A 144,179-nucleotide genomic window follows, 5' to 3' on the forward strand; every position below is an offset into this window, starting at 1 on the left:
GTTAGAGGTCCAATATAGGGATACCATGCATGAGTTCTTGTTCAATGAGTTTCCTAGGGATGTTGCAGTGGATTTCATGTCTTGACGTCCTCTAATTTTCTTCTTCCTTAAATCTAGGGTTCACCACACATAAAACATAACTTAGATATCAATTTTTTATCTGCTGGCATCCAAGATCATGGTAATTATCAATCACAGCATGACACTTTAGAAGGAAGAAAGAAAATTCTAGAACATTGCCGATCATGTTTATACACTTAGAAGGTTGCTCAATGGTCATCCTCAGGGATTATAGTGAACTTCCCAAGAATAAGCTCTTTCTTTGACAACCACAAACCACCAGAAGTGACTCAAGACATAAAAGGAGCCTTGAATAATGGCCCCTGCCACACGATGAGGTGATTCCTGCACCACATTCAGCTTGTCAAAACCCAACATTGTAAGAAGCTGAAAATTTGGCAGTAGCCTGCCCATTAGCATGGCAATGCAATAATTGGAATAGATGTCAATCAATAAGTACATGGCATTGGTTGTGTTCTCCACCTTAAAATATTTATGGAACAGTTGATGGGATGACCATGGGCTTTATGGTTGAAGTACGATGCATGATGAAACACAATTTATGTTATGTACACTTGTGACATAGTATTATCGGAGGCTTTTCTGAAAAAAACTAATTTTAGCAATCACTCGGTAGTTGATATACCAGTAAACCAATTTGGCCTAATACACTCACCATCACAGCCTAAAGAATCAAATCTTTACTGTTTATCAATTAAAAAAGCCCAATATCATACTGCAAGAAGCCTTTGCTTTTGCACTGATCCCAACGATCCTTCTCCCAAATTCCAATATGCCAACGAGTCCTCGTTCAAGCTCAAGACCACCAACTCTTCTTTGATTATAAATTGTACCATAACTAAATAATAGATAACCAAGATTAATTCTTTTCAACCTCATCATCGTCTCAGCCTTTCTTTCCATCAAAAAGCCGCCCCCTTTAGTTCATAACTTCAGCAAGAATACTACATTCAACTTCAGAACCAAAACAAAGCCAATGATATAATAACCCCCCGCTCTAACGTCAAGAACTCTAAAATCCATCATTCAAGAAATCAAAAAAGGAGCAGCATTGATCTTCGCAACAAAAAAAAAGGTAACAAGCAGAAGGGACGGACAGCGAAGAAAAAGGCTAGCTTACTTTCTTGGTGAACTCATCAGTGGAGCGGATCTCATCCTCGGGCTACTCCTCCTCCTCCTCTTCTTCCTGCTCCTCCTCCTTCTCCTCGTGGTCGTCGGGAAGCGAGACAGGACGTTCTTGAAGGAGTTTTAGAGACTTTGGCATCGACGGAGGTGGTTCTCCTCCGGGCTTACTCCTCGGCCACGGACTCCGAGTAGTAGGCGAACTCCTATGGGGATTGCTTCGCCCCTTCCTCGACCACTACGGCCTCCTCCCCCTAGCTCACCGTGTCGAGGTGGAAGTCGGGATCCACGGGAGAGCGAGAGAAGAAATGCGAGAATGATCTCAGCTCGAGCGCTAAAAAGAGAGCGGAAGGGGTTTCTTGGGGGTTTGGAGGGGTCAAAATTTGACCGTTGGATTAGGATCGAGTCGAGGCGGCGGCAAGAAATTCGGCCGTATTTTGTCGGAACCCAACCCAAACCCAGAACTCATGGAGGCTGTGTCCTGGGCCAGGCCCAGCAAAATTCTCAATGCCAACTGGAATTCACTGTACTCAAAAAAGTGTGAGAAATTATTATGTGAGCAAGATCCACCAGAGATTAAGGGTGGCAATTCACCATCTAACCTATTAATCTGATCTACAAATGATTTATTTTAAGCAGATTTAAATTTGACATAAATAGATCAATCCATCTAGACCTACTTATTAAATGGATTGGATTCCGATTTAAACTTTTGACCCATTTAACTCATTTTGATCTATTTAATAATTAGATTTTGATCTATTTAATATTTAGATCGGATCATAATCTGAACCAATTGAATCTATTTAAAACATTCTTAACATGTTTATAACATGTTTGACTTGATCCATATAACCTATTTTATTCATTTAACCTAACTTGATCTATTTAATAAATTTATGTGGATTGAGTTGAATTATATGTTTAATAAATGTCATATTTAAATTTAAAATTTTAATTTATTTAATAAATAAATTAAATTTGAATTGAAAAATTTGTGATTCAATCTATATCCAATCTGATCTGTATCTAAACCGACTCACCTGATTGTCATCCCTATCATACATCCAGGAACTCTATTTTTTCTCCTCTTTCTTCCTTTTTATGTATAATAGCAACATGACTTGGGATGATTTCATCTTAAGTCCATGGTGGACCGGATTCATCTAACAATTTCTCCAAAAATATAGGTGTGGTATATCATCTTGCAACTAATCCACCCAACCAATAGCAAGCAACAAGCCTGTTCTACTTGGAAATTTAGAGAAAAAGACTTACAAATGTCTTATAGATTTTTATTCATTTTTCTTGTCTCTCTAAGTTTGCATGCCCCTTATGAGGAAGTATTCTATCTAACACATTTTACATCATTCATATGCTAAGGTGAGGTCTGCTGTTTCTTTTTTCCATTATTTTTTGGGGGCAGTACTTAATCATTGGTGCCTTGGTCTTGATTGTTATGACAACAGGGTAAGAAATATTGCAGATGAATCAGAACTGCAGTCAACCATCCACCACTACTATTTTTGACTAACATCACTTGTGAGACACCTTTTTATCCTTTTCATTACATGTTATTTTTATTATTTCTTTTCATAAATCATGTTCAAAATTTAAATAATAATCCCATGCTCTCTTTAGCCTCATTATTTGTGGCAAGTGCTTTTCGCTCCTCTTTATTCTATTGTAGATGGGATTAGCTAGCCATTCACTAGACATATGGTACACATGCATGATTTAGTCACATGAATCAGACATTCCACCAAACATTTCATTAGTTGATGGGACATCTACCAAATGATTCAACTTCTTTTTTAATCACTGACCTCCATTCCACATTGTAGGTCAGTAAAGCACCAAAGAACTCACTTCAATATTGGCTTGGGTCTTCCCTCTGGGCTGGCCTGGTCACCCATTCATGATCTATGGACGAAGTTAAGTTTCAATGAGGGCCTAGGTTTATCAAGATTTCCTAGCTCTAATTTCCTCCTTTGTCCTCACCCCTTGCAAAGAAACCTTTAAATTCCTTATTCTAAATGGAGAACAACACACTTGTCTTCATTCTCACCTCACAACACCACTAGCCACTAAATTAAGTGCAATGATACAAACTTTTTAAAAGAGCAAATGGGTGGCTAAGCTTGCCAGCCCCCACTCCTTGGTAAGCATCTAAGCAGTGGTATCATAAAGTTTTTGACATATAAATAGACACATCTAAATGTAGATAAATAAGCAACCAGAGAAGCACAGTCAGCAAACAGCAGCAGCAGTCTAGAGCAGTTTTAGCTGCTCATTTGGCCCTTTCTCTGATAACATCAAACCCCATCTCAGTAGGATCGGTGGCCTGCACCTCATAGTGGACCCCCTCAAGCACCCTTCTCAACCCTTGTTTAGAGGTGGCGTATAGCATCTTTGCTCTTATCCTTGATGCAGCTGGAGACCTAACAAAAAAAGCAAACAAAGGGAAAGCAAATCCATTCAATTAGCTCCAATCCATCATCATTTGGGCCATTAACGACAACAGTTTTTCATGGGCCCAATGGCTCAACCTACTTTAAACAAATAAGATTGTTAGCAGTATACGTTAAGAAATGCAGTACCAAAGACAGTAACAAGCATGATTGCAACCTGAAACATATCGTGTAGGCTTGGTTCACATCATGAGAAAAGGTGTCGGTAGGGTGGACAGATAAGATGCCTTTGTTGAAAAATAAAAGAAAGAGAAGGCTGGGAGGTCCAAGTGCCACGGGGGCCTTGCCTTGCGTGGCTTGTTTGTGATAAGGATTGACGCGCAGTCTGCCTGGCTGCTTTTAGTTTTAGAATTGGAAAATTGAATGAAATTATGACTATGCCTTCTTTTTGTCAAAACCTTTTCTTTTAATGTTTTATTTATTCACTTTTTTCTTAATATTGCAGTTTTTTTCCTCCTTTTGAACCTTCGGTCAGAGGAGAAGGTTGAAATGTTTCAGAACCAAAAAAAAAAAAAAAACTCATTATACTATCTTTGAGAGCACATCACATTAAATATGTATATCCCACATAAACTTATGTAATTATACTAAAAAACTTACGAAATCATGCACCGATGATGCAAGTGTCATGATCTATGAAGGTGATTGGAGTTTCTTTTGAATATAATATTTATACATGGGAGGAATTTTGATGTCCTCTATCACAAAGTTCAGGACAATCAAGCAAAAAGGAATATGCCAAGAGTAAGGTAGGAGGTGGTCTTTCTTCACCTTTCGGAACCGAAAGCACCTAACATGGGCCCCCACCTTCACTGATCTATGGACATCAAATCGATATATTTGTACATCCATATAGATATGGATGTCGGGAATAAGTTTCTATGTAGTTTTAATGCCTGCACATACAAAAATATATCAAGGAAGTTCAGCATTCAAGGTTTTCCCCTTTTCTTTTCTGCTATTTCTGGGTAAAAACTTCATGTCGGCTTTTAGCACAGACTGTCTACAGATTGTAACGAAATTAAATTACATACAGGCAGAAAGAGGCCCTAAAGAATTGCCTTTGATCTTGTTTCAAGTTGCGGTTCTATTGCATGTACCTCATTAATTTGAGAACTATATCAATCCTAATTTGTATATATGTATATACACACACACACACACACACACACACACACAATCATGTCTTTGATCACCAAATCTATAGGACAATCCTGGTGTTTCCTGGACATTTATTCTATCTTAACAACCTCACACACAGAGAGGAAGAGAGAGAACCATGCTTATTTTAAGGAGGGGAGAGAGAGAGAGAGGAAGGTAACCATGTAATGAAGAAGATCTTGCTCTTCTGGCATTTGTCGACGGTGACGAAGTCGAAGTCGAAGACGGCATAGCGGCAGTCGTCGGTGGGGAGGGAAGCGGCCAGGTCTTCATATCCCTCGCCAGGACCACCCACCTTGTCCACCATCACAGCTCTGGACCCCTCGTCGATCTTGTACACGATGTATCGGTGCACCTTTTTCCACTTCATTTCCATGAACGACCGCCGGCACTCCTCCTTTACGCTCATCCCCTCCGTCGCCTGCCATCACAACAACTAAATTCAAAAGAAGAACACACAAAAGGAATTGAAGAAGGTGGTCATGTTGCTGATGTTGATATTGCTATTACCATCTTGAAAGCCATAGCCATGGTTGCAGTAGGGGTGGTGGAGCTGCCGGTATGTCCTCCCTCAGTTGGCCTTTGGGATGTGGAGGCTCGGGAATATTATATAGACCCGAACTTTTCAGAGTTTTGTCCTTGTCCTCCATCCAAATTACACCAGCTTTTTCTTTTTTCCGGTTCGAAGGTATAATTACACAGCCCTAGTAAAGATATAGCACACCAAGTTACGCAACTAGGAGAGCGCGCACCACCAAGGGGACCATGCAGATCACTAAGCCAATGCGTTTCCTAATATGAGAAACAACCCAATCTGCAGCATTATTCATCTGTCTCTAAATATGAGTTGCCCAAAATACTACATAGGCTTTAATTCAATGTATAGTAGGGGAAAAAGTGGCTAGGAGAGATCCGATAAAGTTTTATTTCATTGTATGGTAGGGGAAAAAGTTACTAGGACAAATATGGTTGATCTCATTTGGGCCCATCACTGCTTTAGATGGTGGTTGTGTTCGCTGGTTATCAATAATTTTCTTTTTGGGAGGTGTGGGTTGATTAAATGTTTTATCTATATATAATATACTTTTAAGGCTGAAATAAAGAAAACCAAGAAGATGAGAGAGAGAGAGAGAAAGAGAGTAAAATGAGAATTATGGCGGAATCATATTCACAAAGCAATATACTAAAGCACAGGATAAAATAACAACCCAGTAGTTCTTTAGAATTTGTTCTCATACTTGCAAAATCTTAGAGAAGGGCTAGTTCCCCTTCATCACCTATATGTACCTAGATATGGATTCTGAGCCCGGTGCATATATGTGTGGTTTTGTTTCTTAAGTCTTCTGAAAGTGGGTCCACTATATCAACCATCCAACATGGCCATAAGGCCATAGTTAGAACTCTATGTTACCAATTCCGTACGTCTATGGTACAACTCTTACAGACCGGGAAATGGGATTGGTTGGGTACGTATAACCCGTCGGAGGTTGGTCCCAGTCTTGGATCCAGCAGCTAGCCTCGTCTCATCCTCGAGTTCCGTTCCATTCTTTGCTTGGAAGGGAAGGCTGCCCATGCGATTAGTGATTGCACCAAAGAGAGGGCACGAGGACAGTGACTTTTAGACTGCAAGTGGCTGCTCAAAGAAACACGTAAAGCAAACTGGGGATGCAATGGCTAAAATAGGGGAGGGGCCGTATGCGAAGATGGTGGGTGGCAGATAGTTTGAACATTGGGCCACTGTTGGAAAGTTCAAGAAAGCTTTTTAGGACAATAGACATTATTTTATTGGATTACGTTATAGTTCTTCACCCAGTCTAGTAATCAAGATGCAAGTCCCAATGTGTTTGTATGGGGAAAAGGAGGCAACCACCACATGAATACCATAAAATGGCGGTTCGTAGAAACATTCTTATCACTATTAAGCTGATTATGGTGCATGTGGGAAAAGGGAAGGCCTTTCCTTTCATGTCCATAAACTTTGTTAAATGCACAAATTAAATGAGTCATTTGTCAATATATAGTTTCTATGGACATTCCGTTTCTCAGGACTGGTTGGCCATGGCCTCATGGGACAAGTTTTTCCATGGTTTAAATCTTTTCACCAAAGAACAATTGACTAGCTGGTTAATTTACCACCGAGATGTAATTAAGGGGTGCATCTTTTAGACACGGTAAAAAAATGATGTGCTCATAAAACTCTTTAAGTAAATAGGTTTATGGGGTTACTTCATCGTCTATTTAGATTTAGTTGCCCTAGTTGCTTGACCCTTTAGGGCCAAGGAGATGGTGGATGATGACCATATCTATGACTAGCTACGAGTAACGAAAATGATATTTATATTCTATTTGTAGATGCTGACAAACCTTTTATAAGTGTTTGATTCAACAAAAAAATTGTTGCCCTGAAGATTTTACTGGTTGAGCGTCGCTAGGTGACGTCTATTTTAGGGTATTCACATTGGAGATATGTGATGCATTTGAGAGGATGAAAGAATTTTTCTTCCCAAAAAATAACTTATCAGAAAGTAACTTCCCAAGAAGTTACTTTCTAAGAAGTTATTTCCTGAGAATAAAATTTTGAAATGATTGACTATGAGAAAGTGACTTATTACAAAGTAGCTTATATTTGGTTGAGCCTTCATTTTTCTAGAAAAATTATGTCAAATATCCATTATACCCTTAATAGATATAAGGCCATACTTGGTTATTCCTAAACTTTATATAAATATAAATATTATATTTATATAAATATAAATATAAATATTATATTTATATAAATATAAATATAATATAAATATATTATGATATAATTTAGACCATGATAATTTATTATGTTAATATAATACTAATATATATTAACATTATATTAATATAATATTAATATTTTAATACAATAAATTTATTAATATAGATACAAATATAATATTAAATTAATAAAAATATTGATATATTAATATAAATATTATATTAATATTAATAAAAATATTATATTAGTATAAATATTAAAATATAATAAATATTATAATTTAATATTAATATTATATTTATATAAATATAAAGATAATATAAATATAACATTATATCACTATTCAGTATTTCATCCTAACCATCAATTTATACTTTACAAAATCTTAGTTGTGGATCTTAAAAGAATATTTTGGGAAAAAAATATATTATCGCTTCCCATCCCATGGAAAGTGTCAAAATCCATATCTTCCATGAGTTTCCACTTCTCATGAAATGTAGGAAGCTATTTCCTATGAAATGTAGGAAGTGACTTCTTATGAAAAAATTTTTTTCTACTCTCTCTTCTCTTAAAACTCCAACCAAACAAAAGATATTTTCTCCACTTCTTAGAAAATATCTCTTCCATCCCTCCACTTCCCATCAACCAAATGAGTTCTAAATGTAACTTGACAAGGGAGCTCTCTCGGCTTTGGTTGGCATGCTTTGGGAAAATAGACACACATAATTTGGCATTAGTATTTATTCACACCAAAAATAAAAGGGTTAAGGCACAAATCCAAATTTGAGATCCAGCTCCAAAAATTTTTTGATGGTAATGTCAACTTTTAAGGACCATTGAATCCAACTTTTTTTAAAAAAATAAAATAAATTAATTTTGATGGTAATGTCAAAGAAAGCAGGGGTGATGACGGCTTTGTCATCTGGGGTCCGAATGTCAAGTTGCCGGTAGCAGGGGGTTTGTATCTTTTTGAGCCTTTCGTCCTGGGTGCTAAGTTTCGAGCCTTCTTGACAGATATTATCTGTGCTAGTTAGGAGTTGCAGACGGAGAGAAATCTCATAAAGGGAGATTTTGCCATCGTTATCGATTGGATCTGAGACGACATAAAGCAGTTGAAGATCCATCCGCTCATTCGTGATATCTAAATTTTACTTCGTGATTCGATTGTGATATTTGTTCGACATGTCTTTCGAGAGATGAACAGTATAATCGATTGGATCGCATCCTATGTTGCTGAGCATATAGAAGATTAGACCTCATAATAGGATAGACTCTCAAGCCCTATAAGATCTTTTATTCTCCAACTTTATCAACTTTATGGATTGTACTCACACCTCTCTATTATACTCGTACTAAAGTGGTGTAAGCGCTAAGAAAAAAAACTTTGATCTTAGTAAAATTAATTCTTTTTCTAAGGAAACTTAGAGATCAAGTAACAAGCAATTGGTGCAATTTTAGAAAGAACCAACAAAATCCATCCACCATGAGAAAGCGGAAGAGACGACGAGGCTTTCAAACAATAGTGGTGAGTATCCGTCCATCCTATAATGACTGCCTGAAGACACGGTCACGGTGGGTGTCAGAATTATTGTTAGGTGTTGATCGAAAGGAATCGGAGGATAAGCTTTAGCTTGCACAGAGGCTGGTAGGCTACAAACGCTAGACGCCTAAACGCTACTGTGAGCACTAAAAAAGAGTGGATGCAGGAGGACGACGGACGAACCTATACGGTCCCTACCGGTCCTTTGCTGTCATGCAATGGGCAAGCGGGGACAAACGAATCTATGAATTGGAAAGAAGCCATCCGGACCCACTTGTCTCCACCGCTACGACTGTTAACTATGCCGTCTTCATAAAGTTTCTCGGTTTAGTTGTTTCCACCTACATATTAAAGAGTTTCACCATCTGCGTGATCTTGCTCACGGTAGTTCCAAAATTTGGACATCAGTGGCTCTTTCTCGTGTGTGTGTCTGTGGATGACATATCGTCAGTCCCCTTTTCAACCAATTTGCAAAAGAACTCCTGAAGACGATAGCTACTGTTCTATGATTTTGACATGGAAGGGACCTGCGAAATAAATCGTGCCTGGTGGGAAGGAAAAATTGTTCCCTTTTCTGATAGTAGGATGGGAAGGCCGGCCTAGGTGAGAAATGAAAGAAATGTTAAGAGGAAGCCGAGATTAGCCTTCTTCTCATAGCACCCGGTTAAAGTTGTGGTGGGAGAGGTAAGGTTGAATTGGACGAAAAGGATGCCATAAAGCCTCTGCGGCTCCATTAATCGAATCCAACAAGATTCCCCATGCGACTCCAACACCATTCGACGACTTCCCCCGCCTCGCTGAATCCATGGCCGAGATCAAGCTCGTCGTCGGCCCCATCATCCGTCCTTCCGTGATTTTTGTTGCCCTCTTGATCTCGAGAAAGTATTGAGATCGTGAGACTAGGAAGGCTTGAAATAGACGGTTGGCTTGACGGTGAGAAGCATTTTGAGAGAGAAGGCACAACGGAAAGGGAGAGCAATAAAGAAAGAAGTGAATGCTGAGGGTGGAAAACCGGTGGCAACCGTTGTCTTTTTTCCTCACTCTAACTTTCTTTTTATTAGTTGCACGGTCAGGATTGAAAGCTCACAATGAATTAAAAAAACAAGTGCACCCGGTAAAACCCCAACGTGCTCCGCTAGAGCGGCGGCTGAGAGGCGAAACACCGTGGCTCCCACTTGAAAATTCCCAATTCTCGATTTTGCAGACGTTTTATTTTCAAAATTTTAGATCTAAATTCTCTCTCCTCTGGCCTCTGCAATATAAGAAAGAAATATTGGAAGATAATAGCGGCTTGCAAGAAGGCGAACGGTCCCTGAGCTTGCTTGTAACTGACAATGTTTGGCTCGTGGTGGGCGGACTACTTCAAACTAGAATTTCCTGCAGACCAACAGTCGACCATGAGTCCATCCTGCCACGCCCATGTGAAGCTAACGCCGACAATGTGTCACACCTAATGGCATCAACAGATCTATTGAATTCCAAATGGACAAAATCCTGTTATCAAGTCTCACATGGCATGGAGCTTTTCACATCAGAATGGTTTTAACTGAATTAACACAGAACAGGTCTGTGGAAACAAAATACTTGCTCCAGTTGACAGGCCACAGCTAGCCTCCGAAAAAATGTCTCTCTGTTGGGCTCAAGTGAAATAGCATGCTTCCTTTAATCCATGATCACACCTATTGACTTGTTGCTACTGTTCATAACAAAGTCCGGGTGACTGACCTGCAACAAAGGAATGAATAATTTGCCATACGAGTGCCAACAGTTTGAATAGCTCGGGAAAAAGCATAAACATGGAGACAGCAGGAAGATGAATAGCTTGTCAATAAGCAAAATGAATAACAGAGAGATGTCAGATCTCTCATGATTTATATAAGTACGAATATAACTGAAAGATAGCTATCAATACTGATAGGGTTATCAAACAGGTAATGTAATGGGAAGAACTACCTAGACTGTGACTATCTTTAATCATCCAAATGAGAACTCAATCAAAGGAAATATTGGGAGCCAAAAGATTCGCCTAAACAATAGAGTGCCACCTAAGGAATAGCAGAGGGTAAGCAATGTTTCTAGTGAACAAAGACAAAAATGGTAAGCTGTGTATCTCCACATTTAAGAAAGTAGACTGTAAAAGAACTAATTCATGCCTTGTGACCAGGATTAGACATCAAATGTTACCTTGGAGAACAAGCAGGCACGAGCAGACTATTGGAAATCACTTACTCATCACCCTCATTTTCTGGCTTATCTTCATTTTGCTTTTTCTGGGACTGGAAAATGAGCACAATCAGAATATACAAAAAAAATCAGCATCAAAGATTCAGACTAAAATGGTTTAAATATATAACAAAACTGAACACAATTCAATTAGTAATCACCAGCTTTGGCAGGAGAGAAGTAACACAAAACGGCATGCAGTAACAACTACATGATTCTGTGTCTAATGGTAAATTCATTGACAACATTAAGTTCAGAGCATTTATAATGGTAATATGTGATATAACTATGATCCCAAATTATGCAACCATGAAACAAAAAGAAGCAATTAGATATCTATTAAATTCCTTCTTTGACTCTTTGATCAGTTTCACTTGTGACAGTTCTCTAACAGTGTTAAAAACTGAGGTTTGATCCCTTCGGAAGTGCAGTTTATGGCACTTTGAAACACAACAGAATTGCACGTTGCATAAAGCATATTTTATGGCTTCAACATACACAAAGTGACATTTGTTGAGGAAGTTTTGAACCCTCTACGATGACCCCTTTTTTCTGCTGGTTTTGCAGATCCTCAGAGTGGATTTATTGGTAATATATATGAATATAAGATTCATGACTGGATTCTCTTTTCTTGACTTTGCAATTGAGATTGGGAATGTGCTTAAGGAAATCAGAGCATATCTAATCCTCCATGCAACATTTTTCCCATTTATATAAACCCATTAAAGCCATCTCTAATGTATGTATCAAGTTTGATATCAAGTAGAACAAGAAGCTATATGTAAACTTTAATTCAGATGGGGTCGAATCCTTCAGAAGTGTAATTTGTGGCACTTTGAAACACAACAGGATTGCAAGTAGGATGGCACTTTGATTGAGTTTTTAACCATTTATGTTGACCCTTTTTCCTTCAGCTTGTCAGATCCTCAGAGTCAATATATTGGTAAAATGAAAGTATATAAGATGCATGATTGGATTCTCTTTTTTTCGACTTTGCAATTAAGAGTTGGATCAGAGAATATGTAATCCTTTACGCAACATTTTTCCCATTTATATAAACCCTGTTAAAGCCATCTATAATATATGTGTCAAGTTTTGATATCAAGTAGAATGAGAAGCTATATGTAAAGTTCAATTCAGATGGCATAATAGACATATATGATCCATCATCTTCAACAATGTGATCCAGGTTTCATAGATTTATATGCACTACATACATGTATGGATAAGCAAAGAGTTGAAAAATAGGAACACCACATAGGAGCACTTGATAATCAGCATACACTTAAAGCAAAGAAGCATACCCCATAATATATGGCAAGCATGAGGAAAATAATTTACTTATGCACCATGATGCAGTGCCAACAAAAATGAAGCACAACAATTATGCACTACTTCCACTTGCATGGACCCACATTGAAAGTAAGTTATGCAGTGCTAACAGATAAAATAAGAAATGGGGTTCCCAAATTTAAGCTACTGAAAGTAAATTAATAGATGTTTGTCTAATAACCAATAGAAGAAAATCTAATTAAATTCAATTCCAGCAACATTTTTAAGAAAGTTATAGTCGGGCAGTGGATCCTATGCCACTATTTCCAAGTGTTTTCTTTTTGAAACCAGCAAAATTTATCCATAAACTGAAATGATGAAACACCATGAACAAGACAAGGGACCGAAGAACATCAACAGTACAGTTTTTGCAATTTCAAATCTATCTGTTGTATAAAATAATGAACTAGGTGAATATATGTTGAATTGGTTTCCTGATGGTAGATCAAATGGGGATATACTTTTGGACCATTCATAGCTGTCATGTTCTAGGAGTTGTCAATAGTTGCCACACTATTAGATGGGAAAATTGCAAGAAAGGTGGGCGGCTCAAGGGCTGCTGTAAGGAGCTCTCAGGCATACAAGGAGACAGCAGCAGTAGTCAGAATGTTGAGGTGGATGTTTTGGAAAAGTAGAGTTTGATCGAGTATACAAATGGAATTGTCTTTAAAAAAAGAATTGACATTTATTGATGAATAGAATGTCCAATAATACTGAATGAAGCCTAGGTCAGGATACCAAGGAAGAGATCAAAAACAAAAGGAAGAATCTAATGGAAAACCTTTTTCATGGGATATTTAAAAAGGTTCTTGTTCGCCCGATGGTATGCCTCTGGGCAGTGGCGGGTGTGTGGTGCAGCGGTCAGTTTTCCTTCCACCATTGAGAGTGGGAGGTGTTCGCTGCTCTGTGAAGCCAGCCTCACACAATCCCCTCATCTTAAGAAGTGGCATGATCCAGGCTTAAATCTAATTGAAACCTGAATGGAAGTCAAGGTTGTAAGAAGAAATAACAGCAAATGAAACTTTGATGTGAATGAAATGTGAAGGATCTGCAATATCCAATCCAAATAGATACAATATTGCTTGTCAGTAGTGTTATAGTTAAACATTGTAAACCAATTGACACATCAAGGAACAACGCCTATCATAAGTCAATGAACATTTACCAAATCAAGATACTAGGGTAAATAAGATAAAACAATGTTACCTTTTGACAATTGTATTGCACCTGTAGTAATACTGGAAATAGAAACATTTTATAACAAGCAAAACCTAATGAAAACCATCTATATGATAAGAATATTTTATTAAATAAGTACCTTCCTTCAACACCCCATAAAATATATATTCCAAAAAGATGCAGTAAATAGTTTATGTACTAGTAGAACAAACACAGATGGCTCATAAAGACATACCTCAGATTGGCCTTGCAAAGATGCCAGCAAATCTTTCACAGAAGGGTCATTAGGATCGACACCTGGAAGCTGTAAGAGTGAAATAGTCAGTATATGCTGTCAGTAAAGCATAAAACTACAGAACTGAGATTTAACAATCAAAGAAGTTCAAGTAAATGCTATACCGAATTTAGGATAGATGAAACAAATGACTGGTCCTCCAGAACCTTGCTCATCTCAGACTGGCTTTGCAAGTCTTTTTCATTATCCTGAACAGACATTTGAAGGGCTGCAAACAAAGCAATACATGCATCAGACCCATTACACTGCAATTAGACCTAAAAGGAGATAAAGTTTGTGACAAGGTTCATTGTCTCGGTACCGGACCATGTATCGGTGCCAGCTTATTATTATATCAGTACAGGACTGGTTCAGCATACTGACTGGCGGTACACCCCGCATACCACATATCAGTGCCGAACCAGTATGGTATTGTACGTCCCATACCACCTGGTTCAATACAGTATGGCAAACCTTGGTTTGTAAAAAAGTAAGGTAGCAAAAATTTGCAACTATGATAAGGAACCAAGCTTTTAAACGTAGAACAAAGATATCTTAGTATTATTCCTATCATGGCTGGTGTTGTCAAAGGTGTTCTAGGCCACTTAGGCACTCAGGTGAGGTGAAGAAGCCCTTGAGTGCCTCAATAGTCACTATGCAAGGCGAGTTTACCAAGTCAATGCCTAGCCAAGCGCTGGGACAAAGTGCGAGACATTTGAGTACGCACCTCTCCAATATCCACCAATATTCTTCCTGTCCCTTTTTGCTCATTCTTTTAGATCTTTATTAACTTTACTTGAGATTTGCTTTGATTTGACCAGTACATTCATCTCAGTGGCTGAATCTAAAGTTAAAGAGAAAGTTAACTTTGAATTTAATTAATTTGCTTCTTCCAAGGAGAAAAGGGGGGCTATTCAGCTAAAATGTTCTGGCATTCAGATAAACAAGTGATAATAACATTCCTGCCATAGATTATGAGATTATATTTAGCATTTAGGTTTGTTAAGTAACTTAAATAAAGATTGTGCAAGTGCAACACAAAACAGAAAACATATGCCTAATCTTGTTGCTCATAAATGAATTGTTAGAGCAACAGCAAAACAAACCAAGTGCTAATTCACGGTCATCTGCAGTAGCCTCTGACATATCAGTATCTGCCACAGCCACATTAGTAGACTTAGGGTCATCCATGGACATTGCAAGAGCCTGCTCTAGCAATGCAGCCTCATCATCCTGTTACCACAAGAAGTACATTTGAGATCTACAGTTGCTAGAATTGTCAGCAGAATAATATAATAATCATAAACAATAAATATACCTACACAGAGAATCATGCTCGCATATATTAAATACTGATGAAAGCAAATTTTGGTTCAAATTCATCAATAATCCATGACAACATATGAGCATACATATACGACCTGTAAAGGAGAACTACAATGTCACATGTCAGTGCTCTTTACAAATTTAATAATTTAACACTATTAATTCTGTATAACAAGCATTATATTTCACAATGGGACAATATCTAGAAATGGTGCCTCGAATAATCACTCATATTGAGTGTCTCAGAGATTCAGCATCCCAACAGATGAACTTCTAAACGATGCTCTAATGTAACGTGCACTCAAGACCAAGGTTCAGGGACAGGGAAGAATCTGGAGCAACTCAACAGAGCACCATCTTACTAAACGTTTGGACAGACAAGGCCAATTCAGGTGCTTCCTCTGAAATACAACCACTTCTTTTGTTATCTTAGAACAATGTAAAACAGTCAACATCCAAAAAAGATTCTCAGCAATGCTTTTGCTTCATGTGTAGGGTACTAAAAGAACAAAAAGTTTATGACCTACTTTCTTCACTTGATCAATATTGCACAAGCACATTCAGAACCAGATAGCATGCTTCCTAGAATCAGTTCAATGACCCAAAATTGCATATCAAGAGTAATACCAAGCACAAAAGATACCATAAAAATCCAGTCTTGTTCAAAGTACTTGTTCTCAGATTTACAGAACCTCATTCACAAAAGCATTCCTATTTACTGCTTTTCCAAATGTTATTTCAAGGTTTTCCATATCCTTTCTCATAACATCTATCCATATTATTTTAAGTCTTCCACCCATCCTACATCCTTAAAAAAGATTAATGCACCCACTACTTACTGGAGCTCCACTGGATCCTTGTTCTACATTCCATACCATAGAAATCGGTAATCCATCACTTTGTCCTCAATTTGCACAATTCTTATAGATACTTCAACAAACTCATTTCTCACTTAGTCCTCAATTTGGACATGTCCTATAGCTTCTTTAAAGTGAACTAGAACTAGAATAAAGGACTTCAAATGGAACTTTTGTGTTGAGAATAGGGAATTGAAATGTATGGTTAGAGCGGTTAATATAGGTCTGCACAAGAACAAACTATGAAGGTCAATTTTGGGTCAGAAATGTAATATGAAGGTTGAAGAAGAAAAAAATAAGATAAATGGAAATTTGAGGGAGGTTAATGATTATAAACTAGGGTCTTTAAGAGGTCGCATTGTGTTAAGATAAAAGATGAAGGGGAGAAGTACAACACAAATAAGAAATTACAAAGACAAGTGGCAATTTATCCTGGCACCGCATCTGGTGTTCAAGGAGCTGCATCTTCAAAACATACTTACAAAGTTAGACCTTCAAAAACCATATGATGTTACTTAAACTCTTCACCTGGTTATAATCGATGAGTACCCCAAACTACATTCTAATGGACCACTTGCAAATTTAAAAGCACAAGATATAAAGAAAGAGAGAGTCCACTTCCCCAAGGATACAAGAAAAACTCCAAACATAGTTAATTACCCTTTCTCAAGGATGACATAAAAAAAGAATTAAGCAAATAAATAAACACATTTCAGGACTTAAATACCAAAGAATCCTCTAAACCTTCCAAACTAAATTCTAATAACTAATTCAAAACTTAAGTTTAAGTCAATTTTTTCGACACTGATTATACTATATATAGGTTTTCTACATCCAAAAATTACAATAGAATCAAACTAAAATTTTGGATACTACAACTCAAACTTAAAGGTAAAACTGGTGAAATCAAAGCAACATTAATGCATCTACAACACCCACAACCAATTAATAATAGCAGTAGTGAATGTTCATCAACATGGTCCACCTTATAATTTGCCTCTACCATGAATGATCAAAATCCCTTCTCTCTTATCACAGTACAAGGGTCATCAATTAATTGTTTGCCAATCCATGTTACAAGCACTCCATGAAGAATCGACACTTTCACCAAACATCTCTCATGTCCCTCCTTTTAATCCCGTTGGATATTTAAAGCTAAGATCGTTCATATGCAAGGTTGGCACTACCAGTACCTGGACCGTGCCAGTACAGTCCTCTAACAAAACATGGCATGTATGCTACATCATGCCAATCAGGTACAAGCACCAAAATATTTAATAAAGCAAGCATCAAAACACTGAGAATTCAAAAGACAAAAGTGGCCTTGAGGTACATCTCATCAGTGGCCTAAAACGAATCTTTACATCACAATAAGAGGAGACAATGGAGCCACTCGACCATCAACCACTCCAATAACAACAAATCCATCAAGCCATCAAACCTTTGCAACCTTGCTCATTGGTAAATACAGCTGATGGTATCGAATACCGTGGACAACAATAGCCAACATCAATAATAACAACAGCCAAGGATAAAGGACAGCAGAAATGAGAAAAAGGGAAGAAAAAACCTAGAAGCATTTCATCAAATAGGCAAGGTGTACTCAACAACCATCCTGTAGAACAATAACCACACCCCACCACCATGCACAAAGCATCCAGCCTAGACACCCAACTGAGCCGCGAACTGGACATGCCAAGCAAAGAAGACAGCATTACTTACCCTCCTCAAAATCCATGCCCGAAACGAAATTCCAATCAAACCTCATATCCCCTCCACATTGGGCCAAAAAAAAGGGATGCACGCAGGGCCAAGCGACCGCATGCCGCACAGCCACAACCTCCACAGTGATGTCATGGAAGAGAAGGCCCCTGAACACATGTAACTAGTGGGCCCCCAAACCCTAATCCGCTTGCTCCCATAAAGAGAAGCTACCAAATGAGAAAAAGGGCAGGGGTCAAGATGCCCGAGCCAATCAGCATTTGCTGGCAATACTGCCCCAAACTGGGTAGAACCGATTGATTCCACTAAATTCAACCAGGTCCGGCTATGGGACCAAATTGGAAGGTCATGTTGTCCTTGTTCCTCGCTAGGCCTGTACAGCATGAGGTGTTCCACCCATTTTGAGATGGTTCAACCAACCTTCACACTAGGCCTGTACAGCATGAGGTGTTCCACCCATTTTGAGATGGTTCAACCAACCTTCACACATGCACAACTCCAAATAACCATAATAGCATCAATGATCTTCTTGACTCAACAAAAAATTGGATACAAATAAATACAATCCCAATAAAATTGAAATATGGTGGAAACAGCAGGAATGCAATTGCATAGTGTTATTTCAGCATTAAATGCAGATGAAAGTTAAAACAAAATCTCATACTTAGATTTCTTTTGGGGGGGCCTTATCTAGTGGATATATTTTCTGCTCATGATCATGTAGGAAAATTATGGCTGGCAAAAGATCAGGTCCATGTCGATTTTGGGTTGGACATCATATTGAGGTCGCACATGTTAGCCAAGCTTGGTTCAACTTGGAGAACAAATTTCAGAAGATTTTTTGGACAAGGACCTGACTTGGTTATAAACAAGTCAATCTGGAAGCGACCCACTTTGAAAAAATTGCTAGAAACTAAGTGGACCTACAAGTTAAAGAAAGAGAAATATCAACCTTTGCTTGTCTCCTACCTGTTACTTTGCTCTGTTCCACCGATCCAAAGAGAGCCCAAACCAAATCCATCTCCCACGTTCCATGGAAAATATAGTAATATATTGAAAAAATCAAGTCTTGTCCCAACTATCTACCGTCAGCAAACCTTTTTCTCAAAAAAAAAAAAAAAGCTAAAATATCATAAAATCCAAGATGTTTAGGCATATACAATGAAACTAAGAAGGGTTCTATGGTATAGAGAGAAGGCCTGTAATTTGGAGGCAACCACCACGAGTTGGATTTCAAATGTTGTCATTCCACAAGCCAAGTTGAATCTTAGTGATGATGCTCACTCAAATGTCCCTTCTTTCTGCCATATCCAGGAGCATGCCTCCCCCTCTTTTTATTCTTCTCTCAATGACCATGGGAGGAAACCAGAGAGGAAGCATTAGGGATTCTTTGTGTGAGAGAAAAGCCAAAGAGGAAAGGAGTTTAGGAACTAGCTCAGTTGGTCATCTAAAAGATACCTCAAATCTCAAGTGAGGAGGCAATGTTAAGAGGTGGATGGAGCAAAGTCTAGTAATTTTTAACTTTCCTTCTCTTGCCCCATGTTGTCCGAGTCTATAGACCTGGAACCATTTTGAGCCATTATTTCTCAGGTTAGAATGGGTCAGACAGAGCATCAGACAAAAAATTGCAAATCCTGGGAAACTAAGATGTAAATGAATAAAATGCCAAAGATCAGCTACTTTCCCAGTGTGTCTTACTTTTGATTTTTGGAAATTGAAAATGGTCAATGAAGAATGTCAGAGTCCTAAGGTTCAAAGAACTAACATCAGGAAGATATATAATATAATGGAACCATCATAAGGTGATCAACAAACTAGGATGAAAGTATTTGAATGCACTAGGGACTAGAAAGCTTCATAACTACTTAAAATGAACTTTCAAACACATGGAGTTCAAAATAAGTACATATTCATGGTACAAAATACCAATATACTTTATAAACCTATATGTGAGCACTAACCTCAGCCTAAAAAAGTTACACAAAAGAGCCTAGGGTTTACAAAATACTCAAACTTTTCTTGGCTCCATTTATTTTCTATTTTTCAATTTTTGTGAACTTTTGCTCATTCTTATGATTGAAATCTGACATTTGGGACATAACTAGTGAAACCATTGATACTGCAAAGACTGTAAATTCACAAGCCCAATCAAAACCAAAAAGAAAAAAAGATTTTTCAAGCATTTAATTGTCATAAATAGGATTAAAATGTTGGGAGGGAAAACAGCAATAGGAATTGTGGATTTCCACCACATGTACAATATGTCATGATATAATTTTCTAAGGGTTCGGGTTGTATTTTTCACGCAAAAGAATGATTGATCTTCTTTTTCAACATCAACCCTTGGGTTGCGCTTTGCACAGATTTCCAAGCATGATGTCAGCTTCATGATCTGTGCTGCAGATGGATAATAGCGGTTCGTCATGCTTTGAAGGCTGTGCAAAGCATGATCCAATGGTTGACATCATGATAGAAGATCAATCATTCTTTCGTGCAAAAGATATAAGCTGAACCCAATTTTCTAAACACTTTAATAGACGATTTGCATGATATAGAAACATTAGAGATGCATAAACTACTTCCATATTTAGTCAGCAATGGCAGGAAAGGAAACATACTGTCAGATTATGTCTTTTATCATCAACTACAGGTACTGAGCTACTGTTTGGCTCTGCCATAGTTGCATCATGGGAGCTTGAAGCCTGTTCCCCTCCTTTTTCTTGTTTGGCAGCCTCCTCTGCAGCCTTTTTAGCAGCAGCTTCTTGCCTTGCCCTCTCCTCTTCCATCGAAACCCTAAGTGCAAGAGCCAACTCCGGATCTATGTTAGGATCCACTCCAAAATCAAATCCAGACATGCCACCAGCTGCAGCCGCTGCAGCGGCAGCAGCAAAACCACTTCCTCCGTCCCCATCTCCTGTAAATATTGGTGTGCTGTAAAACAATAAATAAATCAGATAACCTGGTCATGATTCGTGGATCTTAAGTTGTATCATGGACTTTTGGAAATTTTAGTTACCTTATAAGCACATCAGAAAGAGCATTTGGCCCAGGTGGGACATGAACTATGTGACTGCTGTCATTATTGTTTACAGCAGCAAGAAGGGCCTCCAGTTTTTCAGGTTTGCCATCATCAGATTCTCCAAAATCAACAATATCAAGAGAAACACTGTTCTTCTTCAACTTTCTTCCAATTGCCTCCAATATCTTCTTATCATATTTAATCGGACTAATACATGAAATGGTTGACAAGAAAAATCATAAATCTATAGAATAATGCAAGTGCAAAAACACATCTTGACCACACTGTACCTTCCAGCAAATACTATGATTCTTTGTTGCTGCTTCTTATTTTGGCGGTGTTTAAGAGCCAACTGAGCAACCTGGATCCCAGCGGTCAAGTTCATCTCACCACCAATTTCCAACCCTGCATACAGAAAGCAATCAATGTTCCATGCCATGACATATGAAAAGTTATTCAAATAATATAACAAGAAGATGAATCTGTGCTTATACCAAGTAGAGCTTCAGCTATTCTGCCTGGTATGTTTTATGCTATAGATCTCAAGTTTCAACCCAGAACAAAAAACAGATAATAATTGTTAGCATGTATATCTCTCAATATCTCTTCAGTTGTGTTTTTCTGAAAGAAATCTAATAAAAATTTTAAGAGCAAGGCAAATAACCAATTGATTTTCAAGATGAACTTCAAAGAATTAAAGGCATCGGTGAACCGACATTGTAAAAATGAAAATTTTAGAAAACACTCTCAGATGAGAAATAGACCTTTTACATAGAAAGGGACAAATATAGACATTAGCGTATATATGCAAATAGAACATGTGATTTGGTCATCATCAATAATACATGGGTGGAAATGTTGACATTAGTTGATTATTCTAAATAGGAAACAAACCCAAAAGCTGATTACATAACCTCCAATCCATGGATGCTCTAATATGAGGATCATGGATGACTATAGCTATGGCCCTAAGGTATAAATTGTAACATCATGGATTCAACAATTTAAATTGTAAACATCATGATGAGGAAGAAAGGAATGTTAATCAAGTATTCTTGCCTACATCTTTAGCAGAATGAACGTATGAGGAAAAAAAGATATTCTAATGATTAAAAAGAAAATGAAATTTATCATGCCATAATATAGCCCATGAGGCCATAACCATAACATTACGCCAACAGTTACCATAAACATTATCATATAACAGCCAGCTTATGTATAATGATTACATAGATGTCTAAAGCCATGATGTTCAAAAAAGTCAGGACGACTTTGCATGAGCACACAAAATTCCAGCCTCCATAGATTAAGATAAAAGCTTTAGGTAATCTATAATATGTGGAAGAATTTTAACATGTTCACCTTATTTTTCTTTAGTTTTCATCAGTAAAATAATCATTATATGTAGTACTGGAGTGTTCCATAAAATCTGTCCATTTTCCTTCTTTTATTTCGAGTGTTCCAAGACTTCTTATCAAGAACCACTGGAAACTGGAAACTTTAAAAGAAAAGCAATCATCATCAAACGAATAAAAAGAACAGTGCAGGTATATATGTCCTATAAAATAATTATTATGAAGAAACTGGGGTTCGTTTGAAACAGAAAGTTTATCACAAACAAAAAGATACCACGCTAAAAAAGAATAAATTTTGTAAAGAACAATCCTACCATGCATGCAAGCAAGGATCTTTCCAAGATCACTGGTAGGCGTGACCAGAACACGGACCCCCTTGCCTGCCATCGTCAGCACGCCCACTGTATTCTCCGGATTAGACTGTAAGAATGGACATATATAATACATAAGAAAAATAAGGTATAGAATCTAAAACCCTAATGGCAGACCAATCAAAGAAAAAAAAAAGAAAAAAGATATAAAGATAAAGGCGAGAGCAAGGGAAAGATGAGTAATTACCTGCGTTTTAGCTCCGCATATGAGATTGACGGCATCGGCTTGGGCTTGGAATCGGGTGGGTGGGTAGTCCCCATTCCGCATCCACTCCGAATTATCGATACAGATCATTGTGGCCTGGGAGAAACAAGAAAAGCAACGACTAGGTTTCAGCGAAACCCTAAAGATCCAAAGAAATCATGCACACGAAGAGGAATGGAAGGGAATAAGAAGGAAGGAAAAAGGAAATGACCCAAAGGGAGAGATGTGACCTCGAGAACCATGGCGACGAGGCGAGATGGAGATCGAAGAGGTCGCGATAGGGGAAGGAGAAGAGGTCGGAAGGGAGGTCCCCAAAATTCTTGCTTGCGACTTGAACAATCGAGGTAGTACGGCGGTACTAATTGGAGCGCGAAGTAGATCAGATGTCTAATCTGCCGCACCTTTACTTTGGTGAAGACAAATAAAAATACGACGCGTGGCTTAAAGTTTATTTTTGTACGCGGCGTCGCATGCTGCGATCCAAACCATACGCACCGGGTACGGGTTTGCCCGCACCCTCCCACCACGCTCGGACTACCTAACCATGGGAAGGGAGGTCGGACGCACGTTATATTATTTAATTATTTTCTATCAAAAAAAGAAATATGTGATCGTGAGTAATGTTACGAGTCTAAACCTGGTATTTATTAAAAAAAAAAAAAAAGACAGGAATGGATTGATGTGATTCACCATCGTTTATTTATGCCAGAAATAAGTTCTTTTGATCTTAAAATCCTCAAACGTAGCTTGATGTATTGGCATTTGGGGAACACATTTGATTTGACTGACGTCCAAAGAGGGAGGGGAGGGTGGGGGCTGAAGTTTATAAGTGATGAATGAAGAACAAACTCGTTCCAATCCAACATGGCATTTGACTTTGTGACCATGAACGGCACGACCAAATTGCATCACCCGCATCTACGTGTGCACATCTCTTAATAAGAACAGTACTGATTGATTAGAATGCCCTGAACTGCAGTGACCGTTGGTTTGAAACCCCTTCCAACAGCCGAACCATTTTGTAGGACGTAGGTGAAGCATTTTTGATTAAACAGGCCACAAAGGAATATCAGAAATTCCTTTGTAACTTTGTTGCATGCAAGATTCTCCTGTGAATAAAAGTGAACTAAACTTGGAATCTAAGAATATGCATATGACGATGGTGGAACATGGAATGGAAGCAGAAAACTTGAACAAAATATACCACATTGGAAGCGCGCAAAACACAAACAACCCGTCACAACAACAAGAGACTCCATGACACTGACCCGCGAAGGCTGTTGGTTCCCGGATAAAGAATCCTGAAATGTGGGGAAGCCCTCCGAGGAAGACATGACAGCTCTTTGAGCAAAGATTTAGCATCAAAAAGCCCGCAGGGTATGCTGAATTGCCCATGGATTCAATAAACAATCCAGATGCAACCAGAACTGAAGGAAATAAAGCATACAAGAAGGAACTTCATCATCAAAAAAATGTCATACTATCACAAGGAATATGTTTACATAACTTGTACGGCTGAGAAAAAATCAATTTAAATATCATGCTAGTGCTGATGATTTGGAGGCAAAAAATGTGCATGCAATTAGTTATCCTTCCTGGTGGCAGCAGAGCGCTTATTACTCAAATGTCATCTCCATGAAATTGACATTCTCAGAATTATATTGAAGGATGAGAAGCCAATCATTATACAACCAATGGAGTTCTGTCGTTTAGGAAGACTCTATGATTTCTACTGACAGGGAGAAGCACATAAACCTCATGGACGTCCTGCTTACACACTTCCCCTTTATCCCTGTCTATGGCATAGCAGACATAAATGGTATCGATAACGTTATCCAACACATGAACAAAGTAACACAACATCACCATAAGCAGCAACCATGCAAGGGCTGCAACAAGATACATTTCTGCCCCAAGAGCACTTACAGCTTTCAAAATCGCACAAACCTGCTTCAAGACAGACATACTGATATTTATCAGAAGATAAAACAGAAATCCATGGATTTCTGGTTCAGAAAATTTCACCAAATTTAGTTACTAACAGCATTTAACAAATGTGTGTTATTCATAAGATCAAGAGAAACAACAATCTTATAAAAGTGGATATGTTTTTTACTGGCGGTTTATTAATGTTCCAATTTTAATATCTTCCAAATTTAGTTACATAACAGCATTTAACAAATTGTGTTATTCATAAGATCAAGAGAAACAATAATCTTATAAAAGTGGATATTTTTTTTACTGGCAGTTTACTAATGTTCAAATTTTAATATCTTCGCTCTTAGAAGAAGGCTGCTATGGTACAATTGCTATCAGACACTCCAGAAATAAAAAACTATAATCCAAATGCTTAAATTTCTTGTCTAGACAATAGATCTCAATATAGCATGTGTCATGACATAGGGAAGAACCATCATAGAAAGGATCTCTCTCCATCATACACACCCCGCACCACAAACAGTCAAATGGAAATGTCTGTGATTATGTGAATATATATATTAACTTGCTAGTGTTCTTTTATAACCATGAATACCCAGAAGTTCCTAAATTCAAATTCTTTGGAAGTCCATATATCACTCAGGAATGAAACATTTTTAAGTTAATTTTGTCATTAGACAGATATTAATGAGCCTTAAAAAGCAATGAGCAATAATTATAAATTTTCGAAAGCTAAATTTGTATTTGTGGAGTTCTTCAATGCTCCAGAACTATGAAGGATGATAAAAAAGCTAATGTAGGGATCACAGCCTATGCATTTCTTAATTTACCTAATGAAAAATGTTCTAATTGAGGAAGATATTTGCTATGATAAGATGAGTGTAACAAGGATGAGAATGCAAAATGAACACGACACAAAAGCTAAGTCAATATGATACATAGACTATACTTGTATTGCAATGGTTTCAGTCTAAAATTGAATGAGATGTGGTCCATACAGAGCCCATCAAAACATGGTCCCTTGCAAAAGATAATCCACCAGAATGCAATTGCATTAAGCTTTCCAATAAAGATAAGTTTATTTGTCCCTCTGTCCAGACTGTAACATCTTTCTTTTCAGCACACTCTTAACAGATTTCTAGATTGAGCGTCAGAAAGACCTATTTCAATAGTACAAGAGTTTTTTTATCTTCTCCATACTTGGTTATACACAAAAACAATCACAAAAACAATGTTACACATGATTAGAACACTGCATGCCCATAATCTCAACAAAACCATGCCCATGCCATTAAGCCTTCTCCCAACATTATCTAGAACAAAAAGTCATATTCTAACTATAACTAAAGCCCCTTAACTATTTACATGGAAAGAAAGTTTCGGTGACTTTACACAATTTTCCAGCATATTTTGTGATAGTTTTTTAAATTATAGGTGTGCTTCCAATCTACATCATCCTATAGCTTTTCAAATCATTACAACCCTTTTTGCGGGAAGAGTTTCTTTCAATCTTTCCAGTCTCTTGGGAAACATCCAGTGAGTATGAAGGTTGACCAGTCTTTGCCTTACAGAAGGACATGCAGTAAGGTTCCCTCATGACTTTCAACATAACATTAGGACACATAAGGCTTGCTTCCGTTCAAGTTGTAATCTCGCTCTTATCCTCTAAGTTTAAGTGTTTAACTGACCAAGGGATCTTGTGATAGAAGGGTGTAATCTTTAGGTGTGGCACAGCTCTCCAACAGCATGAACGTCCTCCTGATCCCCAATGCCATAAGCTCTTTGGCCTTATCCTCTTAGTAAGATCTCTCAGCTTGGTGTATAAGTTTCATGGTACCAATTTGATTTATCTTCCTATAGTTGGGATCATGTACGAGCTACAGGGAGATTAATAGATATGATTATCAGGATTTTAAAGGATTTTATAGGTCTGCTATCCAGAAATTTGTCCTCCGATGGATCTAGACATATCTACAGAATTTGGGTAAACATGGGCGAAAAAAGGAGTTTCTTTGGGACTATGATTAGTAGGAAACTAGGTTAAATTAAGAGAAGAGGAGGGGGGGCAGAGGGGCAGCAGGGGGGTGTCTAATTTTGGACTAAGAGCCAAGAAACAGCACCAGGTAAGAAAAAATAGAGAGGAAGAAGCGAGATAGAAGGAAAAGAGAGGGGTAAAAGAGAAGGTAAAAATAAGAAGATATTACAAGGAGACGAAAGCTAGCTGAAGATGGCCCTTCCACTTCTTTCTTGTCCAGAAAATGGAAAAGTAGTTCCCTTTCTGACCAACCTCTCCAGAATCGCTAGTTATAAAATATGGGAGGATAAGTCAAAAAAGACTACAGACAAATGCCACTAATTTTCTACCAAATTCTTGCAAAGAAAGAGAGAAATCTAAATTTGTAAAATAAATAAGGATGTCATGCTGTCAACCACAAACATTAGGCCATTTCTGGAAGAGGTGTGTGTTTTTGTTTTTCTGGTTGCGGTGGGGGGGTTAAGACCTGATCCAAGGATTATGAATGGATGATAAACTAAAAAATCTTAAGGAGATTTTTAAAAATGCTAGCTTATGAATCAGTAGAATCCAGAGTATTCAGAATCCAACTTCAATGAGATTTCAAACAAAATTGCAATCCATCTAAAGCATCTCAGAGTAAAACTAGACTATACATCTTTGTCCCAAAAATGCATCACTAAAGACAACTAATAAACCTAGAAACAGACAGCTGGGTGATAGCCTTGTTCACAGTAATGATAATTTTATAATCAGCTGAAATATTATGGCCTAAACATAAACACTTCATCTATCATAGGTATATGCATTATTTGTTGCTGTCTGCAAACAGAAACTGAAGTTGTAAGATATATGAAAACAAATTAATAGGTTCCACATACCGCTATAGCATACAATGCCGAGAGAACAAAAATAATTCCAGCCAGTATGCGCGTGGAGACTGTCTCCACAAAAACAGCAGAAAGAAGATTTCGTTTTAGAAGCTCATACGTCATCTTAGCAGAAGAACAGTAACCTTCACCCGTTATCGCAGCAAAATTTATGGTAAACTTGTTAACAAAGTCAAATGCTGACAGCAAGAAATTAGCACAGCAATTGAGCACTAGATTCACAAATCCTGGAGCCACATCTTCTTTCTTTGCACTATCTACAACAGCACGGACAACACGGATAGCACCCATTACAATTCCAGAAAAACACAGTGTACCAAAGGAGGGACCAAAAGCATTCCTGCATATATTAGGAAAATAATCAAGAACACCAATGAAATGTTTCCATGAAAGTATCCATATATAAATACATTAAAGCATTAATTAGAAGAGCAATAAAGAAAAGCTGAGGTTTCTGTTTGATAACATCTATGACCCAGGTTCTAAATCCAGGTCCCAGAGCTGGCATCAGTCAAGGACCGGGTTGGGATGGTATCATCTTGACACTTGGGCCAGGTTGGCATCCTGGTAATTCACCAGGGCACTTTTTTTCTTCTGTTTTTTTCCTGCTGTTTGTTGTTTTTTTGAATGCCCGTTTAGAGGGTTTTTAGGGTTTGTTTCTCATAAGTTAGGTTTTTGGAGCCTATGATTGGATTTATGGTGCCAGTACCAATGCCAATTTCTTATTATGGTGTCGTACAAAGATGTAATAGGTTATTGTATCATGATGAGTGTTAGCTTTACCTTGTGGATTTGTTGTAAAAAAAATTGGTTAGTTTGACTCAAAAAAAAAAAAAAAATTCTGATTTTGGATATTTTTCTTTCAACAGCTATATAATTTTATAATAAAAGAAAAATAAGTATCATTTCCCTACTTTCAAACCTTGCATGTACAAAAGATACATAATGGAGAAAGAAAGCTAAATTTGTTCCATGACTAAGTTAGATTACCAACTTTTTTAGGTTTTCAAGTATTTTCTGGTCTCTAAACTTCTTCTAGAAGAATATTAGAACAAACCATAAAACAGAATAAAATTGCCACAGCAAATAGAATCATGAATCTATATTATATTCCAGGTTTTCATCAAGCGAAAGCAAACCACCCCAATAATCCATAATCATCACAATCAGGCCTTACTGCCTTAACCAAATTATTTGGGAATCATCCTTATATCCTCATTCACCAATTTATCCCACAAGCTTGTTACATCCAGTGTTACTGCTCTGTCAATGCTAGTACAGGTCGCCATCTCCCTTCTCTAGACTCTTCAACATAGACTCAAACACCTGTCCCTGTCAAGGACTCATCACTGCAACTCCTATGCCTCTAATATAGCCGTCTTAGCTCTATCCTTCCTAGTTTTACCATCCTGCTACATCAACATTTTCATTTGTGCCATGTTCATCTTGTTCTCTCATCCTTCTTGTTGCCCAATATTATCAAGCATATAACAATATGGTCATATCTGCCATTTAAAAATATAAAAAACAAAAAAAATCCTTTGTTGAGGAACACGTCAGTCACATAATACACAATAAGTATCTCTCCATTTTATTTACCTAGCTCTAACTCTGTTGAATGTATTAGTCTATCTTGCCATTATGTTTTTATGATAAATCCAAGAAAGCAAAATCCTGCTGCCATGTAGTACATCTTCAGAAACTAAAACCTCATTTTAATTTGCAGCCCACTGGAATTTCATTCCATAAACTATATTTTGGCTCTACTGACTTTTAAGGCCCTCATTTTCAAAGATTTTGCTTCATACTTCCAAATGAACCACATCCTATTCTCATAAATCAGCATCATATCATCTGAAAATAACACAAACTATTATCATCTGAAAATGACACAAACTATAATTTATTTTCCGAATATTAGCAATAAGTTCATCCACAAACTGATACCAAAGTTGTATATCTTATCCATTAATTTTCATGAAGACCTGACTCTGTATGTATTTATGTTTGTATATATCTATGTAAGTATGTACATATGCCCCTTTAAATCGCATTCCAAATGAACAGTCAAATCTCATCTTCTTCTCACATTAATCATATAACAATAACAGACTTTCCTGAATAGTAGCAATGAGTTCAAGTAGGAATACACTAAGGATACAGAATTTATAGCTAATCCTCAATGTGAAATCACGGTGCCTGAAAATTTACTTTTTTTATCGTGATCATGGTTAAGTGACTTTGGTTTAATCTAGCAAGCAAACTTCTAAAGTTTACACCAAGAATCTGGTAGCAATTAGCCATATTTACAAGCTCTCTAACTTTAAAAGAAGCTCTCGCATTTTGCTCATAAATGCAGAACTAGGATATATGCTTTACAAAATTCAACAAAAGTCAACATCATGAAATATGGCAATTTCAGTGCAAGAGTAATTAGAACTTGATGCCAAGTCAAAAATACCCAGCCAACTTTTTCTACAACACCAAGATTTTGAAGATCAAGTTATTAGATGTGCTATTTTAAGGAAAAGTGCACCAATGTTCAGCTTAATAAAATTTTTACCACACAACTAAGGGAAAAACCAAGTGAATCAGAATCTTGTTTTCCTTCCTCATCTAGCATGATTTAATATCCAGACAAAGAAAAGTTCCACTTTTTTCTTACAGGTCACCAGCATGCAAGCAAATGAAAACCTGGGCATGGATTAGGTACGGCTTCTATACAGATAATTAGTTTGTTAGTCGAGATCATGAGCTCTCAAACGCAACGTCTTGACTCTTGACCACATTATCTGAACTATACAACAATCTACCAAAAAACAGATGCATCTTGAACAAGGGAAACTCCTGTACACAGCAACCAGTATAACCAGCCACAATTAGTTCCAAAATGCTTTCTTTCACTTCAGGAGGGGTATACTTGAACCAATTAAATGTTCTGCTTCAAGATAGCAGAACGACAGACTGAGAAGGAACAAGAACATCACCTTAAAGAGCTACTTATGCTCCGGCTAGGTTTGGACCCCTCTTTCGAGAAGTACCACTGTGCGATTGTCCCACTAATGACAAACACCTGTGCCTCCACCATTACAGCTACTGACCACACCATCGTGATGATCGCCAGTGCAAAGTATGCACGCACCCACCCATCCTGCCTCCACACGCACAAATAATGCTCCCCACTGGCTCTCTCCTTCTCCTTGGGCACCACCTTCCCGTTCCACGTGGAAAACACCAAGAACACCACAAATGGGGTAAAGTAGACCAGGAGTCCGAGCCCGAGCGTAGGGAGCACGGCGAGCAGGCTCATGTTGCTGGCGAGGGCCGCGGCGGCGATCCGGACGATCCGGACGGTCAGCTCGACGCGGTGCCAGTTGGCGACGATGATCCAGAGGATGATGGCGATGAGGAGGAAGATGAAGACAAGGGCGAGGATGCGGTAGGCGAGGGGAAAGGAGTGGCGGCAGCTGTGGCTGAGGGCGCAGGAGGCGAACCAGTAGACATTGACGAAAGCCGGGATGAGGATGAAGAAGGGAAGGGCGGCGTACACTACCTGTTTGGCGTAATGTCGGAGGAGCCAGAGGACGGCGAGGGCGATGGGACCGGCGAGGAGGAGGGTGACGACGAGAGTCCAGCTGAGATCCTTCAAGAACGGGGAAGAGGAGGAGGAGAGGGAGAGGGAGTTGGAGGAAGACAGGACGCAGGAGGAGGTGGCCGGGTCGAAGACGAAGGAGGAGGCGCGGGAGGCGGCGGGGTTGCGGCGGGCGACGGCGACGAGGCCGAGGACGATGGTAGAGAGGGAGAGAAGAAAGAAGAGGACGAGGACGGGTAGGTCGCGGAGAGGGCGGGGGCCATGCTGGTAGTTGATCGGGGGGTAATTCTCGTCGTCGGCGGTGGCGGAGGCGTGGTCGTCGGCGGCGGACAGGAGCGGCTGGGAGGCGGAGAAGGGGTCGTATAGGACGGACGGCTTGGACTCGCCGCCGCTTCCCATAAGACGGGTGGGATTGGACGGACGGCTTGGAGATCTCCGGGGGCCGTGGGTTCGGAACAACGATGAAGGATCGGGGGAGTGGAAGGCCCCGGGCTGGACGACGAGAGAGAGGGTACGCAGATGTGCAATGACCGGAATAGGCCTGCGATGTAATTGGGTGTGTCACGTGCGCAGCAAAACCTAACGAACAAATCCGCAGCTGGAACGGTTGAAAACAACAGCTTGGATAGGATATCTTCGCATGTCATCTGATTTCGATTCGAAATTTTTGGAAATCGAGAAAATCAGTACGGTCTTAATTTAAATTGGAAAAAAAAAAATTTAAAACAAACTACTGAGCTTGCCAAGAGGATACACGAGGATTCTAGTTTTTAAACATGAAACTTTTATTTGTAAGTTAATGAGATCTAAATTAATACTTGTTGCAGCCAATCTCCTCGCCATCTGGTCATCGAAAACGAGCGTCTGCAAAAAAAATCCATACTAATCGGAGGTGGCTCTGGCGGGGACCCTCCGACGGTTAAGTCAGAGAGGAGACTAGGCAACAGTGAAAAAAAAATAAAGAGCTCAACGAGAGAGAGGGTGAGCTGGAGAGGAGGGGTTCAGGGGTTTCGAATCGATCTCTAGCACTGTTGCCTTCCCCTATATATATAGTGGAGCATGGTATGGCGCCATCATTAATGGCGCGGACAATTGAAGAATTGTCAAGTCACTGAGGACTGTCAGAGTCGCCGTGAGGGTGTCAGAGTCGCCGTGAGGGTGTCAAATCGCTAGGGTTGACCCATGCCTTAGATGGGATAATGCTCCTAGGCGGCAGTGCCGCACGCCGTTATCAGGACTGACAGTTTTCGACAGTCGTACGGCATCTGGGGGAGCCGACCGACTATAGGTCGGTGGCTGGTTGAGGGACGCCGGGTGGAAACTCGGGGCCCCTTCGACAGCCAGTCGGGCGCGTTGCCAGAGTCGGACGTCGGACTCCATAGTGCAGCCGATCGGGAGAGGGGAGAAGGTCTGCCCGACCGATGTATCCTCGGTCGGTCGGTAACGACAGCCGTCGGTCGGTCGGTCGGCAGAGTCGGGCGTCGGTCATATAGGCCCGACTATGAGTCGGTGAAGGTCGGTCGGTATTCTCCAACAGTTGCCCCCTCCACTCCTGAGTCAGATGGTGCGCTGGCCAATGTCCTTGTTTGGGCGGCAGCGTCGGGCGAAAGGAGTGGATCCTTGCCTTATTAAATTTCGATTCTGACGACCGTACCGTGGGCTGATATGATGTTAGGCGCTTCACGAATGTCGGATGATTTGCTGGCGTCAGACGTCCTTTGTCAAATATCCCATCGGTGTCCCGTCGGTGTCAGATGTCCTGTCCCATCGGCGCCAGACGTCTCATCCCATCGGGAAGGAAAACCGTCGTTCCCGTCGCCCCCTCGGGGATGCGAAATGTCACGGCCTCTTCGCCACGTGGCAGGTGGCCATTGGGACGGGTCTGTTGGAGCGGATGGGGGTGACGTGGCTTGATCTTAGGATGGGTGCATCGAACCGTCGGGCCGAAAGATGGCCCGGATGTCGCCACGTGGTGCGATCTGGGGGCTCCTCGTTGGTCGTGCCTCCATCTCGACCGTCGGGGGGTACTATATATACAAGATCGCCTGCATCCAGGTCTCTACCCCTCCCATTTTGCCGTCGAGACTCTGCCCGCGTAGTCCCCCACTCCAGGTACTCATCTCCGTTTTCCTTCTTCTTAGGAGTTCTCTCTTTTTCTTCTGAGGGCCTTCATCGTCTTCATCATCTTCTTCCTTGCCTTCTCACAGTCTCCTTCTTTTTCTTTATTTCTTGTCTTCTGTTTTGGTCCATGGCCAGAACATCTCCAAGAGGAGGTCGGTCGGGAGATCCGACTGACGATCATCGGTCGACCCCGGAGGTGGAGGTCTCTTCACTTTCGGGGCCGAACGTCGATCGGCTCCGAGAGCAATATTGCATCCCGGAGCAATTTCGGCTATTCGCCCTCGGTGCCAATGGTCGGGTCAATAGCCCGCCTGAGGGCCAGGTGGCGTTCTACATTGAGGACCTCCGGGCCGGTCTTCGCTTTCCGATCTCGGAGTTCGTCCGGAACGTACTTGACTATTACGGGCTATGCCCGGTGTAACTCGCGCCGAACTCGGTTCGGCTAATAGTCAGTTTTGCTCTACTGTGTCGGCTTTTGCCGACTGACCCTCGAATTTCCCTCTTTCGAGCCTTCTTCATCCTCCGACCCCACCCTAAAGTCCGAGGGTGGTGGTACTTTAATCCTCGGAAGGGGCTTTCTTTTATCACCGGTCTTCCATCGTCCATTCATGGATGGAAGAACCAGTTCTTTTTTGTATCTTTTTCTATTCCTTGGGGGTTTCCTGTCCGTTGGGGGGACCCCTGAACCCAACCGAACGAGAACAGTCGGGTGGAAGCCGAGGATCGGGAAGACTTCCACCATCTGAAAGATATTTCGGTGCCGAAGCAGAGGGAGCTCGTCACCGAGCAGGCCCTGTACGACGCCGATCTCAGCCCGATCCCTCGCTTAGGTCGGTTTTCCGTTTTCCTTCTCCTTTCTTTTTTCCTTTCCTTTATGGTTCTGACCATCTGTCGTCGTTTGCAGATATGCCTCCGAGGTCGAGACTGACGGCAGCCGATGTACGGCAGTACGCCGTACGAAAGAGGTCGGCACAAGGGGCCGGGCCGTCGCGGCCTCCCAAGAGGCCCCAAGTAGCTCCGCCGAGCGAGCCGACTGGGTCGGAGGCGGAGCCCGTCATCGCACTGTCGGCGCCGACGGTGCTCGTCGAAGTCCCGTTCGAGGGACCGTCGGGCGAGGGCGCAGCCTCGCCCGAGAGAAGGGCGGCCGAGGAATCGATCGACGGTGCGCCGGCTGCTCAGCCGGCAGAGGAGGATCTGGAGGAGGCGCGCGAGCCCAAGCAACCCGCGCCTGCTGTTGCCGCGCCTTCGGGGGATACTCGATCGGGCTCAAGCTTGCCGTCCTTCTCCGACATCAGGGCCTGGATGTCCGACCGAGGGAAGGCCCCGATGGCATCCGACGATGAAGGAAGGTCGACCGGTGGTGGGGTGTCGACCGACTTCTCACTTTTCGAAGGTGCTTCGGGCCTGTCCAACCATGACTTGGCCAGAAAGCTGTGCCAAGCGCTCCTTCTCCCGGCCGACATTGAGGCCATGAAGAATCAGCGGATCTCCGATATGCTGTCTTCATTCTACCCGATGATGATCCGGGTGAGTTTCTCTGTTCTTTGTTTTCATAATTGTTTGAGTTCGGTCTTCTAACGGTCGGTCTTGTTTTGTGCAGCTGGTTTACAACATATCCGAGCTAGAGGTCGGATATCGAAAATTCGATGATCTGCGCGCGGCTTGGAGAGACAAGGTCGCGGCCGCTGAAGCCGACAGGGTCATTCTGGTGGACCAGCTGCAACAGTCGATCGATCGGGAGGGCCGACTTGAGGGGGAGGTCTCCCGACTCACAGAGGAGGTCTCCCGACTCACGGGCGCCCTGGCGACTTCGGAGTCTGAGCTGCAGTCGACCCGGGACGACGCCAAGAAGTCCCGAACCGTCCGTCGGCTTCGGCATGAGAGGGACAGCTTCGCCAATGAGCTGAAGGCCGAACATGAGCAGCTCCGAATAAGTCTCGGGAACCTCGCTAAGGCCGAAGAAAGTTTGTCCGTCGCCCAGGCCGACGCAAACATCGCAAGGGCGGAAGCGGAGTCGGCGAAGGAGGCCATGGGTCGGGCTGTAGAAGACTTCCGTGACTCGAAAGAGTACCGGGAGGAACTTCTGGAGAGCGGCTTCCTCTCGTACCGAGTGGGGTACGAGGATGCTCGGAAAGTCATTCGAAGCTTGTACCCGGAGCTTGACCTCGACAGCATCGTTCTATCAGAGTCGGAGGCCCCAGCTACGGAGGAGACGGCCGACCCATCACCGGGAGGTCTCACCATCAGGGCGAAAGCCGAAGAAAATACGGAGTAAGCCACCGAAGATCAAGCGGCCCCGACTCCTGAAGCCCGAGCAGATTCACCGACCGCCCCCAATCTCCGCCCAATGGAAGAGGCCGATTCCGAGGGCTAGTCGGTCTTTCACTTTTCTTTACTTCTGTTTACCATACTTGTATTCGGGCTTCGGTCCAGTTTTGTAAACTTGACCCGAACTTCAATGAAATCAAAGTCAAAGTCTTTTGAACTTGTGCTTTTCTCCTTTGTATGTCTCCCTTCTTTCATGTGTCATGGAATGCTTTTGAACACGTAAGTCGCTAGCCCGATAGATCAGTTAGGACGTTCGGTAATGCGTGCCGCCACGAAGGCAGAGCAAATCCTGACTTTGGATCAGCCCCCGACGGTCGAGGGCTTAAGTCGGACGTCCGTCGCCCAGTTGTGACTCGGGCATGTTCGTCGGGTCGAAAGCCGACCGACCATCGGGCAAGACCCGATGGTCGGATCATTTCATGGGGTCTGGCAGTCGAATATCTTCCGACGCGTTCAGTCGAATGGTGTCCGACGCGTTTAGTCGGGGAAGCGATGATAAGTCGAATCTCGATACCCTTACGTCGGGTACTTACGTCGCGCCGCGTGATAGACGGTGGTAAGCCGAATATCCTTCGACCGACTGTAGCTCGGTTGGTGAGTCATGAATGCGACAGTGATCACGTCGTGTGATAGACGGTGGTAAGCCGAATATCCTTCGATCGACCGTAGCTCAGTCGGTAAGTCGCGAATGTGACAGCGATCGCGCCGGCGTTTTGCCTTTCTTGGTCGGTGCTGAGTCGGCGAGTTAGCCGATCGTTTGGCCCAAAAATTCGACCGTAGAAGGAGTGTAACTCCCATTGTCATTGATATTTCGGCCCTTGTAGGTGTCCGATGCGTCGTCGGCAATCGGGCCGTCGGTTCCCAGCGGGACGTTAAGTCCGAGTCAGGATGTCGGGACTCGTACTCTTTGGCGAGCGCCGACCATCAGTCGAAGAGTCGAGATTCCAGACTCCGAAGCTTAAAACTAAGTTCGTATTCCAAATGGAGAGATACAGAGTTCACTGATAGTACAACCTCAGATTGTCGGCATTCCATGTTCGTGGGATGGCCGTCCCTTCTAGGGTCTCTAGCCGGTAAGCTCTTGGCCCGTAGGTGTCTGCTACCATGTAGGGCCTTTCCTAATTCGGAGCTAGCTTTCCTTGGTCTAGAGGCTTCAAGACATCTGCCTTTCTTAGGGCTAAGTCCCCAGGCCTGAAAAGCTTTGGCTTGACCTTGGCGTTGTAATAGCGGGCTACTTTCTGTCGGTAAGAAGCCATGCGAAGTTGAGCCTCGCTCCGAATATCGGGGAGGAGGTCTAGGTTGGCTCTCCGGCACTCAGAGTTGTTCGGCTCTTGATACTGCTCGACCCTAGTCGATGGCAGTCCGATCTCGAGCAGTATCATTGCCTCCGTCCCATAGGCCAAACTGAAAGGTGAGTCTCCGGTCGAAACACGGGGGGTTGTCCGGTAAGCCCACAGGACGGAGTTCAACTCCTCGATCCAGAGGCCTTTGGCTTCATTCAGTCGGGTTTTGAACCCATGTAGTATGGTCCGGTTGGTCACCTCGACTTCACCGTTGGACTGTGGGTGCCCGATCGAAGTCAGTCGGTGCATGATGTGAAACCTCGTGCAGAAGTCTCTGAAGTCCTGTTTGTCGAACTGTCACCCATTGTCGGTGATAATGGTATGCGGCAATCCGAACCTGAAGATGATGGACTTCTGGACGAAGTCCTCCATCTTTCGCTCGGTGATCTGCGCCAGGGGCTCGGCCTCCACCCACTTGTGAAGTAGTCGATGGCGACGACTATAAACTTTCTTTGGCCAGATGTCGGAGAGAAGGGACTGAGAATGTCGACCCCCCACTGGGCGAAGGGCCATGGGGCGACAATAGGAGCGATTTGGCTGGCTGGTTGGTGTTGTATGTTGGCGTACTTTTGGCATGGTTCACACTTCCGGACAAGCTCAGTCGCATCCTTCCTCATGGTGGGCCAGTAGTAACCCTGCCGCAGGATCTTGTAGGCCAAGGATTTGCCCCCCAAGTGACTCCCGCAGATCCCTTCGTGCACTTCTCTGAGTGCGTAGTCTGCGTCGGTCGGTCCCAAGCACCTGAGCAGGGGAAGGGAGAACGACCTTTTGTAGAGTCGGCCATCCATTATCACATATTGGGAGGCCGACCATCAGAGCCGCCTGGCCTCCGCGGGATCTTCAGGGCTAATCCCGTCGGTCAGGTACCGAACAATCGGATCCATCTAGCTTGGTTCGGTCGTCAGTTGTAGCACCTCCTCGACCTTGTCGATGCTCGGCTGCTCGAGATTCTCCACGAACGTTCGGCCCAAAGCGTCGTAAGCTGAAGTTGCCAGCCTGAAGAGTGTGTCGGCCCGGGCATTCTCCGACCTGGAGATATGGGAGATCTCAAAATATCCGAGGCGCGCCACAAGATCCTTCACTTTCTGAAGATATTTTGCCATAGCTGGATCTCGCACCTCGAATTCGCCCTTGACCTACCCCACGATCAGCTGAGAATCAGAGAATATCCGGAGGCTGTCGATCCCAAGTTCCTTCGCCATCCTCAAGCGGGCGAGGAGCGCTTCATACTCGGCTTGATTATTGGAGGCTTTGAAGTCGAATCGGAGGGCGTACTCAGTGACTACCCCCTCCGAATTGGTGAGCAGGAATCCGGCCCCGCTCCCCTGAGCGTTTGAAGCTCAGTCGATGTGCAGTACCCAGGTGGACACCGGGTCAGGCTCGGAGACCGCAGCTCCTCCGGGGTTCTCGCCTTCCGATCCTTGGTCGGTCGTCGGGCATTCTGCGATGAAGTCGGTCAGGACCTGGGCCTTTAAGACAGGTCGCGGTCGGTACTGTATGTCGAACTCGCTGAGCTTCATCGCCCACTTTGTCAGTCGTCCTGATGTGTCGGGCCGGTGCAATATCGCCTTCAGGGGCTGGTTGGTGAGGACCATAATGGCATGCGCTTGGAAGTATGGGCGGAGTCGTTGTGCGGAGATGGTCAGGGCGAAAATCATCTTTTCTGTCTCCGAGTATCGAGCTTCAGTGCCGCGGAGCACTTTGCTGGTATAGTATATAGGTTGATAAATTCGGCTCTCGTTCTCTCGGACGAGCACCGAACTAACCGCCTCGGAGGAAGTGGCCAAATAGAGATACAGTGTCTCCCCGACCTCTGACTTCACAAGCAACGGTGGAGAAGTCAGGTACCTCTTCAGATCCTCGAAGGTCCGTCGGCACTCATTCGATCAAGAGAAGCCCTTCGCCTGCCTCAGGATCTTGAAGAACGGGAGGCATCTTTCGGCCGATCGGGAGATGAATCAGCTGAGGGCGATGACTTTCCCATTCAACTGCTGGACCTCCTTCTTGGTGTTCGGGTGTCGCATATCGATGATTGCCTTTATTTTCTCAGGGTTAGCCTCGATTCCACGTTGAGAAACGAGAAACCTGAGAAACTTCCTCAAGGTCACTCCAAAAGCATACTTAGTCGGATTCAGCTTCATTCGATGTTGTCGTAGAGTGCGAAAAGCTTCTTCAAGATCTCGAACATGATCTGCAGCCTGCGCACTCTTTACCAACATGTCGTCCATATATACTTCCATATTGCGTCCGATCTGGTCTTTGAAGACCTTATTGACGAGTCGTTGGTAGGTAGCTCCGGCGTTCTTCAGTCCGAAGGGCATCACTCTGTAGCAGTAGAGGCCCTTGGGGGTCACGAAGGCAGTGTGCTTCTCGTCTTCGGGCGTCATTCGGATCTGATTGTACCCGATGAAGGTGTCCATGAAGCTGAGCAGTCGAAATCCAGACGTCGCATCCACCAACAAGTCGATCTTCGGAAGTGGAAAGCTGTCCTTTGAATAGGTCCGATTCAAGTCGATGTAGTCGATGCAAATCCTCCACTTCCCGTTGGCTTTCTTCACCATGACAATATTGGCGAGCCAATCGGGATATGTAGTTTCTCTGATGAAGCCTGCCTCGAGTAGCTTGTCCACTTCTTCGTCGATGGCCTTCTGTCTTTCAGGAGTAAATGACCTTTTCTTCTACCTCACCGGCCTCATCGTTGGATCGATGTTGAGTCGGTGCGTTATTGTCTTCGGGGGGATGCCCGACATATCCGCTGCCGACCAAGCGAATATGTAGATATTGGCCTTCAGCAGCTCCGCCAACCGTCGTCATTCTGGGTCAGGTAGTTGAGACCCGACCCATACCTTTCGGTCGGGATTCTCCGCTATTAAGATGGGAATGAGCTGTTCGGCAGGTTTTCCTCGTTCTTCCTCCTCCCATTGGTCTAGCTTGTCGATCGTCAGGGAGCCCTTCAACTCCTCGCTTTGAGCAGAGATCTGGAAGCATCGACGAGCGAGCTGTTGGTCTCCGCGCATCTCTCCGACTTCATTTTTGGTCGAAAACCGAATCAGGAGATGATACGTCGAAACTATCGCCTTGAGGGCGTTTAGTCTGGGTCTTCCAAGTATGGCGTTGTAAGCCGAAGACACTCGGACGACCGCAAAAGTCAAATGGACTGTGCTTTGTCGTGGTTCGGTGCCAATCGTCACGGGTAGAGTGACTTCTCCTTCCATAGTGACAGCATCCCCAGTAAAGCCTATCAAGGGCGTAGAGACCCTCTCGAGTCGATCGGTCGATAGTCGCATCCGGGAGAAGGTCAAGTAAAACAAAACGTTCGTTAAACTTTCATTATCTACAAAGATTCTTTTTACGTCATAGTTCGCTATTGTTGTCGAGACAACAACAGCGTCGTCGTGGGGAGTTTGGATGCCCCGAACATCTTCTTCTGTAAAAGTAATTATGTCGTCCGGGCGTAGTTTTTTCATTGGCTCCCCTCCAGCAGACGTCCCCGGGCCTAGTCGTTTGGAAATCATATTGAGGACCCCGGCCGTAGGCTGATTAGTCGTCGCTTCTTCAGTCGGCTGGGGTCATCGGTCGGCAACGGGTTGAGTCGGCGGGTTCCTCTGAAATTTATCGAGATATCCCCAGCGGATGAGAGCTTCGATCTCATCCTTAAGCTGGATGCATTGCTCGGTATTGTGGCCGTGGCCCCGGTGGAATCGGCAGTACTTCCGTCGGTCGAGGTCCTTTGCCTTCAAAGGCGGAGGCCGTCGCAGGTACTCTTCTCCTTCGATCTCCATCAAAATTTACGCACGAGGAGCAGAGAGAGGAGTGTAAGAGTCGTACCTGAGGCGTGTCGGCCTTGGGCTCCGCCATCGGGGCGACCTCTGGTTCCATTGTGGGGGTGAGACCCGACTGTCGGTCGGGGGCCTGCTAGGCACGGCAGGGTCCCGACCCTTCCTTCGCTTCTCCTTCGGGTCCTTAGGCTCGGCCAGACGCCGGTCGGAAGCTCTTTCATCCGTGCGCATATACTTGTCTGCGCGCTCCAGCAATTCAGCGTACGTTTGGGGGAGAGTCTTGTCCAGGGAGTAGGTGAATCGGGATGCCCTCAGCCCACGCTTCATGGCCGAGATGGCCATGTCTTCATTGAGGTCCCGAACCTCAAGCGTAGCCGTGTTGAATCGCACCACGAAGTGTCGGAGCGTCTCGTTTTCTCCTTGTTTGAGAGAGAAAAGGCTGTCCGAAGTTCACGGTGGCTTCCGGCTGGTGCTGAAGTGGGTCACGAAAGAGTGCTCGAACTGTCCGAAGGAGTGGATACTTTTCGATCGAAGATCGGAGTACCAGACCCTGGCAGCTTTGTGGAGCGTGGCAGGGAAGCCGATGCATAAAAGAGTGTCGGTCGCCCCCTGGATCGTCATGAGAGCTTTATAGCTCTCCAGTGGTCGATTGGGTCGGTGGAGCCGTCGTAAGGCTTCACGTACGGCATCTTGAACCGACTGGAGATCAGTTCATCGAGGATGAGTCGGGAGAGAGGTTGGGCGGTCTGAAAGTCAACGTCGTTCGAGAACTTCTGCCCGTCCACCTGCAGCTGGGCAAGCCGACGGTCGATTTTTTTGAACCTGTGTTCGTAGTCGTCGATCCGTCGGTGTTGGGAGACCCCAGGAGTGGAGTCTTCGGAGGAGTCCGAGAGAGAGACGGACGGCGTTCGCGGTCGCTTCTCCTTCCTTGCTCGTTCCAGCTGGGAGGGAGAAGGCCGTCGAGACCGATGGGTGTCGCACCGCGGCTGCCTCTCCTCCTCTCAGTAGGAGCACTGTGGCAGGTGCTCCTGCGGAGGCGACAGAGACCGATGCGGGCGTCAACGGCTACTCCTGGAGGGCATCGGACGTGCCGTCGGTTGCCCGGCCGGTGAAGGTGGCAGTCGGACCGGTTGTTGCTGAAGGCTTTTGATCGCGTCTGTCAGCACGGTCATCTGCCGCACGATCGCTGCGATCTGCGCCTCCGTGGTCAACGCGGGGTGCGGAGAGCTAGGTTCCGCCATAGAGGGTGGAGGAGAGGCCTCTTCCCGGCGGGAAGAGCGCCTCGCCGATCCAGTGACCCTCGACCGCTGAGCTCTTATCTTTGTCATCTTGGATCCCGTGGGGGTTACAATCCTTGGTGCTGTCAATGAAGCACTAACTTGTCACTGTGTCCCCCCTACCTGGCGCGCCAATCTGTTGTGGCCAATCCCCTCGCCGCCTGGTCGCCGGGAACGAGCACCTGCAAAAGAAAATTCGCACTGACCGGAGGTGGCTCCGGTGGGGACTCTCCGATGGTCAAGTCAGAGAGGAGACTAGGCAACAGTGAAAAGAAAACAAGGAGCTCAACGAGAGAGAGAGAGGATGTGCTGGAGAGGAGGAGTTCAGGGGTTTTGAATCGACCTCTAGCACTGTTGCCTTCCTCGATATATATAGTGGAGCATGGTATGGTGCCATCATTAATGGCGTGGACAATTGAAGAATTGTCAAGTCACTAAGGACTGTCAGAGTCGCCGTGAGGGTGTCAAATCACCGTAGGGCTGTCAAATCGCTAGGGTTGACCCATGCCTTAGGTGGGATAATGTCCCTAGGCGGCAGTGCCGCACGCCGTTGTCAGGACTGACAGTTTTCGGCAGCCGTACGGCATCTGGGGGAGCCGACCGACTATAGGTCGGCAGCTGGTTGAGGGACGTCGGGTGGAAACTCGGAGTCCCTCCGACAGCCAGTCGGGCGCGTTGCCAGAGTCGGACGTCGGACTCCATAGTGCAGCCGGTCGGGAGAGGGGAGAAGGTATGTCCGACTGACGTATTCTTGATCGGTCGGTAACGACAGCCGTCGGTCGGCAGAGTCGGGCGTCGGTCATATAGGCCCGACGATGAGTCGGCGAAGATCGATCGGTATTCTCCAACAATACTCTTTATCTCTCGTACCCTCTCCTCATTGCTCGTCTCTCTTTTAGTCATTGCAATTACTCTCCCTCACACCATCGGCCCCCTTCTCACTGTCAGCCTCCTTTTGCCTGCCCTCTTTCCCTCCTTGGCCCCTTTTCCACTGTTTGATCCATCAGGTGTTCACCATTGATGATTTATGGTGATGCAATTAGAGCCATGTGCTAGTCATCCTAATGCAATATCCAACACAAGCCAAACCTACTCATTTCTGTATTGATAGTCTTGTTATGATTATAGTCCATTCTACGTCAACAAGAGGGAACCTACCTTTATTTGGGAAGAATACAAGCAATGGAAATGAAGAAACCCAAAAGGAAGAATCCATGGAAAGAACATATAGATGGGGATGTCTCATGGTAATTTTTCTTGCTTTCTTTTCTTGAACTAATGGTAGAATTAGATGCATCTAAAACCATCTACATCTCTTCACATACTATAAGAATAGTTGTTTGAGCGTGAATCAACATTCACAATTGCTAGAGGAAACAAAACGCCTAATAGGTAGATTCGATAAATTAAATTAAATCGAATCAAATTTTTTGGATCAATTTGAACCAAATTTCATTTTAGATTAGTTTAACATTGATTTTAATTTTAAGAAACTAATTTAAGTCAGTTTAGTTTCAAAATATCCTTAAACTGGCTTGACCAGAATTGTCTACATCCCTAAATAAAATAATATAGCTTTATGATGGTACTCCTTTATATTATTTTATCAGAAGGCAACATATATCTTAACCGCTCAACGGATGAGGGTATTTAGAAAATTTTGCTCTTGATAGGATAGCAACTCATTAAATACACATTACCAATTTCCCTTATTTTTTATTATTTCCCTTATTTTTTATTATTTTCTCTTAAAATAAGGATTATTTTAATAATTTATATTTCAACTTGGTTGAATCAAGTCAAATCCGAAGTGGCTCAGCCGGCCTCCATTTTCTTAATATTTTTAAAGAAAATATTTTGATATCTTCTTTCCAATCGTCTTCTATCCAATTGAAAATATTTTAATATTTTTTTGAAACTTTAGGTAATTTTTCTCAGAGATGTAGGTGCTAGTCGGCAACAACAGTTCTACTAAAGAGGGAGAGGGGGAGGAAGTAAAGGTGACGAGCAAGAGAAGCAAGTTGTTGAAATAATTCAATCTACCTCCGATTTTGACTATAGATCATCTTTATAAACACAGTATGCTGACCCACAATCAGTTAACCGACCAACAGTTAGATATTTTTGACCATCAACAGACAATCACGACAACTCAGTTAATATTCGACGCATGATCATCGACATATCAGAGTTACCGACCGATGCTCATTCAGAACTTCATAACTACCGACATATAGTCGGCTTATCTTCCCACGATCACATAAGATCGTAATATGTGGAATCTATATATCTAACCGTTATAAACAATTATCTACTACGTGTCACGGAACAGCCCATTAACTCCATGATTATGACCCAATAATTTAGTGTCATAAAAAGTAGGATCACGTGCTCGACGGTTACATCTGAATTGTCTATAAAAGGGAGGTAAATGAATAGCATTGATAAGATACTTCTGGATTGAGATTCTACTATTCAAAATTTTTATCTATTTTTCATCACTCTCCACTAACTTAAGTATCAGAATGTCCCTATCAGATATAATTCTGATCAGTGAGGACTTCTTTTGCAGGTGCTCTTCTTCGATGATGGGCGCAATAAGAAATTGGCCGCAATAGGAACGAGAGTGAGGATAGCCCTGAAGGTGATGCAATAAGGAGTAGGAGAAAGAGGTGATGGAGCTAGGAAGGTGTGGTAGAGCTGGGCGTGATGGAGCTAGGAATATGAGAAGGGTCTTATCAAAACTATGAAGAAGGGGAAGAAGGAGGTGGTGACGTGATGGAGCTAGGAGTAGAAGGGGTTTGCTAGAGCTAGGAAGAAGAGAGAGAAGGAGGCAATGGCCAAGGGAGTTGGGCATAGAAGAGGCTTGATAGAGCGAGGAAGAAGGGGAAGGAGGTAGTAGCATGATAGAGCTAAGAAGAAGCAATCTTATTGGAGTGGGCTTTAGATTGATAGGGACAGTGGAGCCAACACCATCGTAAGTGAGGCTAGGGTGGTGAGCCACTATAGTAGTGGCTTCCTCCTCCCCTATCTCTAGCATCGTCGTTGCTATCACTGATAGGTCCCTCCTCACTCACCTCCTTAACATCGGCAAGTCCATTTGACCACTTTTCTACTTTGGCCTCAACCTCGTCAATGCTATGCTTCTTGCCTCCTTTGCCTCAGCCCCTCCTCCTCCCTTGCCTCAGCCCCTCCTCCTTAATGACGACCTAATCCCTCGGCACCTTGTGTGATCCAATCTTCTGATGCCATCATGCGGTGTCATCATTGGTGATCTTAGCATCCCTCACCTCTTCATTCATGTCCTTAGCCTTTTCTCCTCCTCTGAGCCTCCTCCTTTCAGTTGCTTCTATGCCCTCACCCTCATTGCCACCCGTTGGGGTAGATAAATCTTCATCGCCTAGCCGATTATCTCTCCTCCTCACCTCCTTATCAACTAAGTATGCAACGACTATTTCTCTTCCTTATTTTCATGTCGACTAAGCAAACAATATTACGGATCAAGCCGATTTAGATTGACAAGACCTGACAAAGTCGGCACTTGACCGACTTGATCCGATGTATAATCGATTATTGGCTGATGATGATTCGACATATAGTCAATATTTGACCGATGATTTCCTCGGCATCATACCGATTATTCAAATCCTACAGATTTGGATCAAACGATAGTTATCCGGCACGAATATTAACTACCTACGAACGTGGAGTATAATTGATATTCATGAGCGGTCCATTACTTGGCCTTAATGGCAGTTGATGAGGTAACTATATAGTAAACACTATAACTCCCACATCCTTGAATATTCGGGGATGGAAGGCACATAGTAATAGCTTTCCTTGCGCTATATAAAGCGGTAAGCAATGAGGAATCAAGTAAGTTATACTAATTAGAAGCTTTTAGGCTCTCGTTTTTTGGTTCTTGACTGTTCTCTTTCTCCAACTAACTTAAATATTAGAGGATCCCTCATCGGATAATTTCTGACAAAAATTTTTTTTTTAATAAATTTTCTGGCATCCAACATTCGGATGCAACAATTCAACTTACCGCCGATCATCACATCAGAGATTGGCAGCAACACCACCCACCTAGTATCAAGCATTAGGGTTGAGGGTGGAGAAGGAATTTGGAAAGAGCACATGTAATTCCGTATAATTATCAGACCTATCATTCATTTTAATATGAAAATGATTCTGTAAATTGAGATATTTAGTGTACCAGCCATGTACATAATGGACTGCAATCGATTGTCCCGATATCATCAGAGCATCCATGCTAAATGGGACGGCCAAGAATAGGGCAGCAGTGATCGGATAAAAATGCCTTTTGAGTACAGACGGTCGGTAAAAGCATGGGTTTTCTGGTCTTTTGTGAAATCGCCGGAGTGCTCCGGGAGCTGGTTTGTCTGTTTTCGGTGCTGTTGTTTCGACGAGGAAAATTCGGGCCTCCGCCCTTCCACATGACAAGTTCCCACCAGATGCTGACGTGGCAATCCAGTACACAAATTCTCGCGAATCAGATCACCTCCTTTACGTCTTGGGAAAACTTTTCCTGTGTTACGGGACGCGCTGGTGCTGATGCGAGAGACACGTGGGCTGTTGCTGGAAGGGGTACGGAGGACGTCGGCTGCTGGTAAACTAACGAGGGCCACCGAAGGTACGATCAAGAATCCGGTCCAGTGCAGAGAGAGATGCGTGACGCTCCAGGCAAGAACAAAAGAGGGCGACAAATGTCTGAGAGATTCCCCGGCTTTATCTTTGAGCAACAGGAGGGATGTACAATATGGGCAACTTGGTTAACCATCCAACGTGGCAGGAGGTCATTGGAGCAACGCATGGTGGTCCTTGCGGTTCACATGGTGCCAGATCAATCATGGGGAAGCATGTTTTCTCAATGATTATAATAATGGCTGTCATGCCTTGCAGTTTTGGCTCCCGCTACAGCCCATGGGGAAATAGGCAACGAGAAGGACCCTTTGAGGTGAGACAGCTTATGATATGCTCCATGAAAGCCAGAAATGGTGCAGCTTGCATTTTGCAAATCATGGTTAATAACAAAGAAGGTCCGGTTCTAGACTCCTTAAGTATGATCTATGCACCTGTTCTCAAAAGGAAAGGGTGTGAAACAATATTCTTTGCTGCAATCACTAAAAAAGAATGGGATAATTGAGTCCGCTGTCAGGTATGAATAAAGTGAAAACAAAAGTGGGATATAATTAGGTTAAAATGGTACAACTACCATGATTTTAGTGGAAGTCAATGGGTAGAGACAACCTAGCGATTCCATTACACTAAAGTAGACGACCGGTCCAAAGGACAGGCATCTAAAGTCTTAAAACACGCATATTTTAGATTCATGATGAACCCGCAATGCAACAAGAAAAGCCCTTGGACGTCCTCCAAGACACTTACCAAAATAATGAGATAAGACTCTTATATACATGATAGAAAGGAATGAGCACGACATCGAATCTTGCAACATGGAGCAGGTGATCTCCATGGAGGTATTCTCAAATCTTACTCAAGCGCCAGCATGAAGAGGGAGATGAGCTTTGGTGACAAAGCCCTAGGATCATGAACAGAGCGAGCCAAGATGTCTAAACTCGAGAGTAGTTCGAACCCAAAGGGCTAGATCCATTTGTTTTTGAGTTCAGAGAGCTAAATCCTGCACATGCTTATTGAGCTTGGAGGACTAGGCTCTTGGATGTACGAAGTCAAGGGGCTAAATTGGAGTGGCTTTCACTTAGAAACTTGCTTCATGGGTTTTACGGGGTCCAATTTAGACTTCTATGCACCTCTTTTTTGAGCTGTACTTAGGTTTTCAAATGTCAGGTTCAAAAGGATCACATATATCATCCTCTTCTTCTTCATGATATTCAGCTTTACCTTCTTTGCATTTCTTTGTTACCACCCACGTGTTCAGGGAGCAAAATCAGCCAGCTAATGGTTTGGTGGGACTTGGAGATTTTAAAGATTTGGCTTCATTTTCCATGCTGCTACAAAGAATAAGAACTCTGGCTTGGATGGACAGAGCTGGAGTTTAGTTTCATCATCATCATCATCATCATTTTGGATCTTTGATCTCCTTCCGTATGAAGAGAAAGAAAGGGAATCATATATAATAATCAAATGTAAATTTCTTAGGGAACAAATCTTTGCTGGAGCACTGTGAGCTTTAACAATCATGGATTTTAGGCTTACTAACATGATTGAATTTAATGTACAAATTCCACTCAGAAACAGTCAGTAGCACGGTTACAGTATTTCAGAATCAAAATAACACAAAAATCCCCAACATTTGGAACAACAACTGGGGCTTAGCATGGCAATTTGGACCAGTTGTCAACGATCCTTGCACTATAAACTCATGTAGTTTATCTTAATCAGTGCTCACTGCTTGCATAAATGTCAGCTAATGAACAATATTAAAGTCAAGAATAGCACCATAGATATTCTTAGCTAAATATTTGCTTCAATATTATTTTATTTCTTTAGATGTATATATATGAACCAAACTTAAACGTGACATGAGCACTACAGCTCTTCTTGAGGCTTCTTCACGGCAAACCCATTCTCTACCCATGCAGCATAACCACCTCCCATGTTCTGCACGTGCCTGAAACCCTGCAATTTAATTGAAAACACCTCCTCAATTTCATATAAAAAACAAAATCATGTAACTCCACTCCAAAAGAATGACCATGTCTGTTGGCACCACAGAGCGAGCTAAGGGTTACTTTACTTTCTCATTTTGGTTTCTTTACCAAAATCCACTGCAGTTCTATAGATGACTTAATTTTCTGGTCAAATTCCAAGGTCATTGGATCTATAATAGATTAGTATATAGTTTAAATTACATTTATGGTTAGCAGATCAATTTTCTCCGAGTGACATGAACTACCCAAAAAAAACTTGCATGGGAGAGCTCTTCTCGTAACTTGTCACATACTTTTGCGGTTCCTTATAAATGTTGTGACCTATGAGATAATACCTTGTGAAGGAGAAAGAGAATCAAGCTTGACCTAGGCTTACCTTGGTGCGGAGGTTCTTAGCACAAATTAACATATAACAAATCAAAAGGAGAAATAACCTATAAATGTAGACAATTTTCTTAGGCTATCTTTATAATAGCCTACTCAGATTTTTAGTATGTTTCATTCGAGACTCGTTTGGTTTGCGAGAAGAAATTTTCTTCTCAAGAAATTATTTTCCGAAAAATTATTTTCTGCAAATAGAATTTTGATATGTTTGATTGAGTTGGAAAGTGACTTATTATAGAATGACTTATGTTTGGTTGAGCATCCATTTTTTTGAAAAAACAGTATATAATACCTATTATACCAGATATAAAACCATACCTTTTGGCTCTTAAACTTTATATAAATAATAATATTATATTTATATTAATATAAATATAATATTATCATTATTATAGTATAATATTAAATCATAATAATTTATTGTATTAATATGATACTAATATATATTAATATAATATTAACATTTTAAAATAACAAATTTATTAATATAGATATAAATATAATATTATATTAATATAAATATTAATGTATTACATAAATATTATATTAATTTTAATAAAAATATTATATTAACATAAATATTAAGATAATATTAAAATATAATAAATATTATAATATTAATATTCAATTTTTTCATTCTAACCATTATATAACTATTTAGTATTCCATCATAACTATCTATTGACATTTTATAAAATTTTAGCCGTGGATCGTAAAAAGATATTTTTGGAAACAAAGAAGAGCCATCACTTCACATCCCATGAGAGGTCCCAAAACCCACCTTCCCTATGGATTTCTACTTCCCATGAAATATGGGAAGTGCCTTCCCATGGAAAGAGATTTTTCCATTCTCTCTCTTTTTAAAACTTCAACCAAACAAGAGAGGCTTCCTCTCTATTTTTCAGAAATTATCTCTTTCCTCCTCTGCTTCTCGTGAACCAAACGAGTCTCTAATGATATAATAAAGTCTAGTCATGGCTCTTAGCTTGCTCCATAACTTCTTTCTTCTCTCAATAAATTGGTCGACCTAGCATCCCGTTACATCAAAAAAGAAGAAGAAGAAAAAAAACCACCCAAAGGTCTGGACATAGATTTAACATCTTTGGAATATCATGTTTATCCCTTGGGAAAGAGTCATCGTTTCTTAGTAGGAGACCGCAAGTCTACCAAAAGCAGGTTCTTTGTGGACAGATTCCCCTTGATGCATTAGTTCCACCTCTAACCTTTAAAAAAAAAAAAAAATTCATACCACTATTTTATTATTTATGATTATATCTAGATCTTGTTATAATCTTTTTGGGCTTACATTGTTTGAGATTTTTTATTTCATAAAACGGGTTGAGCATGTAGCCCAATTAATTGTCCTGTGAGCCCAAGTGATCCAATGTTGTGGTTGGGCTTGTAAGATGTGGTATAAAAATGTAGGGCCTATATTGTTGGATACCCATTATGGATGGGTTCGTTAAATTATTATATATAAGCTGGGTCCCCTCTCCTCTCAAGACACGAGACAATTGCTTGCCCCATCAATAGCCGTCCAATATAGACGAGAAGGAAAAGAAACCCTAGATCTAAGATGTGTGCGCGTGTGCATGTTGTTGTCAACTTGCAGGTAAATCACAGTGAAAGCTAATCAACTATGGATTCAAGAGGTATGTTTAAACTCTTTATTATTAATTGTCGATGTTCTAGATTTAGTATGGCTTTAATTTAATTGCTTACAAATGGTATCAGAGCCATACCATACTGGATCTAGAACCCTATGTTTTGTTGTTTAAACAATTAATAGTTTAAGGGTTGGCAAAACAATTTTTTCCATGTAACTGAATAATTTTTGTAAGTTTCCTCGCTTAGTTTACTTTTTGAAATTTTTTGAACCTGAGGCATGGACCTTTTTTTTTTCTCTTTTGGTTGATGTTTGCTTGTTTTCGTCATTTATGGGACCTGTTATCGTGCATGAATTGCATGTGGTATTGCTTTTTGGGTTGAGCCACCATGGAAGGGTTCAAAGTTTTTTGGAAGTCCCTGCGCATGTTACTCGATATTATTCCACTGCTTGAGATACACTAATTATTTAGTTTTTTTTTTTAGCATATTTTCGGATTTAATGATGATGTTCACTCTCTTTGATTTGTTCTCTAAAATTATGTACTCTCAGTTTATTTAAGGAGAAATAATTATAACAACTAAATTAATTATGGGTATAATTGTTATTCCATGTGGGACAGTTTTATTAAAGAGGTGGGTGATTGCTGCCACAGTGGCTCATTCGCTAAGTTAATAGAATTTTTTCATGATAGTTTCAGAATGTTCTTGCTTCTTGAATTATTGCATTCAATTGCTCACCCATAGGGAGTTATTGTGTGTTTTAATTTGAGAAAACATGGAGTAATTTATTGAATGTAATGGACTAAAGGGTCTATCTGCCCACAGGTGTTAGGCTTTTGAAATCTGTTTATTTCATTAAATTGCTTGTTTCAAGGATTTTCATATTGCATGTTACATTCTCTATCCACGGGGGAGTTTATGATGATGCACCTTGGGGTCCTTGTGAGAATATATTATATTCTTATTTTTTGATTATTGCCCATATTGTAATTATTAATTGTGCTACCATTATTTTTCAGCTTCATGTACGTTTTCTGTCAATAATCAGACCTTTACTATTGAAACTCTGACTGGAAATAATTACAAGAGATGGAAAGAGGATATTGAGATGGCTTTTATCATGATGAATATTGATACGACCATACGAGAGAGTGAGCCTGCAAAACCTACTGTTGAAAGTACAGTCAAAGAAAAAGCCCTGTATTAAAAATGGGATAGGGCTAATCGTTTGACTTTGATGATGATGAAAAGGTCAATTTCAGAAACCCTTGTTCATGGAATGCCAACCACTTCTAATGCCAAAGAATTCTTTAGTACCATTGGGGAAAGATATGTAGTATCTGAAAAGGTTGAAATTACTGAACTTTTAGAGAAACTTATGGGTATGAAATATGATGGGATGGGTGTCGTTAGGGAGCATATTTTGAAAATTGTCAACATTGTTAGACAACTTGAAAACCTCAGTGTCCCTTTCAATGAGACTTCTATTGTTCACCATTCTTTGATTTCCTTACCTAGCCAGTTTGCTACTCTCAAAACTTCCTATAATGCCCAAAAGAAAATCTGGGATGTGAACACCTTAATATCCATTTGTACCCAAGAAGAACAAAGGATGCGACGGGAGAATGGAGGGAGTGTGAATTTAGTCACTCAGCCACGTCCTAAGAAGTTTGGACCTAATAAGAAATTTAAGCTCAACAATCATAATAGTCCCAAAAAAGAACCTGATCAGACTCACAAAGTTCCAGGCCCTAAAGTTATTATCAAAAAGGATAATAAATGTTGGTTCTGTCAAAAGGAAGGTCATAGAAGATCTGATTGCCCTGGCTTTAAAACTTGGTTAGCAAAGCATAAGAAACAAGAAGGTAATTTACTGGCTCTTGTTTGCTCTGAATCCGATTTAATGGATGTTCCTTTAAATTCTTGATGGATTGATTCAGGGGCATCTATTCATATTACTAATTCCTTGCAGGAGTTCAAGAGCAAACGAAAGCCAAGTGAAGATGAAGTCAAACTTTACGTTGGAAATGGAGTCCAAGTAGAAGTCGAGTTTATAGGGACAGTTGAATTGAAATTAAAGTCTAATTTTTCTTTGATTTTGGAAAACATTCTTTATGTACTGTCCGTGAGGCGGAATTTAATTTCCTTGTCAAAATTTGACGAGTGTGGTTTTTCCTTTAATTTTAATAATGATATTTTTGAATTAATTTTTAAATCTCAAGTTGTTGGAAATGGTTTTAAATGTGATGGTTTGTATAGATTAAATCTTGAGTCTAAACCACTTACCTCCTTGCATATTAAAAATATGGATACCAAAAGAGCTTTGATTAAAAAAAATTCTTTTAAATTGTGGCATAGACGTCTGGGTCATATTTCAAAAGAAAGAATTGATAGACTAATAAAAGTTGAAGCTCTTCCTTCGCTTGATTATTCGGATTTTGAAACCTATGTCGATTGTATTAGGGACAAGTTGATCAAGTCTAAAAGAAAAGGATCCACTCATTCTAATGATCTTTTAAAAATAATTCATACAGACATTAGTGGACCTTTAAAATCGATCATACGTGGAAATAGATACTTTATCACATTTATTGATGACTATTCTTGTTTTGGTTATGTATATCTTATCAATAATAAATCTCAAGCTTTAGAAATTTTTAAAATTTATAAAATTGAGGTTGAAAAGCAATGTGGTAAAGCAATTAAGATTGTGAGGTCTGATCGTGGTGGTGAGTATTATGGCAGACATGGTGATACAGGATAATTTATTGGGCCGTTTGCCAAATACTTACAAGATTGTGGTATTGTTTCTCAATTTACTATGTCTGAAACTTCTGAATAAAATAGAGATGGCTGAAAGACGTAATCGCACTCTTAAGGATATGATTAGATCCATGATGAGTAGGTGTGATCTTTCTGAGTTCCTTTGGGGTGAAGCCCTTAAAACTGCTATGTATATTCTCAACAGAGTACCTAGTAAATCTATTTCTAAAACTTCTTTTGAATTGTGGAAGGGATAGAAGCCTAGTTTTAACCATTTTCATGTTTGGGGTTGTCCTGCTGAGATGAAAATCTATGATCCTTTAAAGTCAAAATTGGACCCTAAAACCACCTGTTGTTATTTTATTGGTTACCCAAATAACTCCAAAGGTTATAGATTCTACTGTCCTACTCGTGGTACAAGGATTGTTGAGGCTATTACTGCTAAATTCTTGAAAAATGATATGAATGATTGTGGATGCTCTCATGTTAGAAATGTGATTTTGGAGGAACATCTTATCATGCCCATACCTATTGTACGGGAGAGAGTGATTTTTCAGCCTACTGAATTAGTGGGGGAGGAGCAACAGCCACATAAAACTGTGGAGCCACTTGTTGTGCCACTTCAACCAGTTGAGGAGGCTCTTGTTAGATGTTCTCAAAGAGCAAGGAGGCCTGCATTGACAGATGATTATGTTGTTTATATGGGAGAGGCTGATTATGATATTGGGAATGCTGTGGATCCAGTCTCTTGTAATCAAGCCATGTCTTGTCCTCAATCTTCTGAATGGCTTGATGCTATGAAAGATGAAATCCAATCTATGTTTCACAATGATGTGTGGGAGCTTGTGGAACTTTCTTGTGGTTTTAAACCCATTGATTGTAAGTGCATATTCAAAATCAAGAAAGACCCTAAGGGTAAAGTAGAACGTTACAAAGCTAAATTGATGGCAAAGGGGTTTACTCAAAAAGTGAGCATTGATCATAATGAAACATTTTCTCCAATCTCATCTAAGGACTCTTTTAGAATTATTATGGCACCTATAGCACACTTTGATTTAGAACTTCATCAGATGAATGTGAAAACTGCTTTCTTGAATGAGAGCCTTTCAGAAGAAGTTTATATGTAGCAACTTGAAGGTTTCAAAGAGAGTGGTAAGGAACATAAAGTATGTAGGTTAAAGAAGTCTATATACGGTCTCAAACAGGCTTCTAGGCAGTGGTACATTAAATTTGATGAGGTTGTGACATCTTTTGGGTTTGTCAAGAACAAGATTGATCAGTGTATACAACTCAAGGTCAGTGGGAGCAAATTCATTTTTCTTGTCCTTTATGTGGATGATATTTTGCTTGCTAGTAGTGATATAAATTTGCTTCATGAGACTAAATCTACGCTTTCTAAGATCTTTGATATGAAAGATCTTGGGAAGCATCCTTTATGTTGGATATTGAGATTCATAGGGACAAACTTAGAGGTGTTTTGGGACTTTCTCAAAAAGCTTATATTGAACGTGTTCTACTCAGATTTAATATGAAGGGTAGTAAGCCTGGAAATGTGCCTATTATAAAAGGTGAAGTACTTAGTAAAAAAAGTTGTCATAAAAATGAGATTAAGAGAAAATCAATGGAAAATATTTCTTATGCCAGTGCAGTTGGGAGCTTGATGTATACTCAAGTTTGTACTAGACCGGATATTGCTTTTGCTGTGAGTGTGCTTGGCAGGTTCTTATCAAATTCAAGGATAGATCATTGGGTGGCTGTAAAGAAAATGATGAGATACTTGCAGAAAACTAAAGACTTTATGCTTGTTTATAGAAAGTCTGATAATTTTGAAATCGTTGGCTATTCTGATGCAGATTATGCGGGTTGTTCAGATGATAGAAAATCAACTTCTGGTTATGTTTACATGATGTGTGGAGGGGCTGTTTCGTGAAAAAGTGTAAAACAAACTCTTGTTGCTTCTTCCACTATGCAGACAGAGTTTGTGGCTCGTCATGAAGCAGCTAGACAAGCATTGTGGTTAAAAAATTTTGTTTCTGGATTATTGGTTGTTGATTCCATCTATAGGCCAATGTTAATCTACTGTGATAATAGTGCAGCAGTGTTCTTTTCGAAGAACAATAAAAATTCTAGTGGCTCCAAACATATAGAGATTAAATATCTTGCAGTCAGAGATATGGTTAAAAGAGGTGATATTGTTGTGGAGCATCTTGCGACTGAGGCGATGATAGCTGATCCATTAACCAAGGGTGTCCAACCAATTATTTTTAAGAAACATGTTGAAAACATGGGTATTTTGGGGTCTTTTGATTTACTTGGTTAGTGGGAGTTATATATATTATGTAATTGAATTTTCAGACTTGTTGACTTTATATTTTGGATGATATATGCATAATGATATTTATCATTAATTTATTATGTGCACATAATGATTATTATTTTTTGTTACGCCTGTGCATAACTGGTTATGTTGTTTGTGTTTATTTGTTGATTATATTAATATCTTGAGAAATATATTGAAATTGTCTCCTTGGGGATATATTATGGATTTCGTGAGAAACCATGGAGGACCATAATAGACTTAGCATAAAGGGGATCACGTATTGGCATGCTTTGTCTATTCTACATTTATCACATCTATTTATGGTCATGCCAATAAAATTGCTGGCTTTTGTGATCATGGTTGGATTTATGACATTAATTGCATAATAATGGCCATGATTCGAAGTTGGTATTCTTATTGGACCAGATCATGTTCTTTAGGATGTTCTATTGGGTCGTGTTGTTAGTGGCCATTGTTGTTGTTGTTCAATCCGAGAGTTATTTTCTAAAAATTGAGTTTTTCAAAATTAAAATAGCAATCAATGTCGCCCAAGTGGGAAAATGTGAGAATTTTTTTGGGCTTACATTGTTTGGGATTTTTTATTTCATAAAATGGGTTGAGCATGTAACCCAATTAATTGTCCTGTGAGCTCAAGTGATCCAATGTTGTGGTTGGATTTGTAAGATATGGTATAAAAGTGTAGGACCTATACTGTTTGAAAACCATGATGGGTGAGTTCGTTAAATTATTATATATAGGCTGAATCTCCTCTCCTCTCAAGACACGAGACAATTGCTTGCCCCATCGATAGCCATCTAATATAGAGAAGAAGGAGAGGAAACCTTAAACCTAAGACATGTGCGTGTGTGCATGTTGTTGTCAACTTGCAGGCAAATCACAGTGAAAGCTAATCAACTATAGATTCAAGAGGTATGTTTAAACTCTTTATATTAATTGTCGGCATTCTAGATTTAGTATGGTTTTAATTTAATTGCTTACAGATCTTACAAACAACTCAAGAAAACAAGAGGGTTTCATCCTACATGTTTTTGAAATTACTTCATATTTTTCTTCTTGTGTCTTGCAAAAAAAAAAAAAAAAAAAAAAAAAGAAAGACAGCGACAAACAGTCTCCCAGAATTCAGGTATGCTTCATGGTCTAATGTAATTAACTGCTATATTTTTTAAATCAAGAGATGATCGGATGGGTAGGTGCGATGGAGGCGCCAAATGAGAGATCTATACTTGAATCGCACCCTCCACATGCACGATCCAGGTTAAATTTATTGATAAGAAGCAGGGAAGAAACCACTCACGGCGTTGAGAAGATCCGCAGCTGCTTGGAGGGACCGCACTCCGCTCAGACATCCCTATCCAGGAGAAAGAAAACAAAAAAAAAAAAGCACAATTATCTTTTAGCCATTTGAAGCATGGAATTTATTTCCATATGAAAGGAGGAAAAGAAATTAATAATAAACGAGTGGGAAAATTCAAGATAAGCTAAGCTACCACAACTATGTGATCATCCTTGTCGCAGACCAACGACACCTGCTCCACGAACTTGGGATTTTTCTCCTTTCCTGATCCACATAATCACAATTTTAATGACATCAAAGAGATAGATCCAAAGAAGAGAAATTAGCAGAGGCTTACCTTGTGGGGTGAAGAAGAGATAGGGGACATTCATGGCGTTCTCCAAATGGCCCTTGTAGAATTCCTCGACCGTTCTAAACAAATTAACAAAAAATTTTAAAGATAAAGAGTAGGGGGGAAAGAAGGAAAGGGGAGGAAATCCAAACGAGGAAAGGAGGAAGGGAGAAGAGAGGGAAGCACCTGACGTCCAAGTAGCGGTGGCCGGAGGACACGAGGCGTTTCGCGGCGTGGACGTCCACGGTCGCAACTGCTTCCGAGCTACTAGAAAGAGGCGGCCACAGGAAAAGAAGAAACAAGGCGATGGCCTTGCAACACCGAAACCATGAAGCCATGACACTATTCTTTGAAGCTGGGGATCGAATTAGAGATTAAGAAATAACCGAGCGAAATTGGGAGAGGGAGAGGGAGAAGAGAAATAGAGATTAAGGGGCCAAAGTAGAGGGAAAGGAGACGAGAATGAAAAGGCCGGGAAGGGAGGGTCTGTGGGTGCCGCCGTTGGTTTTCCATGCCCTGGTTTTCCTCTCCAACGGCACCGACGGGATAGAAAGGTCCCATGGTTCCATATTTCAGGGTTCTTTTTCTGTGGGCAAAAAGGAGAGGCCGTCCGTCCGGTATTCTTCTTTTAGTTGGAGGAACGTAATGGATTAGGGCAGAGGCAACATCATTTACACTTTGATGGATCAAGAAAAGGGGATCCCCCAAGTTTCTAAAATTTTTGAATTCTAGAAATATATTTTTTTAAATTAAAAAATTGGTATGCCCAAAGTTCAATAGAAGACACGCAAGAAAGAGGCAAGATATGTAAAATACCAGTGGTGAGGCCTGATGCTTTCTGGACTATCGAATCTCATGCCATAAAGCATGCTTAGGAACCATAATGTCATCACCAACATGTTTCAAGTATTTTGTCATCAAATTAATGCAAGAACGATTATGTCATACTAATAGGAAAAACCATAAGGATATACAAGTGTTCAGAATTCAATTTGGATTCTCCATTGGTTCATATATGGAGTTCCATTGGTTTAAAATAGCTAGGCAAACAAAAAGTTTTGCAAGCTTGATAACCTAACTATAATGCCTGGAACTTGCCATGTATTTTTGTTGTTATAAATGGCACAACACATTCCTAATAAAGAGGCATCTATCTTTCTTCGGAGAGCGAATCTCTTTAGTACAAAAGCCGGTTGATCTTTCGAGAATAAGTTTAAAGAGAGAAGTGTCTTATATAAATAAGTTGATTCACCTAAACAAGTATGTCCAACCTTCGGAGACATCAGTTTCCTACCATTTTCTATAAACCTACATGCAACCTGTGTCTCTGGTTGCCACCAGTTTTTCTCTTTCTTCTGCCACCACACCTTTTCACATCATATTTTCTCATTTCATCGTCCATCCCATGCCGTGGGGCTTGTATGCCTCCTGAGTACCTAACATCTTTATTCCGTGGGGTTTCCCCCATTAATAGCCCCCCTCAGTCATATAATTGTGAATCATCATGAGAGACCTAATTCTCAAAAGAAAAGAAAAGTTGATTTGAGAAAAGGGGATGAGGGAAAATAGCAATAGCTCATTGTTGTCACTTACTGCTAAAATTTATCATACACCAAACTAGTCCTTTTTTTTTTGGTAAACCACCAAACTCGTCCTTTGCTGAAAACACTAGAATTGAGAAAAAAAGAAATGGATATACAACATTGGAGTGGGCAAGATCTCCTTAAAAATGTATTTTATATATTTTTTATTGCATTTAGGCCTCTTTTATCTCACGCTATGTATAAGATAAAAATTAACTAAAGATACACGCTAAGAGATTAAGTCTCACCATAATATAAGAGGAAAATAAAGTATTAACAAAAGTAAAGATGGGTTTTTAACATGCATAAAAAGAGAGCAAAAGCTGGTTAAAATATCAAGCCACTCAAAAAAAAAAAAAAAAAAAAAAAAAGCTTCTGCTTAGTTGACTAAAATTTAACTGATTTGTAGAATTACCCTTACTCCGAAATACTCCAAGTGAAACAACCAGAAACCAATTTCTCATTAATTTATTTTCACACTTTATATATGCTTTTCTTTTGTAATTTCCACAACCAACATCCTTTGTCATCCTTTCCTGTCTTGCACTTTGTGGACTCTAGCTTTTCCACAGTAGACTGGAGACCAAACATGGTTAACCGACCGACTTCCATTTCTTTGTATCAAATGTATTAGTTACACAAATAGATTGGTGTTTTGGAAGTATTGGTAAACATCAACTTTATTTCCAGATCGAGACGATACCGCTTGGAGGAGTCCGATACCTGCAATTTTAGTGATATAAGATATTTCTAGATTTGATAAGCGTGCCGAGAACCCTCGCCCAACTTAAAGTGGTTGAGGGCGGCTCGTTTTGAATGGAGAAAAATTTATCGGAATTTTTTGGCCAATCAAGACATTCCATATGGCTCAATTGACCGATAATTTCATCTAGTTTTATTTTTTGTTGGTTCATCTTTTTAACGGCAACATTTCGTCATATTCACTCCTTTCTCATGTCATTATTCATATTTATTTATTTATTTTTTAAATGTGCGACGCACATGCGGGTTTGCTGGATGATGCAAGGCTCCCGCCATTTAACCATCAAAGTAGAATCAACAGAAAAGTAGCAAGCCAACCGAAGAAAAGAAACAAGAAAAAATAAAAAAATAAAAAAGATAAAGATAAAAAAGGCAGGTCAACCAGAGAAGTTCCCATAGCAGTCCACTCTTCCCCCTCTGGCCAGACGTCCGAGCCTCCTCGGGCCTGGAAAGTAAACTCGAAGCCCGGCCGGATCAAGCTCAGGCCTGGCTATGTTTAGTTATGCATGGATCTGAGCCCGGCCCGGCCCACCCGATAAGAGCGGACTTACAGCCTCAGACAGAGGTAAGAGACTGCCGCAAAAGATTTATAACAATAATAATAATAAAAAAAATGAAGATTACACCAAACAGTAATTTTATACAGGCACTATATGCTGACGGCATAAAAATAGTCTCAATGGTATACTACGCTAAAAGCAGAGATCAATCTAGTGCCAGTTCTCGAGCAGCTCCAAATCAGTTCAACACCCTCTCATGCTCATCAAACCAAACACACGAAAGAAAAACATCCGCATCAGAATACAAAACCCGAGCACTCTCAGAAGTACACGAGAATACAGAAGATGCATAAATGGGTAGAATGATAAATAAATAAGAGCATGACGAAGCAAACTTGACAAGAAGAAAGCATGGGACAGATGCTTGGAGCTGCTCTCGGCTTTTGCATGCGTTGCCTGGTCAATAGAGAAGTGCTTGCTCTAGATTCGAAGCATACCCTTCTGGTCTTACAGAAGGCACGAAATTCCTTGAACACATTCCAAATGGAAGCGTTAAGTTGCCAATCTTATTCCACCTACAGATGCAACCTGAGTAAAAGAAGGAAAACCCGTAAATAGTTGCCATTGCTCAGACCAATGAAAGTTGATTTGCTTAAAATCAGGTAGCCTATTCTCCAGAGCTCATTTCATGCTTGCAAACCGGGCAGAATGTTCCCCATTTCGTCAGCCATGAGTCCACACATACTGCATGGAAATCTGTAAAGGAAATTATGTGTTAGTCTTGACAAGTGGGGAAAACGAATGCAAATTGCATCCTCTATGATTAATAAGCTTATAATGGAACTCGAGCATCAGGTAAGTAGTCACCTGAGTCTGGCCTCATGTAACCAAATTTAAATGCAGCAAGTAATTTTGCCAGTTCCTTATCATCAGGAAGACAGGTTTTGACTAGTTAATACTCAGGAATCGAATGATATTAACTAGTCCAAGATTTGAAGAACATGTACTATTTTAAAATTCATTATGCAGGAAACATCACATTTGACTTTCAGCAACAGTAGGATCTAACAGCATTAAACTCTGGTGAGAACCAAAGAGTCAAACCATGAAAAGTTGTAGTGTTACATTTATAAATGCCAACTGGTTTTCAGGTGCACACAAGCCCCTTGTTGTCAACCAACAACCGAATTAGCAATCAAGTTGGTTCAATTAACACAACTTTTCATTGAATGTATTAAAACTAAATACACAAATCCAGCTTACCATGAAGACAGGGAAGAACCCTCAGAGTCTCTCCATCTCTGTAATCCTCCAGACAAATGGCACAAGTTTCTGCCATGCGCTTGCTATTGACATAGGAAGTTTTGAATGTGAAGGAAGGAAGGAGTTCCACTGCCTGTCTATTCATACTAGAAGGTCGCTTATGGACTCCATGCCTCAGAAGCCGACAATTTCGAGCAAAGAGAAATGCTGCAAGAACTGATACTATGACAACAAGTGAGACAAAAGAAATTACCAACACTGTTCCAGCCGTCTCATCCATAGACGATCCTATACAGCATTCTCCTTCTTCACCTCGAGCAAATTTCTTTAGTGTCTCACCTGCCATCTTTGAAACAAATACTGCATGTATATGTATGCCTGCAGAGTCCCCGATCACTACAGCCAGAAAACAAATGATTAGTTGACAGGGTAAAAGAGGGACAAGAATCTGAACAAGAGCAAAAAATGTGCAGCATTACGAATGGACTGAAAGATGACCGTATTCCATCCTGGAGTCTAACATAGTTGCCATAAGACAAATATAGTGCAAGCAGATATCAGATTGTCATATCAACCCAAACAAGTTGAGATAAGTTTAGCCTACAAGGTTTACAATAAAGTCAAGCATAACACCCACACATAGATTCATTCAAGTCAATCAAACACTACCTGAACTAATCCATAAATATGGCAAATCAACTAGTTCCTGACATCAAAATCTGGCCAAGATTTAGGACCGAATGCCAAGCCATCTCAATGATATACACTTCATGAAGCATGACGAATAAATTAAGAATATTAATCCTAACAACCTATTTCACAGTCGATATGCACATGGATTTCACATGCCACTATTGGATACCAGTGTCCAACATGACAGGTTATCAAAATCCAAGTATGGCGACACAGGGGTTATAGATCTATGTACATATATATATATGCATGCCATCATGTGGCTTATGTTGCTGACATACATAAAGTTATGTATGCACTATATGAAATGTTTGCAGGTGCCAGACACTGCAAAACAGAAACCTGTTTGACTAGATTAACAAAACAGGATTCTCAGTTTATGCTATATGAGACTCTTGCAGCTAAAGCAAACCAAAATAAATGAGATAAACAGGAAAATTTCACTCAAAAAAAAAAACATTTGAAAACAATGAAAAGTTAAATTCTTTGTTTATTTGCAACTTATTGAGTGGTAACGATTTTGATTGGGTGTATCAAGTGGAGAGAAACTACCAATTCATAAATTTAATTTTACCAATGTGCTAGCATGACTTCTATGGTGGACTCTGAAGTTTCCTAAAAAATCTAGATCAGTTGCCTTTGGTCCAACTTCGCAATGCATGACTACTTCTATTAATTTTAAGGGTCATTACGGCTAGGTTAAGAGCCATCTATGATCATTGGAACCTTTTTTCTGGTGCATTTAGAAATGGTTCAATGTGGAAATGATTTCAAATAAAATAAAATAAAATAATCAATGTGCTTAGCCTTTTTTTTTTTTTTTTGCAAAAACCTATAAGCGCATGCGCATATGAATCCATCAATATTGTTTTGTTGTGAACTCCACATCTGTCCTCTTTGCCTTCCTTGCCTTGCTTCCACTTTCAACATCTCTCATTTACCACCACTGAATTTGTGATTTCATCACCCCCTACATACAGACCATTTGCATCATAATCTGTTACAGGAACATCTATTTTATGATTGTTGTTTTTTGCAGAAATTGGTAAAACTTGAGTTGTTTTATCCATCTTCATGAGGACTGTCTATAAAAAAGACTTTTCTGTCATAAGTTCTTTGAATAATAATGGAAGGTCTGTTAACCTTAAACAGTATATACACTTGTTCCATCAGTGTAATGTATCTCCTTATATTTAATCCCCAATATTCACAGTCAAACTGCCATAACCTTCCCTAACAAGATATCCTGCACATATAACCTAAACAGTTCCAAAGCCAGGGGGGGAATGAAAAACGTATATTCACACTTAGATTTATAAATCCAGTCTCTTACACACTGATCCCCAACCCTTACATCTTATTCATTTATACTACTTAGAGATATTCTCCCATTATCATTTTTGCCGATGATTAGTACCTCTGTGGTCTTCTGTCTTTCCGAAAAGGTAAAATTATAGTCCAATTAGACCTTCCATTAGACTAGAATTTACTCTTTCATATTAGATTTTGCTTTCGACGAAGAAACAAAGAGGCTGTCCAAAAGTTGATCACACCAAAATCAACTGTTAGATAATAGTAACAGTATTTGAAACTTATTCAAAAGAGACTACAATTCCAGCACTTGATGGTCAGAATAACAGCATCACTAGCAAACTTCATGAAAGTTAACACTCACATAACATGTGTCATTTGGTTACACCCTCATAGGTTTCGAACATGAATCTTTTGGTTCATGAACCTATAAGAAGGAGAATACTTTATTATAACCATAGGATTATTCCACTTTCGTTCAGCCTTCCCTAATGCTCCTGAAGAACATAAAAGTCATGAATTACTCCTTCAAATTTTTTTTCCTTCAAATTACAAATGCTTTCATGTCATGAAATGAATTCCTATTAGATTATAATAGAAAAAGTTTCTTGGTTGTACAGGTCCTAAAACTTAATCTCAGAAATGAAATATTTACCTTTTACTTTTATGCCACAAATTTAAACCAAATAACTGCATCATGCAATACAAAAGACAAGAATACATAGCTATAAAAAAGAGAGGCATTTTGGTTAGTTGGCAGTCATGAATCAGATAAACTACATTAGGCTAAATAAAATATGGCCCCACAAGGTAATTAACCTAATCCACGATTAATAGGGGAAAAAGGTTAGCAGTTATAAGATCTTTTACTTTAAGCATTAATACAAAAGATTGTTTATGGTCATCTCATTATACTGCTGACAACGTAGGGCTTTGAACAGGTGCATCCAACCTAACAACTCTAAAGGCTCATCAAATAAATGTCACGCTTGAGCTCAAAAGTTAAGTGCCATGATTTGGCTCCCGCTACATCATATAGGCATGAAGTAATCGGTGCTAGGCTTGGGCTTAAATAGCCCAGAATATTAGGCGATTAATTTTCCATTGTTAGAGGCACCCTTTGCAATTATGGCTCAACCTTTCAAATTACCTTCAACAGAAAAAGAACTTGAGATGATATTTTAAATGTTTACTTATTCAAGTCATAAAAATCATAAACCTGAAAGAATTCATATAATTCAGAATGGGAGTCTTGCATGTGAAAATTCTTACTAGGCCCAATTCATAAAAGGCGAATCACCGAAGTTTAGCTTGATATTGATGTGGTAAATAAAGCTTACATGTTCATTGTCCAAAACAAGTTGGGTTCTGCTAGATTGAATATTGTCACCTCCTATTCAGATTGTTTCTGTTTTAAAAGGCTTTTGATAAAATCTTAGCCAATGTTTATTAAAACTGATTAAGGATTTGTCACAACACCTGGGGTATCAATGTGACTTCTGTAACATGTGTCTCATTATACACTGAGATGATACTATAATATAGAATATCCTCGACTCCTTCAGGTGAATTCTTGTTTTCTTAGATCAAGCTTTTGCAAGTAAATTTATATATCTATCTCTTTTTCCCTCCTTTTTTTTTTCTTCCAACAGCTCTAATTTATGCATCTTAGTAAATATGTTGGATCAATTCATGGAAAAGTTTAGTTATCCAGCCACACTAACTCTGTTTAGTTTGTACTAGAGATAAAGATCCAAATGATTTAAGGCAACACAGAATGACAATGAAGTACATAACAAGATGAATTAAATGTTTTGACAAGCTGCCAATGCCTTTTTGACATAAAACTATAGAAGATGATATTCATGTTAAAGCCACTAAGATTATCAAATCTCATGCATCACCACATGTTCCATAACTTGATCAACATGAATTTTTAAATCAGATAAGACTTATGACAAACCAAACCTCAAAATGGTGCGGATATATGCCTACTGCAAAGCTAACAAACACCCATTCTAACAAAAACTTGAAATCTAACACTAAATCCCCTCCCATCAAGAATATACTGAGTCACGCTTGGACATACTTCCTACTAAATACCCATTTCCACTCCAAAAATAATCTTACCTCTCCCCTGACAAACGAACATATGTCAGAAATTCTCACCATCTCAAGGTCTGTTTCAAACCAATACATCTCCACCACCATTTTCCCAACAGCACCTGAATAATCATTAACCATCCTGAGAATTTAAACATCAACATCACTGTCTCAACATAAACAACAAACTTATTCCCGTGTCTTTCACTCGATAATACCTTTTCAGGTTTGTGTAAATATATAGATGAATTATTGAATTGCAAATTCAGATTAAAGCATCCCTTTACCTTAACAACGTATTCGCTTAAATTATGAAACAATGCAAAACAAGATTAGACATACCAAACCCGAAATTAATGGGTTAAAAATCCAATTACGTTTTAATTGCCAGGCAGCAACGTGGAAGCCACAGAAAAGCAATGCGTCGGAGAGATCACTCCATGCAAAGAAGCCCAAACAATTTGGGGAAAAGATTATACAGGTGAAGCAATAAGAAAGACAACTTATTTACTCACTCGAGTACAAGCTGCCCTTCTCGAGGTCGTCGTAGATGATTGCAGCCTGGTATCCAGCATCCTGAGCGATCCTGACCTTATTCTCGAAGCTGCAAACACCTCTCACGATAAGAACAAAATCGGAATGCGCCGGAGTCCCGCCTCGTCCTACAGCGGTCCAATTGCTCCGGATGGGAGAGCAAGCGTCGATAGGATCGGCAATGTGCAGAGCTCCACAGACCCCAGAGCCACGAACAGGAACAGCTGACAACAGGCAAAAGAGGGGGGGGGAGAAAAATGAAGCGAAAAATCAGGCATTTTCCTAATCTTTAGAAGGGGGGAGAAAGATTTGGAAGCCCTAACCCTAGAAGTAGGAAGGAATTGGAGAAATACCGAAGCGGGCGGGGGCGTCGAGGAAGGTGAAGGAGAAGGACTTGGCGCGGAAGTGGACGAGGGCAGCGGAGGGGCGGAGGAGGGAGGAGAGGGCGAGGAGGAAGGAGGAGTAGGAGACGAAGAAGGCGGCGGCGGTGGAGGGTTTGGCCGAGGAAGAGGAGGGGCGGAGGCAGCGGCACTGGGTGCGGCGGCAAGACTTCATCTCCTCATCTCTCTCTGTCAGTGCTCGTAATCGTCGCCGTCGTCTCTCTGCGATGTGTCCGCACCGCACCGCAGGGAAATGAACAGGCAATTGGTAAAGGCCAGCAGGCCGGATGCATTCGCGAAGGTGTGAGGATCACGCTTCACAGCATGTGCGTGCGTATGTATACGTATATATCACGCTTCATTCGTCACCCACAGCGTGAGTGTCGGCGAACAGGAGAGTCGATGGGAGTTACACTGTGGATCATCATTACAGACGTGGTCCATCTTATCAGTGGGCGGCAAAGCGATTCATCCAAGATAAGGAAGCAAGATACAGGGCTTGCTCACGGGAAAAATTTTTCTTGAAGTAATTTTTTAAAACATAATTTTTTTAAAATAAAATTTTAATATATTTATTTAATTTTATAAAATAATTTATATTTAAATAAATATTTAATTTTTTAAAAAAATTATGTAAAATATCTATTATATTTTTAGTAGATATAAAATCATACATTTTTACTTATAAATTTTATATAAATATAAATATAATATTTATATTAATATAAATATAATATAAATATATTATAATATAACATTAGATCATAATAATTTATTATATTAATATAATACTAATATATTAATATAATATGAATATTTTAATATAATAAATTTATTAATATAGATATAAATATAATATTATATTAGTATAAGTATTATATTAATATTAATAAAAATATTATATTAATATAAATATTAAAATATAATAAATATTAATATTATATTTATATAAATATTAAGATAATATTAATATAATATTATATTATTATTCAATATTTTATCCTAATCATTCATTGATATTTATTAAATTTTAGTTATAGATCTTAAAAAGATATTTTAGAAAAGAAAAAAGTACCACCACTTTTCATGTCACAGAAAGTGCCAAAACTCACCACCCTCATGGATTTTCACTTCCCATGAAATGTGGAAAGTGACTTTCCATAGAAAGTACTTTTTTTACTCTCTCTCCTCTTAAAATTTTAATCAAACAAGAAGCCTTTTCTTCACTTTTCACGAAGTGACTCTTCCTCTCTCCATTTTCTGTCAACCAAACGAGTCCATAGAGAACGATGATGAGATTATCATATCATAAGGGATGAATACTGCAAGAGGCTGACCTAGTTTCATACTAGATTTTTTTTTTTTACATCTTAAAGAAAAAATCTAGAAGTCAAATAGAGATTGAATTTATCCTACCAATGAAGCCTGTAAATTTCATAATTAAAATAATTAAAAAAAATAAATTATATCGATAGTTCTTAAACTATATCGGATTTTTTTAAATGATCCTTAAACTACAAAAATCTAAACTTCAGTCTCCAAACTTTCTGAACTATTTTAACGTTGCCCTTCCGACGATTTTCAGCGACTTTCTCTCACCAATTTACTTCTTTTGTCCTGAATCAGTGCTTACGTGGACAATCAAGCTCGATTGATATCTCGTATGAATCACAAAGCACCCCAAAAAAAGAATGAAGAAGACTACTATATACAGGAGTCTTCTCCTTCCTCCAGATCGACCCATCTACCAGCACCCTCGCCCGCCCCGGCGCACACCCACCCCCCACCCGCCCCTGGCACCCACCCTGCCGCACCCCCTCCGGCTACACGCCTGCCCCAACGCCGGTGAGTTGTGTGCTGGTGCCCCCCCGGCCCCACCTCGCTCCTGTGTGCTCCTGTGGTTCCCACTGCCACCACCTCCAATGGGTTCTATGCCCTCCCCACAAGCTCAACAGGATGGGAGACGACCACCTCACTGCCCTTCGCACTGTCATGCCACCTCCTAAGTCCGACGCATACGCGCGCTCTCTCTCTCATCTTCTACTAATTCTATCCATGTTTCCTTATTTGATGATGTTGTTTTCGGCCGCAGGGGATCAGGCCTCCATCATTGGTGGCACCATCGACTTCATCAAGGAGCTCGAGCAGCTCCTCTCCCTTCATGCCAAAAATGGTAGTGCACGTACACTGGCGTCGGAGTGGATGGGGGTGTGGCTGGAGGGGTAGGCTGGAGGGGCGGGCCTGTGGGAGTGGGAACCATGGGGGTGCGCTAATAGCGGCCGATGTGGGTGGGGGGGCAGAGAGAAGAAGAAGAACAGAAAAAAAAAAGATCTAGTCAGCACCAGTGCCACCTCTTCAAATGAACGAAGCTATGTAAGTACCGGTGACTGTCACATAGGATTTTCAATACGAGAAAGGTGTCAGAAATGGATAAAGAGCAACATTAAAATGGTTCAGAAAATTCGAGAACTAAAGTTTAGATTTTTGTAGTTTAGGGATTATTTAAAAAAGTTCGATATAATTTAAGGATTACAGGCATAATTTATTCTTAAAAAAAGAAAATAAAATACACATCTAAGAGAAATCGTTCGTGATTGTCCATATGCTCTTTCTTTCTCATCAAATTTCTCCATCCATTATCTTTTTCATCAAGCCATTTCTCCCATCTGTAAGGTCTTCTTCCCGAGTATCTTTCTCCTCTTCTAAACCTCACGCACCATCTCTCTTATCCATGAGATCTTCCTCGAGTCTCTTTCTCCACTTCCAAATTCTTTTTTTTTTCTAAGATTTGTGTATTTAAAAGTTCACGAAAATTATGTATTTTTTTACTTAGAGATATGCTTTAGGACACCGAATAAATATTTTATTTGGTATGCATCAACTGACTATATACTGTATATTGATGGATATTAAGTTCGATAAATTATATATCAATTTATTTGTAAGTATATATTAGGTCGTTAGTGGATGTATATCATAAAAGCTTACATTATGTATCAATAAGCTATATAGTGTGTATCATTTATTCATGTACTGTATACTGATGAGTGATACATTCTGAAAATTATGTATTATTTTATCTAAATATATGTTATTACACCCCGAACCCAACAGCCGGTTCGGATACGTGATGGCTGCACACTCCTTAGAGCATGCCCTAAAGAATATGCAAGGCCAAATTAAATCATTACAACCTTAACATCCATAATAATTAATTTCAACAATAATTTATAAAATCTTGCATAATTACAAATTAATTTTTTTCAATTCTCTGATCAGATACTATGACACTCTATCTATACATCTGCTCACCCGCAATCCAAACCATAGTCAATCATGAGCATCCTGTATCTCTGAGAAGAAAAAGAAAGATGAAGAGGTGTGAGCTTTACAGCTCAGTAAGAATTCCTATATCACACTGATATAGTAATATAATCTGAAAATAAGGATAAGCAATGAAACATAAAATCTCATGTTGAATATTCAGAATACTACAAACATCCATAAATTTTTTGTCTTGTTAAAATAGATGCATCATCATATGTTAACAGGTGAAATACTTTTGTTCAACAATTGTTTCATATCTTATCTTTCATTTCTCTTTTCATAATCACATGATTTTTAACATTTTTTTTTGGCTCTGGACTAACCAAGTCTATACCTCAGTCATCATCTGAATCAATTTTCACATAAAAGGCTTTCAAGGCTGTCCCAGGATAAGCTCCTGGCCGGCTGTCCCACGTACGAAAGCCCGTAAGAGGCTGTCCCAGGCATAAGCTCCTGACGGATTATTCCAGGCATAAGCTCTTGACCGGCTGATCCACCTGTAAAGCCAGTGGGGGCTGTACCAGGCATAAGCTCCTGACGGGTTGTTCCAGACATAAGCTCCTGACTGGCTGTTCCACATGACAAGACTAGTCCATACCATATATCTCTTTCTTTTCATTTAATCATTATGTGTTGATTTCATCAAATCAATTCCGACTTGCATTATGATCAATTTAGATATGTCATATCCATATAATCAAGCCGTCAATCTCTGATACATATATATTGACATAACATACTCATGCTTAAAATCAAATAATAGTATCTCAGATATAATAAATTTATCGATCTTAAATTCGACGATTCAAAACCAATGACGCAAGATCAACGGTAAAATAGCATATATAATAGTGATCATGTACAGGGATCTTACCTTTACCAGTGACTGATCCAAGCATAGAAATTAATGTTCTTCTTTGATTTATAAATTTTGGAAATAAGATATTCCACTTGACATCTTATGCAGACAATCATATCTCTTCATAACCCTGATCAAATATAAAAATCATATATAGAGAAAATTACTGATAATCGATCTTAATAACACAAATTCAGGATTTCTCCTAGGATTAACCAAAATTAGGATTTGTCTAAGTATCTGGATCTTCCACTGATCCATAAGACTTTTAGAGAGAGAAAATCCATGAAAAGAAAAAAAATTTTAGAGAAAGAAAGTAGAGAGAGAAAGAGGAGAGAGAATCTTCGTATCCTTCAGACGAGACAATTCATGATCGAGATTATCAGAGGTCCTATCATGATGACTTAATATGAATTAACCATGATCAGATGCTATAAATTTCAAATAAAGATTGGACTGGGATCCAACCTACTGCACAAATTTCGAAGCAATTTTAAGTCATCTTATTTTTATCTCAAGTTTATCCTAGAGTCCATGATGCAATCAGAGAGAGAGAGAAAAACCCTAGAGAGACAAAATCCATAAAGAGAGAGAAAAGTCTAAAGAGAGAATCTAGAGAGATAAATTGGAGAGAGAAGGTAGAGAGAGGAGAGAGGAAAGAGGAAGAGAGAGAAAATTCTCTCTTTTCTTCATTTTTTTTTATTTTTTTTCTTTTCTTTTTCTTTTTCTTTTTCTTTTTCTTTTTCTTTTTTTTTTTTCTTTTCTTTTTCTTTTTCTTTTTCTTTTTCTTTTTTTTTTTTTTCTTTTCTTTTTCTTTTTCCCACGGCCCTCTCTTGGGCCGAAATAGGAGAAGACCGACGAGGTGCCCCCAGTGACCCAGGCTCCGACAAGGTGGGTGGCATCCGGTTGACGGCAATAGAGCAAGGCCGACCGACGGTGAGGTTCGATTGGTAAAATTTTTTTTTTATTTCTCAAAAAATAAGGGATCCATCCTCTTTCTTCATGATTTTCGGTCATTGGCCGGTCACCGTTAGCCAAGCACTCAAGGGAAGAGAGAGAGAGATGAGGATCCGATCTCGGGGATGAGACGTCGCAACCAGCGGTGCCAGTGGTCGAAAAAGAGAAGAAAATATTCTAATTGAACATGGGTTTCATATTTCATAAAATTTTCAACGATCCCGATGGCCGACGAGGAGTCTAAAACTATGGGAAGAAAGAAAAGAGGGAGAGGAAGAAAGATTGAACCCTTACCTAAACTCCGGTGGCCTCTTCAACCTTCGATTTTCGATGAACACAAGAAGAGAGTGCCGCGGCTTCCAAGGAAAAAAGAGAGAAATTTGAGCTCAACGATCGCCGGTGGAGGCTCGATAGGGAGAGGGGAGGCTTATTTATAGAGGGTCCTATAGTTTCAAGAGTCCTAGAACCCTTCTCCGATCGGGATTCATCGGAGAAGAAAACTCCCATCGGGAGTCTTCTTCCTATTTTTTATTTTATTTATTTATTTATTTATTTGTATGGGCTTTGGGCTTTTGGGCTTGGTCTAGGGCCCAAATGGGCCAGGTGTTACATTCTCCTCCCTTCACATAATTTCGTCCTCGAAATTAAATTATGTCGTTTGAGATACATATTTCAAAGTATACATTCTTCATGTCATTCTCAAGCTTTTAATACTCTGCCTTACATAATATTTGTTTCACAAGATTTTGATATAATAAAATTATGTGAGGTCTCAAACTCATTCTCTTCATACTGATTCTTTTTTTTTTTTAAAGAACAGTAACATTTTAGACTTGTATTAACATACCACAGTTATTTGTTCCAATACATTTCACTCGAAATTCATAATTATCTCAGACTACCTATGATGGAAAAATAAAAGAAGATCTTCACAATCATCGATTTCTTTCTTCTCTTGACCTTTCAATTAATTTAATAAATAGACTTTCATCTTAGAAAAATCTCAATTTTCTATATCAGTTCGAGTAATAATATTAAATTTAAAAAAATATGAGATCTGTGTCAATGTATTTTAGATTTGAACTAATAACAGAACTATCAAGCTGTTAATAATAAACTTGAGACATTTAAAATTTTTTGGTATCATCTACAATGAAGCAACATACTGAAAAAAATTATCCGGCTATGATCAGATTAGATCAAAATCTATAGCATCTTTTCATTATCAATAAAATCTTTCCTTATTTGTAACTAATGTATTCCATCATAATATCTTTTGATTTAAAAGATTAATATTTCTAATCAATTTAATCCACTATGCTTTTACTGCGCACTCTGATCTTAATTTATCAAATTATATAGGTTTATTAAAAGATAAGAATATCTTTGTATGTTAGATCAATCCAAGGTATATCTAACTTTTAAATTTTTATATAGATCTTAGAGCAAAATTTTAAGTTTTTTTGTCTTTATTACTCCTTGGGCATAGCACATCAAAATTAAATCTTGATCCACTTTCTATGTTTGAAATCATTACATAAGCTTCATCACTCCTCAAGAATCTAACATGTCAAGAATTAATTGGAGTTTACCTTAGGTTTATCTTACAATCATTTAGATAATTCTCAAATCAATTTTTCTTATTAAAAGAATTAATTTCAACTTGACAAACTAGAAGAACTCAAGCCAATATCCTTGTAAGTAGAATCAACTTGATTATTTCTTGTAGAGCTCTCTTCATCACAACCCTTAATATTAATTGATAAATTCATACAAAATATTATCCCTTGTATAAGTTATTCAAAATTTAACAATAACAAAATATCTTAGTTCAATTCAGAAATCCGAACTTTGATTTTAATAATTAACACACTTCACCATCTTCAACAATCATAAAAAAAATTAAAAAATCTAATCCAAAGATGGTAGTATGAATTATTAAAGATTTTATCATAATGTATATATCATATTCTAACAAAACTAATTCTTCGTATTTAATTTAATAATAATATTAAAATATCCTAGATCCACTTAAAAAAGTATACTTTTGACTTGAAATTCCATGCAACTTGAAAGATCAGGAAAAATCACATCCAAATATGATATTTTGAATAACCAAAGATTTCATCAAGATATGTATCTCATATTCTCATGATAAAATTTAAGTATATTTTTTTATCTAAGATTGAGTTTCATATATGATTCTCTTATAGGTTCAATGCTTGAAATTATTTTTCTCATATGATATAATTTTTTCTTAGACCATACCTTAATTAACTTTTTTTTGATAAGTTCAAAATTCATAATGCTCAGACAATTATCATCGAAATTAAAAAAAGTATCATGATCTCCACTTATCTAAGTTCAGCATTCTAAAATTATCGAGTATACCTAACATAACATATCAATACCTCCCACTTCCTTCCAAGATCAACTCTTCTTATATTCAGATCATCCTACTAATTGAAATCTAAGATATAACTCATTAATTTTATTATAGACATCATATACTACTTATGCAAAAATTTTATCATAATATCTATTAATTTGAAATTCAAATATTGAATCTTTTCTTTTATGTCTATCATGTTCCTCATGATCATAGCCTCAAGTTCAAATATCACTAAAGTCATAATCCCGAATAATTATAACCTTAAGCTCAAATACCACTTAAATCATATTCTATAGTGATCATAACCTAAACTCTAATATCATTCTATCATATCCTTAATGATCATAACCTTAAACTCTAATATTATCAATCATACTCTATTGATTATAATCCTAGAAATGTCACAGTCCGTAGTGACCTTAAAGTTTTAATATCACTTCAGTCATATTTTTTGATATCACTCTATCACATCCTATTGATCATATATAAAGTTTTGATATCACTTCATAATTTTTAGTAATCTTAAACCTAAGCTCTGATATTATTCTATCACATCCTAATCACTTATATCATTATCTCCAATGATTATAACCTAAGCTTTGATATCATTCTGTAATATTTAAATTACTTATATTATAATCCTTAATCATAACCTGAGCTCTGATACCATTCTGTAATATTCAAATCACTTATATTATAATCCTTAATGATCATAACCTGAGCTCTGATATCATTCTGTCACATCCGAAACCCAACAGTCGGTTCGGATACGTGATGGCCGCACACTCCTTAGAGCATGCCCTAAAGAATATGCAAGGCCAAATTAAATCATTACAACCTTAACATCCATAACAATTAATTTCAACAATAATTTATAAAATATTGCATAATTATAAATTAAATTTTTTCAATCCTCTGATCAGATACTATGACACTCTATCTATACATCTGCTCACCCGCAATCCAAACCATAGCCAATCATGAGCATCCTGTATCTCTGAGAAGAAAAAGAAAGATGAAGAGGTGTGAGCTTTACAGCTCAGTAAGAATTCCTAAATCACACTGATATAGTAATATAATCTGAAAATAAGGATAAGTAATAAAACATAAAATCTCATGTTGAATATTCAGAATACTGCAAACATCCATAAATTTTCTGTCTTGTTAAAATAGATGCGTCATCATATGTTAACAGGTGAAATACTTTTGTTCAACAATTATTTCATGTCTTATCTTTCATCTATCTTTTCATAATCACATGATTTTTAACCTTTTCTTTCTGGCTCTAGACTAACCAAGTATATACCTCAGTCATCATCCGAATCAATTTTCACATAAAAGCCTTTCAAGGCTGTCCCAGGATGAGCTCTTGACCGACTGTCCCACGTACGAAAGCCCGTGAGAGGCTGTCCCAGGCATAAGCTCCTGGCGGGCTGTCCCAGGCATGAGCTCCTGGCCGGCTGATCCACCTGTAAGCCAGTGGGAGCTGTCCCAGGCATAAGCTCCTGACCGGCTGTCCCAAGCATAAGCTCCTGACCGGCTGTTCCACATGACAAGACTAGTCCATACCATATATCTCTTTCTTTTCATTTAATCATTATGTGTTGATTTTATCAAATCAATTTCGACTTGCATTATTATCAATTTAGATATGTCATATCCATATAATCATACCGTCAATCTCTGATACATATATATTGATATAATATACTCATGCTCAAAATCAAATAATAGTATCTCAGATATAATAAATTTATCGATCTTAAATCCGACGATGCAAAACCAATGAGACGCAAGATCAACGGTAAAATAGCATATATAATAGTGATCATGTACAGGGATCTTACTTTTACCAGTGACTGATCCAAGCATAGAAATCAATGTTCTTCTTTGATTTATGAATTTTAAAAATAAGATGTTCCACTTGATATCTTATGCAGACAATCATATCTCTTCATAACCCTGATCAAATATAAAAATCATATATGAAAAAAATTATCGATAATCGATCTTAATAACACAAATCTAGGATTTCTCCTAGGATTAATCAAAATTAGGATTTGTCTAAGTATCTGGATCCTCCACTGATCCATAAGACTTTTAGAGAGAAAAAATTCATGAAGAGAGAGAAAATTTTAGAGAGAGAAAATAGAGAGAGAATCTTCATTTCCTTCAGATGAGGCAATTCATGATCGAGATCATCAGAGATCCTATCAGGATGACTTAATATGAATTAATCATGATCAGATACTATAAATTTCAAATAAAGATTGGACTGGGATCTAACCTACTGCATGAATTTTGAAGTAATTCTAGATCATCTTATTTTTATCTCAAGTCTATTCTAGAGTCCGTGATGTAATCAGAGAGAGAAAAAGATCCTAGAGAGACAAAATCCATAAAGAGAGAGAAAGATCTAGAGAGAGAATCTAGAGAGAGAAATTGGAGAGGTAAGGTAGAGAGAGGAGAGAGGAAAGAGGAATAGAGAGGAGAGAGAGAAAATTCTCTTTTTTTTTAAATTTTTTTCTTTTCTTTTCTTTTTCTTTTTTTTTTTCTTTTTATTTTTCTTTTCCTTCTTCCCACGGCCCTCTCTTGGGCCGAAACAGGGGAAGACCGACGAGGTGCCCCCCAGTGACCCGAGCTCTGACGAGGTGGATGGCGTCTAGTCAACAGTAACAAAGCAAGGCCGACCGACAGCGAGGTTCGATTGGTAAAGTTTTTTTTTTATTTCTTAAAAAACAGAGGATCCGTTCCCTTTCTTCATGATTTCTGGCCATTGGCCAGTCGCCGGTAGCCAAGCACTCAAGGGAAGAGAGAGAGAGATGAGGGTCCGATCTCGGAGATAAAACGTCGAAACCAGCAGCGTCGGTGGTCGAAAAAAAGAGAAAAAGGTTCCGATCGAACAGAGGTTTCATGTTTCATAGAATTTTCGACGATCCCAATGGCCGGCGAGGAGTCTAAAACCATAGGAAGAAAGAAAAGAGGGAGAGGAAGAAAGATTGAATCTTTACCTGAACTCCGGTGGCCTCTTCGACCTTCGATTTTCGACGAACACAAGAAGAGAGTGCCACGACTTCCAAGGAAAAAAGAGAAGAATTTGAGCTCAACAATCGCCGGTAGAGGCTCGAGAGGGAGGGGGAGGCTTATTTATAGAGGGTCCTAGAGTTTCAAGAGTCCTAGAACTCTTCTCTGATCGAGATTCATCAGAGAAGAAGACTCCCATCGGGAGTCTTCTTCCTATTTTTTATTTTATTTATTTATTTATTTACTTTGGTATGGACTTTGGGCTTTTGGGCTTTGTCTAGGGCCCAAATGGGTCAGGTGTTACACATGTATTGAGACGTCAGATGAATATTTTGGTAGATGTATATCAACTAGTAATACACTGTATATTAATTAATATTAAGTTCGATAAATTATGTATCAATTTAACTGTATGTGTATATTGGATCGTTGCTGGATGTGTATCAAAAAAATCTTACAATATATATCACCTAACTATATATTTAGTATGTATCATATGGTCATATATTATACATCTCTAAATAATATGTACCGAAAATAAGAAAGAAAAAGAATATTTTAATCACGAGACTAATAAACTCTGTTAGCAGAAAAAATCTTTGATTTTTGGACTTATTCTCTATGATTAGTATTAAAAGAAAGGTGGCAAACTATTAAGCTTGCCCCATATGATATCTTATAGTGCTCGCCCCATATAATTTTTATTCATTTAATTATACTATAATGATCCTATATCACAGTAATTCAAAATCATCTTCACTCCTCTGATCACTATCTAACCCAATGATATAATATCTATCATTGAGGTTGAGAATCCAAGATGACCCTTAGAGAGTGACCTTGGACTGAAAAATAAGGACAAAAATATCCTTCAATCTTGTGAAAAAATTGATATATCAATATACCATTAATAAATTATAAAAATAAAAAATATTAATTTTATAATAATAGTTAATATATGTTTATAGGATTAATAACTTATAGATATAGAACATCTTATTTATTAATATATTAATAAATATATCATAGACTTGTAGATATCTAAGGATTTTTAATCACTTGGCTATGGGCTATCAAAAGCAGTAATCTTACATCACTAGGGATTATTACTATAGGATTTGAATCACCTATGATATTAGATCACCATGGTGAGATTACCAAACTCTATCTAAAGAGTAGGATGCCATTTTTATTTTTTACTTTTTTAAAATAGATATTTTATTTTTTGATTTTGATAGATATATGAATGATTTAATTTATTTGATTTATCAAAAATATATTTTTTACATATTTTGCAGATACAGGGACTTTGAGAATTTTGATATCTAGTATGCACCATATATATTTAGATTTTTACGGTTAGTCAATGTGAGCACATGATAGTTAGTGTTGTCTGCATAGTTGTGAATTGTTTTATGCATAATTATTTTTTTTGATAAAAAAAGAAAATTTTATTTATATATCAAAAAGTTATAGAGTCCAAAATTACAGGCCAGCTTGTCCATCCCAGCAAAACAAAGTTGGGAAGAGTTTAAAGCATTGAGAGGACACTAAACTGTACAACATAGATATAAACATAAAGAATACTAAGATAACACAGATAGACATGAGAAGTTATACATATAAATGTATAAAGGTAAGATGCAGAAAATACAAAGAGACAAACAATCAAAAACACTTGAGGGCATAGCATCCTCTAGCAGCATTCTTGAGTAATGTGATTGGAGTAGAGGTGAGGGTCAGATATCTATGGACATCTCTGCAGTAGGTACCAATAACAGAGGAGAAAATAGATGCAGCCATATAGCAGGAAAATCCATGGTAACACAAGAACCATGTAACAACAAGAATAAAGTAAAAACCTCCAAAAGTAATAATCATGGCTGCTATCAAATTCCCATCGGTTACATTTAGATCCGGTGAAACATCATTTGGGATAAAATAAATACAGCAAACAGGTCCGTGAAGGCAACAAGAACTAGCAATGAAGGGACCCTTTCCATCAGTTACATTTATGCACAATTATTTGAATCATACAATCCATGTAGAGAGGCGAAGGATTAAATATGTGATGACCATTGAAATCAAGGTTTAGAAATTAACTGTAAAATTTTAGTCAATCCAAGTTTTCATATTGCAGTGCAAAGAAATATAATTTATACAGATAGACATTTTGAATACTAAATGCATATATCGTTCAGATGTTTTCAAATGTTTTCTTAATATCAGAAATGAAATGTTCAGGTCTATGGTTCAAAGTAACTATCTCTGTCACTTTTTTTTTTTTTTTTTTGCCTACAATGTTTTAATATGTGTAGAATGTGATGAACATAAAAGATCATCAACTTTATGGTTCATTCATAATATCATAGGGCATAACTAAGTTGTTGCTGTAAGACTCCGGAGGTGAGATTGGTATTGATCCAAATTGGAGAGTTGAATGCTGGATCGATGTAAAGCACGGGCAAAATCTGCAAAAAAAGTTTCAAAATCATAGGATGCCTTTCGGTTTAGGATCCTTCGATGCATAAGTCAGCTGAACCTTGAGAATAGATGGTGAAAATAGAGAAGTAGAAATTAAGAAATGAGTATTTGAGTAGAGAAAAATAGAGAAAACTTTGATTTTTTTTGAAGAATTTAGCAGAATTTTGTCTTTGTTCACTCACATTTGTCTTATCTTTCGGAGAGTACATTGTCCCATTTATATAGAGGGAGCTTACTTAGGTATTAAAAAAAGTTTGTTAAACCGTTGGAGATCTGTTAGGCCGTTAGGTTGTTATAACAGAATGACCAACTATGCAGAGATCGTGGGGTTGCTGCCCACATGGCAAATGAGCTGAAATATAACTGAAGGATAGTTACAGCTGAACTGGATGGCAGTTGTCAGATAACCGTCTATACTTCTGATGGATCGTCGGTAACAGATCGATGTAGAATAATTGATATCAGTAAATATCTGAACTTGATGCCAAGCCTTTGGTGTCAGTAATCAGATCAGTCGACAATTAAAGTAAAGTGAGGAAGATCGAAAGATAATCGAGATGAGTGTCCTGCTTACTAGCAGTTTTGGATTAAGCCGATTTAGCAGATAATACTGGAGAGGTAGGTCGGCCATAAATTGATGTAACATAAAAGAACATTTACTTCAGATAACAATCTGTTGCCACGTGTTCAAATGATGATGAAGTCGGACTTATGATGAGGTCGGACTCCTGATGAGATCGGTCTCCTAATAAGCTCAACTGCCAGCCTTTTGATGAGGTCGACCTCTTGATGAGGTCGGCCTTTAGCTTTCTGATGAGGTCGGTCTTCTGATTCTTAATAAAGCCGGCCTTTTGATGTTTGATGAGATCGGCCTCCTGATGAGATTGGCCTCCTGATGATCTCAGTCTTCCGATGAGGTCAGTTTTCTGATGATCTCGACTTTCTGATGAGATCGGCCTTATGATGAGCTCCATAGTCAAGTCTTATATCAGTATTCTTGTCAATCCGAGAACTCCTGAGTATGAGTGCTGAGGACATCAGTTGAGGTGGTATGACCCCTACAATATAAGTTATGCTCTGTGAATATTAAAGCCCTCATACACACATTTCCATGTAAATATACATATAGACATGCATATATAGATAAAAATAGAAAAAGAGTCATATATTACTACTCTAAGCAAGTTACTATAAACTAGGGAAACCAAGAGAAACATAATTAAGTTAAATTTCAGATACCTGCATGTGAATGGTTCACGGTGAAAGTTTTTATCGGCCAAGGTCAAGGTGCCACCATATATATATATATATATATATATATATATATAGACTCACCACCCCTTCCATCACCATATGTGATATCTCAACCTTGGATCATGAAACCAGAAATAATGCGATGAAATGGTGTAGCCTTGTAATGAAGAGGTTTTCCATATTTTCACCGACAGAAAGCAATGCAACTTAATGACCTTTCTATAAGACCTTGAGTGACTAATTCAGTCTGCTTCAAACATGGAATGTTATATTATAACATCAGATATGTATTTTGAAAGCCAGAACATTAGGTGTGATTCACAAATAATATTAGGTTCCGCAGTCGACAATAAGGTTCTAAATTCAATTGGTTGCCATTGTCAGAATTTATTTATACTTCAATCATTCTAGTGAGCCTAGATCAGCCTTTGTGGATCAGCTAGTTGTTCAGTCAAAAATTAAAAAATTTAATTTTGTTCCATTTGGTGTCATTGCTTCCTCTCGCAACTGGTGATATCAATTGATCTGAGCTGCTCAGGTTCGTCTCAAGCTTGATTCAAATATAAGCTAGACTAAGCTTAGCTGAGGCCTAGCTTGAACTTGATTCTCAAGCTTAAACTAATTTCAAGCCAAATCTATAATTTTATTTTATATAAATATTTGTCAGTTGTATAACATGAATTTGTCTGAGCATCAGCATGTGCTAGTACATGCTAAGTCTTGGCATAGCGAAATACAGCACAAGGAATTTTCTAGGATTGAAACTGGATCAGATACAGATCAGATACCAGTGTATCTATATTTATATTTATTTTATCTGATGAATACAAATATAGATATGGATATTATTCAAATACAAAAATTCATATCTATATTTGTTTTAAACGGATATGGATATAATTCAGATACTGAAAGTATGTATATAATTATCAATATATCTTAAATAATTAAGCTTTATGACTACAGAATCAAAGATATTACTAGATAAATGATAAATTAAATTAATAATATATTTATATAGTTGTATATTTTTTAAAAAAATTAATAAATACTATATAAAATTATATAAAGTTATATATAAATTCGGATATTTGGATAAGGATCGGACAGTTGTCTATCCATATTCATATATATATTTTTTAGATACATATGGATATGGATATGGATATTTTAGTCAGATACTTAAATCTTTGTCTATATTCGCATTGATTCGGATATAAAATCGGATTCGGACGGATAATATCTATACCATTTTCATCTTTAGAATTTTTCTTTGTTAATTGTCTTTTAAAATTCAATATTACAACATAATAAATTATAATAATAAAAAAATTTAATAATATATTTTTTATAATATATTAAGTATTGAATTTATAATGGCCTAGCATATTAATACTAATGCCATTAATATTGGTTGCATATTAAGTAATGAATTTTAATGGCGAGCAAGTTGATATTACCCGTAATGCATGCATAAGCTGAATCTCTATTATATATATATATATATATATATATATATATAATAATTTTTTAATATTATTTCTAAAGAGGTTTGCTTGGTGGAAGTTTGCAAGGCTAGATGCAAAGACCAATTTTTTAACGGTCAAATTCGGAAGCTGCCAAGCATTTGTATACCATTCCATGGCATCAGACAAATTTTAACCACGGGATACCTTCCTTCGAAAAAAGAAAACGGGGTTGGCATTCTCTATAAAGAGAACTTGTGAACGAGGCATGGCAAACCATAAATAAAGGGCTAGCACTGCGCTCCTTGCGATCTCAGGTGCAACAACTCTTCCAGCACCCGTCAAGGCCGCCTCCCCCATCATATGATCAATTTCTTCACGCTTCCAAGCCGCTCCTCCTTTAGCTTTCGATCCTCCTATATGAACACAAGCAGAGATACCTGGTTATAACGGGTACTTCACAAACACAGCAAGCAACTTGCCTATATATAAGAGGGAGTATGGCAGGCCTATCCCATGGTTTCTTTGTTCTGGTACTTCTGAAACTTTTACCTTGGGTGATCTTGCCCACGCACCTTCTTGCTGGCTCCTATGGTCTGTTTCTCTCTCTCTCTCTCTCTTTCTCTCTCTCTCTATCGTATGTTTGATCGGTATGGACATGACATCACGTTGCTTTTGCCGTTCCACTGCAGAGGGACCGTGGTACGATTTTTCTGCTTATACTGAGGTATTTGTTATCGCTTTCGGCACTCTGTACTTTGGCTAGACATGTCCATTGGTACTCCCGGATTAGTGGCCACACCAAGCCAGCTAGAGAATACAGAGCCCACCCGGAATCAGGCTCGTTACGATAATGATATGTGTCCAGCTTTCCTTAATAATACAGTTAGAAGTGACATGGATATTATCTATTAAGATCTATTTTTATATTTAAATTAATTTAAATATAAATTTAAAAATTTGATTAATATTAATATTTATATTTATATTTATCAAAAAAAATATAAATATGAATAGATAACTACCTGATCTGTATCTAAATATCCGAATTTACATGTAATCCTATATCATTTATATAGTACTTATTAATTTAAAATATATATATATATATAATTATATAAATATATTATTAATTTGATTCATCATCTATTTAGTAATATTCTTAATTTCATAGTCATAAAATTTAATTATCTAAGATATAGTTGTAATCATATCCATACTTCCAGTGTCCGAATTGTATTCGTATTCATTTAAAATAAATATAAATATAAATTTTTAGATCAGAATAATATCTGTATCTATTTTTGTATTCGTCAGACATAATAAATATGGATATAAATATACTGGTATCCGATCTGTATCCGATTCGATTTTCATCTTGTATAATAACCATCAAAAGATGGACAGCTATCAAAACAAAACAATCCATAAGAGTGTATCATATCATACTTGGAGAATATTATTTGATAGCCATCCTTTTTTTTTTTGATGATGATCACCGTTGCTATGTACTAAATGATTTTTTGCCCTTTTTATTTAACATGGATACATTTGCCAATTCCCCCCTGTTAGGTGATCAATGGTGGTCCGGTTATCGATCCCAGATTTCTAATTAGTCAAGCTCTCCTATCCTACAGAAAGTCTCTACAATACTTGACATTGATTTCATCCGCTAATTTTTCAGTGCAAACCAGATCCTGAGCCTCCTCTTTACAATGGAGGAATCCTACAAACCGAGAATGGGGAGATTCCAATGGCAGCATACCATACGACGGAGACAGGAGCTCAACTGCCGACGTTTGTACTGGGCAACCTCACCGAGACCACAAGATATAGCTTCTCATGTGAGTCTCCAGCAACCTCGCTCCCCATAGTTTGTCCTGTTATGCTCTGCCGGATACTAGAATGGATAAGCCTTGTCTTATTAGTCATACGGTACTTGTTTTTCTATTTCAGAAATTCTATTACCTGTTTATCAAACAAACTCTAAGGTTGAAGCCACTGAAAGCTCGTCGGTTTTGTGATTCATTATAAGCTTTACATTCTAGAGAGCTTTATCCGAAGGCACATTAATAATCCACCTATCTGTCAACTTTGCTAGACTTCCATATGCAAGTGAATGCATTATGTGCTGCTTGGCTTGTCAGTTTTGGCAAATAATGTTGGCTACCATGTCGAACGAGAGTTCTCACTCCATAGTTACAAAATTCCACAGAATTTTCATTTATGTGATCCATCTTCAACAGGTTGGGTGCAAATCCAAGGAACTGATTCAGCTCTCGTGAGAGCAGGATTAGCAACGGATGATTCGAAATTTAGATGCGTAGGAACAACAATGGCAAAAAATGGCTGCTGGTCTTTCCTCAAGGGTGGTTTCATTCTCGATGCGTCCTCCAAAACCTCACAACTTTTCCTTCAGGTGCCTTCAACTTGGACGCTCTGGCATGCAACGTAACAATGATCCTGATTTCTCCCAAGTTAATTAACCATGCAAGTTCCTCTTCTTTTTAAATTCAGAACACTGACAATAATGTCAATGGGATCAAGATCTTGGTGGCAAGTGCTTCATTGCAGCCATTCTCAGTCGAGCAATGGAAGATGCAACAGCAAGACAACATCAGAAAAGTACTCTGTTGCTGCTTTCTGTTACTCTTGTTTACCTTGTGCTGATATGATGGACTTGATTAGTGTGGCAATTTTAAGCTAAAGTTTTTCTTCATATCATTCAATTGAAATTTCTAACAGCATCAGTGCTTTATCTGGGCAGGAAAGGAAGCGCGTGGTGATCATCCAAGTATCAGACACGAAGGGAAATCGAGTAATTGGAGCATCCGTCTCAGTGCAGCAGCTTGCAAAGGACTTCCCATTAGGCTCTGCCATAGCCAGTACCATCCTAGGAAATTCACCTTATCAGGTATATAATCTTTTGCACAACCTAGTCTCTTTGCAGTTCTACTACCGAAGTGCCCGAGAAGTATTTTGATCCAATGTTTCCTCCACTGCAGGCTTGGTTTCTGAAGCGATTCAATGCGGCGGTCTTCGAGAACGAGCTTAAATGGTACACGACAGAGCCCCAGCCAGGGAAGCTCAATTACACTCTAGCTGACAAGATGCTGGAGTTCGTCAGGGCCAACAATGTTGTGGTCCGAGGCCACAACATATTCTGGGAGAACCCCACTGTTACCCCAGCTTGGGTTCGCAACCTCACCGGCGATGACCTCCGATCAGCTGTGAAGTCTCGCATCCAGAGCTTGATGTCCAGGTACAGGGGGAAGTTCGTTCATTGGGACGTGAACAACGAGATGCTCCACTTTAATTTTTATGAGCAACGGCTTGGACCCAATGCTTCTTTGGAATTCTTCGACACCGCCCAACAAGCAGACCCCCTTGCTACTCTGTTCATGAATGAATTCAATGTCCTGGAGACGTGTGCCGATGCGAACTCAACAGTGGATTCCTATATATCAAGACTAAGGGAGCTAAAGGAAGGAGGAGTCGTATTAGAAGGAATTGGATTGGAGGGGCATTTCTTCACTCACCCAAACCTGCCTCTGATGAGAGCCGTGCTGGATAAGTTGGCTACTTTAGAGCTTCCCATTTGGTTAACAGAGGTCGACATAAATCACATGTTTGATCATCAAACACAGGTGAGAGATTTCTCTTCATGTCTTAACATAGATTGTGTTCTAGCATCAATCCGATCTTGTGTTCTTCAAATCTTTTGTAGGCTATATATCTTGAGGAGGTGCTGAGAGAAGGATTTTCCTACCCATCTGTGAATGGAATAATGTTATGGACAGCACTGCATCCATATGGGTGCTACGAAATGTGCCTTACGGACGGAGATTTCCACAACCTACCTTCTGGAGACGTTGTGGACAGGCTCTTACAGGAATGGGAAACAAAAGAAACGGGAGGGGCGACGGATGACCATGGTTTGTATAGCTTCAGTGGATTTTTGGGGGAGTACAAGGTCTCCGTGAGTTATGCGAACAAATCGACGGAGACGACATTTTCCTTGGATAAAGGGGATGAGACGAGGCATTTGAACATTCAGCTTTGAGCATTATTTCCCCTTGGCAACTAATGATGATGGATATGGTGATTTAGTTGATTCAAATGGCGTATGTAAGGCATCGTTTCCTATGCATTACCAGTGTCCTCGTACTCACATTTTCAAGTCATATGAGGATAATGAAAAGCCGTAGGCAAATTTGCTGCACAATGCTGGACCTAATAAACTTTTATATAAAAATTTGCTCGGTTCATTGTGGATCAGAAATAGTTGTTAGAAATAGTGCCATGTAAATCATTGCTTCTTGGTACATGCAGAGGGCAAAAAGATGATTCGTGTTATCAACAATACATGCTGCAATTAGTGATTCCGTTTTCCCTCGGGGATAACATGGGAAATATATTTTGTGATTCGAGAACTCCTTTGCGTCAGAAGATGAGTGCATGCACCGTGCTGCTGTAGTTTAGTTTGTGGTACTTGAATTGATTTTGGCCTCTTCACAAATAACAGTTGGTGGATGGAATGCATATTGTTTCCTGTGTTTGGATGGAATCTAGTTTTGGACATTTTTTTTAAAAAAAAAATGCTACAAACAAAGGAGAGATTGGGCTGTTTTCAAATTTTGTGCTTAATTCTCTTGCAAAACAAGATACAGTAGGAGTACAAAATGTTGTTGCACCACACGTCCTAACAGAAGAGCCTTCAATTTCAATCTTGCAAGGTGTTTCTTCATATGTCTGACCCAAGTAATTTCGTAGTAGGAGAATTCTCTACAGGATTAAAAATTCTTGAACCTTAGATAAAATTCAGAAGAATAAGTTGTATTATTTTACGGGAGTCATCTGATTGGGCCTAATTAAAATTTTCTATATGTTCTTACCAGCAATGAACCCGTTGAAACGTTATCATAAGTGAGGTTAATCAGTCCCACCTAAAAAGAGCAATGTGGAGTTGTGGCCACCTTTATCCAGACATTTAAATATAGGCTAGGAGATCACCCAGCCGTAATTATATCATCATCAAAAAATTTTACTAAAAAAAATGAAACGTGTTCATTTTTATCGGTTTTGTTAGGTCTATCGGCTTTTTTAACTTTACCAAACCATTATACTACGATACTTAGAAGAATTAATAGATTTATCTTAATGGATACACGTATGTAGGTACATAAATTAACATATGTAGTTTATGCAAAAAAATATTTTGCAAATAGTATGAGATTATGATATCGATTAATTAGCCTGATAGAGTCAGTTTGTATTAGAAAGGTAGGTTTAAGTACGGCTTCATAGGATTTGAAGGTGAAGAGTATTTTAAGAAAGGACAATCGAAGATTTTATTTTTTTCTTTATAATATATATGCTTGTTTTTTTTCTAAAAAATAAAAGTGTGTAAATTAGATAAATAAGGCTCGTATCCTTAAAATATATATTTCTTGAAAGATCCTGTGCTGGCTCACCGCCGGATTCCTCCAACTAAAAATCCCGACCGTGTCGATGCGAAGAGCCAGGCCGAGATGGACAAGGCTTCTGGCGCTCCTCCTCCGCCGCTATCCCCTGCATCTGTAAGGTGGGAGATCCTTCGCCACTCGATCCTCTCTCGCGCTTCTTCCGGACCTGGTATCCCTTCCTTCCTCTATTCTCTTTCCGTTTTTTCTCGAATTCTATCTCGTAGTAATAGCATCAGTTTCTTAATACTTCAGGCAGATCTGACCTTCAAGAACTTCTTCAAAGTATCCCCCGCCAAAAAAAAGCATAGCGGACGGCTTCTTGTAATGGTAACGAGCCTTTCTAAATTTCTCTCCATGAACTCTTATCTCGCAGAGGAAGCTAAACACATGGGAAAATTGAAACGAAAAGCATGTGGAAAAAGAAACAATCTTTCTTATTAACACTTCGATGATTTTAAAAGATTAAAAATTGATGGGTTGAAGCTTCTTCATTGTTATTTGACATGCAGCTTAATGTGTCATACATAATTTTTACATTGCTTATTACAAAAATTACATTGAACAATTGTATTTGTGCATCAACAATTGAAATACAATTATTTTATATTAATTTACTGAACTGAGCAATAATATTCAAGATTGTCAAGATGGAATCTACTGTTAGCACTGATTTGACAAATGAACGAACATGCATTAACATTTTATGGAACAAAAAATCCATCTCTTTGATTTTGAGACCGGATCCATGCTTTAGGGCATGATTTGGTTTTCAAAACAAAAACTCAAGCTAAATCAGGATCCCTGCTGAAAAATGTTCAAATTGCCTTTGATTTAGGATTGGGGTTCTGCAAATTATATATAAATACAAAAGGGGTAATGAAGGCAGTACCCAGCTAGAGGCAATGTTCTAGCTTCTAATGGATGTTTTACCTCCTAGTGAACTATTTCGAAAGGCACATAGCTTCATGTGAAGTAACGACTACCTCTTCCCCTCTATAAGCTGCATGTGAAGTAACGACATTACCGTGATTCCAGGTAATCACTGTGCAACAAGAGTTTTCTGTATCTCATCTCTTGTCACTATCTTAGATCCATAATCTTATTAGAGTTAGATAAGGTTACTATTGCATCGAAATCTTAGTTTCTTGCATTTTAGTGAGCAAGAACTCTGATGGCATTTCCCTGATTGAGACTTAAATAGAAGGTATCATCGAAGTTCTATATATGGATTTATTTCTGCTCCCTTAGAAATTGAAGCTTACTCCCTGGTAGAACTAAATTACCCGGAAGTCAAAAGTTCAAGAATTGAAGCTCGAATTATTGAATTTGAGGTTTTAGATGTTATCTCTTATATGATGCGCATAAACCTTATGGCCCTTCTGGATTTCAACAAGGTAGATCATAACACAAAGCTTGCTCTCCTATGCCTTGGTCGTTGATATCCAATATGAGGTCTTTCACCCTTTGATGGATCAAAATTGGGTAGAATCATATAATCTTTAAGAGATCACCCCTAGATGGGTCAAATGGAGGCCTTTCACCCATTGTAGATCAAGTGATGAGAATAACTTTAGCATCTCTGTGCGTTGATTATTATCTCTAGTAAAGCAAGTTGCCTGTCCTTAATGGAAGTTGTGTGAGATGCATCTTTATGAAAATAATTAGTAAACCTTATGTGCCAGTTTATATGTATGGGCTTGTTTTTAATTGGTATTACTGATGAATTGTTCTGACATGTCAATTTGGTTAATATGTAGGATGCGTTTGGTAGCTGGCAATCTATCTAGATTGCTGGCAATTTAAAGTGGGCCTGCCAGATTACTATGTTTGGTATGCTGTTTGGGTGGCAATTCAAATTGTCTCTCAGGAGGCAATTCAGATTGCTTTGGGGAGAGGTGGCTATCTAGATTATCACTTATTTAGCAACCTTATAAAAGAATTTTTGGACAAAATATCTCTAAAAAAAAAATCACAAAATCCACCCCTCCACCCCCTCTCCCTCCCTCGATGGCTCTCACCCTCCCCTTCTTCTCCAAACTCCCCCTGTGCCCTCCGCCCCTGACCGCCTCCCCTTCGTCCTTGCCCTCTACATCTCCGGCCATGGCCCCCACTTCTATACTGGCATCGACCTCTCCTTCTTCGCCTCCATCATCGCAGCCCTCTCTTTTGATGACCCAGCCGCCGTCCCCTCCTCTCGCCATGCATATTTTGGGATTTCTGATTTAAATTTAGAAAATAAAATCAAATTCTTCTCCAGTAATTCAAAATTTTATAAAATTTTATGGGGATATTTTAAAAATTTGATTTTACATTACTAGTAATTTGATTATCATATCAAACATGTCAATCAACATTTTTAGTAATTTTATTACAACATTACCTATGTGTACCAAACATAGTAATTAACATTACTGACAATTTAATAGTGGCAATCTATCTTGAAGATAATCCACGTTACCTTCCAAGATTGTCTGGCGATGCACCAAACTCAACCCTAGGACTTTAAAGCATGTTAGTAGTCAAAGATGCCATTTGTCTTCATATTGTAAAATATTTTGGGTCATTATTAGTAAAAGCAACCAAGTGTTTCACATTAATAGTATCTGATGAATTAATACTTGCTGTTTAAATTCTTAACTTAATTCCTGAATACTCAGATATTCAGTGTAATATAAGTATCAATGCTCGAGCTTTTGGGAATACAGAAGTGAAATCAATGACCTTGCACTGGAATCAAGAGCCAGCTTTAGATATATTGAATTCCTTTGATGTTATTGTTTCAAGTGTTTGGTATGTTCCATTGCTTTTCATGATCACTATCCTTATTTTGTCTCTTATTGTTATAATATGTTCTTGAGTAAACAAAGATTTGAAATCTTGAATGCTAATTTAATGTGTGAGCTTTCATTTTGGCAATGTCAATCACATTTGAATTAATATTGCAGACAAAATATTAGTGTGTGGAGTTTAAAATTGTCAAGATGTCTATTGATCATTTCAAATCTTGCCCAAATGTTCCAAGGTCTGAAGTCCTAGGCAATAGCTTTCATGCCATTGACACTTCAGCTATGCTGGCATGGTAAAAGCCTTATCTTTTCTAGTTTATGTTTTACAGGTCTATGCTAAATTCCTTGCTTTGCAAACATGCAAGATGAAACATAATACTGCTGTTAAACTAAAAAAATAATAATAATAACTATACCATGTTTCACATAGAATGCAGATTGAGCATACTATTTCATCAGCCAGCAATGTAAATCAGACTGCTGAGTAGAACTCCTAATAACTGCATCAAATCCCTTGATTGTTCAAAAGTGATGTAAAAAACATTCCCTTGACTTTGAAAGCATTGCATTTCTCTTGTCACCCTGATGAAGGCTTGATTCAAACTGAGGTCTCTAGCATTTTACCAAAAAACTAACCCTAGTGGTTCCATCCTAGTAATTTTCGTCTTACATTTGCAGACCCTTCCATTGTCAAATATTACAAGCCATGTAATGCTTCTAGCCCTTCTGCTTTCTTAAAGAAGTTCTGCTCACCTCTCACTCCATGCAGTAATAACTTACCGCTCCATTTGCACATCATTTCTATACGCTCTTTTAGGAATCTAATTAATACATCATCAAGGGAATATTCTCAATTAGGTGAACATTATTTGCCACTGATCTATAACTAATGGCAACGGAATATTGTGCTCAAAGTGATGGGAAATTGTCCAGATCTAAGGTTTGTCTAGCATCATCTGTCCAATTATGTAACTACATATTCACTGTATAGAATTAATTGTTTAGATACTACACATATTTTCTATGAAATATAAATTCACACATGCACAAACACATATAATCCCCTTACATCATTACGGGTCATGCACAAGGGATCTTTTCAACAAGACAAGAAATTGCAGGTTATGGAGCTTCTAAAATAAGTTGAAGGGCTATGAGGTAGTTGAAACATCTTGGTAATGTTTTTTCTGGTCTATGATGGTAGGCAGACATATAGTTGGTCCTGATATGCCTATCTTGCTTTTGGTACATTGCATTATTTACAGTCTAAATAGCATAAATGCTAAAAGCAAATATAGGAATATCTGTTTGTAAGAAGCCTGTGCCAAACAATCACCATGCCTAAGTTATCAATCTTAGTAGCAGGAATCTTATATTTGGGGTGCTGTACTTGGCTAGCTGCCATAGAATAACTAGGAGACTCACTTTCATATCACTTCATAAGTGCTTCAATCAGATTCTGCAGAAACTCTCTCCCACATCTCTTCTACCTTCCTTTTTAGTGCTGGTTGCTATCTCCAGGCATAACTGGTAACATTGTTGCTCTACAGCCATGTTGTCTTCGTTGTTTTTCAACGGAGTAAAAATTTCACACTGGACAATTTGACTCAAACGATAAAAAAATTATGAAAAACAAATCATAATTAAGAAGGCATAGGACAGTTTGTCAGGTCGATATGTCGTGAGTATCATGAAGACCAATATTGACATCACTCACTTCTATATAAGAAGTGAAAAACAAATCATAATTAAGAAGGCATAGGGCAGTTTGTCATGTCTGATATATTGTATCATGAAGACCAATATTGACATCACTCACTTCTGTATAAGCATCTCCTGCCTCACTGCCAATTCAATTTGTTCACTAAGACACCAACATAAATTGGCCAGGAATGTCAGCAAAAGAATAAAAAACATAAATTTGGTGGGCCTTTCCCATTTTACCTGTTATAATCCTTTATCATTGTCTGTAAATATCTAAGATCACTGCATTCTATTAGTTTTGTAATGGTGTACTTTATTAGATTATGTTCAATTGATGTCCTGACTTGCATATTTCCTGTTTGTAGCACTTTTTTTGAGGAATTCCATGAAAGCTTTGCTTGTATATTCAGATCCTTGTTGAAATATTCATAAGTCTCTGAAGCTATTTTTCTCAGCCCTAAGAGAGATGATTCACCGGACAAGTTTCTAGAAAAGAAGATAAGAGGCTAGATTGCAATATGAATGAGTTGAGAATTAAGAAAGCTGAGTATGGAATCTTCATCAGAATTTCCTAAAAGGTAACATCTCTTGGCCTAACTATCACAAAGATCACTGCTACCCTTTTGGTGAATATCACTATTTCTAAACCTTAGCAACCCTGTCATTAAACGTTGTCATGTCATTTCCAATGTCAGTACAAGGTTTGTGATGAAAGTTATGTTCTTCATTGTGTCTTTTATTCAGCAAAACAAGTCTATTAAATTTAAGATTTCTTTTGTAATATTTGACTCCTTATTTTCTTATTCTTGATATGATTCTTTGTTCAGATAAGATCAGCATGTAAACATTATTATTCGCACCATAAGCATGTTAATTTTGCTTGGCGTGGATAACAGTATGAGATCTCATCCAGCTGGAAGAGAAATGTTAGAAATATTAATATTGGAATTGCTATATTAGGTTCACATTTCTTAAAATCTTGTACTGCACATCGCATGAGGTACTGAAGTCCTAGTTGTATGTTGATGACTCTATTTCATGCCAAAGTCGAATTTAGAGTTCCTTGCTGTTACTTCTATTGCTGCTTGTATATAAAGAGAGGGCAACTCCCATGCGGTACCTATAGCTCTTGATTTAGCTGGAATCACAATTTGCCACTCTGGGAAGCTTAGTGTTGTGCCTGTCTGTAATTCTACTCATTATTACATATACATCTTTCTAGAGTACATTGATGAGTGCATGCAAACTGAATAGTTTCCAATTACTCTTCCTTCTTGATGTTACATTGCTTTGTCACTTGTGATGGCTCACTGCATGTTGAACTTTCAAAGCACCGGCTGATTCCTTATCCTGTGTTCATGCACAATGATCGCATATTAAAAGTTTATTAAGCGGCCATCCAGAGATCTTAGGCCAAAAAGAAGTGGTGCATGGGCATGCCATGCATGGCCAAATAGCAATATTCAGAAATATTGTAGTTTTAGTAGAGCATCAAGATGACCGAGGAATGTGATAGGTGCTTTGTTGTTATTCAATGATACGTTTTAACATCTTGTGCCTTGAAATCAACTGTGAATTTAGTTTCTTCCTTTATCCTTGTTAATAAAAGCAGGGTGGTTGTCACCTCCCTTTCATCAAAGAGAAATCAACTGTGAATTGCTTGTCACAGAAAAAATTTGGTATATTGTGGGGCAAGTGCCCATTATTTTTCAAATGCTTGGTTTTGTTTCTCTCAACAACTTTTGGAACTCCATCATCATATTGAATGGAAAATGTAGTTTATGAACGTCTGCAACTGATTTTGGAATCTGTTCTACAGATAATGTAATTATAGGATGTTAGTATTGCATTGTTGGTGTGGCATCACTTTCACCATGTGGTCTCTTTGATCTGCTTGATGATCCTTTCTTGGAGTTAATTGCTGTCGATGATTTCTTTGTATTCCTTTCTTACTGATGCACAAATGAACCAACAGAGAATTATTTTTCCTCCTTTTTTATGACATGCCCTCGGGCAAATGATGGTTGAGAAGACTTAGCAGTTCATATATATCAGAGATGTTCTGAAAAGCTATACATATAACTTACGAGGCAGCAACCAAGAACAAGGTAAAAGAAAATGTGTAGTTCCACTTTCATTGTGCTAAGCAAACTACAATTGTCTGGTGGTTGGGTGGAAGTAACTGCTTGCTACGTTTGAAGCCTACCCTATGGATAGATGCACAGGTTAGAACATCTATACCGGTATAAATCCTTTTCCTAGGCAGCAAAAACAAAATAAATAAATAAAAATTTAAACTAGTTTAAATTTTTGGTTGGTGGGATTTGAGCCTTGGGTCTTTTAGGTGAGAGCTCGGCATCTCAATTCTAGTTAGGGATGACAATTCCACTCAGAGCCGCTGGAAGAAAACACTATCAGCCCCTAAAGTTCGTTTTTTTGATTGTCTCCAACCCCTTCAGGCCCTACCACACATAAGTTGGGACAGCAGAGTCCAGCACCACAGGAAGCCTCTGCCAATTAAGAATATGAATCCTATCCAGTCCTTCGAAGCTGCTTGGCCAAGCTTTTCCTGGGTTAATGCTCTCACTTTAGCAGCATTCTCCTTTTTCTCTTACTCACATATTGCTGGGGACTTTGGCAAAAAGCTAGAAAACTATGTGCCGTTGTGGCTGCCTTTTAGTACTCTTTTGAAGGCCAAAATCTGCAAGCGATTGAAAGCATAAACTTAGAGGCAAGCATGTGAAGGCATATGGAGATGAAGCGGATTGAGTGGGAGAATTGTTCCCTTGTGGATGCTGGCTCTTCCAGGATGAGGAAATATGGTTGGACAGCAAAATACCTCGCAAGGTAACGAAAGCAGTGACTTCCATGTCACCGTGCCCAACTCTATTTTGCTTATGCTAAAAATAACATTACGTGGCGCTCAGAGAAAAATGCACATTAAATGATATCTCTAATATATCTAACGCAGTCGGATGGTTTGCAAGGCCATGCATGGATCCCTTTTTGGGTAAATAGAACCCTTTGTTTTGCTTTATATTTTTTATATTGGATCGACTCCAAATAGTAACGATGGATAGGGTCAGAGCCATCCATCAAATATTTCTTCCTCTTGAAAAAGGTAAAAATAAGTCTTTTTAATCGTATATTAGTAGCCCTACATATGTTTAACTACTCTTGTTTTCTCGGTCTTGATTCACTCTTTTCTCTTTCCAATCTCATAGCACCCTTCCTCAAAGGGAGTTCCTCACATTCATTTGTGTTGGAAGCTATCTTTTCAGGAAAAAATTATAGCATGGCAAATAACACAAGAATATACGCACGTGACAAATAGCGGAGCTAACATTTCAACTAACATGTCTGGTACAATTTGGTTGAGATGTCACTATTGTTCTCTAGCAAATGTGCTAGTGGCTAATGGATCATGGCACACTTAACAAAAATTTGGACTATGATAAATGCTTCAAGAATTGTAATGAAATAAGTTACATACAATACACAGTCCTCTAGGGATTCTCAAAATTCTTATTAATACGCCATATGTCATGCCAACCTAGATCAAGGGGTAGATGTGGCCATCCTCAAAATATTGGTTTTTTTCCTTCCTTGTTTATTTTCCTGTAGATTTTGACATTTTTGTGTTGTTAAACAAAAAATGCATCAATTTTGATTTTCTAGATATTAAAAATAAATAAGTTATCTCAAAATCCGATAGTTAGTAATTCAATTTAATTTGTATGATGTGATCATAAAGTGAAACTTTTGCACTATGCTAGTATACTCATAGGAGGAAAAGGAAGTCTTTTTAGAAATAATGCAAACTTTTGCAAGTTCATATATACGCTCAATGATTTGGATCCCATGTTGGACGACCGACTAAATTGTTACCTCGCACCATTAAAAAAATAAAGTGGGAGTCCTCAAACTAATATATATTTTAACTTAGCTGAGTGCGACTTTGAGCGAGACTAGCGTGCATGCTAGCTACCGACCTTGAGTGCGACTTCATACCAGGCACCGGTTGCTGGAAGGTTGGCACGTTGGCTCCGTCTAATTAATTAATGGTCCCCGAAGCTGATGATATAGATATTCTTGCATCAAAAAAAAGATAGACAGAGATATTTTTGCATTTTTGACCGATGCGTGACCGAATATTCTCATTCATATTCTCAAATGCTCCAACATTTCTCAAAAATCATTCAAAAAATTATATTCTTCACCACATGCACCAATGAAAGCATTTGCTATGCTAATCATCTCATCTCTAGACCAATTACAAAGATGAATATATGATAAATAAAGACTAGGGAAGGGAGAGAAAGTGATTGGCATAGAGCATGACCACATGGTGCATATGATATAGGATATAAGTTGAGAAAATTATTCTTACTTTTGATCATCTTATCCTAAAACTAATATTTCTCCCAAAAATCTTAGCCCTAAAACTAATATTGCTTCCAAAAATCTCCATGTTGAGAGACAATAAGTTAAAAATGGTGTTTTGCTTCGAAAAAGCTCTTGATTTAATTGTTTGGTTATCCATGATGTAATGAAGTTATAAAGAATTGAAAATATCACAAACATTGTGTCCACTTCTTTTTATATTTGCTTATGTAATTTTCGTGCACTCTTTAGACGATGCTCTGGTTCTCCATCACAATTGAGTCACATAATTCTTCTCATGTTCCTCCGACTTAATTAGCGCTTATAAGTATGGTAATAACCATTTAATTTTTGGTTAGACTACGGTCTGATAAAAATTATTATTTTATAAAATAAAATTTAAAGATATTTGTTCAAGCAAGAACTTTATTTAATTGTTATCATGTTATTTTAAAAAATATTTCATTTTATTTACATTGGATTTTCTTTCTTACATCAATATTGTGAATATCTAAATATATAAATTTAAAAATTATATTATTATCTACTGACAACCGGAATTAATGATGCATGTGAGCACGGATAGCCATGACCTTATTTAATTATACTTCGTTATTATTTGAAACGTAGCATCTTTTATGTAATTGGTGCAACGTAGCATCTTTTATGTAATTGGTGCACCATCAATTTTTTCAGAAAAAAAATTTAGGACCATGGAGCTTATTATCGAGAGAGTTTGCCAATTAGATAAATTATTTTATAAATTAATTTGATTATTCGAGATTTTCAGAATTTCAGATTCTATTGGACTCTCATGATCCCTATTGTTGCAAAAATCTGGTCCGAGATAGATGGTCAGGGTGGGACTCCTTCTGACATAAGTACTCAATCTCAATCTAAGGACTGAGCTTCTTGGAGAACCTGCAAAGTAAGTCCACTCTCATCGGAGATTCTCTGATGGGAGATCTTTTAATATTTAAATTAGCCGAAGCTTGAGAATAGTAGAGAAAAAAAAAAGTATATGGGTTGTTTTCTCTGGAGTAGAATTTGAGGGTTCTCTATGCCTACCTTTTTAAGGGAGGAGCGGTCAAATATTACCCCCTAAATTTGGTAACAGAAATAGAGAATCAATATCCATGTTCATTGGGAACGTGGGTAGTGGGTTATGAGTGTTAATTACATGACATTAACTCAGGTACCTATATTTAAAGAAAATCGCTTAAGATTCTAAGAGGTTGTCTTCCCTTCTATAATGGTCCGTGGGTCATAGGACATCATTTCTTATAGTCGGTATGATTCCAACCATGGGTTGATTTGTATTCGATCTAGGAGCCAGAAAGGATCAAACGCCATGAAGTCGCTTCACCTCAATTTTCTAGTCTTCTCTTTCTAATGTCTAAGAGAGTTCTGCTGAATCATCGGTGAGTGCTTAATCACAATCCGATAAAGAAAATATTGGATCAGTCGATGAATTATTTCTATAATACTTACCCTCATTTCCAAGTTCGAAGTAGTTTCATTGCTTCGATCGGAGGAAGTAATTGATTTCGAGGCCTATTTTCAATTGTTAATTTGACATTCTCTCTAAAGCATTTAATCCGTAGTATTCGGTTGAAGAAATCTTGAGATGTCATTAATACACTGCTTTGCAAGTCCTACTACAATTATGAGGGATGAGTGGCTCGAGGTATTATGGCATAATGATTTGAAAAGATGATCCGGAGATCATTTTCGGACATGTCGGGGCTTGCCACATGTCGAACATCTGTAGGCCCCATACCATGCTTCATGGATCATTCTAGAAAGCTCAATCTGGAGGTGGTGTGATGAAGAGTCGCATGATTCAATGCCCCTGATGCATGCCATTTGCTGAAATCCAATGACATCGGGATTCAATCTGGATCATTCGTTAGCACTATAAATAGGCCTTTCCTACATCTATTTTACTCTATTTGTGTAGTCGATTTTCAGTTGTTCCTTGCCATAGTAGTCGCTGGAGGGAGTTCTCTAATCACCTTCTCCGGTGCCGATAACCTTTACTTTTTGAAAATCTTACTTTCTTTTGATCCTCCTCTCCTTTTTTTCTTTCTTTTCCATCTCTTGGTTCAATTTTTAGCTCGATTCTTCCTTCCTTTTCTTGTTTCTTTAGTCTTATTCATAGGTCTTTTTCTCCTACATGGGCCACCAATATTGTGACCAAAGGCTCATAGCTCAGTACATGAGATATTATCTGCTTAGGCCTATAGGCCTTACAGTTTTACCCCTCTATATTACAATCTAAAGGATGTCTCACACGGAAAGAATGGTCCCTTTCTATGAAAGCTAAGAGTCTCCCTTGACTTATAACCAATGTGGGACTAATGGTGTCTTCTTTCTTTATTATTACCACATTCTCCTAGTCAAGAGGAAGTTTATGTATAGACGATAGGCGTATCACAATCACAAGTTGGGCATTTATATAAATCACCAATATTGCGGCAAAAAGCTCATGACTTGGTATATGAGATATTGTCTACTTTGATCTATGGGCCTCACAATTTTGTCCCTCTAAATTTCAATCCAAAAGGTACCTTATGCTAGAAGCATAGTCTTTTCTTATGTAAGCTACAGTCTCTCTTAACTCACAATGAATGTTGGACTAATGATGCCCTCCTTCCTTATTATCACAATAGTCTTTCTAGTAAAAAATAAGTCTGTGTATGAATAGAAGGTGTATCACAGTTGCAGATTCAGGATCTGTATGGGCCATCAATATTACAACTAAGGGCTCATGGCTCGGCACATGAGATATTGCCCATCTGGCCTATTGTCTCATAATTTTCTCCCTCTACATTCTAATACAAAAGATACCTTATGTGAGAAAGATAATCTCTTTTTATATAAGTGAGAGATCCTTTTGACTCATAATCAATATGAAACTAATGATGTCTTTCTTTCTTATTATCATCAATTCCTAAAGTCTCTTCCTACAGGCATTTTCTTGCCAACTCCCAGTTGCACCACTGGATAGTTTGCTGGCCATTGAAACTCCACATATCCCCTTAAACAAAAGGAAGATCTGAACAAAGAGGCATGCATCATCAGATAAAGAAATGCATGTTAGGGCTTGATGGCCGACAGCCATAGAGGGCCAAGGGAAAAAAATTATTGCACAAAAAAGAAAGGATGGATAATATAATGGATGTTTCATCTAATGAAAATTTCAAATTAACACCACTATATTATAGGTAACCATCATTCTTATTATTTGAATAATGATAAATTTTTATATTATTTTTCTATTATTATGAGGAATGCTAAAGATCATCTATGTTGTCACCACTTGCTTTATTTTTTAGATCCATTTTTTTATAGATAAAAAATTTATTTTTTTTTGAATAAATATTTTTCAGATAATATTTAAAAATAATAATAATTTATTCATATTCTTTTATGTATGGCAAAATAGTTTCGAAATATGTTACTCATGTTTTTTTGCATTACTGTATTAGTAGGTAAGTTATCAAAGTTTTTATATTTTTTTAAGATTTAAAAAAATAGATAATTAAATTATTAGATATTGAATGATAGAAATATTGAAAATGAGGATGAGATATTTTAAAAATAAAATTAAATATTTATTTTACTGATTGATGAAAAAATAATTCAGTCACTTTCAAATTGATAAATTTTTTTTCTATTTTATAGATAAATATTATTTATTTTAAAAAAATATAAAAATATAAAAAATAATTAATTTATGAAAAAATTAATTATTTTTTTTATGATATTTATTCAAAGAACCTTCGTGATGTGAAGGCGGTCATTGTAACAGAATACGAGGCTTTTGACTAACACTCTTCTGTTTCTTTTGTTAAACGAAGAGGAAGAAGAGAAAAGAGCCGTTATAACGGGATAACGGCTATTATTGAACCGTGGGCATATTCTTCGAGATATCAATATCTCGCATTGTTTCATATGAAAAAGGACCACTCAGTCAGAAGATTTTTCTCGCCTAGGAGTTGTCACCTTGGCTATCACCAGTTCCAAGGTGGCCAACTTGTTATTGCCCAGAGACAAACTCATTAGGCATTCCCAACCCTTTTAAAAAAAAAAAAAAAAAACTTTTGTTTCGTTTGGTAGGAATAACTTTTGTTAACAGTTACTTGACTTACTTCACAAACTTTCTTGCTCACTTTAAACGAGAAACTATTAAAAAAATGGAAGAGACAAAACACTGACAGCTGACCTACCACTAGCCTAATTCTTTGCCGTTCTGGAAACGAAAAGCATCACTGACGGCGTTTCTTTCGTGCGGGCAGTTACAAGCTACGTACGAGTTGGGTTCCATAACTTTTATTGAAAGTAGAGCTAGCCTCCTTTTTTTCGGGGTTTGGGGAGTTGGGGTTGGGTTGATCGGAGTGGTTTAGCGCTTTTACGAGCTAAGCTGGAATATGTAAGCCACACCTGGCTTCTTCAAAACATGGCAACTGCATGAACAAATATTTACTTTTTAAAATGTGGAGGCATTAAATCATTATACAGGTTGAGTTTTTTAATAGTATACTAATTGATTTGTAATTAGTTGCTCAAAAAGATAATTAATGCTATATAATCTAATCAAATCGATCGAAAGAAGCTTGCCATGTGGCCAGCATTAAAGATACCATAAAACCATTTAAAACTTCTCCAACTTGAATGCACGTCTCGCACAGTTTACAATGCACGATTATTGCTAGCCGAGAAGTTTAAGATGCACGTCCGTCTTTCTCGATGGTCGAGCAGTTTTCACTTTATCAAATCTCTACCGTTCTCTAAAACGTAAATGTTGGAAGTAAATCCGTCCATCCAAATAGTCATCCGGACACAGCAATCTAAGCAGAACAAGCCATTCATCAATCCATCTAGTTCGATAGAATCAGATTTTGACAGCAATATCATACATGATCTTCCCTTTTTTTTTTTTTTTTTTTGATACAAACTATAATTTTATTCACAGAAACTTATGCGTACATCCCAGTCAGGACAAGGAAAAACAGAAAGGCAACAACAGATTGTAACTTATACGAACCCAAAAACTGTGGACATATACCTTACTTCTAATCTTAAGCCCCTGTACAAGGAAAACTAGCTATTTTATAAGATTTGTGACACTTTGACTAGCACATAGCTCCGGATCTTTTGCAAACAGAAATAAAGCGAAGAGAGAATTAAGGGAAAGAGAAAGTGCAGTTTAGCTGCTACAGTAATCTATAAGGGAGATCATTGCATCTAGCCACCAAAACGACCCATTGAAGCAAAGTTATCAGAGGCCCAGTTCATCACCATCATCATCCTAGTCACTAAAGTTAATAAAACTATTCTTTTCCTCCGCTCTTTAGGAATCCCCACACCCCACATGATCACCAAAACAACCATATGAATTAACTAGCATTCAAATGAAATCTATAGGATACAAAACAAAAGCATTGAGTTACATCACTTCACTTCAGTCAAACTTTCCATTCCTTGAGAAGGGTGAGAACAGCCTTAGTCCCCACCTCATAGCCTTTTCTTTTTTGGGAATTGGAGGGCGACCATCTAATCTATTACTTTTTTTTTTTTTTTACCAGTCCTCTAAAGAGGGAGACAGTGGATAAAAAGAGGACTAGAACAATTTTTAATGCTATAGCAACAATAGGATGCAAGCCGTGGTGGCGAGGATTAGCAAGGATTGGTGGAGGAAAGAAACCCTCGTTCTGGTGGCAGGAGCAGCTCCAGTGGCCAGGCTTGCAAGCCAAGAGTCATCTTCCAACATCACCCCTCCTCCTGTTCTCGGAGTTGGAGAATCTCTAGAGGATTTCTGACTGCTTTGGCTATTAAAAACAGAAAGAAGTATGTTAGATTTGATCAATATATTGGCTGTGTCTGATTTTAATAAATTAACAGTTGGGTAATGGCATTGAAAAAAAAAATTAAGTCCACTTTTCAAACTTTCGTGGCTGAACAATGAACTCAGCAACCACCAAACAAGATCTTCTATAATCCATATTCAACAATTTTTTACTTGAAAAAGGGAATGACTATTTCAGGAGAGAATTACATTAGGATGATGTGGTGAAGTAATTAATTGATAACCTAATTTAATGATCTACCAGTTAAAGTGGTGGTAACTTTTCCAGTTTACTTGGCTGAGTGATGAAATCAGCTACCTTACAGAACCTTCTATTAATGGGATAAAGTTAAGGGAAAGAAGGCAAGAAGTTTAATTAAATAAGATATTAGTTAAGGCAGTGATGTTAGAATTGATTGAAGTGGACCTTGAAATCAACTACCAAGCAAGAACTAATAGTAAAAAAGGAAAAAGAGTGAAAGGAGGAGAGTTAATTTACTGAGCTACCAGTTAAGGTAGTGATAGTAAAATTGACCAAAGTCCATCTTTCCAATTCACTTGACCAAAATAATGAATTCAACAACCATGATGACACCAAAGAAAACTTCTAAACGGGTGTGTAGGAAAAGAACAAAGTAAAAGAGAACAACAAAGAAGAACAAAGCGAAGACGACATCATCGCTTCATTGTTTCTTCTCTTTTTTACTTTGTTATTTTCCTCTTATCTATTTACTTTTTTTTAAAAAAAAAAGTAAATCTTGTCTATCATCTATAATTAGCTCAGCGAAAAAGAAAAAGCATCAATTTACCAAGAGGAAAAAAAAAAAAGGGCAAGCAAGAGCAAAAGGTTGACAACTTGACAACTAGTCATGAGAAATACCCAATTGGCGAAGAAAGAAAAACAAAAGAAGCCACCCAACTTCCCACCATAAAATTCCCTAAGAAGAAAACTTTCCACCATAAAAACTTGTTAGCAAACCCAAAATTATGAAACTCACTACTTCCAGTCCATTACACCAGTCACCAGCCAAAAGTTGGTGAAAACCAACTTAAAAATATCAGAATCACAGATATATACTAGCCAAGAAAATATCTACATGGAGTAGCTAATCTCATAACACTATTCCATACCCCCTACATGTGAATCAAATTTACAAACAGAAAGCAAGCAGGGTCTCGAAACCCGAAAGTAGAAAACCATCCACTTAAGAGTCCTAAAGATCGGTGTGGTAGAATACCTGGGTGTCGATTCCGGGCAGAAGGTGATGGTATAGTCGGCGCCGGAGCAGGTGAAGGTGCTGGTGGGGTCGTCGAAGGCGTAGCTGTAGGACTTGGGACACGCCGACTTGAACATCTGGGAGTAGACCGAGGGTCGGCACGTCGCAGGGCTCGCGTACGCCCCGCTGCAGCAGAACTCCGGCTTCCCGAACGCCTCGCAGGCGCTCCTGCACGCGTCACCGACCCTCAGCTCCGCCGGGCACCGTCGGCTCAGATCCGCCACGCACCCCGTCGACGCGCACCCCCCGGCGCCGCCTCGGGTATCCACCATCATCGGCAGGTTGTACCCATCCACCAGGCTCACGTCGTAGTAGTCCTTGGCCGACGCCGGCCCCGCCAGGGTGAACTCCGCCAGCGTCGCTGGCGGCGCCGCCCCGCTGCCCTTGCACTCCACCCCGCCGCTCCCGCAGTCGCCGGTGTTGCAGGACCCCTTGCCGGCGCCGTCGAAGCTGCACTCCGTCCGGGCCCAGAAGCGGCCGGACCACCCGGTCGGTGCCAGCAAGGACCGAGAATCGCCGGTGGCCAGCTCGAAGCCGGTCGTCTCCAGCTCCGGGCTGCCGGAGCCCGACAGGATCCCCGGCCACACCGTGTAGCCGCACTTGTTCAAGAATGTAAATGTCGCGCCTTCGACCAGTATCTCTGTAAGCATACAAATCCCAAAAAGAGAAGCCAAAAATCAAGATCCGGACCATAAAAATAGGCGAATTAGGCTTAAAGAATTGTAGCAAGAATTATTACCACTTGAATAGAAGAATAGGAGGAAGAATGAGAGGGATAGAAAGGGGATTGGGGATGCAAGCATGGAATCCATTAAAATGAAACAATTGGTGGCCTTTGTGCCACTTTTTCTTCCTACTTCTTGATTTGGTCTATGGCTTTTCTTTCTTTCTTTCTTTCTTTTTTTTTTTTTTGCGTCCCTGTTTCTTCTTTTTCTTAACAAATTTGGTGGATTGATGTTTTTCTAGTTCTTGTCAGGGCTTAGATGGATGGGTAGTGGGAATAGTGGAAGTGGGGGATGGGGTGCTGGTTATGGGAGCAAGGAAAGGAGGTGGAGCAGTGGTGGATGGCAGTCAGAGGAGAGGAATGGAGCACAGAGTGCAGGGCACTACCATCCATAAAATTATCCAGAGAGGGAGGGAGGGGGAAGGGGGAAATCTAAGAACTGCCTGTGGGCCTATATTTATAGAGAGCTTCGCTCATTCTTTTGGTTTTCTTACTCGTAGCTTTAGCGAGCCAGGGAGAGCCCTTTTTTTTTTTTTTAGGGTTAATTAAGCAAGGTGAGCTTAATGCCCTTGACTTTTGCTTTGATGGAAAGCTTTAGCTCTTGGGTGCCTGCCCAATGGTGGTGGGGCCTGGCTCTCTGGTCCCGACAGGATGGGGACATGGTAATGAGCAACGATAGGAGAAAATTAACCAACTTTGACGGGAAAGGCTAACATACTGAATCCGCCGTGCGTTCATGAGGTGGTAGTTAGTTCTTTTATTATTATTATTATTATTATTTTAGAAAATTCTGAGTAATATTGAACATTCATTGAGATTATGATTTGCACTGAGGTCATAACAGTGCTAGGAGTGCTACATCACCATTAAGTGACTCAATGTGTTGTCGGCCGCATTGGGCCAGGCCAATCCACAGCTACTTGCTCCAACTAGCATAGCAAATGGGTGGGTTACAATACGCTCGGTTGACAATTGGCACAAAAATATCAGCCTAAACTCACAACATATATACCCTGCTTTGGCTAACCATTCTTGAGCTCAATATCTTTTGCGGCTTGGAAAGTTAATGTATACTGCATTATTAGAAACCAAGCTTAATTAGAAGATCCAAGCATTATGCTTCTCCCAACAAATGGTTAGGCCCTTCCATATGGAATATTGAGTCAGATTCTCTACCAAGCCATATCTTATTTGGGTTGGGGTTGTATCTTTCGCATGAAAGAATGAGTCATCTTCTTTTGCAGCATCAACTGTTGGGTTGGTAAAATATAAAAAATTTATATTGCTTTGAGATTTGTATAAGATATGATCTAACAATTGATGTCGCAAAACAAAATTAATCATTCTTTTGCGTGAAAGATACAATCCGAACACGTCTCACCTTTTGAAAGTTTAGGTTACACTTGGAATGATTAAAAATGATTAAGTTGGGCCTGGGTTGGAGTAGTGTCGGCCACCGTTGGCCACACTATTCCTCCAGCAAGGTGTCAAGAGTACGGGCTGAGCAGTGGATAATCTGTGGAGGGGCATAATTCACCAGATATTACTCGTTAGACGAGTCTAGTTTGTACTGGATTGACCATACCAATATAAAATACTGCATGGGTTTCGTTGGATTACAGCACACCTGGAACACATACATGTTTGGGTTTTGATTAGATGAGATTTCCTGACTTAATATCAGGTTTTAGCCATTTTGATCCATGGTAGGCCCAATTAAGATACGTATTGCCCTAACTCAACCCAAGCTAAATGGTTCTGGTTGCTTAATTGGGTTCAGGTCGACCTGGCCTCAGATGTACCCCATGTAATGGATCAGCCAATAAGTTGAAACACAAATTTCTGTTGATGTGGGAAACGAACTCATACATTGTCACAATATGTGACCGCTTCTCATTTCCGCCATTGTAACCACAAGCACAACTATTGCAGATATATCAAGAAAAACTTTACAGGTATCTATTAAGATATTATAATGAAAAATCTGATAACTTACTCCATCTTCTAAAACAAACGTGAGACCACATACTAGTTCACCAATTTGTTGATTGGAATTGCATTAGCACTCAAACAATCCAGTATGAGCAAACATACCACAGAGATAAAACACACCATCTCTTCATTGACCAAGTTCCGAGAAATAAAACCTGTCAGGCCCGGGCAAGATAAATGTACTACATCTCAGCTAGGATGGAATTGACTTGAACCTAGCAAACATGGAAGCATCCAAATTTTGACAAGGGAAGCATTACAGAAGGCCCTTATGTGGATAGAATGTTCATCGGCATGAAAGATATCAAAAAACAAATGCAAATTAGGGGATTCTTCATTTTGTTTCATCACTTTTAATTGGTCTTGTGATAGACCTTTCACGAATGAACCTACGGTGGTAATAAGAGTGGATACCTTTGCTTTAGTACATTTGATAATAGAATTAGGTCTATTAGTGACTTTATGTATCCCTTGCTGGTCATAAACTTTACAGAAATTAAGTATATCATCCACCATGGTAGGATATAAGACTAAAATTTGCCACTTATGCCATTGGCCTATATCAAAGGTTTCAATTATGCCAATTACACCAATTACAGACCATTCTAGTACTGTCATTTATGGTTGCCATAAAGGATATTATCAGTACAAATTTGCCTTGACCAACGTATGTGGAAAGCTGACATCATTGTTCACTAAATCAAACAAATCTTTTACCAAACTAGGACAGAGATTATGAACTCGTAAAATGCTATTTTATATGGAGAAACGATGGCAATTAACTCTTTTTTTATGGCTGACGTAACAGAATTGGTCAAAATAGCGGGTCTTGTTTTAATTATCTGTGTTAAGTTATAATGCAGCAGGTTGGCTCTAAAATTTTACCTTCCCCAGCAAATGTTATAATTGCTTTATTTCAAGAGAGGTGCTGTATATACAAACACAATATATAATTTTTTTTAACAGATATATTTTGAGAATCCCATGCAGGACCTGAGAGATCTTCCAACAAGGTCTGTCCAAAGTGCTGAAGGAAACTGTAAATCCACCGTACAGTAACACAAAAATCTCTAAAGAAAGGGTTGCTATATATAGCTAGCGTGCTATCATCCTTTAGATTTTACAATGCCGTAGGTGTTGCCGACCAGATTCAAATAGGAAGCTAGATACCAGGCACGAAGAGGCCACCAGTCCCCAGTTTCATGAACCATCGGGAGTTCTTTTGCCTTTTTCCGTTTGACGTTTTCGTAATCTACCGTGGATTGAAATCTACTGCGGATTGATGACTTCTCTTATGACCTTGGAAGGATCCTGTTGGAAGACACCTCATGCTTCTGCAACCGAGTGGATGGTACACGACTCTCTCTCACGAAGAAAGGGGGCAAAAAAATAAAAAAAAAAAAAAGCTCGTGTTACTTGTGAGGAGGTGCTGGGATGAAGTGGACCTGAAATTTATGTTGCGCTGAGTCGGACACGCACGAGATGACGCCGGTGGGGCCGAGTCCGCGTCGGTACATGTCGGCGCTGATGGACATGGGCAGTTAGGTGGAGTCCTGTTCAATTTTGCAATGAAAGAAAGGAGGTTAAGCACGTTTAACTACCTAGTAATTCTGATGGGATGGGATGGGATGCGTCACGGTAGATTAGGCGTCATCTGCATTGGTTACTGACGCCAGTCCAAGATGGAGTCGCCGAATCGGGCCTTAAAAGGCCAGAATGCCAGGTTGTCCTACTGGGCCAATCATCATTTTGAAGGATGACCTACTGGTGCGGTAACAGAGACATTCATGCCACAACTGAGTTTACAGGGCGAGTTTTGCAAAAATGGGCCATTTATTTTCCTTGGAACAATGGCCTAAATGATGAATAAAGGCCTGTTGCAACCAGAGGTGCAACCGAATTGAATTTTCGAGCTCGACTCATTTCATTTGTTATCGAGCTCGAATAACTCGAATAATTTTTCAAGTCTTGCGAATCTAATCATATATATATATATATATATATATATATATATTATCATGGATATCTTACTTCGATGATCTAAACTATTCGATGTGATTTACTATCTTATAACTGCTGCATATGATTTGGAGACTTTTAACCTATGTATCAAATTGTCAAAAATTAGATAATCTAAATAAAATTAAATTAGATGTATTTTTGATCATTTGATGCATAAACTAAGGATCTTTAAATCACATGATTTTTGGTACATAAGTAGTTGGAGGTAGTAGATCACATCCAACGGTTTGGATCATCGATGTAGGATCCACATAGTTTGATTTTGATTTGAACAGATTTAAATCTAAATCCGATTGACCTTATCCAAATCTGTCCCTATATATATATATATATATATATATATATATATATATATATATATATATATATATATATAAAATATTTTATTTATATATATTATTAATTTAATATTTTAAAAATATATATTATATTATATATTATTTTAACTATATTTTTTAATTATGATTAAGATTTGAACTTGAGTTCTAGTATGGCTTGGCTGATATTTAAGTCGATTTTAAAATTTTTTTTTTAAATCGAATTGAGCTCAAATTTGAATATTAAGGCTTGATGAATTTCAAATCAAATTTTGAGCATGTGTATGGGAAATCAAGTCAGGCTTGAGCCACTAGCTACTCTACTTGATTTGGCAGTTGCACTCCTATCTAAAATAATATGGGGCATGATGGGCTATACTCAGCGCTCCATCCCTTTTCAAAATCCAATTGAAAAGGCCCAAAAGGGCACTATCATCCTTTAAATTCCAAGCTAACTCTGATTTCTACTTTTTTTTCCTGAAGAATAACAATAGGACCTCTACCAAATAGAGTTTGATCTAATTAGTTCTAACGCATATGCAAACACATATGATTGCCACTAAAATTTGAATATAACTTAAATTTTGAGAGGATTTCAGTGTGGATTAGATGCTAATATAACCTCTCCAAGAATTCTTTATAATATACTTGCTATGTCATATTTTTAATCTAAGTGAATTTAAGTTTGATTATTCAAATATGTATGCTATCTCAAAATAAATAAATAAATAGATTTTTTTCTTTTTTATAAAAGGAGTGTATTAGATGCTTATATACTGTCTTCATGAAATTGCTTACAATTTATTCTGTATATTATAATTGTAATGTAAATAAGCTTAGTTTTATTATGACCGCAAATATCTATAAATTTTGGTTGGGGATCTCAGATTTTTATTATGCATAGAATTATGCTAAAAAAAAAAATCATGAAAAATCCTGACTTAATAAGAGGTTCCTCCTTGGAACTTGAATGTTAGCTTTTTTTTTTTTTTTTTTAAAGTAAAATGTTAACATGTAACTAGAATAATTACGAGAATTGAAAAGATGAGAAATTTAACTGCCCTTGTAGAGTGAAAAACAAACGCAACCCAGATTTTTCAATGCTCCTCTCCGGAGGATGCAGCTATTGAAAATAGTCGCGTCACGTGGCTACAATACTTTTGCCACGCCATTAATGCATCTTTTTACGCAAGATGAACCGAAAAAAAAAAAAAAAAAACTCTTGACCTCCAAACCACGACTTCGGATGGACCTCCAATATCGATGGATGCGGTGTAAAGTCCCCATGGATGTTGTACCAAAAAAGAAAAAGGAAATCCTCATGGATAAAGGGTCAAGGAATCAAGTCTTGCCTTGCCTTTCTCCATATAAAGACATTTCCCTTCTCTCTCCTTTATAAAAGGCATTATGTCACTGCCCACTACGTACGTTATACCCGACGTAAAGGCCTCGTAGAATCTAACCAAAAAAAGACACTCTCTTCTCCGTATGGTTCTTCTATCCCTTGCTGCTTATTTGCTTGCTTTTTGGCCGTGCATAAGATGACAACTTAAGGGGAAATCGACCACGAACCATATCGCATAGCATATGGAAGACAACAAAGATGCTGAGTAACCTTGGCCAATGCAAGAAAAGCACGGACGTTAGTACACATTGATCCGAATCGGATGGGGAGGGAAGGAGTAGTGACCTCATTGCCAATATGGCAAAGTGGCAATCCAGATATAAAGGATTTAGCAGTGGTTGCTTTTGTTGTGTACCGAGTTCCTTGAAGGTCTTTGTTATTTAAATTTTGACGTAGGATACCTTTTCGTGGAACTTTATCAGTTGTCAGTTGAATCGAGGCAATCAAATGTGCATGATAATGAAGCTAACGAGAGGAAGAAGAGAAAATTTTGGAGAATGAGAATAATAATTATGTATCAATATTTAAATTTGAAATATACTAAAAATGATAATTGTGTTTGTATATTTTATAATTGTGATTGGTACGAATCAAATCTGCTATCCAAGAGATTCCTCCTGCATGCTTGCAGCACCAACAACGTGGACCATGTGAAATTTTCGTAACCTAGAGGATGGGCCTTTGTTTTGTACTGCTTCGTCCCCTTCAGCATTGCCTTGACCAAAAGGCCCTCAACTAGATGGAAGAGATGGGACTCTTCTATATCTCTTCTGGCGATGATGGCTTTTATCACCTAATCGGGCTTTTGGTCCAGTGACTGGCACCACTATCCTCGATGCGTATTCCTACTGACCGGCTCTGCTCTTGAACCAGGATGCTGGCGATGCCATCATGTTTCTCAGCAAAAAAGGACTCATGGTCAAGCTTAAATTTATTTGAATAAAATTTTTTTGTGGTACTCAAAAAATATTGCATGATACTGTACATATATTGGAACATTCGTCAAAAAAAAAAATAATTATGTGATGTTTATCTAAACTATTCAAATAGTCCTGAGATTTATTTATTTATTTTTTTTAATATTTTAACGTACGTGCATAAACACGTGCGGTCACTCATCTTTTAATGGACATTTTCGAAGTATGCACAACATCTTACGGTACTTTTTAAGTATAGCAGAGGATTCGTTATGCGCGCGCGGCTGCTCATTTTTTGATGAACGTTTTCGAAGTATGCACAACATCCTACGATATTTTTTAAGTTCGTTTTCAAACTTATTATAGTATTGAAAATTGATCTCTGGTGCAAGACTCCAACTAAGCCCATTTAAAGAACAATCTCATTTAACGTGAAAGTTTGGAGCATATTTTATTGACATTTAAACACTATTTATGTTATTAGAGTTTATTTTTGTGTGCTTAAAGACTATTTAGGTTTAGTTATTTTTTCCCCAATCTAATTTTGCTTAAAATCTTTCAATCAAAAAAAAATTTTCAATAAAAAAACCCTAAAATAAAGTGCAGTCTTTGCCACCAAAAGAAAATCCGGAAACTGAGGCTGAAGTGGAAAACGTGCAATGAACAAGGAAGAGAATCATAAGTCAAAAAGTTCTTGGAATTTTGTCCTGATCATGATTGTTAGGCCCCAAGCGCTTTACTTAGGCCACTTGACATTTGGCAACATGTAAGCCGCTGAATGGCGATTCTGGATTACAGTGGTAGTAGGTTAATATCAACTCTAAAAAGAAATTTGATGGTTGCATTCCAAAAATCACATGGTACGTGATTCCAAAGCAATAAACTACATGCATTTGTTTATCAAACTAAATGCAGTAAACAACTGCAAATCTTATTACCCGGAAAAGACGAGGCAGCATCATCGTGACATATCTGTCACACTTGCTGCCTCCCTATTCCTTGCAATTTCCTTCCAAACAAACATGCTCTGTGAAAATTTCTTCAATCCTCTCCACTTAATAGCTCGCACCATACTCATCACAAGTGGCCGACCAGTCCTCGTATTCAGACCAAGCCCCGAACACGACCTCCACCCTGCCAATGACTCCATAGCAGCCACACCCAAGGACAAGAAAATGCTTCATCCATTAAGTCAAACTGAATCCTACTTTTTGTCTTGAAGAAGAAAGCTACCATATCATAGGCTATATTAATTATTCAATATTTAATCACCATCACTGAATCTATAGTACTTCCTGATGATGCATTCAAGTTTTCCACCTCATTTCTTGACTAACCAACTAGTCCTATATATCCAAATCATTGAATTGATATACCTTTTACTAAGTGTGGCCTCCACCATTTTTCCTTGGCCGAGTCATGAGAACAAGAAGCATGTGGTACATAGAATCTTGATGAACGTCATCATCTTTGGTAGGTTGGGAGAAGATGGTCAGCACACGCAGTTCAATCTAGCAAAGGATTGGGTGGCAGCCCCTGAAGTCATGAGAATTAATTAAGCAGCAAACGTACGATTTGCTCTTGCGACGGATTACCAAATGTTAGTCGACTAATCTCCAAACATATAAATTGTCATGAGGAGCAGGTTGATTCAATTCGTACGATCTTAGCTGGCCTAGCTAATTGGATTTTTATTTATGTTAGCTGGTGGATCATTATTGGGCCTTTGCTTCAGAGATGAGATGCAGAAGAGTTCTTATCTAAAGTCAGTTTTTGTATTAAACTTAAAATTGGTGAGTCTTCCATGGAAAGGGAAAGGTAGGATGGTATGAGAGACTTGCTGTGTCCATCTCTATTTCTATCCTCTACCATTAGTTTGCAATGTAGAATATTGTGCAGTATTCGATCGCTATTATTAGAAGATGGATAGCTATCAAATGTAAAGATTTTAGAAATCATAGGTGATGAATCATCGTTGATGGTGGTCCATCTCCTAATAGTAGCTATGGATCACTGAACAATACGATGCAAAGCATCCACCGCAGAGGATCCACGGTCTATTAATAGAAAGTGATCTATTTTTCTGTTTTATTTTTTGGATGAAAACTCTAATTGACATTTGGTTCTAAGCCTGCGTACTTTATATTCAGAAAAGGAGGACTCAATTCAAGAAGGGTAAGGGTGTGCAGCACGCCAGCAGAAGAGGTTGGATAATGTAGGTCCCAGGACTTATCCCGTGGTGACCTGGCGCCACCTCAAGTTGGTTGACCCGTCGACCTCAGCACATTTTAATGGTGACCTCCATTCACTCGGTGTGCCGCCCATATGGATTCTATAATTTGATGAACTTGTTGCGGTCAATGCCTCACCAAGTGGAACTAATTAACGTGGCTAACAAGCATATCAAGCATTGGCATTTGGCATGGAGTCAAAAATTAGCACTTGCATTTTCTATGGTTGGCCCTTTTCCTGGCAGCCAAGTGAGTTAGAGGAAGACACGTAGAAAGCTAATTAATGTCTAGAAACATGGTGTGCCGGATCAAATAAGATTTCACATTGGCGGACCTTACAGAGGTTGATCCATGTGATACAACAATATATAGGTGAGAAAGGAGAGGTTTTTCATTCCAACTAATAGAACTACACTATTTTCCAGGTCTATGAAATAGAGACACCATAAGACTATAAACATAGGATCACATTGCAATCAAGACTACTAAAATATATATGCTCTTTCTCCATTCTTTCTTTCAATTTAAAAGCAACGACAGTACTATTGGATTGTCTGTGTTGTTATTGTATTACACCATACTTCTCTTTTCACCTTTGTAATTTTGTCTCTTGGATTTGTTGTTTAAAAAAGTAGGGGGAAGTACTTCGCTTCCTCCTTTTCCACTCACAAAAAGAAGAAGAAGAAGAAGAAGAAGAAGAAGAAGAAGAAGAAGAAGAAGAAGAAGAAAACACAATAGTGATGTCTAGCCCTCTGGGTTTTTTTTTACTTTTACCCCTGGTTGTTGTGTTTTTGTATTTGCTATTTAGTTGGAATCTTTATCCTAAATCTTTGCCTTTATTCTCATCAGCTACCATAAGAATCTTTAAGAATGTTAGTTTTTCCTTTTGTGGAGAGGGAAAAAGAAAGACTGGGGGATCTCCTTGCACTATACTTGCTTAAATCCTAATACTGGAGGCATATCATCTAAAATTCAAACCAATAACTATTGTTCCAAAAAATGTTGATCATGAAACTAAAATTATCTCTCCATGTTAACTGATTTTTCAAATTTTGGTCAAAATTTTGTGTTGAGAACAAATAGTAATTCCATTTACCTGTCAAATTACCATGTTTTTCACAAGCTGTTGATCAGTTTGCTAATATTTTCAGGGACGCATGTATGATTAACTTTAAAACGAAAGTGTGCTGTGGAAATAGATAATATGCATCTCAAAAAGTCCAACGTGCGTCAGATACCAATTCAAAGTTCACGTAATTATTCTTTGTTATTTACTGACTCGGCAAATCAACTAGCTACCCAAATAACCTTCACGTTTTGCCTAGTTGTAAAGAATACTAAAGCAGGCCTTGACACATAGGACCATTGACCAAGTGATGCTTCTTTAAAGACAATGTCAAAAATGGATACAAATCCTCTGCAACCCATGTTATCAAAAAGAACAAAAATGGCTAGTGCTGTCTTTAATAATATCACAAGATTTTATTATGAAAAAGTTAGTCCTTCACATGTTTATTTGGATGGCTATTCTGTAACAGTTATATGGCTTTTTGAGCCATCTATGTATTTAGACTTCTTCCTTTTCTATTAAATTGCTAGAGATTATTGCAATTATGACTATCTTTTGAGGTCGGAGAAGCAAATAATGCTGTAGAGCAGATGGTATCATTTGTAGTGAATTTATCGACTTTATTTTTTGGACATCCTCGGCTAATCTTTATCAGCACACAATCATTCCAATCCAACATTCTATTTTGGCTTGCAGTCTTATTTGGCTCTTTCCTATGTTTAGCAAGTCAACACATATTCATATTTGGCTGGCACTCCTATTTGGTCTTTCTCTCTTATTTGGTCTTTCTTCTTGTTTAGCTATTCTACATTTGGTTTCTCTTTACTTGGTATGTAATCGAGATATTCCTTCTTCTTGTAATTGCTACAATAGCTAGACCTTGTAATCTATATATACTCCTATTGGAGAACAATGAAATGTAAGAATTAGAAATTATCTTCAATAAAGATATTACCTTCTTTATGATATCAGAGCCATTGAAGCTCCAACGAGCATCTCTTCTTCTTCTTCCTCCTTCTGTGCTCTCTCATGGCCACCAGTTCATCTATCTCCACCTCCTCCAATCCCTCTTCTCCTCCTCCACCCAACACAACGATCCCTCTCACCTTTCCATCGGCACAGTATTTTCTATCTATCAAATTAAATGCATCCAATTTTTTGATCTGGAGAAAGCAAATTACTCCCTTCTTAAAAGGTCAAGGCCTGTTTGGGTTCCTTGATGGCTCTCACCCACAGCCCACCGATCCGATTGCCGCTACTGCTTGGCAACAACAAGATGTCCAACTCGTAAGCCTTCTTGTTGCTTCATTATCTGAAGATTTGGTTCCTTTTCTTCTTGACAAAGAGACTAGTTTTGAGTGCTGGACCACTCTTCATGAAGCCTTTGGTTCAGCATCTCCTACCAGGCTCATGTCTCTGCATCTAGAGTTGCAGAATCTACGTCAAAAATCAGATGAGACCGTCACCTCTCTGCTCCGACGTGCCAAAGCTGTGGCTGATGAACTTGCTGCCTCTGGTAATGCCCTCAAGCCAACCGAATTTAATCTTCATGTATTGCGTGCTCTATGTGATGATCTACAGGATGCGGTCCCTGGCATTCTCAACCGACACACCCCTCCGACATACACTGAACTTCATGGGCTGTTACTTAGCCATGAAAGCATGCGGGCATTTAGAAAATTAACTGTTGCCAATCCTATCGTCAATACTGCTCAACGGTTTGTCCATTCTTCCAATGACCCTAGGCCCTCTATTGGCCGTGATTTTACTAGAGGTCGTGGAGGACGTGGCAAGTTTGGTCGAGGTCGTGGTCGTTTTGGTCCACCTGGTGGCCGTGGTTCTCAATGGTGTTCGTTTTACAATCGTAACAACCACTCTAATGCCACCTGCTTCTATCGCCCTCAGCAACCATATCCACACTTTTTCTCTCCACAACCCAATGTCAATTTCTCATATTCACCATATCCAAATCCAAATCCAAATCCATCTCAACATCACCCTAATCCACCACTTCTCCCTACCCCTCACCCCTCCACTGCCCTCACTTGGTACCCAGATACAGGAGCATCTCACCATATCACTCCTAACACTCATTCTATGTCCTCCTATGATGAGTACACTGGTCCTGATCAGGTGCATGTAGGCAATGGTAAGGGATTACATATATCACATATTGGTCATGGTTCTTTTTCCTCTCCCTACTCTTCTCTTTCTTTTCAGTTATCTAACATCTTACACGTTCCTTCTATTTCTAAAAATTTACTTTCCGTACAACAGTTTGCAAAAGATAACAATATCTTTTTTGAATTTCACCCCTCTCATTTTCTTGTGAAGGATCGAACTACCAAGACCATAGTGTTATCCGATCCGAGTAAAAGAGGATTATACACTCTCCATTCCAGCCCTTCTCCGTTGTCTGCATCTGTTCACGTAGCCGAGAGCACCACTCTTGATGGCTGGCACAACCGTTTGGGCCATCCCCATTATCGCTTGCTTCGCTCCATGGTGAAGACCAATAATCTACCCTGCAAGTCTGCACATCTTCGTTTCCTTTGTCCCTCATGTCAATTAGGCAAGTCTAGTAAGTTGCATTTACCTCCGTCCCATCGTCGCAGTCAGTTTCCATTAGATCTTATTTATAGTGATGTTTGGGGTCCTTCTCCTACTCCATCTTTGTTAGGACACCGCTACTACATAATTTTTGTTGATGATCAAAGTAAATATATTTGGTTTTATCCATTAATGCGCAAATCTGATGTATTCTCTACTTTCTTACAATTTCAAGTCTTGGTTGAACGGCATTTCTCTCGTACTATTAAATCAATCCAAACTGACTGGGGAGGAGAATTTTACTCTCTTCCTCAATTTTTTCATAAAATTGGCATTACCCATCGTGTTGCTGCTCCTCACACCCATGAGCAACAAGGGGCTGTCGAACGTCGTCACCATCATATTACGAAAATCGGCCTATCCCTTCTTGCTCATGGATCCGTGCCCATGTCATACTGGCACTATGCCTTTGAAACGGCTGTTTTTCTCATTAATAGGATGCCATCTAAAGTCTCTAGTGATGTATCCCCCTTCGAACTCATTCACAACAAACCACCATCCTATGCCTTCCTACGAATTTTTGGGTGTCTTTGCTATCCTCTTCTTCGTCCTTACAATCGGCATAAAATGGAGTATCGGTCTCAACCGTGTGTGTTTCTCGGCTATAGTCCCTCTCATAGTGCCTATCGATGTCTCGATTTAAAAACAAATCGAACATATATCGCTAGGCACGTTCGCTTCGACGAATCTACCTTTCCTTTTCAATCTCAGTCTTCATTAACTTGTCCACCACCATCATCTCCCTCTTCCCCACCTTGGGGCGTTACATTACTTCACCCTCTACAAGAGGCCACCCCACTACCATCTGTTTCTCCACCAATTCCACATTCTCCTTTGCATCGTCTGTCCAACTCATCATCGGCTGCATCCCCCTTTTCTCGGTCTGCCTCAACACCTTCTCCTATGACCGATCCCACTCCAAGCCCCTTTAGCATTAACGACTCTGCACCTGTTCGGACCAGATTACTTACTGACCTCTCCTCATCAGCAAAACCTTCCCTTCCTACGCTTTCCCCTACAACTAGCTCCCTGCAAGACAAAACCTCCCCTGACCCACCTGCCCAACCCACCCGTACACATTCCATGGTACTTCGACCCCGTTCCAACCAGCCATCCGCCCTCACCACCACTATCCTCACCATAGAACCTACTTGCTTTACTCAAGCCTCTAAACACTCTGAGTGGCGTGCTGCAATGACTGAAGAATTTAATGCCTTAATTCGTAATGGTACGTGGTCTCTTGTTCCACGTTCATCTCATCAAAAGAATTTGGTCGGGTGTAAATGGGTGTACAGGATCAAGAGAAAAGCTGATGGGTCTCTCGAGCGTTACAAAGCGCGTCTAGTTGCTAAAGGGTTCCATCAGCAACTTGGCCTCGACTACAATGAGACATTCAGTCCGGTTATCAAACCTACCACCATTCGGTCTATTCTAAGTATTGCAATCTCTCAAGGTTGGTCCATCCGGCAATTAGATGTTCATAATGCCTTTTTACATGGCAACCTAACAGAAGAAGTCTACATGTCCCAACCGTCAGGTTTTGAGGATCGCGACCATCCAGATTATGTCTGTCATCTCCACAAATCTTTATATGGGTTAAAACAAGCACCCCGTGCCTGGTTTCACCGTCTCTCCCAATTTCTTCTCCGACTAGAGTTTGTTGCCAGCAAAACTGATCCTTCATTATTTATTTTAAGGATGAGGTCTCATGTCCTCTATGTGCTCATCTATGTTGATGATATTTTGGTAACCAGCAATGACTCCAGTCAGATTTCTCTTCTTCTTCAAAAGCTTGCTAAGGAATTTTCTATTAAGGATCTTGGTGATCTCCATTTTTTCTTAGGAATTGAGGTTGTTCGGAACTCTGCTGGATTATTATTATCTCAAAACCGCTACATTAAAGATCTTCTTTTAAAGGCAGGCATGGTTGATTGTAAACCTATTCAGACCCCAATGGTCATGACAAAAGATTCTGATTCAGGGGGTGCTCCCCATCCGGACCCCACACAGTATCGCTCCATTGTTGGGGCTCTTCAGTATGTTACATTGACACGTCCGGATATTTCCTTTGCAGTGAATAAAGTATGTCAGTTTATGCAGTCTCCTAATACTGATCACTGGATTATGGTCAAATGCATCTTACGGTACCTTCAAACTACAGCTGATCATGGGTTACACATTCGCCGATCCACCTCTCGCTCTCTCCAAGCTTTCTCGGATGCAGATTGGGCGGGTAGTGGGATTGATAGGCGTTCCACTGGAGGCTATGCAATCTTTCTCGGTCCCAACCTCATTTCTTGGGCATCTCGTAAACAGAAAACAGTTGCCCGCTCGTCCACAGAGTCTGAATATAAAGCCTTAGCAGATGCATCAGCTGAACTTATCTGGCTTGAGTCATTGTTTCAGGAACTTGGCCATCCCTTACATGGTCCTCCGATTCTATGGTATGACAATATTGGGGCCACTTATCTGTCGGCCAATCTTGTTTTTCATGCTCGCACGAAGCATGTCGAAATTGATTTTTATTTTGTTCGTGAACGTGTTGCAAGACATCAACTATCTGTTCAGTTCATCTCCACCCAAGATCAGCTTGCCGATATTCTCACCAAGCCCTTGGGTACCTCCCGTTTTAGGTTCCTAAAGGACAAGCTGAAGATTCGTGCTCCCGATTCTTCATCTTGAGGGGGTGTATCAGCACACAATCATTCCAACCCAACATTCTATTTTGGCTTGCAGTCTTATTTGGCTCTTTCCTATGTTTAGCAAGTCAACACATATTCATATTTGACTGGCACTCCTATTTGGTCTTTCTCTCTTATTTGGTCTTTCTCCTTGTTTAGCTATTCTACATTTGGTTTCTCTTTACTTGGTATGTAATCGAGATATTCCTTCTTCTTGTAATTGCTACAATAGCTAGACCTTGTAATCTATATATACTCCTATTGGAGAACAATGAAATGTAAGAATTAAAAATTATCCTCAATAAAGATATTATTTTCTTTAATCTTTTTTTTTTTTCTTTTTCGGTTTCATAATATTTTAAGATCTGTTTTTTATGGTATCTTTTCTTGTTTAATTTATATCATTATATTTTCAAAAAATTAAAAACTTAATCCTTTCAAATTACTTCATTCACATCAGGCATATGGGCCCGGATGCATACGTGGTGCTCTTTTATTCTCAACCTTTTCAATGGCAGAGTGAAACTTGCCGCCGGTGGCTGACGGAGTTCTTTTTGACCGCATGAACTCACTTAGGTTCCGCGGTTGTGGTCACGCACATACAAGTCATTACCAGAAATGGTTTTATTCGACTTAACTATTTGAGTATGTCATAGGTCATTAATTGTCGACCAAAGCGATCGACAAGCCACAGAACGGCAATTCTCAGCCCTCTTGCGTGTTCCCGATCGACTCACATGATAGCAACATAACGAGAGCATATATATATATATATATTCAAAATAATTGATAAGTTTTTTTTTTTTTTTTTGATAAGGAAGAAGAATTTTATTCATAAGTATAGTCAAAAGACAAAATTAAAACGGAGCCCCAGAAGAAACAATGACATCATCAAACAAAAGTCTCAGTTGCAGAAATAAAGAGGAAAACAGAGTAACAGAGAAGAATGGTAATACATAAGATCCAAAATAATTGATAAGCATTCTTAACCTTGTCTATTTGTGAATAAGATTACAATATTCAATGTTTTCACATAAACTACTATAAAATCGATGGCAACCACCTATCCGAAACATATAGAAAGATTAAAAGAAAAAAAAATCGTCCAGAATATTTCGTACAGGCGGCAACCAAAGTTTTTCCGCAAGCGCGGAAAGAAAGGTCAAAAAGCCGGCTTCAAATTTCGTTCCTTGTCGCACTATCGTCACCTCGCCAGCAGCAGAAGCTTGCATCGAAGAGACGAAAGAGCCGGTCCAAATAGAGAGAAGGCGTCTTATCAAAAAAGGAACTGGGAGAAGGCGAAAAGGCGGTATCACCCAAAAAAAAAAAAAAAAAAAAAAAAAAAAAGCAGAAAATTGTGGTGGTCGGCCCTCTCGCGCACAAAGCGGCAAGACGGGCGCGAAGCGGGCGGGCCAAACCGCCACGTGCGGCCCCTCCCGCACGCTAGTTAGGTATGGGATAGCGGGTAAACCGTTTCGACTTTTAGTAGGGTCGCGATAGCAGCGAGGAGGCGGCGAGGACGGCGAGAGAGACGGAGAGAAGCGCCGCGCGCGGCACGGAGAGCGAGGCATCGCCGCTGCTGACTTCATCGCCGCTGAGGAAGGCCATGGTGCTGTTGATCAAGGGCAGCGCTGCCGCCGCCTTCGGATCATCGCCAGCTGATTTCTCACTGTTAAGAAATTAAAAAAATAGAATAATTCGTTAGGATAAGATTTTATAAAAATCTCAGTAATCTAGTAGAGGAGAAGTGGAAATGGGTTTGGGTACTTGGGTGGACTGGTGCGCGTGGAGCCAATTCAATTACGCCGAGCATGGACAAAGTATGGGAGAAGGGAGAACAGAGGTGGAAAGAAGAAGACGGGGATTGCTCACACCAGACATCAAGGAGGACACGGTTGCCGACATAATTTAATTTAATTTTGTTCTGGCCGCCTTCAATGCGGATGGAAGATCAGATATTTTAGCATCTAGTTGCTGATGGTTCATGCCATTTTTGGCATGGTCTACTAAATAAACTAATCATAACTTGCTACATATCATCATCTAACGTTTGACCAGCGAATAAGCGACAGCTTAGCGAAGCTCGTCAGGAACATTTGTAGGAGATGTCAAAACATCTATCCCATGTTTCATCTGTCGGTCAGGACACCTACGGAAACAACCAGAAAGTTTGAGACAGAGAGCAAGGTGCAGCACCGCACGCATCATTGTATGCGGCCAGAAAGGAAAGGAAAGGAACTCTTCCTTGCCGCCGTCGTTTCTAACTCTCTTGCCACAGATTGACGCAAAGAAAGCAAACTCCTCGAAGAGACCCCTCTGCATCACGCAAATTCCCATATTATCCTGACCAAATCACTATTCATGCCTGCCCGAATCCAAAACACCGGACCGCATCTACAAGGCCACAGCCCAGCCTGGTAGTGCCGACGGCCAGACCAACTCGATTTAATTTTTAAAGATTTTAAGTGCGAATTAAGAAAGAAAGAAGTAGAGGTTTAATTTTGCTGTCGAGAGGAACGAAAAAAAAAAAACCCGTACCTGGCAGTGCTGGGGCAGAAGGTGATGAGGTAATTGGCGTTGTAGCAGGTGAAGGTAGAGGAGGCGTCGTCGTAGGCGTAGCTGTACGCGCGGGGGCAGGCGTTCTTGAAGAACTGAGAGTACGACGAGGGCTTGCATGTGCTGGGGTTCCCGTAGGCGCCGCTGCAGCAGTACTGCGGCGACCCGAATGCGTCGCACGCACTTTTGCACGCTACGCTCTCGCTCCCGCCGTTGGCACTCGCGAGCACCACCTTCAGGACCGACGGACAAACGCCGTTCAGGTCCACCAGACACCCCGTCGCGGTGCAGTTCCCGCCGGGGGAGGTGGCCCCTTGCGGCACCACCAGCATCGGCACATTGTAGCCATCGACGAGACTGACGTCGTAGAAGTCCATTCCCCCGCTTCCATCGAGGGTGAACTCGGCCAGCGTCGCCGGGACGGCGGCGCCAAAACCGGAGCACTCTACGGTTCCAGAGCCGCAGTCGCCGGTGCCGCAGGTGAACTTGCCGGTTGTGGAATTGGTGGAGCATAGGGTGCGGCCCCAGAAACGGCCGGACCACTTGGCTGGCGCATTCAGGCTCCGCGACTCCCCTGTCTGCAGGGCGAACCCCGTCGTCTCCAGCTCCACCGTGCCCGCCCCTGACAGCGACCCCGGCCACACAGTGTACTCACAGTTATTCGTCAGCGTGAACGTCGCCGCTGAACCCCCTGAAACACGAAGAACAACTCACCTTTATAACTATAAATCTCAAAACAGAGGAAAACAGGGGCTAGATCTAAGAATGCTCATTACCTGAAATGAAGAAGAGAAGAAGAGAATGAAGGACCATAAAAATTAAGAATCTGGCCATCTTATTAGATGGAGAGTATGAGTCCCTTAGTAGCTTTGCCTTGAGAAAGAATGCGGTGGAAAATATGAGTCTGTTGGTAGCTTTGTCTAGGATTTTATAAAGGGGGCGCTAGGAGAGGAGGCGGAGGCATGCATGTATCGGTTCGCTTCTGTCCGTATCTGGAGGGTTGAGGAATGGGGCCCGCAAGGATCGATTACTTTAAAATGTTTTGAGTTAATGTCGGCAATCTCTTTAGGTACTTGCTGCAACTCCCGGGGTGCCAGCCGCTCTGTTTTCGCAACAGGGCAACGGAGAGCAGGGAAGGGGCGTATGAGTGTTCGAGATCGGAAGAGCCGGGGAAAAGCGAGCGAAGAAAGAGCGACTCTTCGTATATATAAAAAGAAAACACTGAATAATAAAATGTTTTTACCCTTTTTTTTTTTTTTGGTTGGGGTTTGGGGTTGCGAGGAAATGGTGGGTTTTGGAATTTGGATGGACCGGCTGTAGGTTAAAAGGTTTCAGAGCGGGTTGAACCTTGGACAGTTGCAGGTCCCGGTGGTTTTAATATTTTAATATTTAATATTAGTAATTTAATTTTAAAATTAGCCAATTAATTAAAATAATGAGTCATTTTATAAATTTTTGAGTGCAGTTTTGGAATATTTTTTTTTCTCTTTGGTCGGGGGTTTGGAGGTGGGTGGGCATCTCATTCCAATACCAGTATGAGGATTTGAATAGGTCATGTGTATTAAATAGCCACCAGTCATGCAGCTGTTTTGAATCTAGGTATGTTAATAAACCCTTAGATGTGGACTTCCAGATTCTATCTAGAGCATAAAAAAATAATTTATCAATATCTATTGTTGAATTGCATAATAATTATTATAAGATTTGTGTAAATAGATGAAAGAAAAAATTTAAAATATTCTAAAAATTTTGCGAAGCATGATCTAATAGTGCATATTGCACAGGATCAATTATTTTTTTGTACGAATGATGCAACCTGAACCTTCGGAATTGTGCATGTGAAATCACCTTTGATCATGAGGGCTAGGTGAGCAACTTTATATTTTTGTCAGCATGCGGAGCAGCCAGCCTTGTCCCAATTTTAGGAAATCAAATTCTCCCCTACATGCAAGAATTCAAAGAGCGTAATTTGTATAAGGATGGGTGCCACCAGTTGAGAGTTGATGAGCGACTGGAGAAAAATATGTACCCATCTGTATCTGTTTAACGATCGTATCCATGTCCATGCGAGAATAACTGAAACCATCCACTGCTTGCACGAATTGAACGGATTCCAACTCCCATATTCTTTGTCTAACTACCCCAACTAAATGTTTGGGTCTCGTTAATTAGGTGAGCCGATTACTGTGTCACCCCAAGTAAACGCATTATTCTTCTCGTTGATGACTTGAATTTTCCAGAGTTCCTTTTCTTGTACTTCCTTTTTTTTTTTTTTTTTTCTTGAGGAATCAGTATCAATATATTACTGCATTACTGACTGTCCAATTTGGCGTCCCGTTGAAATATACCTAACAAGAAGTAGATGGGTTTCAACGTTAGCTCCAACCGCACAGACTTGACCCAACATCAAATTCACCAAACCGGCCCGCTATTAATGGTGACAGGGATTAACATACTGGTTTAGATGGGAAAAGAAAAGAGAAAAGTCTTCTAGTTGGTGGCCATCTTCTCCTTGCAGTACTGATAAGATAAACAAACTCAAAATAAAAGTGGGAGACAAACCTTACCTGACACAATGGATAATTCAACTTTTAATCTGTATTGGATGGACTAAGTTAGCCAGTGTTTGAGACTTTTGTTCTTGAAGAAAGCTTCTCTGCAGGCTGATCTGCAGCTAAATTAAAATTCATAAGAAATGCAACCATCTAGAGGTGGTCTGCAGAGGTGGTTAGAATGGAAGAAGAATGGGTCATCAAAGATTCAAAGCTATTTAGTGGGAGTTGGATCAGGACAAATGAAATTGCTGCATAAAGGTCTTGCGTGATCACAAGAGCTTAGCTAAGATAACCTATAATTTGAACTTGATGAGAGTCCGAGAAAATGTACTGCACATCTTGTACCACCTATCCAAGGCCAATGTTTCAAACAACGACCATCACAATGGTTTTGTCATTACTCGACTATAAGCAGTATGTACCAGTTATTTAGCCATGATGCTTGTAATACAATGATAACATTGACAATTATTCAATATTTTCACTTTCATATAAATAATATTTTAATTCAAAGTTTGAATGCAAAAAAATATGTGTTTCATTTGATTAGTTATTTGAGAAATATGTAGAGTTTTTTAAAAAAAATTATTATTTTATCATAGTATTAAAAAATAACATCTTGTTCTCAACAAAAATCAATTCAAACTATATCTCATCTTTTTGTTAAGTGTTCTTTCACTCAATTACTTTTGTATGCTTTCAAATTATTGCTTAATATTAAAAGCTGGTTAAAAAATTTTAATGATTATTGGTCTAAATGGAAAAGAAAAAATTTCAATACCACAATAATAAGAGCAGGGGTCAACTCATCATTGCGGCTCTGTGCTCGGAAATGTAGTTGAAAAGAAACAATAGGAACTTTGTAAGAAAAAAAAGCACATTGTGTATTCGGTCCTCCAAAGAATACTTTACAGATTGAAGATGCGGGAGAATTCTTCACTTCAAAGAAGATTGCTGGGCAAGAAGCTCTATGGATTAAACTACAGGAATTACTTCCAAGCTCCTTAAGGCCCAATGGATCTATTAGCTCATGACCTTCCTTCAGTCCTATTCTTTGATAGTGTTAAAAATCAGAGACAATAGATGAGTAAGGAAGAATATTCAGGTGCAACTCTGGTTTATTAGACAAGCATATCCCTGATATTTTGATTATTGCTGTAACCTCAACACTCTTGCTTAGAGAAGCATGCCCTTTTAATGCTTTGCGCTTTGCTCTGTTATTGTATGCCTTTTAACTTCAACACTCTTAATGCTTTGCATTTTGCTCTATTCTTATATGCTTTTTTTTTTTTTGTATATATCCATTCAATAAAAACTGGTGGCAGTTTCAAAAGAAAGAGGTGTTCAATTTGTTGGCAGAAGCCCAGGGGCGTTACAGAGACCCGAACTAAAGCTACTATCAAGAGATAAACGAGAACATTGCACACGATCATTTATCGAAGTGCAGCCGTATGACGGCCGACACAGTGTCTCCGTCTTTTCATCTCCCTCGCGGCTAACAGAAGTCCACAAATGCGTCTTATCGTCGCACATGGACCTGCCACGTTATCATACGCTGTGCGTTAGATTCTCTTGCAGCACAGAACACGACGGAGCAAGCGGTCGAAAAATCTCTGCGTCGAAAAGCCTCGACCTCCCCAGCGTTATCTCTATTTTGGTGATAGATTCTCTCGAGCATGCGAGGATGTACATGGCCGAACACATGGTGACAAAATTCGCATCGTTCCTTGACTTCGTTGAGCAAGCTTGCAACACTTCCCAGTTTCGTGCCAATTTGGTACACCTGAGCATCCTGTTTTTGTCGTCTCGTGATTTCGCCTGTTTTGGGAGAGAAAAGCGTGGAGGCATGGCACCTGTGAATTGATGTCTTTGAATACGAAATTAACACTGACGGGAGCCTTTGGCGCGGGTGATTTTGATCGTTCGCAGTTGTATGATTTGTACTTTAGTTCTCATTAGCTGGGTTAATTTTGCAATTGAAGATTCGCTTAGCTCATTTCACCATCAAAAATTTGTTGGATGATTGGATCAAAAATTTCATAAAATACATAGATTGCACATCTACATCCATCGAAAGTATTTGATTATATGTTGGATATTTGTAAACATTGTTCTATTCCAAAATTTTCAACTTATAATTCAAAATTTTTGATGATTGTACTGATCCAATTCATAAATCCTATAATATTCTAGATCCAAACATCCAAATAGATTTTAAGAGTAGCAAATTTGCAACCAACACATAACTATCAGACCTCGCTAAGCCAAGCTCCCTTGACCCAAGAAAAACAGCCTTCTTCAACAACAAGGTGATTCAACTTTATTTTCTTTAAATGATATATTAGCAAACTCCCTTTTTCTAGATATGGTGTTCACTCATCACCATTTATATTTGAACCTAAAATCTTTTATATAGAGAGGAAGATACCAACTAACTAATGCAAAATTTGCCAATATAATGATAATGAGACATGATTAATAGGTTTGTCAAAATACTTAAAAGCATAAATATTTAGAAATTTAGTCTGGCCAAACTATGGGTTTAGGTGCGAGAGTGCAAGGAGATGAAATATCTTTTGAAAATTATGGTGGGGAAATCTCACTAAAAACAAGCATGGAATTAAAACAGGCAATGACACCAAATCCTAAATCACTTTACCAACAATCTAGTTGGCATTCTTTTTGACTGAGGACATCATGATAAAGTTCAAGATTCTAAGGTCAGGTCCACATCATTGATAATAATTTACAACTAATAAGATACCAGAAAATAAATAAATATGATATTTCTTATGATGTATGTGACTAATATAACCTTTCTAATTGATTGGGAGCCACTGATGCCAGATTGATTACTCTGAAATTAATTTTAATTGCTTGAACAAATTGCACACATGGAAGATGTTATAATCATGCTAAAGAAATTATAATTTTCTCTTTTTTCTAGAAAAGAGAAGTGGAGAAATTCATTTGAGCTTCTAATTAAAGGAATTGACAAAGCACGGATACAAAATTATAGAGAAACATACAAGAACAAAAATTATGATTTCTAGAGGTTCTCATAATTTTGGAATTTGAAATATAATGGTGGCTAAAATATAGTATGACCTTTTGCTATCTATAGGATCAAGTATTAAGGACCCATAAATGTCCAAGAAAGTAGTGGTGTAAATAACTACAAATATTAATCTCTTTTCTATCACATTCTCTCTCTCCCCCTCTCTCCCCCCCCCCACCCCCCCCTTCTTTAATAGAGATTAAAAAAAAAAAAACAAACATATCAAACAAGAATGAGGATCTATTAGCATACACAAATATCTCTTTCCATGGAAATGTTATTGCAACTTTTTTTGGCTGAACGGTGCCATTGAAACTTCTGAGCAAATCAATCTCATTCATAAATAATATTATACTTGAGTATTAAGGAACATAAAAATCTTTGTAGCAACTCTGTGGAAGTATATATTGATAATTACAATAATTTATCTTTCTCTATGAACACGCCGTTACACAGCTCACCTTCAAGTTTCCATTCGAGTGCAAGTGCTCCCTCAATAATCTATATAAAACTCATGGAGTCTACTTGCATGGGGATTGTTATCTTTGAAAATTTAATGCAACTTTAATTAGTTTAATTTAATATTAACAGAATTCCCTTCAAGGATCCCTTGGATACTAATTAAATTAATATTGATCATCATTGAAATTGTCAAATCCCATGTGGCAGTTGGAAATTGATGCAATATAACAGGAGTAGGCAGAAGTTGGGTGCAGTGTAACTCTGGCTTATCCATTCCGTAAGCACCATGTTAACACGGGATAATAGGGAATGGATGGAATTAATGACAAACTTCAGCAATTTTTATTTTCTATAGTGAAATAATAAATTTATATTAAAAAATTAAAGATGAAGAGGATATCGAAGCTTATATTGAAAATACACCAACTGCGTTTTAGTATCAAACTTTGTTTTCTCACAATATACTGAGATACAAGAGTGTCAAAAAAAGACTTTCCAAGCTCCAGACTGAGTCTACTCCGCAGTCTCAGCTGTCCCACAGAGGAATCTGCGACAGTCGCCGACGGCGGCCAAACTTGGTAAGTAGGACGCATTCATACGGAACCAAACTGCTACAAATCCCACTCCCTCCGCATTAAAATCGGGTCCGCCGCCATACCGGTCGCTTCCCTCCGACTCAGCGCCAGATCTGGCGTGACACGACGCGGTGACAATGGCACGACCCGGACGTGCTGGTGAGCCCCATGCGCGTACTTTTCCATCGTAGCTATCCGTATTTTATGGATTATAGTTGGGCCGCGTTGCGGTTCCTTTCTATACGTTCGCGGCGCAGAAAATTCAACGTGGAATGCGCTATTTTATTCGGTTGGATCATATAAATATTATTTTATAAAATATATTTAATATATATAATTTTATTTTTTTATTTAAAATTTTAAATAATAAAAATATTTATTTTTTTTAAAATTATGATATTCTGTATTGATATTATAATATTTTATATTGAAATTATGACTTCCTGCATGAGATATTATAATTTTTTATAAAATATCATAATTTTGATAAAAATATTTTTATAATTAAAAATTTTTATATAAAATTTTCAGTAACAAAAATATTTTTTTTATTTATAATATTTTATAAAAAAATTATGATATCCTGTGTACAAAATTATAATTTCAATACAGAATATTATAATATCGATATAAAATATTATAATTTTTTTTAAAAAAATATTTTTATTATTTAAAATTTTAAATAAAAAAATAAAATTAAAAATATTAAATATATATTAAAATATAATGACTACGTGGCCAATCGGATGAGATGACGTGCTTGTACTGAATTTCCTTCTGTACTAATATTTGACGTGGGAAGCTCGGTGCGGGATAAACTAATTCCACGATATCTCTCGTCATACTTAGTTGAGGCCAACGAATATGCTTTCTCCAATTCCTTTTATATCACTGTTATGATTAGATATGATTTGGCTGCGTGTTACAGTTAATTTAAGATTTAAGTAACACAAAATCATCACTTCAACGAATTAGTGCCATAACACACAATCAATATGGAAGAAAAGACACCACCGTTCGATATAACCTGAGAGTACCACTGGATTAAAACTGGTGCGTGTGAAGTTTAATCATTCTTGTCAGGCTAAGATTTCTAATTCAATCACAAGCATTATGATTAGCTCACGATCACTTTTCCTTGAAAAACCAAGATTATGCTGTGATATTTCCTCATCCACCAAGTTCATGATCAAAATTCATAAGTAATGCTCAATGCCTCTTTAATACATAACCAATATGGACAAAGAGGAAGTCATTTTCCTCCTTAGATGGGAAATCAGCAACCCAAATCCCTACACGTCAAGAGTTGTTGCTAAATCTTTATCAGCTTGCAGTGATCGATATCATTTAGCCTTGAGAAAAAGAGGAAAGCCTTTTCCCATTAGTGAAGAAATTGACATTTAGCCAACTAATCACCATACGACTGCATCTCCTCTCCTATTTTGCTGTTACAAAAGTGCAATGCACGTTAAAATTAAATTATCATACTTACATGATAGATGATAAATAATAATTAGGAATTTAAAACTATAGTTTATTGAAAACTAAGCAATCTTGTTTCTTTCCCTCTCGACATGCTTGGGACTTTTGGAACCTTGATCTTAGTTTTTGAAAGTTTAATTGGTCTAACTTTTGTTTTTTCTAGAGTTCAGCGTATTCATTTTATGGCTTGTAAGTGAAAAAACGGAAAGTGGCAAAGGAAATCTTTTAGGAAGATCCTTCAAATTCAGAATTCCCTTTTGATTTTTTCAGCATACAACAAACAGATATATCTATTGATTACTAATGAATTCCAATGTAGACTGCTTAACAGGACTTATGACCTAGAATTTAAGCAACAAGGCTATCCATCTTTTACATCACAATCAATTGGAAAAATAGTAGAATAACCTACATGTCGTCATCAATGCCTTGTATTGATGTTAGAGTTGGGTACCTAAAACGTTAGAAATTGAAAGAAAGATAATTATAATGATAGGGAAATTTTAACTCTATCTCATGTCTCGATAGGCCAAATTCCGATCCTCGGGGGCTGTAAGTCAGGCTCTTTTCAAAGATACCGTCCTTGGTGGTCATATTCGGGTTTCGTTCAACGGGCCCTAAGGAGCCACAATGCACGAACCTCTTTCCACATAAGACATTCACCGAATCGAGATGCCTTAATTATATTGTTCGTTCTTTTATAGAAGGAAGATATCGCTTCACGTAAAGGAGTATTGACTGCTGACTACTGACGAAACTTCCAAAAAATAGCTTCCAATTGAGGCTAACCAATCATGCACCTTGGATTCCTTTCACATGATCATGAGTTGCCCTAAACGAGTTGCAAACTAGATTTTTAGGGTTTATGCATTGCTTCTTCTGACAAGCGAACAGCATTTTAATACCTCTTTTTGAAAAGTTGGTGACGCATAACCTTTGTAAGTTTCTAATATTATTGGAGCTAGAAAGAAAGCATCCAAAGCAAGGTTCATTGTCATGATTTCAAACTCCATATCGATATCATTTTAGTTTAATTTCGATATATCGAATATTAATATGCTATGATATTATGATACATCATGCCTATATGATATGGTATCTCCAGCACCATATGATACCGACCAGTACAGCATATTTTGATTAAATATTTTTATCAAAAAAAAAAGAAAATAACATTTGAAAAGAAAATATATAAGTTTGGAATGGTATGATCACAAAATCTTCGAATATATTGGATCGGATGGTGTTATATGTGGCCAATCATTTAAAAGATATATTGTAGATTATTATGTCAGATGTTCTTTTTGATTTTTTTTTATATTTTATTTTTTGATGTTCACACGTGTAGTTGTATTAGACTGGCATAATAATCTGATTTATCAAAAAAATAAAAGCGCCTTTGAATAGGTTTCGGTGGTAGCGCACAATGTATGGAGTCCTTTATCCCACCATGGATTTGAAGCATTTCCAATGTGAAAGTTGCCGATGGAAGCAGTGGCGCCGGGTTATTTTGCTTCATACAAAAATCATGAAAATAAATGATGAGTCATAAAAAAAAAAAAGATGCATCAAATTATTGGTTAAAACAAGACATGTGTTGTTCCCCTCACATACTTATCAAGAATATCATACTTTCGATCGTTTGAAATTTTAAAGCAAGTCATCTTCAATATAGCAATTGATTCCATGCCAACCACAAGTATACAAATACGAGAAGGTATTTGTTCCAACAGTGATATCACGTTAAAATTATCACAACCAATCAAAAGTCAGAAATTGATGGTTCTTACGTGACATCATTCACGAAAATCGATAAAATATATAACACTCGATGAAATACAGATATTTTTATTGGATTATGATAAATTTGACGTGATATATATTGCTGTTGCAACGAATATTTTCTCTACAGATACACCCAAGCGCTCGTTACCAGCTACAGCTTCAGAACCATTCCATATATGAATGAGAACGGAAAACTAGTGGAGGTCCAGTCCGAATACACCTGTTACGTCATTTAGTGGGTGACCTTGCCCAACATAAGGCTCTTGTATCCAGAGGCTGGTGAAGGTTTGCATCTATAGTGCCAATGATAGGTTGCGGATGAAAGGCCCCACCGCTGCCTTATCTTCATGATCAGAATCTACTATTGCACAACAGTTTCGTCACAAGGATACCATGGTGGATTAGAGAATCTGATTAAATATACAGTAACCCCTGCAACAGTTCTCAAAAGTAGTTCAATAATTGATGTGAATAAGAAAATAATGCTATGGTTGAGAAAGCCTCAAAAATTCCTATCACAAACCACATCAGCCCACAAGTGATCCATTAGCAATGCTCAGATAGCTGTAGCAAGAGCCTTAAAGCAGGCAGAATGTTTTCTGGAGAGTGAAGACTAGTAACAGGATTTTTTTTTTAAAAAAAAACGAAGAGCAACGGGAATTTTTCAAGTCGTTTTGTCATATCCCTGATCAACAATGTGAATAAAAGATCTCAAGCAGTTCTCCACGCTCCATCAGGCCAAATTTCATAGTTGCTACCTCTGATAATTAACAGTGGTCTGTCTTTATGTTAAACATGATTTTTGGATGACCCACCAGCACTAGCAAACCGTCTAATTTCTGGACAAAACCCATAAAAAATTGCAGTTTGAACATGCATGCTCATAGTGTGCCATTCTGTGATGTGTTCCAAGGTGCTTTACTTGTTCGATATGATAAACTTTTCAAATACAATAATATATATGATATATACCAGAATATGAAGGTAAAAGCTACTCAATTTATTCTGCCATTGATTTCTTTGCTAGAAAGTGCAAGAAGCGAATGAGAGGGCTTCCTTTAGACAATGTAGCATCATCATATGCTGCCCCATTTTTGTCGACCTACATCGGTCCTTGGATTGATTGAACTCTCCAAAGAAGCTTCCGCAGTTCTGGCAATAGCAGTGCAAAGTCAATATAAGTCAGACCATCGATATGACGATATAAGACATTTTAGGTTGATGAATAGGTCTCTAGAACTTGGAAACATATATGGATTGGTTTTTGTTTCTTTCTTTTTTTTTTTTTTTTTTTTGAGTAACAAGGACCAATGTGCATTAGCAGTATTAGGCACCAAATTTATTATAACAAATAAAAACTTATATACAAGAGAACCATAAATACAGGAGTGTACGACCTACAGAAGATTCAAACACAACCAGCTAATACAAAAGAATCTAAGAGTTTTAAACATAGACTCTGACAGGATAAGCAAAATACTCCTTCCAGAAGCACAACATAGTTTTAGAAACATGTTACATGGACTGTCAGACCAACAATGTCATATCTCAATGAGTAAGCTATCACAAAAGGAATCAGTCAAATTCTTGACATTTTTGTAGCTATCAATCAACATGGAATGAAGTTGAAAGGCAAACAACCTCTCCCTCAAGAACCAGCATATTCATCCGGCTTTCCTTGCTTTTGGTTTTAATCGAGATGTTGGTTTTGCTCCACTCTGAAGCCCCTTTATGAAAAAGGCTTTGGAATGATCAAGGTCCTAAACAGCAAGAATGAAACTTGCACCGCCGAGCAAGTTTCATCCTTTCTCCAGAAGCTCAATGGTTGAATTATAGTAATATGTCACAAGTATAATGCATACATCATTTCACAAAATATGAAGGTTTTATTTGTGAATCGACCGCATGCAAGAATTCTATTTATATTATCATTTCCTATTCTTTGAATGAAATAAGCATGAAATTGCTGTCTGCTCACAAACGCATTCTTGATGGGGCATATTACTTCGCATTCTTGCTAAGCTATATAACATGATGGTAATCAAGTGCAATGCCCCTCAGAGTTGGTATGTTGAGAACAAATTCCATGCTAGAGCTCAAAGGACCTTAGCCAACTTCCTTCTTCAAATCTGGACGTCTATGGCGACCCTGGACCATCAAGGGGCCTGAAGGACCCAAAGGCCGATGTCAATTGAATCAGTTTTGCTGAAATTATCAATTGATTGCTGTTATTTGTCATCTCAAGTCTGCAGGAGATGCTATCTAATGTTGGATTAGTTTAGTTGGCATGCGGTCGGGGATATTTCGTTCTACGTTGAGGTGATTTTGGGTGTCCTTGTGACAAGTGAACTGTAACATCCCGGCCCATTTGGGCCCTGGATCAAGCCCATATAAAAGCCCAAATTCAATAAAAAAAAAAAAAAGAAGAAGAAAGAAACGAAGAAGACTCCTGCTGGGAGTCTTCTTCCATCTGAGTCACCGGAGGAGAAGTTGGAATCCGAGGGGAATTCGACCTCTCCTCCACTCTATAAGACCCCTCTCTCCCTCCTTCAGCAACCCAAGATGATCACCGGTCTCTCACTCTTTCCTTTCTCCTTGTTTTCTCCAATTGAAGTCGAGGCCTCCTGTACCCATACTTGCCGAAAATTGGAGTCAGTGATGCTGCTAAAGCATGAGGAAACCCTTCTCCTCCTCCTTTCCACGGTGCTGTGCATCCCTGCCGGCCGTCAGATTTGTCGAAAAAATCCACAAAAGATAGATGCCCTGTTTTCTCTGTTTTGAACGAGGTCTTTTCCTCTCTTTTCCGGCCACCGGCACCGCCGGTTGTGGCATCCCATCCCCGAGACCGGACCCTCATCTCTCTATCCCTCTTCCCTGAAGGTCTTGACCGCCGGTGACCGGAAAATAAAAAGAAAGGGACGGATCCCCTGTTTTTCGAAAAAAAAAAAAAAAAAAGCTTGCCGGCCGAACTCCGTTGCTGGCCGGCTTCGCATGGTCGGCCATCGTTGCCTGACCTCCAACGAAGCCACCCACCTCGTCAGGCTTGGGTTACTGGAGGGGGGGGACCTCACGGTCTTCCTCTGTTTCGGCCCAAGGGAGGCCGCGGGAAGAAAAGGAAAAAGAAAGAAGAAGAAAGAAAAAGAGAAAAGAAAAGAAAAGAAAAAAAGAAAAAGAGAAAGAAAAAGAAAAAAAAAGAAAGAGAGAATTTTCTCTCTCTCCTCTCCCTCCTTTCTCTTCCTCTTTCCTCTCTCCTCTCTCTACCTTCTCTCTCTCTAGATTCTCTCTCATTTTCTCTCTCTAGATATTTCTCTCTTTTATGGATTTTATCTCTCTAGAATCTTTCTCTTCTCTCTCTCTGATTGCATCACAGGCCCTAGGATAAATTTGAAATAAAAATATGATGATTTGAGATTGCTCTGAAATTCGTGCAGTAGATCTGATCCCAGTCCGATCCTATTCGAAATTATAACACCTGATTCATATTAAGTCACCCTGATAGGACCTCTGATGATCTCAACCATGATTGCCTCATCTGAAGGATACGAAGATTCTCTCTCCATTTTCAGATTGCTTATCTTTATTTTCAGATTATATTATTATATTGGTGTGATATGAGAATTCTTACTGGGCTGTAAAGCTCACACCCCTTCATCTTTCTTTTCTTCTCAGAGTTATAGGATGCTTATGATTGGCTATGGCCTAGATTTACGGGTGAGCAGAAGGATAAATAAAAGTGTTATAGTATCTGATCAGAGAATTGAAGAAATTTAAATTATAATTATGCAAGGTTTTATGAATTATTGTTGAAATAAATTATTATGGTTGATAAGGTTGTAATGATTTAATTTGGCCTTGCATATTCTTTAGGGCTTGCTCTAAGGAGTGTGTGGCCATCACGTATCCGATCCGGGTGTTGGGTTCGGGGCGTGACAGAATAGTATCAGAGCTTAGGTTATGATCATTGGGGATTATGATATAAGTGATTAGAATTTGATAAAATGATATTAGAGCTTAAGTTTAAGTCACTAGGGATTATGAAGTAATATCAAAACTTTATGCATGATCAATAGGATGTGACAGAGTGATATCAGAGAATATGATAAATAGTACTAGAGCTCAGGTTTAAGGTCACTAGAGATTGTCATATAAGTGATATCAAAACTTTGAGATTATAATCAATAGAGTATGATTGATAATATCAGAGTTTAAGATTATGATCATTAAAGTATGATAGAATGATATTAGAGTTTAGGTTATGATCACTAGAAAATATGATTTAAGTAGTATTTGAGTTTAAGATTATAATTATTCAGAATTATAATTTTAGTGATATCTGAACTTAGGTTATGATCATGAGGAACATGATAGATATAAAAGAGAAGATTCAATATTTAGATATTAAGGTGAAATTTATGCATAAGTGGCGTATGATGTCCATAATAAAATTGACGAGTTATATCTTGGATTTCAATTAGTAGGGTAGCCTGAATATAAGAAGAGTTGACCTTAGAAGGAAGTGGGAGGTATTAATATGTTATGTTAAGTATACTCGATGATTTTGGAATGCTAAACCTATATGGAAGGAAATCATGATAACTTTTCTGATTTTGATGTTAATTATCTGAGTATTACAAATTTTAAATTTATCAGAAGGAAGTTAGGATATGGTCTAAGAAGAAATTTCATTATATGAGAGAGAAATATTTTTGAGCATTGAACCTATAAGAGAATCATATATGAAACTCAATCTTAGATGAATATATATACTTAAATTTTATTATGAGAATATGAGATACACATCTTGGTAAAATCTTTGGTTACTCAAAATATCATATTCTGAATATGATTCCTCGATCTTTCAAGTTACATTGAATTTCAAGTCAAAAGTTTATTTTTCTAAGTGGATCAAAAGTATTTTGATATTGTTGTTAAATTAAAGAAGAAAATTTATTTTATCAGAGTATGATATACAGGTTATGATGAAATTTTTAATAATTCATATTATTATCTTTGGATTAGATTTTTTTAATTTTTCTTGTGATTGTTGAAGATGGTGAAGTGTATTAATTATCCAAGTCAAAGTTTGGATTTTTTTTTAAAATTAAACTAAGACATCTTGCTAGTGTTAAATTTTGAATGACTTATACAAGGGACAAGATTTTGTATGGATTTATCGATTAATATTAAGGGTTGTGATGAAGGGAGTTCTATAAGAAATAATCAAGTTGATTCTACTTAAGGGTGTTGGCTTGAGTTCTTCTACTTTGTCAAGTTAGAATTAATTCTTTTAAAAAGGAAGATTGATTTAAAAATTATCTAAATAATTGTAAGGTAAATATAAGGTTAACTCCAATTGATTCTAGATATGTTGGATTCTTGAAGAGTGATGAAACTTATGCAACGATTTCAAACATAGAAAGTGGATCAAGATTTAATTTTTATATGCTATATCCGAAGGTAGTAAAGATAAAAAAACTTAAAATTTTGCCCTAAGTCTTATCTGAAATTTGAAGGTTGGATCTATTCTTGATTGATCTAACATATAAGGATATTTTTATCTTTGATAGACTTATATAATTTGATAAATTAAGATCAGAGTGTGCAGCAAAAGCGTGGTGGATTAAATTGATTAGAAATATTAATCTTTTAAATCAAAAGATATTATGATGAAATACATTAGTTGCAAATAAGGAAGGATTTTATTGATAATGAAAAGATGCTATAAATTTTAATCTAATCTGATCATAGCCGGATAATTTTTGTCAGTAGGTTGTTTCATTGTAGATAATGTCAAGAAATTCTAGATATCTCAAGTTTATTAACAGCTTGATAGTTCTGATATTAGTTCAAACTTAGAATATCCTGACATAGATCTCATTTTTTTTAAATTAATATTGTTACTCGAACTGATATAGAAGCTTGAGATTTTTCTTAAGATGAGAGTCTACATATAAAATTTGTTGGAAGGTCAAGAGAAGAAGGAAATCGATGATTGTGAAGAGTGCTTGATGTTTGGCCTTTATTTATTTTTCTATCATAGGTAGTTTGAGACAATTATGAATTTTGAGTGGAATGTATTAGATAAATAACTAGGGTATTTTCTAATACAAGATCAAAATGTTACTATTCTTAAAAAAAAAAAAAAAAGAAATGAGTTGAGATTTCAAATAATTTTTATTATAACAAGATCATAAGAAATAAAAGACATGATGCATGTATATATATATTTTTTGAATATATCTCAAACAACATAACTTAATTTCGAAGACGAAATTATTTGAAGGGGGGAGAATATAACACCCCGGCCCATTTGGGCCCTGGACCAAGCCCATATAAAAGCCCAAATCCAATAAAAAAAAAAAAGAAGAAAGAAACGAAGAAGACTCCTGCTGGGAGTCTTCTTCCACCTGAGTCACCGAAGGAGAAGTTGGAATCCGAGGGGGATTCGACCTCTCCTCCACTCTATAAGACTCCTCTCTCCCTCCTTCAGCAGCCCAAGATGATCACCGGTCTCTCACTCTTTCCTTTCTCCTTATTTTCTCCAATTGAAGTCGAGGCCTCCTGTACCCATGCTTGCTGAAAATTGGAGTCAGTGACGCTGCTAAAGCATGAGGAAACCCTTCTCCTCCTTCCTCTTTTCCTCCTCCTTTCCACGGCACTGTGCATCCCCGCCGGCCTTCAGATTTGCCAAAAAAATCCACAAAAGATAGATGCCCTGTTTTCTCTGTTTTGAACGAGGTCTTTTCCTCTCTTTTCCGACCACCGGCACCGCCGGTTGCGGCATCCCATCCTCAAGACTAGACCCTCATCTCTCTATCCCTCTTCCCTGAAGGTCTTGGCCGCCGGTGACCGGCCAATGACCGGAAAATAAAAAGAAAGGGACAGATCCCCTATTTTTTGAAAAAAAAAGGAAAGCTTGCCGGCCGAACTCTGTCGCCGGTCGGCTTCGCATGGTCGGCCATCATTGCCTGACCTCCAACGAAGCCACCCACCTCGTCAGGCCCGGGTCACTGGAGGGGGGGGACCTCTCGGTCTTCCCCTGTTTCGGCCCAAGGGAGGCCGCGGGAAGGAAAGGAAAAAGAAAGAAGAAGAAAGAAAAAGAGAAAAGAAAAGAAAAGAAAAAAAGAAAAAGAAAAAGAAAAAAAAAGAAAGAGAGAATTTTTTCTCTTTCCTCTCCCTCCTTTCTCTTCCTCTTTCCTCTCTGCTCTCTCTACCTTCTCTCTCTATATTTTCTCTTTCTAAATTCTCTCTCTATTTTCTCTCTCTAGATCTTTCTCTCTTTTGTGGATTTTATCTCTCTAGAATCTTTCTCTACTCTCTCTCTGATTGCATCACAGGCCCTAGGATAAATTTGAAATAAAAATATAATGATTTGAGATTGCTCCGAAATTCGTGCGGTAGATCTGATCCCAGTCCGATCCTATTCGAATTTGTAACACTTGATTCATATTAAGTCACCTTGATAGGACCTCTGATGATCTCGGCCATGATTGCCTTATCTGAAGGATACGAAGATTCTCTCTCCACTTTCTCTCTCTACTTTTTCTCTCTAAAATTTTCTCTCTCTTCATAGATTTTCTCTCTCTAGAAGTCTTATGGATCAGTGAAGGGTTCTGATACATAGACAAGTCTTAATTTTGGTTAATCCTAAGAGAGGTCCTCGATCTGTATTATTAGGATCGATTATCGATAATTTTCTCTATATATGATTTTTTATATTTGATCAGGGTTATGAAGAGATGATTGTCTGCATATGATATCGAGGGAAATATTTTGTTAAAGAAATTCATAAATCAAAGAAGAACATTGATTTCTGTGCGTGGATCAGTCACTGGTAAAGGTAAGAATCTCGGTAAATGATCACCATTATATATGTTATTTTATCGTTGATTTTATCTCATTGATTTTGCATCGTTAAATTTGAAATCGATGAATTTGTTATATCTGAGACACTGTTATTTATTTATGTGATTTTGAGCATGAGTATGTTATATCAATACATATGTATCAGCGATTGATGGCATGATTATATGGGTATGACATATTTATTACACTGCAAAATTTGAATTGATTAATGAAGTCAAATATTATAATTTCATGAAAATGAAAAGAAAGAAAAATTTGGTTTAGACTGGCCTTATCATGTGGAATAGCCTGTCAGGAGCTTATGCCTGGAATAGCCCCCACAGGCTTATGTGTGGAAGAATTTGATCCGAGAAAGATCATGGCCATTTTAATCCGAGAAAGATCATGAATATTTCGATCCGAGGAAGATCACAGAAATCGATTCGAATAAAAGATCGTCACATGATCCTGGTAGTCCAAAGCCAAAGCTAAAGCCAAAAAGAAAGGATTAAAGACGATATGATAGAAAGATAAGTCATGAAACAATCGTTGAATAAAATTATTTCACTTATTAATATATGATAATGCATCTCTTTTGATAAAACAGATAATCTATAAATATTTGCAGTATTCTGGATAGTGAACATCGACTTTTATGTGTTATTGCTTATCTTTATTTTCAGATTATATTATTATATTGATGTGATATGGGAATTCTTACTGGGCTGTAAAGCTCACACCCCTTCATCTTTCTTTTCTTCTTAGAGTTATAGGATCCTTATGATTTGCTATGGCCTGGATTTACGGGCGAGCAGAAGGATAAATAAAAATGTCATAGTATCTGATCAGAGAATTGAAGAAATTTAAATTGTAATTATACAAAAATTTTTGAATTATTATTGAAATAAATTATTATGATTGATAAGGTTGTAATGATTTAATTTGGCCTTGTATATTCTTTAGGGCTTGCTCTAAAGAGTGTGCGGCCATCACGTATCCGATCTGGATGTTGGGTTCGGGGCGTGATATGAATGCAGTCGTAGAAAGAACTCATCATTTAACAAATGCAATGATATATCGAGCAGAATTAAGATTAAAAAAAGGTAAAAAAAAAAGAGCAATAATTAATTATATTTTCTGAGAAACTGAGTAAAGTGTTCATTATATCCTCAATATTTTACCTCCAATAAATAGACCATAGCAGTCCAGATAACCAGTAGATGATAGTTCAAACTAAAGATACCACTAATCTGAACTGAAGCTTACGGATAAAATTTAGATAATATCAAGGCAGCATGGATTTTCTAACAATCCAAGGGTTCAGCTATTTTTGGTCAGTTTAGGCTGGAACCTGCAAGAGGTTTAGGTCTTGACCAAAACGTCAGACATTGCTCCAATTTATAGATTTTGAACTTTATAAAGGTCCCAGCTGACTCAGCAAGCACAAATCCAACTCAAGAAATTGTTAATGCATAATCCACCTTGAAGTTATATTGTTGATAGGACTGCTTAAGGGTCGGGTTGGGTCGGATTGGGCCTTGGCCTCAGAAAAGCATATACCTCGAAGCTCATGTTCGGGCCAAACCCTGGCCTCAAATTCAACCGAGGGGTCCCAAGCCCAGGCCTGGCTCAACCGTGGGAATATTTCAGACGGGGCCAGGACAAATCAAGGCATATTCATTTGAGATGATACCCAGCCCAGAAAATTTCAGGCTGATTCGGGCTTCCGAGTTACAAATTTCAGACCAAGCCCGCCTTTTCTCAGGCCGGATCGTCGAACCACGTGGGCTTGCCCGAGACGTCGATTGCCCTACCTGTTATCGCTTCATCTTTTTCTTGCTTGATCTGGAGGATAACGGAGATAAAATTTCTTAACTTATAAAGATATTGATTATGGCTAAAATTATGAAATCTTAGAGAACTGTTGGGATATACCGACCAACCCCTGTACGTCGACTTATCTTCGGACCCATCCGACCGACGTCCGACTCTACCGACCGACAACTCTACCGACCGACGACTCCGACGATGACCGCCGATAATGTCCGATCGAAGGTACATCGGTCGAACAGACCCATACCATTCCCGACCGATCAAGCGGTCGAGCCCAAATCACCGACTCACTGTCGGGGGTGGCAGCCGACATCCGACTTTCGCGAGGCACCAGACCAGCCGACGGTGTCTCCGGATCATCACCCGACAGCTGAATACCATCATATAGTCGGCCAGCCCACCCAGACGACGTACGACTGCTGTGGGCAATTATCCTATCAAGGACATGCGGCATGGCCGCCCTGGGGCATTGTCCTGCCAAAGACATAGATTGATCCCAGTGACTTGACAGCCCACGATGATTTGACAGCTCCCGACGATTTGACAACTTCTCAGTTGTTTGCACCATTAATGATGGGACTATACCGCATTCCACTATAAAAATGGGGTAAGGCAACAGTAGTGGTGAGGTCTAAGTCCTGAGTTTCGAGGAGCGCCTCTAAGCTCTTGAGCTCTCTTTCTCTCTCTCCCGCTGAGTCTCTGATTTTCCACTGTTGCCTAGTCTCCTCTCTGACTTGACCGTCGGAGGGTCCCCACCGGAGGCATCTCCGATCTGTGAGGACTTTTCTTGCAGGTGCGTGACACCGGCGATCGGGCGACGGGCGGATTGGCCGCAACAGATTTGGCACGCCAGGAAGGGAGATTCGACAGAGGTAGGCCAGCGAGCTCCACAGGGTTTGAAAAATCTCTCGGAATGACAAAAATCAGAGCTCAGCGATCGAGAGCTACCGGGTCGGCGAGGCACTCTTTCCATCGGGAAAAGGCCCCTCCTTCACATTCCATGGCGGAGCCCAGCTCTCCGCATTCAGTGGTAACTACGGAGGTGCAAATCACGGTGATCGTGTGGCAAATGACCGTTCTGACGGATGCAGTCAAAAATCTCCAACAGCAACTGACTCAGTTGTCACAACCGCCGGCGGAACAACCGACGGCGCACCCTATGCCGTCCAGAAGCAGCCACTGACGTCCGCGTCAGCTTCCATCTCCTCCTCAAGAGTAGCCGTCTCAGCACTCCCATCGAGAAGGGGTGAGGCAGCCACGGTGCGACACCCATTGGTCTCGACGTCCTTCTCCTTCCCAGATGGAGCGGACGAGAAAGGAGAAGCAACCGCGGACACTGTCCGCCTCACTCTCAAGTTCGTCGGGAGGTTCGACCCCTGGGATCTCACAACACCGACGGTTGGACAACTACGAACGTAAGTTCGAAGAAATCGACCGTTGGCTTGCCCAACTCCAGATGGATGGTCGAAGTCTTCGAACGACGTCGACTTTCGGATCACCCAGGCTCTTTTCCGATTCGTCCTCGATGAGCCGATCCCTAGTCGGTTCAAGATACCTCATGCGGAGCTTTACGACGGCTCCATCGATCTAGTTGACCATCTGGAGAGCTACAAGGCTCTCATGATAATTGAAAGGGCAACCGATGCCCTCCTCTGCATCGACTTCCCCGCCACGCACCGTAAAGCTGCTCAGGTCTAGTACTCTGACCTCCGCTCAAGGAGTATCTGCTTCTTCGAGCAGCTCGAGCATTCTTTCGTGGCCCATTTCAGCACCAGTCGGAAGTCACCGTGAACCTCGGACAGTTTTTTCTCCCTCAAACAGGGAGAAAATGAGACGCTCCGATACTTTGTGGCCCGCTTCAATGCGGCCACACTTGAGGTCCGGGATCTCAATGAAGACATGGCTATCTCGACTATGAAGAGGGGGCTAAGGAGATCCCGGTTCACATATTTCTTGGACAAGACCCCCCTGGATATATGCCGAATTGCTGGAGCGCGCGTACAAATACATGCGCACGGACGAAGGAGCTTCCGACCGGCGCCTGATTGAAGGCACGGGC

General features: G+C 39.0%; 8 protein-coding genes and 2 long non-coding RNA genes across 15 annotated transcripts; 2 read left to right on the forward strand and 8 right to left on the reverse strand.

Moving 5' to 3' along the window:
• Positions 1-3,295: 3,295 nt before the first annotated feature.
• LOC105053755 (actin-depolymerizing factor 5) lies at positions 3,296-5,503 on the reverse strand. The gene is made up of 3 exons (XM_010935026.4): positions 5,346-5,503; positions 4,997-5,256; positions 3,296-3,644 (listed from the first exon to the last, which is right to left on the reverse strand). The coding sequence occupies exons 1-3, from the start codon at positions 5,364-5,366 to the stop codon at positions 3,494-3,496; spliced, it is 432 nt and encodes a 143-aa protein (XP_010933328.1). The 5' UTR covers positions 5,367-5,503; the 3' UTR covers positions 3,296-3,493.
• Positions 5,504-10,563: 5,060 nt separating this feature from the next.
• LOC105053754 (26S proteasome non-ATPase regulatory subunit 4 homolog) lies at positions 10,564-23,372 on the reverse strand. Of its 3 annotated transcripts, XR_012135414.1 has the most exons (12): positions 23,215-23,372; positions 22,967-23,080; positions 22,723-22,828; positions 21,344-21,458; positions 21,051-21,260; positions 20,653-20,965; positions 15,236-15,362; positions 14,255-14,358; positions 14,091-14,159; positions 11,306-11,397; positions 11,075-11,166; positions 10,564-10,846 (listed from the first exon to the last, which is right to left on the reverse strand). XR_012135414.1 is itself a non-coding variant. In XM_010935023.2 (11 exons), exons 1-10 carry the CDS (start codon positions 23,224-23,226, stop codon positions 11,347-11,349), a joined length of 1,221 nt encoding a protein of 406 aa, XP_010933325.1. In that variant the 5' UTR covers positions 23,227-23,372; the 3' UTR covers positions 10,564-10,846; positions 11,306-11,346. The 3 variants fall into 3 exon arrangements, 2 of the variants coding, with proteins under 2 accessions (XP_010933325.1, XP_073101963.1); XM_010935023.2 differs by lacking the exon at positions 11,075-11,166; XM_073245862.1 differs by lacking the exon at positions 11,075-11,166 and having other exon boundaries at positions 23,196-23,324.
• Positions 15,375-20,635, reverse strand: LOC140852522 (uncharacterized). Its single transcript, XR_012135415.1, has 3 exons — positions 19,493-20,635; positions 19,004-19,373; positions 15,375-15,550 (listed from the first exon to the last, which is right to left on the reverse strand). It is a non-coding gene; the product is annotated as an uncharacterized lncRNA (long non-coding RNA).
• A 1,069-nt stretch (positions 23,373-24,441) lies between the features above and the next one.
• Positions 24,442-32,032, reverse strand: LOC105053753 (uncharacterized). The gene is made up of 3 exons (XM_010935022.4): positions 30,814-32,032; positions 27,818-28,166; positions 24,442-24,931 (listed from the first exon to the last, which is right to left on the reverse strand). The coding sequence occupies exons 1-3, from the start codon at positions 31,815-31,817 to the stop codon at positions 24,668-24,670; spliced, it is 1,617 nt and encodes a 538-aa protein (XP_010933324.1). The 5' UTR covers positions 31,818-32,032; the 3' UTR covers positions 24,442-24,667.
• A 16,443-nt stretch (positions 32,033-48,475) lies between these two features.
• On the reverse strand, positions 48,476-58,237 carry LOC105053751 (protein HIGH ARSENIC CONTENT 1, mitochondrial). The gene is made up of 5 exons (XM_010935021.4): positions 57,830-58,237; positions 57,650-57,723; positions 57,506-57,576; positions 57,313-57,366; positions 48,476-48,890 (listed from the first exon to the last, which is right to left on the reverse strand). Exons 1-5 carry the CDS (start codon positions 57,979-57,981, stop codon positions 48,801-48,803), a joined length of 441 nt encoding a protein of 146 aa, XP_010933323.1. The 5' UTR covers positions 57,982-58,237; the 3' UTR covers positions 48,476-48,800.
• Positions 58,238-60,584: 2,347 nt separating this feature from the next.
• On the reverse strand, positions 60,585-67,162 carry LOC105053750 (receptor homology region, transmembrane domain- and RING domain-containing protein 1). 3 transcript variants are annotated; one of them, XM_073245733.1, is made up of 5 exons: positions 66,746-67,160; positions 66,374-66,616; positions 62,091-62,147; positions 61,752-61,967; positions 60,585-61,244 (listed from the first exon to the last, which is right to left on the reverse strand). In XM_073245733.1, the coding sequence occupies exons 1-5, from the start codon at positions 66,945-66,947 to the stop codon at positions 61,156-61,158; spliced, it is 807 nt and encodes a 268-aa protein (XP_073101834.1). In that variant the 5' UTR covers positions 66,948-67,160; the 3' UTR covers positions 60,585-61,155. The 3 variants fall into 3 exon arrangements, with proteins under 3 accessions (XP_073101834.1, XP_010933321.1, XP_029123182.1); XM_010935019.4 differs by having other exon boundaries at positions 61,752-62,147; positions 66,746-67,155; XM_029267349.2 differs by lacking the exon at positions 60,585-61,244 and adding an exon at positions 61,257-61,410 and having other exon boundaries at positions 61,752-62,147; positions 66,746-67,162.
• A 17,643-nt stretch (positions 67,163-84,805) lies between these two features.
• On the forward strand, positions 84,806-86,960 carry LOC105054298 (endo-1,4-beta-xylanase 5-like). The gene is made up of 5 exons (XM_029267408.2): positions 84,806-84,954; positions 85,053-85,160; positions 85,303-85,449; positions 85,541-86,182; positions 86,263-86,960. Exons 1-5 carry the CDS (start codon positions 84,871-84,873, stop codon positions 86,596-86,598), a joined length of 1,317 nt encoding a protein of 438 aa, XP_029123241.2. The 5' UTR covers positions 84,806-84,870; the 3' UTR covers positions 86,599-86,960.
• A 1,011-nt stretch (positions 86,961-87,971) lies between these two features.
• On the forward strand, positions 87,972-94,135 carry LOC105053749 (uncharacterized). 2 transcript variants are annotated; one of them, XR_002165709.3, is made up of 4 exons: positions 87,972-88,169; positions 88,253-88,327; positions 90,946-91,079; positions 92,946-94,135. It is a non-coding gene; the product is annotated as an uncharacterized lncRNA (long non-coding RNA). The 2 variants fall into 2 exon arrangements; XR_833503.4 differs by lacking the exon at positions 90,946-91,079 and having other exon boundaries at positions 87,980-88,169.
• An 8,119-nt stretch (positions 94,136-102,254) lies between these two features.
• Positions 102,255-105,035, reverse strand: LOC105053748 (thaumatin-like protein 1). The gene is made up of 3 exons (XM_010935018.4): positions 104,741-105,035; positions 103,963-104,641; positions 102,255-102,707 (listed from the first exon to the last, which is right to left on the reverse strand). The coding sequence occupies exons 1-3, from the start codon at positions 104,811-104,813 to the stop codon at positions 102,518-102,520; spliced, it is 942 nt and encodes a 313-aa protein (XP_010933320.1). The 5' UTR covers positions 104,814-105,035; the 3' UTR covers positions 102,255-102,517.
• Positions 105,036-120,938: 15,903 nt separating this feature from the next.
• LOC105054390 (thaumatin-like protein 1) lies at positions 120,939-123,667 on the reverse strand. The gene is made up of 3 exons (XM_010935873.4): positions 123,302-123,667; positions 122,508-123,216; positions 120,939-121,638 (listed from the first exon to the last, which is right to left on the reverse strand). Exons 1-3 carry the CDS (start codon positions 123,357-123,359, stop codon positions 121,452-121,454), a joined length of 954 nt encoding a protein of 317 aa, XP_010934175.1. The 5' UTR covers positions 123,360-123,667; the 3' UTR covers positions 120,939-121,451.
• Positions 123,668-144,179: the final 20,512 nt, after the last annotated feature.

The sequence above is a fragment of the Elaeis guineensis genome, chromosome 11 (genome assembly GCF_000442705.2).
Source record: "Elaeis guineensis isolate ETL-2024a chromosome 11, EG11, whole genome shotgun sequence".
NCBI lineage: Eukaryota > Viridiplantae > Streptophyta > Magnoliopsida > Arecales > Arecaceae > Elaeis > Elaeis guineensis.

Coding starts and splice junctions, on each gene's coding strand:
- LOC105053755 (XM_010935026.4), bottom strand. CDS start 5,366: ATGGCTATGGCTTTCAAGATG. Junction 5,257..5,345: donor TGGCTATGGCTTTCAAGATG/GTAATAGCAATA, acceptor TTGTGATGGCAG/GCGACGGAGGGGATGAGCGT. Junction 3,645..4,996: donor AAGATCTTCTTCATTACATG/GTTACCTTCCTC, acceptor TTTTTTTGTTAG/GTCTCCAGCTGCATCAAGGA.
- LOC105053754 (XM_010935023.2), bottom strand. Junction 22,829..22,966: donor TATGCGGAGCTAAAACGCAG/GTAATTACTCAT, acceptor CCATTCTTACAG/TCTAATCCGGAGAATACAGT. Junction 14,359..15,235: donor TGACCGTGAATTAGCACTTG/GTTTGTTTTGCT, acceptor CTTTGTTTGCAG/CCCTTCAAATGTCTGTTCAG.
- LOC105053753 (XM_010935022.4), bottom strand. CDS start 31,817: ATGGGAAGCGGCGGCGAGTCCAAGCCGTCCGTCCTATACGACCCCTTC. Junction 28,167..30,813: donor AGCATAAGTAGCTCTTTAAG/GTGATGTTCTTG, acceptor TAATATATGCAG/GAATGCTTTTGGTCCCTCCT. Junction 24,932..27,817: donor CGGCATTGTATGCTATAGCG/GTATGTGGAACC, acceptor GTCTTGAAGCAG/GTTTGTGCGATTTTGAAAGC.
- LOC105053751 (XM_010935021.4), bottom strand. CDS start 57,981: ATGGCTTCATGGTTTCGGTGTTGCAAGGCCATCGCCTTGTTTCTTCTT. Junction 57,724..57,829: donor CACCGCTACTTGGACGTCAG/GTGCTTCCCTCT, acceptor TAATTTGTTTAG/AACGGTCGAGGAATTCTACA. Junction 57,367..57,505: donor AGGATGATCACATAGTTGTG/GTAGCTTAGCTT, acceptor TCTCCTGGATAG/GGATGTCTGAGCGGAGTGCG.
- LOC105053750 (XM_010935019.4), bottom strand. CDS start 66,947: ATGAAGTCTTGCCGCCGCACCCAGTGCCGCTGCCTCCGCCCCTCCTCT. Junction 66,617..66,745: donor CGACGCCCCCGCCCGCTTCG/GTATTTCTCCAA, acceptor GCCTGTTGTCAG/CTGTTCCTGTTCGTGGCTCT. Junction 62,148..66,373: donor GAAGGGCAGCTTGTACTCGA/GTGAGTAAATAA, acceptor TTCTGGCTGTAG/TGATCGGGGACTCTGCAGGC.
- LOC105054298 (XM_029267408.2), top strand. CDS start 84,871: ATGGCAAAAAATGGCTGCTGGTCTTTCCTCAAGGGTGGTTTCATTCTC. Junction 84,955..85,052: donor CCTCACAACTTTTCCTTCAG/GTGCCTTCAACT, acceptor TTTTAAATTCAG/AACACTGACAATAATGTCAA. Junction 85,161..85,302: donor AGCAAGACAACATCAGAAAA/GTACTCTGTTGC, acceptor TTATCTGGGCAG/GAAAGGAAGCGCGTGGTGAT.
- LOC105053748 (XM_010935018.4), bottom strand. CDS start 104,813: ATGGATTCCATGCTTGCATCCCCAATCCCCTTTCTATCCCTCTCATTC. Junction 104,642..104,740: donor CCTATTCTTCTATTCAAGTG/GTAATAATTCTT, acceptor GTATGCTTACAG/AGATACTGGTCGAAGGCGCG. Junction 102,708..103,962: donor TGCCCGGAATCGACACCCAG/GTATTCTACCAC, acceptor TGTTTTTAATAG/CCAAAGCAGTCAGAAATCCT.
- LOC105054390 (XM_010935873.4), bottom strand. CDS start 123,359: ATGGCCAGATTCTTAATTTTTATGGTCCTTCATTCTCTTCTTCTCTTC. Junction 123,217..123,301: donor TCTTCTCTTCTTCATTTCAG/GTAATGAGCATT, acceptor TTCGTGTTTCAG/GGGGTTCAGCGGCGACGTTC. Junction 121,639..122,507: donor TTCTGCCCCAGCACTGCCAG/GTACGGGTTTTT, acceptor ATTTCTTAACAG/TGAGAAATCAGCTGGCGATG.